The sequence below is a fragment of the Megascapheus bottae genome, chromosome 12, assembly GCF_031878675.1.
Source record: "Megascapheus bottae isolate mThoBot1 chromosome 12, mThoBot2.hap1, whole genome shotgun sequence".
In the NCBI taxonomy this organism is placed as follows: Eukaryota; Metazoa; Chordata; class Mammalia; order Rodentia; family Geomyidae; genus Megascapheus; species Megascapheus bottae.
Genome location: NC_143520.1, coordinates 2,666,422 through 2,810,600, shown reverse-complemented (window position 1 = coordinate 2,810,600; position 144,179 = coordinate 2,666,422). Strand labels below are relative to the sequence as shown.

Below are 144,179 nucleotides of genomic sequence, written 5' to 3'. Positions count from 1 at the left end.
GCAGGCTGCAGGTGTTAACAATTTACTTCTCTGACTTCGCAGGATCCTAACTGGACACCTCATTCTGAAAGCACCCACAGAGCAGGCTGTCTCCTGCACATCCCAGATCAGGGGCCACTGCTTTTTCCCTTGGCTTTCTCCCAGGTCTGCACTCCCTGATCTTTGGATCAGCCAAGATCTCCTGACTTATCTTTTATGCTAACTGGTCACTATTTTTAGCCTTTATCTGGCCTTATTTAGCTACTTTAAAGGCTTTATTTATATTGACCCCCACCCTTCAATTCTGTCTAGATCTCTGTCTGTCACCATCCTCATTTAGATAACTAGTGGATACTTCACACATAATGTTCTAAAAGTGAACTGCCAGCAGTTATTTCCTGTCCATTTCTGAATCTTCTTTTACCATCCTGTCATGCATTAATGGCAACACTAGCTTCAACATGTTCATCCACACATCTTCAAGTTCTTCTGGCTTTGTCTCGTGTAGATCAACTACTAATCCAACACTGTTAAGCTAGATACAATTTCATGCCTACATTACAATAATAACTACTTTTAGAAAATTTCCTCTCCTGTTGTTCTGTAGTCAGTACTGAATAGAGCTGCCAGAATGTCAGAGATTGCCATTTCAATACTAAATCACCCATGTTCTTCATTCTCCCTTGCAGAAAAAGCTGGCATATTTAATACCGACTTAGACACTGTCATGTTCTTGCCCCAGTTACTGGCCAACTTTGTCTCCTACCATGCCTTCCATGGCTAACCTTTGACATAGACAACCAGATTCCATCTGTATTCATTGAACACACAGCCATGCTTTTCAGTGCTTGTTCTCAAGCATGCTCTTCCTTTAGATACCCGAGTGGTTTGATGGTGTGCATCCACTTCAAACCCTTCCTCGTGTCTTTGTCAGTGTGCCCATGTTCCCTTAAATGGTTAAAGCTAATCACAGTGACAACTTAATTCCCTGTATTCTGATCTCTGACTCACTTTTATAGCATATTCCATTTCATAACACATCAAATTATTTACTTATTTATCCTTCTCTCCTGTGATGTAACCTTTGCGAAGAGAAGAAATTTTACCTACCTTTTTCAAGTTCAATAAGTCAAGAAACTAGAACAGTGTCTAGACACATAACAGACAAAATAAATATTTATCAGAGGAAAGAATGTACCACCATCATGTTTGTATATCTGATGACAACTAAGATCATCAAAATGGCTTGTGTATTTTTAAGACCATCATTATCTTTAGAATTTATCCCCCTAGAAGTGGCCAGGTGGGATCACTACTACTCTGTTGGTGGGAGTGCAAACTCATTCAACCACTATGGAAAGCAGTATGGCAGTTCCTCAAAAGACTATAAACATAGAGCTCCCCTATGACCCAGTAATTCCACTACTTGGCATTTACCCAGTCATCCAGAAACAAGGGCATACTAAATCCACTAGCACAATGATGTTTATTGCAGCACTATTTACCATAGCAAAGATATGGAACCAAACCAGATGCCCCTAAGTTGATGAGTGGATCAACAAATGTGGTATTTATACACAATGGAATTCTATGCTGCTGAGAGAAAGAATGACATCACCCCATTTGTAAGGAAATGGAAAGACTTAGAAAAAATCATATTAACTGAAGTAAGCCAGACTCAAAGGAACTTAGGTGCAATGGTTTCCCTCATTTGTCATAATCAGTAGAAACCTTGGGCTCTACTAGCAGAGATTTACAATAGAACAAAATCTAGATACATAAGGCCATATAGGATGATGCTAAATGAAAGGACATCCAGAATACAGAAACAAAAGCCATATAATGAGTGATTGTTGTCCTTAATGCACTATGTTATCTCCCATCTCTTTTGCTGTCCTTTGGTTATCTCATATTGTTACAGTATTTCACCTTGTTATCTGATATATTTTATAGATGCACATTTGGTTATTTGAAGTCGGATAGGGAAGGGAGGAAAACAAGATGAGGGGCGGGGGTGGGGGAGGGAAATGGGGATCAAGACATGAGAAAGGGTATCAATGTATGTGAAATAATGCACCTTCTATCTGGTGAATATAATGTAACCCTCCTATTAACTACAATAAAAAATATATGGAAAAAAGAATTTAACCCCCTAGTTAAAAATAATTTGTTAGATCCCCTATGAATCGACTGTATTTAAGTTAATACATTTGTATAGATTTGCAGATCTATACAACACATTTATGTGTTTGTAAGTGAAATCTAGCTTCCACATATAAGGGAAAACATGGACCTTTTGTCTCTCTTGGCCTGACTTACTTCATTAGTAAGAAGAGGAAACAACCATAACTGAGAGGAGAGGAACATCCAGGAAAGATAAATGAGGCCAATATTCTGTGATCTCTGACATTCAGGATACACACTGTCTATTTGAATTGTTTCAGACAAAGTGACAAAATGGCTATAAATTCCCTGCTAGAAGTTTTCTTTGCAATTTATTATAGTTCAGGAATTTCTCCTTAAGGTTCTATCCAAACTAACTTATAATCAGGATCCTCAGATCTCAGCTTCTTGAATAAATAGGATTATATGCTGTATGCAAAGCTACAAGTGCCTGGTCATAATAAATTTTGTTTAAACTTATTTCAAATTGTTCTGTACTTTTTCTTTAGTAAAGCAGGTTGAGTCACTTGATTTTGTCTATAGATAAAGAGAAGAAATCAAGTGGGAGAAAAAGCTACACAGAAGATCTTTGAATTTTTGTAAAAAGTAATATTTTAACACCAAAAGAAACTAATCTGTTCTGATAAATGTTATATTAATAGGCATCTCCACTACTGATCTAGGTAGAATAAAATGTCATTGCTATGGTGATTTCAGTCTCAGGAGAATTGAAATAAAAAAAAAACTGTGTACAGACCAGACGTCTCAACTGCTGTTTATTTAGTCAAGAAGCTCTTTTCTGTAGATACCACAAGGGTATTTTAGTATACTAAACATTACAAAATGGAGATCACCAAAGGAAAGGGAAACTTATGCGGGAGAACAATTCATTTTTTAAATATTGTAAGTAAACAATACATCTATTCTGCCTGTAAACGATACATCTTCCACTTCTGTTTGCCAGAATCACATAGTGACCTTAACTGAGCCAGCCCAGATTAGGACAGTAATGTGGCTTATTGAGTCCTCTGTAGTTTAACTACTCAGTAAGCTGAGTAGAAAACCTCTCAGGGACAGCATTTATGTTCAGCTTTCTGTCATGTTTTTTGTTTTTCTTGGGCCAAGATGAACCTGTTGGTATTTTGAGCAGTGTTTGTAACACTGAAGGGCACTCTGAAATTTCTGCAAATCATCAGTCTTCTGATTAAGAAGATTAGGATTTGTCAAAGACCATTCTTTCCTAACTCAATAGACATCTATACAGGGTACTGATAACATCAACACACACTTAAACGCACATATGCACAAAAGGATTTTTTAAAGACTTCAAACACTGGGTAGTGGCAGTATGGGATTATTATTATGCTATGATTACTAAGAAAAAGATTGGAGTTTAAAAATTAGTTATCTCCATCTCATTACTGTATTAATTGCCCAAAATACTGAGGGAATGCTCAAATTCATATTCACAGTTAGTTATAAAATGATTTTTAATTGCCATTTTGATACTTTTCCCCCTGAAAACAAAATATGGATAACAAAAATTCAACAGCTTTCACCTGCCTTCAGATTTTTATAATGATCATTCATTCATGCCACATATTGTACACCAACTACACAAACGACATGAGACAAAAACTGATTTAATCTTCTTTCACATCCTGGCAATCTAGGACTCTGTAATGAAATATGTTTACTAGCTGGGCTCTGGTGGCTCATACCTGTAATTCTAGCCGATTGAGTGTCTGAGATAAGAGGATCTCAGGATATTGAAACAAAAGCCATACAATGAATGATTGTTGTCCTTAATGTACTATGTTATCTCTCATCTCTTTTGCTGTCCCTTGGTTATCTCATATTGTTACAGTATCTCACTTGGTTATCTGATATATTGGATTTATTTGTATTTGGTTATTTGAAATTGGATAGGGAAAGGGGGAAAACCAAGACTGGGGGGGGGTGGAGGGGAGGATAATGGGGACCAAGACATGTGAAAGGGTATCAATGTATGTGAATTAATGCACCTTCTATCTGGCAAATATCATGTAACCCTTTTATTAATTACAATAAAAAAATAAAGTAAAAAAAAAGCCAGTTGAGGCAGAAAAAAATCTACAAGATTCTTACTTCCAATTAACTACCAAAAATCTGGAAATAGAGGTGTGGCTCAAGTGGTAAAGTATCAGCTTTGAAAGGGAAAGCCAAGAAAGAGTGTGAGGTATAAGATTTAAGCCTCAGTACTCCACACAAAAACATACAAAAGATAGTGTTGGGGCTAAGAACTATTATGGCTATATGAACAAAATGCCATGAAGGGAGATTCTTAACCCTGGTTAGGGATGAAAAACACAGAGAAGTAAAGGCAAAATAAACCAACACACACATGAAGTCATGGCATAAGCCTGAATTGTTTTCTAGCTTCCTGTGATACACTCTCTTGTTCTTACAGACCTCCTATTATAATGCCATCACCCTTATCTCAGTTTTAATCAATGAAAATTGAAAAATCCCACTCATAAATTTGTAATCTCCAAACTGTAAACTCGGTGAATCTCTTTTTATTTATAAAGTTAGCCAACTTCTAGTATTTTATCATAGAAATAGAACACGAACTGGTAAATCCAGCTACTTGGAAGTACGAGACAGGAAGATCACAGTTTGTAGCCATCCTGAGGCAAACATTAGTGAGTCCCTATTTCAAAACAAAGCAAAAAACAAGCGTGCTGGTATACAACCATGATGAGAGATACTCAGGTAGAAGGACGGTGGTTTGAGACCAGTGCTGGAAAAGTAAATGTCAGATCATACCTACAAAACAAGTAGGAAGAGTGTGTGGTTAAAGTGGCACTTACCTAACAAGCACGAATGAGGCCTGTGTTTCGATTACAAGAAAAAAAGAAGAAAAGGAAATGAACTGATGTAAATATTGGTTACTTTCTACTTTCAGATAGTAGGCTTTCTAATGGATGTTTCCACGAAAGTGGACTTGATCAGTTGTTTTGCTTTAGTTTCATGCTATTGTATTTTATTTCACAGTGGGCAGAAGTGGTCTCTCACACAAAAATGGCTACATATAGAAATAATACATAATTTTCAAGGCATAGTATAAAATAAAAATAGAATCATCCTTCCACCTTTTTTAAACAAGCAAAACAAAGTGTGATTAGTGGTGTAATATTTTTACTTTTCTTGTTATTTTTCTTTTTCTCTTAACTTGTTATTGTGATTATTGTTTGCCATATACTAAATTTTCATTTTTTGGTACTGGAACCTAGGACTTTGCATTTGCTAGGCAAGGACTTTGCCATTGAGCTACATCTCAGACCTTAAATTTTAAGTTAGATTTTTTTTCGGTTATCATTATGTATTTTATCATTTATGTCAGTGTTGCACAATATCAGTTACTAATGAAAATATAATAATTCTCTATCCCCATGTGGAATTGCCAAAATCACATACTTCTTATTTTAAATAGGGCCTTGAATTGGATAAGCCAACATAAAACAGATTCAGGAAAGTTAGAAGAAAGACAGGGGCTTCCATACACAGAATTGGCCAATGAAGTACTTCCTAGAGCCCTAAAATCTCACTTCAAACCTTCCCAGTCAACCATCCATCTAGTTCATGGTTTGGCCAAAACACACTTGACCACTGATAATCATTGAGTCCTCAATTCCACCAGTAGCTGGATAGATTCATTCAGGAAAGTAAACCAGGCATCTCTTCTTCATTTTACAAACCCATTGATCCAACTTACAACAATCAAGTAGTCTTCTGGGTCTTAAAAATGCTGGGTCTTAAAAAGTTTACTGGGAACTATTGACTCAAGTCTGTAATTCTAACTTCTTATAAGGCTGAGATCTGAGGATCATAGTTTTAAGCCAACTCAGGAGGGAAACCCAAGCCAGGAAATTCCATAGGAATCCCATGTCCAATTAACCAACAAAAAGCTGCAAGTAGAGCTAGAGCTCAAGTGGTAGCACACTCACCTTGAGCAAATAGCTTAAGGCCAATGCACAGGCTGTTAGTTCAAATCTCAGGACAAGCACACACATTTTTTTTTTGCCAGTCCTGGGCTTGGGCTCAGGGCTTGAGCACTGACTGTCCTTGGACTTTCTCAAGGCTAGCACTCTACCACTTGAGCCTCAGCACCACTTCCGGCTTTTTGTTATGTATGTGGGGTACCGAGGAATCGAACCCAGGTCTTTGTGCATGCTAGGCAAGCACTCTACCACTAGGCCAAACTCCCGGCCCCCCAAGCACACACAGTTTTAAATGAATTTTCTATTTAATGCCTTTTGTTATCTTTAAGTGGTTGTATGCAACTCGATATGCCAGTTTATAAGTACAATACATTTGGATCAATGTCACCAGTTCCATTTTCATCCCTTCCTCCCATCTATCCCAACTCCACACATCCTTTCAAGTTACCTGATTGCATTTTCACATGTATACTTTAAATGTTGTGTTTGCATCCACTTGCCATTTCTCTGTCCATTCATCTGCCCTCCTTCACTTCCTTCCCCCAGACAAAACATACATTCTTCAATTTGTTGAATTCTATTTGGGTTGAATATAGTAATATAATATTTGCCTTACATACTAGATGGGATAGCTTAAAAATTGAACCATAATGGTCTGATGTGCTGTGTTAATTTTCAAAGACATATACATACAGGATGCGATAGAGTTCTTGCTAAAACTGGAAGAGGAAACATGACTCTGAAGGAATTCAAAGGCAACACATTTTTAAAGAGAAATCTTGCTGTCCATTATGTCAGATCCCTCCTCATTACCTCTCTGTTATTGAAGCCCTCAGCTTTCCTGCCATACTGTCTCTCCTTTAGATTTAGTGGATTCTTTTCTCAGTAAATCTCAGTGGTCATTGGCAATGGCAGCATGAAAACATAGGAAGGTCAAAATGTCAACAGCATAGTTTAAAATAAAAATTGTGGCCATTTTAACATCCAGGCCTGTGTGATTACACAGATTTCATACCAATTAAGCCAGCCTTAGATACAAACAAAGGACCACTTACAGAATGGATATTCCTACAGAAAAATATTAGATTCGTTGGTACCATCACATCTCTTGATACCATTTATCTACATTTGTAATTATATTTGATATGCTATAATGCACAACATTATTATGTAGAGATGTGGATGATAGTAATAAGAATGAGAAGTACTACAATTTAACAAGAAAGGGGAGGACAGAATAGGAGCCTCATCAGAAAAGGAGCTGTAAAATAGTAAAAGTGAGCAAGGAAGAGATCAAATTCAGGAAAGCAATCTAAGATAAACAGGAACAGGAAATTTCCAGACCTCCTGGAAGCCAAGCATGCCTTTGGAGAGAAAATATGCTGCATGTGTTTGTGAACTAAAGTCTGTAAGTCAGAGATTGAGAAAGATAAATATTCAAAAGTAAGAATGGTGAGCTGTCACCCGAGAAAACAGGCCATTTGCAAGCTGACTTTGTATAACGCTTGATGACAACAGGTAGAGTTAGACTCACAGATAGAAATTTCCACCACAGAGCCCTAATCCATGTACATGACACCTAACCCTGCCTGAGGAAGACGTCCAAGAAATTATAATGCAGAAACTAACGGAGGTGATACAGATTATCCCATTAGGCCAGACTACCTTCATCAAAGAATGAATCGGGGGTGGGGGGTTAAGTAAGGTCTAAAAGCAGATGCTGTTCATTCAGGCATCAAATTCTGTGCTACTCAAACATAGTGAAGAAGAGAGGTGTGTGAAAACTTTAAGAGGGCACTTCCAGTTGTCATTGTGGATTTCTTACCAGTAGAGTGAGACATGACCAGAAGGGATCAAAGCAGGGATCAGAGTTGGGATACATGGCAAAAAAACAGTATGGACCTTAATTATCCACTACCCACCATCATCAACTGATAAGCCTCCTCTTTCTTTCTAATATTCAGATGCCTGGTTTTCTTTATCTCAATAAATTACAGCTTTGTAACTTGCATAGCTAAGAAAAACTCAAGGTTAGGTTGGATTGAAACAGAGCTGATTTGCTTGTTCTTGTTTTAGCAGAATTACCAGAAGGCAGAGAGAGCAACTGAACATGTTCTTAGGATAATCTGAAGAGAAAAAGCATTTGAGATAGGCAGACTCTCTCTCTTAGAAGCTCTAGAAAATACTTCATTAAACTCTGTTATTTTGTATTCATTGTTCACTGCTTACACAGTTGAACCTGTGTCCCCGCTAGTTCTCAAAATGATTGTGTTTTCAATAGCTGTAAGTGCAGAAACACACTTAAACTGTCCAAAGCATTGGCAATAGCGCTGGTAGGGTTTGTTGCTAAATGTTTGCTTTTATTCACCTTTTTTTAGCTGATGAAATTCAGTTTTTGTAAAGAATGTCTTGGAAAGCTGCAAGGTGACTTGCTATTTTGGTGGTTATTTTTAAGGCCTCATTAACAGTCTGGAAGTGTGTCAGGAGATCAGTACCAGTTTGAGTTTGAAAACTAAAGATGATACTAAATAGAAGATGAAAATATTCCGACAGGGTAATGTCAGAAAATAAGTCATGTCTCATTAAAGATTTGGAAATCTTCCCCAGGCATGTCACAAATGCATCCTTTCATTTAAGGTGTTTCAAGTGCCAGCTCTTGGTACCTCACCTTGACATTTTGTGATCAAGAACTCTGCTCAAGCTTCTGAATGTAAAATCACACCCAAGACTCTATTGCTTCCATTCTACCCTGGCTATACAGGGTAGAATCAAAGGTTATTTTTAAGACAATGAATCTGAAGAATAATTAGTTGGTGTTAACAAATCACTCATTATAAGAAATCATGTGTATTAATGTGAATAGTCTTAGAATATAGCTTAGAAATTCAAACAGGACTCGCTTAAAGTATGTAAGGGGTTGAAATCAATCTGTAGCATTTCCAAAAGAAAAATCTAAAACCAGAGAATAAATTACTGCATAATTTATCATATACATTTGTGATTAATCAAATAACAAAAAAAAACTAAGAAAGCTGCACCTGAAGTTTGGTCATTCGTATCAAAATATTCACCATTTCCACAAATGGAGCTGCTGTAAGATAAAACTTGCATGAGTTTCTGGAAAGTTCTGCTAGTTGTGTCAAGATTGCAGGATCATGACCACTTCTGATCAATGCCATTTCTCAGGTAACATTTGCCTTGAGCCACTTTGGGGAATGAGGTAATGTCCCAATATCTCTCTTTGGGAACACAGAACAAAGTTGTCCAGAATTTGCTAAGAAAAATAGATTCTTTAAGCTCAGGTTGCTCAGCTGTGATACAAAGTCAATGTGTGGGTAGTATCCACCTACACCAAATACTGCATGGCCCCTGGGGGACCAGGAGCAAGAGAGATCAGTGCATAGGTTCTTACCCATACTGTATGCAGTGCTGGGTAAAACACAAGTTCAATTTTTATGCCTGGTCCGGGGTCCAGGAAGGAGCACCAATCTAATATATGGGTCTATATACATAGGGTCAAATCTGTTCTAAAACAGAAAGGCTCCAATCTAAAACACGGATATAGAATAAGGTGAGATGTTTCAACTAGTTCAACTTTATAAAAGGAAGAAATGAATAAAAGGAAGAAAGGAATTAAAGGAAAAAATAAGCTATTTTATAGGGGTCAAAACAAAGACACTCAATTTCTTACAAACTAATACTCCAGTTTTGAAAAGAAAAAAGTTAATTTTTTCTTAATTGTGTGGGTGTGCTACACAATTGCCAGCTGGATTAACGAAGCTGCTGCAGAGGTTGACTTGATACATGAAGAAAGCATCCATTTCTGATAAGATTGTATAAACAAAGCATAACTGCTGAATTCAACTAGAACATTTTATCTCCAGTCAAGAAGATCATTAGCCAATTCTACTTGGTGTGTCTCAAATGCATGAAGTTTAGATATAAGTTCTTGCGTGAGTAGAACTTTCAATTAGATGACTATGACATATTGCTCCTGATGGTCACTTTTAAAACTACACAATAAGCTGGGCAACAGTGGCTCAGTCTCAGGAAGCTGAGATCTGAGGATCCTGTTTCAAAGCCAAGGTCCATGAGAATCTTATCTCCAATTACTCAGAAAAGCAAAAGAAAGAGAAAAGGAAAGTTAAAAGTAAACATGTGGTCCAAGCGGTAGAGAGATCAGTCTTGGGTGAAGAAGCCAAGATAGAGTATGAGACCTTGAGTTCAAGTCCAGTACTAGCACAAACAAATAGAAAAGTAGTAACAGTACTATAAGTGTACGTTAACATTTAAAACTACAAAGGCACACGCATTAATGTGTACAGTAGACCGGCACAAGTGAGTTAAATTGTGCTTCTGTTTAGATTCTTTTCCAAAGTTAATCATTTCATAAGTTATTTAGACTATCAGTTATGAGACTAGCAGCATGTGTTGGTGGGTGTAGAAAAAATGCATGCTCTAAGTCAATAATTCTTGGGTGAAATGTGCAGAAAGTCAAATACCCTTATGATATACAAATGTAGTCTCAATTACTGGTTGCTCTTCATCTGAGTACCCAGCTCTTAATGTGTGTTTTTTTTAACTACAAAGCACAGTTAACTAAGTTACATTTTTCTTTGCTTTTTATATTACTGTATTTTGATATTTCTGATATGCTGATATTTCTGATATACTTAACTGTAGAAGACAAATACTAAAATAATGTTATAATTTTGCCCGTTTGTTCTAAGACACATAATTTTTTATGAATCCACATGCATCTACACAGCATATACATCTACACATACCAGAAGGAAATAATAAAAATTCCTTTCAATTAATTAGAATGGGAATCAAACTGCAAGTAAATATTTATAACATATGAAACCATATGCTTCACTTCTGTGAGACAGAGAATGGATACTCACTGCATTCACGTGTCAGTTAACTAGAATTTGAGTACCTCAATTTTCTAGTTAAATAAGAATTTTAATTTGCTCTTAATTAATGTAATTATGTGGTGATTTCAAGAAGTAATATTTGACAACCTGCTTTCTAGAGCTGTTAAATGGTTATGACTATACAAGTCAATCAATACTATATTCGCATGCACTGAATAAGCTTTTAATATGGATAGAGGTAGATAGATGATAGATAGATAGACAGATAGATAGGTAGATTATTACTTCAAACTAAATGTCTTGAGCTCGTTTCTTTTATCTTTCCTACCTAGAACACTGAGATCCAGAAGATTGTGGTTCAATTCCAGCCTGGGAAGAAAGGTCCATGAAATTTCATCTCCAAAATTACTACCAAAAAGCAGAGCTGCAGGTGTGACTCAAGGTGTAGTAAGCCAATTGAGAAAGCAAACTGAGTTGCTACAAGGCCCTGAACCCAAACTCTGATAATCACAAAGAAAAACATATACACATGTGTGTACATATAAATGCATGAATACATATGTAAACATATATATATATCACTTTGCACCTGTAAGATTTCTACTATCAAATTATTAGATATATCTTAGGGTATCATGAAAACATAAAATTACCTTTTCTCTATCTGAATAAATCTACAGGAGGAAATAGTATATTTACCAACAATTTAGAAAGCATGGATATCATCTAGTTGTTAGTAGAGAAGATAGCTAATATTCCCATTTTCTCTTTCCTGCCACACAACCTCTTTTTCCCCTTTCTGGTCTTTTCCACCACGTAACTTGCTTTGGTCCATAAAATATGAATAAAAATGGCTTCTGTGTGGATGCATTTAGTGCCAGCAAGACTCTGCAAGTCTGCTCTGTTCTTGTTAGACCTGTGACTGTTCACACTGTGCCCTCAAGCTGCCTGAATTACTGAGTGAAGATGACCTTGAGCTGATCTCTGCTGATCTTTGATAGTTGACATACAATATAAGAAAAAATATTATCATTCAATCTCCTGAGATCAAGGTGTTGCCGCTGCAGTATACAGCATTCTAGCCTGAATACTGGAATTTTCCAGTGGAAATAAATGCCAGGCTCTTTGTAGGACACACATTACCAAATATAGAAACTATCCATTTCAAACCTATGAAAACAGAAACAACTTTATATCCTACTGAGGAAATCATTCTACCCGTGTATTAGAGGGGTAACAACCCTAGTGCTCAGGTTTTTTTCCCCCATGGAAAACCCACATTTTTCTACTTCCAAGCCAGAATTTAGATGAGAGGATCCAGATGATAAAAGTCAGTCATCAAAAGCTGATTCATGCTTTTTCAACACATTCACGATGACAACTACAATCTCCATTGTAAGAGAAAATGTTGAATTTAAAAATCTACGGTAACTATTGCTTTAGATAGTCAAGAAGAGATATTTTGGAGAATTATAATAGAAAAGGAAATTAATGTAACTTTGACCCAGAAAAAACTTAAATGAGAAAAGTTAAGAAAAAGAATGTATTTCAGGAGGCCAGGAGTTTGGCCTCGTGGTAGAGGGCTTGCCTCGCATGCATGAAGACCCAGGTTCAATTCCTCTGTACCACATACATAGAAAAAAGCTGGAAGTGGTGCTGTGGCTCAAGTAGCCTTGAGAAAATCGAAGGACAGTGCTCAGGTCCTGAGTTCAAGCCCCAGGACTGTCAAAAAAAAAAGAATATATTTCAGTTAATTTCCAATCATTACTTCTTAATTTTAATTGAGGACGATTTGAAATGAAAAGTAAAGTCTTAGAACATCGGACTGACTGCTATTTTGTGAATTAATTGCATTGAACTCATTGACATAAGTTGACAAGAACAATACAAATTAATAATTTATATGCGTAATTAGTAATACAGACTCTTGGACCTACCTCCACACACTGAAGGAGACTAAGGTAGATCCTATATGTCAGTAAGGTCCTCAGAGAATTTCCAACCATATTTAATGACAGCTAACAGCCATCAAATATTTGAAAAGTTAATGCATTTACCTTAATGGACTATTTATTTCATAATTTCCTGGTAAAATAAAAGGCTCAAATCAAATTTTGATAGCAGAGGATAATTTAGGAACTTGTATTTCCACTTAAACTAATATTCAATCCTAGCCCCTCTTCAAACACACAATAAATATAATTTAACACAAAATGAAATATACATATCTCAATATTATGTTTCTGATAGTATCAATTGCTAAATTATAGCAAAATAAATATGTGTATATTTAAGCCTTAAAAATATATCTTTATCAATGGCTAACACCAGATCAACTTCTGTATTTGCCTACAGTCCTATAAATGAAACAGTAAATATAAGTATATAAATATGGAAAACCATGGAAGAAAGAGAAGAACTAGTGAAAATGCTCAGTTTAACTTCAGTATGGGACTTGAACGCTGGGTCTGGGCTGGGCATTGTCCCTGAGCTCTTCAGCTCAAGGCTATCGCCGTACCACAGTGCCACCTCCTAACTTCAATATTTTTAACCCAAGTGACATTAGTTCATTGCTTTAAATTACACAGCAAATAGCTTAATGAACACTGGATATTAACAGAATTCACTGGCCTTTCTTTAGAATTGGAATTCAATCTAAAATAACAAAAAAAGAGTTAATATTCTACCAATTGTGTTTTTTGTTTGATTTTGTGTGTGTGTACTGGTCCTAGGACTTGAACTCAGGGCCTGGACACTGTGCCTGGGCTTCATTTGTTCAAGTCTAGCACTCTACCACTTGAGCCACAGCTTAACTTCTGGCTTTTGGTGGGCACCTAATTGGAGATAAAAGTTTCTCAGACTTTCCTGCATATACGGGCTTCGAACTGCAATCCTAAGATCTCAGACTCCTAAGTATCTAGGATTACAGGGCTAGAACCACCAGCACCTCGTTTACTAGCTTTTTGAGAGTTGCAAAATGGTTTATTTTGTTAGGTATTAGGACTTTTGTAATTTAAATGCAGTTATAATGACTTCAAATATATATCGACTTGCAGCAGGAATGATTAACATTAATAACGTCCTATTGAAATTGGAATTTTTGTATGGAACACCTGTAGTGTTTTCTGATGAGGCAATGATATTGCCTTCCCCTGTAAATCTTTTAATGTGTATCTAATAGACATATATAGATAGATATAGATACTTACATCTATATCTATATACATATAGAGTTCATGGGAAGCCACAAGTAGTCAGATTCAAATCTTCCTTTCAAGATTTGGCTTTCTCCATTGAGAAAAGATATTCTCTTTCCATGTAGGATTACCTAGCCAAACTGATTTTAGAAGCATATCATATGTTTTCATGTCCACAGCCTTTACTGATGCTTTCTAGTCTTCATGTTTTCTAAAATATTTATGTTTTGTTAACCTCCTCCTTGAATTTCTGTCTAACTTTCCTGATCAGAAATAATCAGATTCCAATGTTTGCTTTTTCTTTTTCTTTCTTGCTTGTTTTGTCCCTTAACATCTCCTTTTACTAATTACCATAATTATTTTTCTGATATTATTTGTGAGCCTCCTGTTGAACGTGGTTCAGATTTGAATTGTTATATTTACTATACTGTATTACCGTTGTACTTTTATTTTGGTATTTTCTTAATATACTATGAGTTTTATGGCCAAAACAATGTTCAGATGATAGCTAATGTTTACTGATGACTTACAAAGTGCAAGCATGATTCCAGGCATTTTACACCCATGAACCCATTTGAACCTGAACTAGCAGCCTGAATAAGTATCATCCCAAAGGAAAGAGATGTAACCTCATCAACGGTCTACTTCCTGTTATAAAAAAGATGACATATAAGTCTGATTACTTTTGGAAACTGAAAAACTCATCATACTATCTTTCAACCAAGTACTATAAATTGAGGTTTTGAAAAATAAAGAGCTTGAGAAATTTTTAACAAAAAAGACTGAAGGATGATATTCAAACTTAGCCCTTCTTACATACAATCCTTTTTAACCAATTTGCTATACTGCCTAGTTCTTTCCTTCTTTTTCTTTCCCTACTTTTCTCCTTTCTTCATTCTTCCCTTTTGCCATGCCTTTTTTCTCTTTCTCTCCTTTCCTCCCCCCTCTCTCTTTCTAAAAAAGCTTTAGTAACTATTACAATTTATATCACAACCTACTTTTATTCCTCAAGCAAATTATTTAACATTGAATATACATGAGTAAGACTTTGGGAAAGAGAAGCACCGTTTCTTCCCAAGCAAATTCGTAAAAATAAAAAGGTTAGTAAACCTAAATTAAACAGAACATAAACAGTTCTGCTTCCTTAGTTTGAAACTGATGATAACCAGAATATATTTGGAGTAACATTTGAGCACACTCTTCAGAGCATACTAATTCATGTAATTGACTTTGCAATTCCAAATGACCAAGTTGAAACTTGTAATAAATAATGGCAATAAGCCCCTTTGTCCCCTACTTATAGGACTTTGTTGAGTGACTTTATAATGTAAATGTATAATGTAATTTGTTATTTCAGAAATAACAAATTTATGAGCTTTCAACTGAAACATCAGTGATTAATGTAAATGATTTCTTCAGTTGAAAATAGGTTTCTGAACTATGACACCTATGTTTATGCCTATACTAATATATTTCTCTCAGTTGTTTGAAACATCCTATTTGTGGAGCAACAGAATTTTTATGTCTTAACAAAGTAGTTGGGCTTTTTTAACATCCATAACAGCATAGAACTGGGTATATAAAATATGCCTCACACACACCTAAGGCTTCTATGATAAAACTCCCAGCAGTAAAGAAATGGCTAGCAGGAAGAGAAATGTAACAAAGACTTGGTTACTGAGGATCTTTTTCCATAAGCTCTGTCTGTGTGTGTGTGAATGTGTGTGTGTGTGTGTGTGTGTGTGTGTGTGTGTTATTGTAAGACTGATGTATAGAGGAGTTACAGTTATATTCATCAGGTAATGGGTACATTACTTCTTGAACCTGAAGGTTGATACCCCTTCCCGTGGTTTTCAATTTACCTCCCTCAGCCCCTCCCAATCATCTAGTTTTTACCCATCCCTTACCTATTTCAAATAAACAATATACCAGGTACCAAAGTCAGATACAATAACATCATAAGATAAACCTTAAGGGGAAAAAGAGGGAAGAAATAACTTCCCATAGTATCTTAAGAACAATCATAATGATAAACCTCTTGTTTGCATATCCTGGAATTCATTTTGCTTGGCTTCATCCTATATGGCCATATGTTCATAGCTTTTGAGCTATTGTGGTCCTCTTCTACAAAGAATCCTAGACCCATGCTAATTATTACAAGTGAGGGAAACCATGGAGCCTGTGTTTCTTTGGGTCTGCCTTATTTCACTTAATATGATTTTTTCGAAGTCTTTAGATTTCCTTATGAATAAGGTGATGTCATCTTTTCTGATGGCAGCATAGAATTCCATTGTGCATAAGTACTGCATCTTCCTGAGCCATTCATCTACTGAGAGGCATCGCTGTTGGTTCTATACCTTAGGTATGGTAAATATTGCTGCAGTGAACATGGTTGTGCTGGTAGGTTTAGTATGGCCTTGTTTGTGGACATTTGGGTAAATGCCCAGAAGTGGGATTGCTGGGTCACTTCCTACCTGAGGAAACTCAGATGATCAATCACACCATGCCAATCATTCCTCTGCAAAGAAGGGCATGCGTCTCCTGAGTTTCTCAAGAAATGACATGTTTCTTAAAGATGGTGCAACAGTTTTACAGTATTATACAATCCAAACAGGTGATTTCTAAATTCTATGGCACAAAGCAGAACTCAGATTGCATGAAGGAAATGCTACTGAATTGTTGATACAACATGCCTCCTCCTCGCAAGGATGGTCATGGAAAGCTCAGTGCTGCGATGCATCACCTTAGGTTGCTTTCTTATGCATATACGCCAATGGAACAGATCGACATTGTCTGGGAACACTTAGCATTAGTTATCCTTTCTGGAGATATGATAAATTACTACATTTCCTTATACACATTTATTTATGATTAATCTTAAACATGACACATTACTATAACATTTTAGTACACATTTATTGGTACTTAATCACAGATTTTATTATGCAAAGCAGAAGTGTTGTTGTGTTTTATGTTTTAAAAATGCTAATTATTTTATTGTAGACTTTTAAGTTTGTAGAATCCCATTCATCACTCACACAGAGTGAGGCTATAGAGGATTTGGCAGGAATCCCAGTTTTTATCTATGATGGTTCAGAAATTAACTACAGTGTATTTTGTAAGGCACTGTGGGATGGCTGTAAGACTTCACCATAAAGCTCTCTGAATTACAAGACCAAACAGAGAGATGAGAAAATCTCTCATTTTTTTTATTAAGTCTGTGATGACCATAGGAAGCAGGTTTACTCCCGGCCTCGTTGATTTAATCACAGGCACACCGGACAGAGTGCCAAGGACCGTCATATATTTTCAAACATATGAACATTGAACTTCAATTTTCTTTTAAATATGAAAACCAACTTAATATCACAGTAATGCATATACCATGAAGAACTGGATCTGGATTTATTTTCATTTCCTTCCCCCCATATCAGACAGTTTATGAAGGCAAAAATATTCAAAATTCAGGAAGTTGTAATGCAGCCCAGAATTCAGTAAATCTCCTGGGTGGAGTCCAGACAAGTTTCATGATGGTACAGTGGTTCTCAGAGGAAGAGCTCAGGACTTGTAAACATGTCTAGGACTTTTGAGATGCGAGTTTTGTTCATTTTAGACTATCACTTAACTTCTCTGAATTTTAGTTCCTTTGTCTACAGACAGAAGTAATAATGACAATAGTTTATTTATCTGACACTCTCCTAGGTGTATAACAAATATTATCTCATTTAGCTCCACAAGAAAAGAAAGTTGTTGAATACACTGGAAAGGGGCTGCCATCAATACCTACCTACATTTAGGATGTGAATCCAATCTCATTTGAGCACTGCTCTTTCAACATTCATTATTTTGAAGATCACTAGACAAGGGAGGTGATTTCTACCCAGGAGGATTATTTAAATACAAAATATTTATATAAAATATTTAATTGAAAACAATGCCTTTTGATAACATTTTCCCTAGAGGCAGTTTTTGATTCATACATAAGCATATATATATATATATGTTCATTTCCTACTCTCATGAAAGGGAAGCAAAGGCCCAAATATTTGAGAAATAAGCTAAATATAAACTATTAGGTTTTCTTCAATTTTTACACTCACAAGCACAGTTCAACACCTCTCCTCTTTCTATATATATACATAAACATACATACAAACATACACATGCATGTATTTACTCATTCATAAATATATGTGTATGAATATATTCTGAGGAAATTATTACACTAATTATTTCAGTTTCTTCCAAAATGCCTTTTTAGTAGGGAATGATGGACATGCATATCAGGCTCTCCAACACAAGGGTATCTTAGCTGGTAAAGGACAAGTAAGGATCCTACACGGGAAAGATAAGAAACCAAAGTTCCTTGACCTGCAGTCGTTAGCCATGTACAAGGGTATCTGGGGAAAGTGTGTTCCCAGCAGAAGGCATCCTGCATATGAAACACAAATATGGGCTTGAACTCGGCCTGAGCGCTGTCCTTGAGCTCTTCAGCTCTAGGCTAGTGCTCTACCACGTAAGCCACAGCACCACTTCCCTACATGTGAATCTTAAAGCAAGCATCTTCACATATTTTAAGAACAGTGAATGGTTAGTAAAGATATTTTATCACAAATAACAGATATGGGTTTCAGAGGCCAGCCAGTCATAATAATGAACTTAAGTCGTAACTACCACACACACACACACACACACACACACACACACACACACACACACCCCTCACATTCTGTAGATTGAAGAGCCAGACTATCCATTATATCCAAAATTGAGTATAGATCCTGTACTTAGGAAAACAGTTCTTCATATACTATTATAGAAGACCTGTTTTATAGCAGTTTATTAGCTGCTGACTTTGTATCTTAGTAAGAGACAGCAATGATGATAATGAAACATACTGGCTAGATGTCACAAGTGTGTGTGAATCTTAATGCTCTTAAATTTTACACCAGCGTCTAAACTTGTAAGAGGTCCTTCTGACATTGCATGTGAAATGAATAAAATAATGTGCATTCCTTGCAGAACCAAGTATAAGCCAGTATATGTCATTTTACAGATTTATATCACATTAACCAGTATCTTCTATGTACCAGTGGCTGTGTGAAAAGCTAAAAATGCCAGGCAAGTGAGAAAATTTAGTCATCTTCTTACTGTACAGAATTTTTGACAACTATCATGACCTTCCTATTTGGACTGTTACCATGGTACTAATCAACCTAGAATTTTGCCCTTCTCTATTCTTGTCTTCTGAAGCTTTCTTTCCATTTGTAATTATTATCATGACACTTTCTTATTAAAGTACTCCAAGCACCTTTCTTCAGTTTCAAAATTAATAAAACCATATTCACAGTAACAATACTATTTAAAACTTTAAAACTTGAATGTATCTAGGTCTCACGACCTGATGATTCTCCAGGGACAATCTGCCTCTACTTTCTCTTTCTGCCCTCAATAATGCTATTTCTCCTATGGACAACTAATGATTTTCTACTAAATTCATCCTACTTATTCTCTCACTGACATTTGCTCTTACTCATTCATTCTTCATCTTCCCTGGGAAGCTATCCTACTCTGTACCTCCCCATCCTCCTCCTTTGCAGCTTTGTAGAAGATCATTGGAGGCCCACTGAGGGTTTACTCCTGTCTTCTTTAGCAGACCAAATTCTCCGAACATGAGCAATAAGAATTCCGTCTTTGTGCTCAGTACTGCAAATGACCTGTAGGTCTTATCTGTTAGCACAGGAGCACATGGGCTTAGCATGAAATATTACGAGCTTGGACAATAATTTACGTAACCCATCATTTCTCATCCACAAAGACATTTTTTTATTTTGTTTTCATTCACTTTAATCACGGAATTTGATATTCAGTGGATTTCTATCACCATTTTCATCATATGTGTGTGCCTATATAAAATGGATTGAAACAATGTTTGTCAAATATTTACATTTCTTGTAGCAATTTTCTTTCCTGATCCAACAAGGTGATACTTGAATTTCAAAATGTCAATCATATTTAAGATAATCTTAATCAATTCTAGATCTTGCATAATAGAATTATAGCTACATTCTGTTTTCAGATTATTTTGTTAACACTATTGGAAAAACTTTGTCAGAAAAGATTTCATAGAAAATACACTAAATAGGACTGGTCATGGTAGTTGTTCACACAAAAATACCAAGCTTGCCCTAGGTAAAGATACAATTTTTTTATCTGAAAAGTAAATGAACAAAACAAAATTACTGTGGGTATGACTTAAGGAGAAGAAGATCTGCCCACGAAGTTTGAGGCTGTGAGCTCAGACCAAACATCAGACATACAAAACACATATGAAGCAGTAAACGCAGTCATCACTGTTCATCAGATTGAAGCTGAAACAAGGATATTCGTCTTCCACCTGTAATACCCTCCTCAACCCTCTTCCTGTGGGAGTTATAATGTGTTTACTGCAGTCTAAAAGGATATTTCAGATTTATAGCACAGAAACTGAGAAAGAGGAATAGAAGGGAGAAAAATATGAAGAACTATTAAGTATAAATGATAGACAACAGAAATTGTCTCAACACCAGCAAAGTTCATATGCTAAATACAGACAGAATGTAAATTAGAAACTTCAAAAATATATTTGTAACATGCCCATATATATAGCCAGACCCAGTGGCTCACATCTGCAATCCTAGTTACTCGGGAGGCTGGGATCTGAGGATCATGATTCAAAGCCAGCCTGGGCACTAAAGTCCATGAGACTCTTTTTTTTTTTTTAATATTTTTTATTGTATTTAATAAAAGGGTTACATGATATTTGTCAGATAGAAGGTGCATTAATTCACATACATTGATACCCTTCCACATGTCTTGGTCCCCATTACCCCCCCCCACCCCCCTCTTGGTTTTCCCCCCTTCCCTGTCCAATTTCAAGTAACCAAATACAAATGTATCCAATATATCAGATAACAAAGTGAGATATTGTGACAATATGAGATAACAAAGGAACAGCAAAAGAGATGAGAGGCAACATAGCACCTTAAGGACTCTTAATCTGCAATTAACCAGTAGAAAATTGGAAGAGGCCCTGTGGCTCAAGGAGTAGGGCAGTAGCCTTGAACTGAAGAGCTCAGGGACAACGCCCAGGCCCGGATTTCAAGCCCCGTGGCCAATAACAACAACAACATATATATGTATGAAGTAACACATATACATCATACATGTATACATACACATGTGCCAAGAAACGCAGGCTTTTCATCAGGTGAAATGAAAGTACAGCAAGTAACCAGATTCTGCCCCTAAATATCTCCAGTAAAACAAAAATACATTGGCTCCAGGCAGACGCCTCCCCAAGCCGTCTTCTTCAACACTACTCTGGTCCTTATAAGCATTCTTTCAATGAGGAAGTTGATAGAGCTGAGAGAGACACAGAGAGAGGGCATATAAATGTTTCATATAGTTATAAGGAAATGCTGTCCTTCCTCTTCTAAACTGTCCTAGCAATGTTAACTTTTTCCCTCTTTTTCTCTCTACTTATTGTGTGTATTTTTGTTAAGTTCAATAAAACATGTGATTCAAGCACTTTATTTTGAGTCTGTGAGTCTTTCTGTCCTTCACTTCCCAAGAATTTCTACTGATTAATAGTCCTGGAGGCCACTATTTCCCTCATGTAATTTCCCATGTGACTAAGGGCCTGAGGCTGCTATCAGCTTGAGAAAACACTGTTAGGATGCAGTGTTGCAAATCAATAATGTAAGCCTTTCTGTAATCTTGAATGGTATCAGTCATGGCTTAATCTAACATGGCTTTTTGAGCATTGCCAGACTATATTAGAACATTGTTGTTGTTTTTCTAAAATGAAACAAAACAAAACCTGCTTCAAGTTCTTCTTTAGGACTCTTAGCCCTCACAGGAAAAGCTCATAAAAGCTCTGACATTTAAGGATTGCCAGACATGAAAATATACCCAAGTTTCTCTCAGTTTTCAGTGCCATTTTTCTGATGTATATGTTTTAATATTTTACTGAGATCATAACAAATAAATATTTAAAATCTCATTCTTTCTGGTAAGAAGCTTCTCAAATTTTAAAAACTTTAAAAGTAGAGTTTTTATATACAGAAGGCAGATTTATAAAGTTATATAAATATGGATCTCCCAGACTTTGGGAAGATAATTATATTATGTTTAAACATGTAAGTTTGACATTTTTAAGCCACAAACAGCTAACTAGTGACATTTTCATATAACTCAAATGAGTAGATGCACATTAAAACATTTTCTGGGCTTGGCTTCTTTAACAAAACACACAAAAAAACTTAATTACTACTTTACTAGCCTCTTGTGCAAATTTATAAGGTATTCATTGGCTTTTTCTCCCCTTGGGCATGAACTCTCACAGGTTACTTACTTACTGCTGGTGCTCTACCATTTAAACTGTGCCTCTAACCCTGGTGTTGGGTGGTTAATTGAAGATGGAATGCCACTAACTTTTCCACCTGCATTGGCTTGGAACTGTAACCTTTCCTGACTCAGCCTCTTGGTACCAGGACTTCATTTACTCTTAAAACATGGCCTTCCATTACTGAACTATTTTAACTTGAGAACAGTTCTTGCTAATTTTGAGTAAGAGTCAATATAACACTCAGTATATGATAAGGTATTTATGTTTTATCTGGTAAACCAGAACATTCTGAAAGTGACATAGCAAAATCTTGGAAATCACACAGGGACAGCAAGTCCAAACTGAGTTGATGCAAAAGAAACAAGTAGGAATAATCATCATCCATATGGGACACAGTGAATATGATTGTCTCATAAGAAACTAATCTTGACCAAAATGAATTACTTACACTCTACCTATTTTGTCTTGTCTTCATGAAATTAAACACGACTTTATTTTCTTTCAGTCATTGCTTGTCTGACATGACTGAAGTCCATACATTGAACTTATCTTAGTATTAATATAGTAAATATGTATTATAAAACATAATGTGCTTATAATTTGCTTTTGTTGCTCTTTAACAATGTGCTTTCCCACTATAGAATCCTTGTGATAGAGCATGTAATTCAAAGACATTTTTACTTTTAAATATCCCTATTAGAAATATATTCATTTCCATTGTCCTCAATGTAATCAAAACCAAACTATGGAAAAGATGCCCAGAACTTACTAAAGAATGTTGTACTTAATAGAGTTTCAAAGCAATCAGTGCTTCTGCTCTTGTTATTTAGCATGCCCTTCTAGGTATGTGCCAAATGTTTAAAAAAAGTGGGAGTTACTACATTGTGCAAGAATGTAGTAAGATATTTATCTGGCTATAAACAGTTATATTTAGTGAAACACTGCTGAAAGATGATGACGTGAATTGTGAGAAGTTGTGATTATTTTATAGGAATAGGCCCTGTGAGAAGTTCCTCTTTGCAAGCAATCTTGAAATTTTAATCATTCCTCAGTTGTTTAGTGCTATTTTGACTTTTTAAACTCTAAAAATCCAGGTGTTACAAAGTTTTCCTCAAATATAAAAAGACTGAGTTCCACTGATTGATGATTGGACCAAAAGATATTGTGAAAAGGTAAAATAAGGAATATAATTCCCATCGATTTTTGTGGGTAAAGTGACACTTTTATTACAGTCAAATCTCAAGTCACATTGAGCTATTAATTAAGCTTGCCTATGATTCTCATAAAATTGATTTCAGAACTTTAACACCCTACATTAACTACATAAAATTAGATTGTCCTTTTCCCTCAATGACTTAATATTCAATTTCTCTGAATTTTTAAATAATTTCAGCATTAACTGATTTTAAGCACTTTTATTGTATTTTATTGTCAGGATAATGTATAGAGGGGTTTTAGTCACATTCATCAGGTAGTTGGTACATTACTTTGAGAACCTTTATTGATACCCCTTCTCATGTTTTTGTCCCCCTTTCCTCCTCCCACCCCCTCCAAATCATCTTGCCTTCACCCTTCCAATTTTCTTGTTTGCCCTATTTCAAATAAACAAATAAATGTATGTACAATAAATCAGGTAACAAAGTCAGATACAGTAACCACATGAGATTAACCATAAGTGGAAAAAAAGAGAAAAAGAATGACTTCACATAGTATATTAAAAACAGCAGTCACAAAGATAAACTCCTCGTGTTCATTTTGTTTTAGTCTCATCCTGTATGACCATATGTCTATAGCTTTTGAGCTATTGTGATCCTCTGCTAAGAGAATCCTAGGTGTGTACTAATTATTACAAATGAGGAAAACCATGGCTGCCAATGCTCCTTTAGGTCTGGCTTACTTAACTTAAAATGGTTTTTTCTAAGTCATTCCATTTCCTTATGAATGAGGCAATGTCCTTCTTTCTGATAGCAACATAGAATTCCACTGTGTATAAATACCACATCATCTTGATGCTGATGGATATGTGGCCAGGAAGGATTGCTACTATACTGTTGGTAAAAGAGTAAACTTGTTCACCCACTCTGGAAAGCAGTATGGTGATTCCTCAAAAGATTAAACATAGTGCTCCCCTAGGACCCAGCAATCCCACTCTTGGGCTTTTACCCAAATGTCCAGAAACAAGGACATTAAAGCTACTAGCACAACAATGGTCATTGAAGCACTGTTTACCAGAGTTAAGATATGGAAGCAACTCAGATGCTCCTCAGCAGATGAATGTATTAAGCACCTTTACTATAGTGAGGAATAAGGAAAATTAGTAGTCGTTTACTTCACATTAATAAGCATTTTAAGTATGAGAAGCCCCCTATGTAAAGCTTCCTCTTGGAACATTATATTCCCCTTTAATAGAATGCCATTTCCTCAGGCTTCTTGGGTTACTATGGTATCTTGCTTATATTTGCTTCTGTTAATGCTCTTGAGTCCATTAATGTTCAATTGTGAAATGTTTTGACTAGCAAACTTGGCAGTTGTGGTTAATGTAGAACTAAGAAAGCAGATCTTTCAGCAATCAGAGTGGTTCAGAAATAAACAGAGCAAAGAATCAGTGTCTCAAGTTCATGCTAAGCCATCAGGCATTCCACGACTGTAGACAGATAACCACAAGCCTAACAAAGCCCTGCAGATCATAAAGGCAAATCTGAAGTACTTGTTAACCATCGTTCTTTGCGCTTCTTTGTTGTCACTGTGGAAAAGCTTAGTCTGCTTCTTTGGCCAAAAATATTTAATAGCTTGTAGAAATCGTTAGTTAGAAAAAAAGCAAGTTTTGTCCAATTTTGAAATTTCCCATGAAGAACAGTAAAACAATTACATATCATCTGAAGACAGATACTTAGGTGTTTTAAACGAAAATATTTTTTGTTGGTAAATTTAAACTTTTGTAAATGTATGTTTCTCTTATGACTCCAATCCAATGTAAAAAACTGCCTTTTTATTTACAAGAGTGCGACATGTTTGTTATGTAATATAATCAACAAAATTTCTCAAGGTTGTTTTACTTTTACTGTAATCTTTTTATGTTACCTTAAGTTCAAGTAAGTATTAAAAATTAAAACCTATATTAAAGCCACTTTGATAATTTTTTAAATTCTACTGATAAGAAACAAGAGGCATTGCACTTATTTATAAAATGATTTATCAAACAGTAAAAATTTTGTACAACTACTTAAAGATAATAAAATATAATTTAATAGACTAAAACTGTTCTTCTAACAAAAGTCAGTGAAGTGGAATTAAAGAACTTCTCTGCATCCTGAGTACTTAATTTCTTGATTAAAATTATCCTGACAAAGGAATACAGCAAAACCAATTCAGGTCTGAAGCCCATGTGGTGAAGAAGAAGGGCTTATGGGTGAGCCAGGGAAAGGTTTTAAAAATTCAATTATTCTTTAATACTTTGATATTGTAATTGAAAACTATAACTGTACTTTGCAAAGCACAAATTCTAAAACGTAAAACTTTCTTGAATAGGTGAATGTGAACCTGGTAATAACTGTCTCAGGTTTTAACTTCTTTTCTACCATCTTATTAAAACAAACAAACTACAAAAATTACACTTAAGCCAACTGTCATCGACTCATACCCATAATGAGAGACAACCAGGAGTCCAAGATCAGAAAAGTGAAATTTAAAGCCAGCTTGAAGCAGCAAATCCACAAAATTCTTATCTCCATTTAACTCACAAAAATCCAAAAAGTAGAGGTGGAATGTCAGTGTTCACCATAAATTCCCAGTAAGAACAAAAGTCCCAGAGTTCAAACCCCAGGACACACAGACAACTACTCTTTCCCTCCCCCCCTCTCTCCTCCCCATCCATGCACACATACACAATACACGTGCACACACACACACACACACACACACACACACACACACACACACACACCTATAGCAGGGCAGAACTTTCTTTTAAGGCAATCAACTAAACAATTATCTTTACAAATTTTCCTTAAACTTTTCACATAAAAAAATAACATAGTTTCAGAAACATATCATAACAGCTCATTTAAGAAACATAGAAGTAAACAAATGAAGAAAAGAGATTGGTTCTTGATGGTTAGAAAAGCTGAAAACTAGGTAGATATTTAAGTAGATTTGTTTTTCACATTTGAGTTTGTTTAAAGACAGTAAAGAAATACTTAAGGCAAAATAAGAACTGAAAAGAACACTCAAGAGGAAATATTGGAGTAGAAATATGATAAGGAAAATGTTATTAATAGAAAAGAAAAGGAAATTATTCACTTAAGGACTACATTGAATTGCTAAGTTTCTGTGCAAACTTTATAAAAAGTACTATAAAGCCATGCACAAATGGAAAACAAATAAACATTAGTGAGTGTTCAACAGAATCATTCGATAATCAAATAAATACTGGACTAGCAGTGGCTCAAGTGATCGAACACTTATCTAGTAAACACAAGGCCTGGATTCACTTGTTGGTACCACAAAAAGTAATTAAATAAAACAAAATGAACCAGTAAATAGTTGATATTCAATGAATGGAAGAAGATAAATAATAAGAGTGCTCATGTTCAAATTATTTTACATTTAATTAGCTAGCTAGATCTAAACGATCCCTAAAAAGATCAGTAAAAAGTTTGATGCATATATTTAAACTTTTTCTGTATTCTTACTTATGCACCAACTTCAAATATACAGCTCTCCAAGGTTGATTTGTAGGCTGTTTTTAATATTATTATATATAAATACATGGATGTTCATACAAAAGAGACATTTGTCCTTTCATCCCCCAACATATGTAAAATTTAATACATATAAATAAAAATCTATTCATAAATGATAAAACTAGAAATTTATAGAACATAGAAATGCCTTTGTGACATCAGCATAGGCTTGAATAGCTCAATAACACTAAACATTGATAATTTAACCCATGAAACAGTAAAGCTAACTTCCTGAAAATTAACATAATGTTCTTCCAAAGGGCATACTAAAAATTCCATTATAGAAATGAAAAAGAAAAAATCATGCTAGAGGAAAATATTCATAGATACATAGATACATAGACAAAGACATAGACATCAAGTATATAAAGAACTAAAAATCCAAAGCCAAGAATAACTGACTAAATGAAAATAGGCAAAACAGAATAAGTACTTCTCAGAAACCACACAAATAGAGAATAAACACTTAAAAACACATTCAACATCATTGTAGTTACCAGGGGAAAATTAATTAAATCTAAATTTAGTAGACAGTAACCATCCTGAATTCAACTAGAATGTAATAAAAACAATTAAACTGAGGTCAAATGCTGGACAAAAAGAATTGAAGAAAAATCAACTGTCTTCTTTTGGGGGCAGGAGTGACAAGAATTTATCATCACCTTGAAAATTAGTTTGGAAGTTTTTCATAAAGTTAAATATTCTTTATGACTATACAGTTTTACATTGTGGTATTTATCCAAGAGAATGATATATTTCCCACAGAAAACAAAAATGTTATACAAGAATATTCATATTCACTTCATCATTTTATTTAATGCCAAAATGGAAACAGCCAAAATGTACTCACTTCACTGAAAAATTAATGTAGCATATTCATACAATAAAATACCACTCAAATTACCAAAATATATCAAGTTCTGTTACATACGACTGCATAGATAAAATCTCAAAAGTGTGGGAAGCTAAAGAAACCAGATCAGGCTAGGAGTGTGGCCTAATGGTAGAGTGCTTGACCAGCCTGCACAAAAACCTGAGTTTGATTTCTCTGTTCTACATACACAGAAAAAGCTGGAAGTGGTGCTGTGGCTCAAGTGGTAGAGCCCTAGCCTTCCGAAAGCTCAAGGAGAGTGCCCAGATCCTGAGTTCAAGCCCCAGGACTGGTCCAAACAAAGATGAAAAAAGGAAAAGAGGAAAAACCAGATCAAAATTCTTCATATTAGAGGCTCATGACTGTAATCCTAGCTAATCAAGAGGCTGAGATCTGAGGATCAAGGTTCAAAGTCAGCCCAAGCACAAAAGGACCTGAGACTCTTATCTCCAATTAATCACCAGAAAACCAGAAGTGGCTCTGTGGCTCAAGGGTAGGGCAGTAGCCTTGAGCTGAAGAGCTCAGGGACAGTGCCCAGGCCCAGGTCAAGCCCAAAGACCCACCAAAAACCAAACCAAAACAAAAAAACCAACTGTTCATATTAAATGATTGCTCTATTTTTATCAGGTCAAGAACAGGGAAAACTATGATAAGGTAATAGAAATTACAACACAGGCTGAGAATGGTGACTCACACTGTATTCTGAGCTATTCAGGAAGCTGAGATCTGAAGATCAGGGTTCAATGCCAGATGAGGTGCTAGAGAACGTGAGACTCTTATCTCCAGTTAATCACTAGAAATCAGGAAGTGGGGCTGTCTCTCAAGGAGCAGGACAGTAGCCTTGAGCTGAGGAGCTCAGGGACAGCACTCAGTCCCAGAGTTCTACCCCATGACCAACAAAAAATAAAATAAAATAACAATAAATTTCAACACAGACACATGATGAAATTTTCAGTGTCACCTAGTCGAATATGAAATGTTGGAGACATGAAAATGTTCAATATTTTAATTGGACAAGTGTTAAAGCCTATTGAACTAAATCCCGTCTACGTTTTACCATATAAAATATATCTCTGCAGATAAAAGAACTAATAATGAGCACAAATCATTTTAGGCCCATTTTCATATACCAATCTTTTGTCAAGAATTAGAATTTTTGGTGGCCAGGAGTTTGGCCTAGTGGTAGAATGCTTGCCTAGCATGCACAAAGACCTGGGTTTGATTCCTCTGTACCACAAACATAGAAAAAGCCAGAAGCGGTGCTGTGGCTCCACTGGTAGAGTGCTAGCCTCAAAGCTGGAGATATTTTTTAGATATGAGAACTTTGTTGTATGGATAGTGAAGATTTTCTCCCACTCTGTGGGCTTTCTATTTAACTTGCTAGCTATGTCCTTTGCCCTACAGAAGCTCTGAAATTTAATGCAGTCCCATTTGTCCAAGTTGTCTTTAATTTGTTGTGTTTCTGTGCCAAGAAGGTTTGATTAATCTCATATTGTTACAGTATCCCACTTTGTTACCTGATATATTATATAGATGTTTACTTGTTTATTTGGAATAGAAAGGGAAAAATGAGGGGAGAGGACGGGGGGAGGAAAATGGGAACAAAAACATAAAAAGGAACGTCAATGTGTGAGAAGTAAGGCACCTTCTCTCTGGTGAATATAACTGGAACCCCTCTATACATTAAAATAAAAAATAAATAATTTGAAACCAGGTACCAGTGGCTCACATCTGTAAGCCTAGCTACTCAGGAGACTGAGAGCAAAGGATTGAGGTTCAAGGTCAACCGGGGCAGAAAAGTCTGTGATATTCTTACATACACTCAAAAAATGCTGGAAGTGGCATTGTAGATTGCTAGCCTTGAGCCAAGGTGGCACGAGGACAGCATCCAGGATCACAGTTCAAGCCACAGGATCAGGGAAAAAAAATTGAAGTAACATTGTAAATTACATATAAAGCTATTTGTATGTTCGTATTTTATAATTTAATATTTTGTAAGGTTTGTTAGGTTCAATTTGCTATTAATGAGATGCCCAAATAAACTACTATGATGTGTGATTCAGTTATCCTGCAATGCATCATTCCAAGATTCTCAATCTTCAAACCTTCTGACCTTACTTCCAATCAGAACTACATTACAGTGTTTTTGTTATTATAGCTCTTTACTAAAAGTATTTTTACTATGTAGTATTTTTGGATCTTTTAAAGGTCATTCTGATTTTAAAATAACTTAATCTGCATCAAAACTACTAGTTTTGATTCTGAATATGGGATTTGCTTAGACTCTCAGCATATTCTACAAAAACAACATGCAACAAGTTGTATTTTACATTGACAAAACGTTTAAAGTTTTCATGAAAAGTATATTAAGTCCTTGAAAACTGAGAAAACAGTTTTGTTTTAATCTACTTTTCAAATTTTAAATAACAACTTTCCCTTTTTTTCAGAAAATGAGTTTTAATCCTTATGATAAATCTCACATGCTATACCAGCACCACCTTCTCTTAATTATCTTCCACTTAGCAATCTGAGTTAAACATGGCGAATCTTAACACACGCTGAATGAAAATTCCATCCTAGAACTACTTAAGTCTATATTTCCTGCCAAACAACTTCATAAGATGAAATAATGACATAATTTTAATTCTCAAAAATGGATCTCTAAAGCAATCACAAGTGTCCTGAAACGCTAAGAACCAAATATTCCCTCTCTGTCCACACTCACACAGTCCAGGGGCTTTTCCAGATGAAACTGTGTGAATATGGAGCTACTGAGAGAGATCATGAGAGATCATGGCCCTTGCTGATATGAGCTTTGCAGATCCTTTGACTCAGACTCAGAAACCACAGAATCCCAGCTGTTCAAATGTCTGATAGAAATAAGGCCTTGGATGAGGTCCATCTGGCTGAACTTTAACAGTACAAACAGGAATAAAGCAGCATTCATTGGCAAAGATTGTACATGACTAAATAATCCTTCAAATGAAGGAAATGAAAATACATCATTCTGCAAAGTTGAAGTGAAAAAAATGTATAATGACAAAGGTAAACTAGGAGTTTAAATAGGAGTTTAAGCATGTGTAGCATTAGTTTAAGATTCCATCCTAAAATAAGGCCAGTATTAATTTATAAGATGTCTTTTGTCTGTTTTTAAAAATATTTTCCAAGGACCAGGAGTTTGGCCTAGTGGTAGAGTGCTTGCCTAGCATGCACGAAGACCTGGGTTTGATTCTTCAATACCATATACATAAAAAAAAAGCCAGAAGTTGGGCCATGGCTTAAGTGATAGAGCTCTGGCCTTGAGAAAGTCTAAGGACAGTGCTCAGGCCCTGAGTTCAAGACCCTGGCTTGACCTCTCTCTCTCTCTCTCTCTCTCTCTCTCTCTCTCTCTCTCTCTCTCTCTCTCTCTCTCTCTCTCTCTCTCTCTGTAATATATATACATATATATATACAGATAGATAGATAGATAGATAGATAGATAGATAGATAGATAGATAGATAGATATTCCAAGATCATCTCTCAGTGTAAAGTGGTAGGCACAGATTCTATATGGAAGATAGTTATTTTTTATTATTCTGCAAAGGTTCAAGAGACTAAAAGTACCATATAATTCACAAGCAGAGCTAGAGATTCTAGACTACCACTATCAAAACACCCTTCCTAGTATGATATATGTGAGCCACCAAAATCTTTCTTTTTTCCTTTCTTCTAATGTATGCCCTCATGTGCTCTCATGTGCCTCTATACAAACTCATAAGTAAATGTAATGGGAGTTATGCAAATGCATAGAAATGTATTAACTAAAATACAGTAGATTCATGGGAAATCTCAAACAGTGTAATTCCTTAGAGAGTCTGAATCAAATAGGACAAAAAATTCACCAGGAAAAAAGTATTTGGTGGGGCGGGTTGGGGTGGGGTTAAGGGGAAAGGATAGATTAATGATGAAAAGAAAATGGGGGAAATGCAGACAAGAATCAATGTATATCCTGTAAAATTGAGAAGAGTGAGGAGAGTGATTTGGAGGGATGGATGAGAATGTTGAAAGAAGTAACAGACTAAGGTGTACTGCCTTGTCAAATGACAAGTTCTTTGTCCACCACCTAAAGATAATAATCAAAGATTATTCGAAATTTTAAATAACAACAATCAAATAAACCACAGCAGGACCGAGACAAGACACTGTACTAAGAGCACTCACCGGTGCACCACTACCCTAGAAAGGAGAAGTGACAGGCAGAATTTGCTGCTGTGACTGGCGGAGTGCCTTCTGACTCCACAGTCAATGGCACTATGGAAGGCATTTCCTTGGTTACAACTGAGCCAAAAGAGTAATATTCACCGGAAAGTAACGATGAAGTTAATGCACAGAGAAAATAAAATTGGTCAGAACAATCATACAGGTGATTAAATTGTATAGTTACTTTATCTACTTATAATACTGATAGATTTTTCAACCCCCCCCCCATGCACACTTTTCTCTGAAGTATAACTGCTGGAGTTCTGACAGATTTTCAACATTAGCTAGTGTTTTTGTTTAAGATTTTGGAAGATAAGGAGCTTTTCCACCAAAACCTCCCTCTCCAACACCATACTAACTTCAGGTCTGACATGAAAGTATTTCGTTGCTACCAGGAAATCTGAGTAGACCAAAATTTTCTATAGAATGATTGCCAGAGAGAGCAATAGAGAGTCACTGTATGGGACTCTTGGGATGGAAACACTGTTCTTTTAAAGACCTTCATAGAATAGGTCAATACAAGGGCAAGTGTTATATGTAAGATAGTAGCAGCTTATAAAAGGTATACTACCTTCAATTTTGCTTGAAATAATCACTTACATTACTTTTTTGATTAAATGTTAAAAGTACAATGGATTTCATAACAGTATTCAACATGTGCATACATTATACTTAATCTGATTAATCTCTATGGCTCTTATTGTTTCCACCCTTCCTCTTGCTCAACAGCTCTCAGTGAGATTCTCTATGCCAGTACTCACTTTTTTAAAATATTGATCAACTTCCATCATTCTCTTTCCTTTCTTTCTCTTTCCTTCCCATCACTCTTGCCAAACAGTCCCATATGCCATGTATGTGTATATGCAGGGGGAGTTACTACACATGCATACGTCTATGAATATGTGTATCTTTGGGATCTAGATTCTACAGATGAGCAAAAACATGCAATGTTTATCCTTTTGAGTTTGACTTCAACATGATAATCTCCAGATCTATCCATTTTCCTGAAAATGGTGAATGCTAACTTTATCAATTCAACAAAATGAACACAGTACCTAAAATTTAGACACATGTCTTAGTTTATCCCAATGGGACAAAAAGAGCTAACACGCTTGCAATATGAGTATGAAGGAGGCTGATATTTGGAAGATTGGGATTCAAAGCAAGCCTGGATAAAGAAAGTCCCTGAGGTGCTTCAATTAACCAGAAAAACATTCCACAGCAGACATTGTTTCCTTAACCTTGTCCTAATATTGCTTTAAGTTTGCCACCTCTATGACATGATGTGAGAAATATATTTACATCTATATTTTAAGACAAATCCTTTGTGTTAATACACCAAGATGATGGGTCTTCACCTAAAACAAATAAAGGAGCCTTTGGAACACATGGTCCTTTCTTACCCCACATCTCTGTACATCTTTGTCTGAAGAATGCATTATCGCTCTCAATTTTGTAGCCCCGATCAGCCTTTCACATGACTCTTAAGAAGGGGGAATTTTCACAATGAAGCTACTAAAAGATGAAGTATAATAATGTTTTTATTCAAGGAGTAGCTCTCTTAAGGAAAGAATAGAAAGGGAAGCTTCTTTCGTGAGCATCAGTAGAGAATACTTTTGCAAAATGTCTGCATTCCTGACTCTCTTGGATCTGTGGCAAAACATAAACTTGCACAAGAGAGGGGATTTTATTATTCCATTGATGCTCAACTTTTTTTATAAATCCAAAGGCTTGCGTGTCCTTCAATATTTTTCTCCACCAAAGAAAATATAAGGCCAGTTCTAATTTGGGGTATCTCTTATGTTAATAAGAATAAAGAAATTTAGTGAAAGTTTACATCCATAAAGAAAACTATGTTGTAAGATTGTAGTGATACATATGAAACTAGCCAATGAGTTCCATGCTACTAAAAGGGTGGATATGTATTCAAAGCCCCAAACCTAGCAACTTAAGTAGTTGCACAAAGGAGTTTCCATTCAACAGATGCATTTACGAATTCAGGGTGTCTTGATCACTGGCACCCTTTTTTAACATCCTCACCCCACCCCTCTCATCCCACTGCTTCCCCAGATTTTTTCTGAATTTTCAGGTTATAGGTTGAATTGTTTAGAATTAAACAAAACATGTTATGTGAACAGCACATCTTGATCTGTATCATCCCTTCAACATCTTCACCCCCTTCCACCCAGTCGTTCATTTCTGTGGCATATACAATGCACTCTTACCTGCCTTCTACTCATTTCCCCAGTTCACTCTTCAGCCCCTCACTCCTTGCAAGTACCCATTTCCTGGTATTTATTTTTTAGGGTCTTAACTTAGTCTTTCTTTTTTCTTTATCCTTTTTTTTTGTCAGTCATGGGACTTGAACTTTTAGCCTGGGTGCTGTCACTGAGCTCTTCAGCTCAAGGTTATCACCCTACCCCTTGAGCCACCATGCCAAATCAGTTTTCTGGGTGATTAATTGGAGATAAGAGTCTCACGGACTTTTTAGTACCCAGTCTGGCTTCGAACCACAATCCTCAGATCTCAGCCTCTGGAATAGCTAGGATTACAGGCGTGAACCACCATGCCCGGCTTCTGACTTAGTCTTTCTAAAGACTTAGACAATTTGGGCTGCTGACTGCCCTTCAGAGACGGCATATTCATGCTGCCTGAGTCTGGTTCCCTCAGCAAGTGTTTTGATTCCATTTTACTAATTTGTTAAACTAATTAAAGAACTAAAATGGAACGAAAGTCTTTCTGAAGCCCATAAATCTATATCTGAGAATAGAGTTAAAGTGTTGATTATGAAATCTGAAATCATGTACAGTTCACAGCCAGACAACCTAACACATGAAGAGCAGACAGCAAGAGAAAATCAACTTAATTCATCAACTTGATTTTTTGTGCTTTGTGTGCCATTGATTTGTACCTAGAATGTAAAAATGGAATCCTGTGGTGTTCATGCCTTCTAGTATTAAAGATTCTCCATCTTAACCTAGCTCCTGCCGAGCCTGTAGCAAAGTTAAAATTATTATTTTATTATTTTTGGTGTTAATAAGCTTGGCATATCATTGCTTTGTGATCACAAATCAATGAATCTTGCTAAACTAATTGTAGTTGATGACAGTCAGCTGCTGGAATTGATTGCAAAGCTATGTATTCTTCCCATTCACCTTTCAAAGCCTGCTTTGAAAATCTGTTTTAAAGATCTTCCATACCAATATTATTTAGCACAGACATTATAGTTGAGAAAAATATAAGTTTGAGAAGTATTGAGCAAATGTTTATTATGTAAGATATCTAAAAGACCTAGAAGTTTGATTATGCACTACATTTTCAAATACTAAACTACTCATTCTTATTTTCATACCTATTATTATAAAATATTATTTGCATATTCCATTTCTACACAGGCACAAATTTGACAGCCAAGCTGACAGTCTAATTTATACAGGAAATTTAGATTCAGGAAATTAAAAAAACTAATATGTGTGTTCATTTCAAATCCAAAAACCATAATTACTGCAATTATTAATATGTTATGAAATTGAAAAGGAGTTCAGACATTCAGAGAAAAAGAAAATTGATGATTATTTCAAATTATCTTGGCTGATTCTCCAGTTACTCTCTTATACTTAATGTTTATTAGCTAGTGTCGAATTTCTGAACCAGAAACTTTTGAACCAGCATCTAGCTGAAACCATAAAAAAGTTATACTTTCTTTCCCATTGACTAAAAAAGGGAAATCAAAGTTTGAAAATTAGTATATTCTTATAGGCCACAGATACCTCTCCCATCTAATACACAACAATTTTTACTTGATTGCTAATAAAGTCCATCCAAAACTCTACTTTTGCAAAGTACTATCTGTAGATAAGAAGATCACTCCTTTGTAGCATGGAGGGGTGACTCCTGCCTGAAATACTAGCTACTCAGGAGGCTGAGATCTGGGGATAAAGGTTCAAAGTCAGCCTGTGCACAAAAGGACCTGAGCTTCTTATCTCCAATTAACCTCTAGCAAAGGGAAAGTGGGGCTTGGCTAAGGGCAGCCGGTAGACTTGAGCTGAAGGGTTCAGGGACAGTGCCCAGGCTGAGTTCAAGCCTTGTGACTCACCAAAAAAAAAAAAAAAAAAATGGAAGCGAACTCCTTTTCTGTTGGTTTATTTGGGCTCTTAGCTGTCAATATTCTTAGCTTCACCTCCTCTCCCAGACACTTCAGAGTGACATTTTACCTTCTACTCACCATCACCTCCCTTTGTCTAATGAACAGCCTCTTCTCCATAGTACGTCTCAACTCCTCATACAGTCTGCAGTAAATTATTGCCTCTGACACTCACAGCCAAGCAGGAAAATAAACGCAGTGAACTGTTGTTTCAACCTGTTTCTTTCTCTGTCACACATGGCATCAACGTGATGACACTGATCTTCTTTCCATCCACGTGCTGAGTTCCTGGTGCTTCCCTGTTCCCAGACCCAAGACCAGTGTGACTACATCAGCTTTAAATCAACCATAGCTTCAATAGTTACACCATGGGAAATTGGAAAAAGGAACAAAACAGAAGTTTTGACAATTCTTTATGTAAAGCTTGTTTACCAGAACACCACTGGGTGCTCTGAGTTCTATTTGTTTATTTGAAACAGGGAAGGGGGAAAACAAGATGATTGGGAGGGAGGGAGGAGAGGGAAAGGGGGACAAAAACATGAGAAGGGATATCAAGGTTCGAGAAGTAATGTACCCACTACTTGACTGTAACTGTAACCCCTCTATACATTACCCTGACAATAAAATACAATAAAAAATAATCAATTAAGTCCTGCCAGTGAGAATCTGTGAGGCTCTCTGGATTCCAGTTGACCACAAAATAAGGGAGAATCATTTGAAGTTTAGGTTAGTAAGACTGTAGCACACAGAATTCTGGAGAAAATGAATTGAAAAAAGGACTCATTTAAGAAATGGAAATTACAGAAGACTGGCTGTCCCTATCTAGATTACACATAAATATTACTAGACTTCTGCTTTTCTGGTGGGCAATTCTTCCCTCATTCTCCAAATTCCTGAAACAATCGTATTCAAAAATGGATACCACCAAGTTTTATTTTCACAATTGATTACCAATCAATTTTGCAATTACTATTACAATAATTATAAAACCTCTCTTAACTTGATTATGCATTCAGTATAAGTTTTATTTTTTTATTTTTTGGTAGTTCTGGGGCTTGAACTCAGGGCCTCAGCGCTGTTCTTGGGCTTTTGTCAAGGCTAGAGCTCTACCACTTGAGCCACAACACCACTTCCAGCTTTAGTCTATGTATATGGTACCAAAGAATTGAACCCGGGTCTTTGTGCATGCGAGGCAAGCACTAAACCACTAGGTCAAACTCCCAACCCCCAGTATAAGTTTTAAGAGAGCAGATACATTCATCTAGTCTCAGTTTCAAAATAAAATACAATAACAACAATGAAACACACTCTGCATTCCTAGTTAAATTTTATCGACTGTTTACAGCAATTTCTCAGTTTAGTGCTTTTACCCATGGACAACGTTTATTCCACACACAGTTCTCATAAAGTAGAAAGAGCTCTGGGCTAGGGGGTACAGAGGCCAGGCTGCCCTGTTTCCTCACCAGCGAATCTGTGACTCTGGATTCAGTCTCTATGCCAGTCAAACATGTGTGTGTGTGTGTGTGTGTGTGTGTGTGTGTGTGTGTGTGTGAGTGTGTGTAAAATTAAATGACCTCATTTCAGGATTCATGATAGGTTTAAATTTAAAGCGACAGAGAGGAATATTTATGAACTATAGAAATATATTCTGGATATTTTGATTTCTTATTTTTGAAGTGGCTATGGGGAAAATGGAGAAACAATTGTCTTTACCAAGACAAGTAGGCAATGATTTTTTTAATTTTTATTTTTATTGTCAGGGTGATGAATAGAGGGGTTACTGTTACATTTGTCAGGTAGTAGGTACATTACTTCTTGAACATTGTTAGCCTTCCCATGTTTTTTCTCCAACTTTTTCTCCCCCACCTGCTCCCAAGTTGTAAAGTTCATTTCCAACATATTGTCTTGTGAATAACGCTGTTTGTTACACCGTGGTCCTTTGTCCTTTGCCTTATCTTGTTTTTCCCCTTCTCTTCCCTAATACAAACAAACAAATAAATATATATACAATATACGAGGTACCAAAGTCAGATACAGCAACAAAAGGGGATAAACCATAAGAGGGGAAGAGCAAAGAAATAACTTCACATAGTACATTGAAAACAACAACCACAAAGAGAAGCCTCTTGCTTCCGCATCCTGGAGTTCGTTTCACTTAGTCTCATCCTGTATGGACATGCGCATACAGCTTTTGAGTTATTGCACTCCTCTGCTAGGAAAATCTTGGACTAGTTTATATTTCCACCTACATCGTAGTAGCATTCCCTTCCGGCCACATCCCCACAACATCTGTTGTTATTGGATTTCTTGATAACGGCCATTCTAACTGGGGTTAGGTACAGATGACAGAAGGTTGTATCAACAACTGATGTACAACTTAGCAATAGTTATATTACAACATCTTTTTTGGGTAATGGCATTAGCATAAGTCAAAAGAGAGAAGAGTTTCATTCACGTACATACATATACTCGTATAATGCATATATGATTTCATAAGAAAGTACTTTCCTATGATAACATGAGTAAAGTTAGTACATGAAAAGCTAAAGATTCAAATTAATCATTACTTATCTACTTTTTTCAGAATCATCTATGGAAGGAAAACATTTCAACATAAATGATATTAGAAAGTTTATTGCCCTGTTACATAGTATCCCACATTTGTAAAAATTCGTTTTTTATAAAAGTAAGTTCTATATAGAACTTTGTCATACTCTTGTTATTAGCTTAACTTACAGAGATCTGTGACTTTATCACAGAAGATTCAATTTTTTCTCCTACTGTAATTACTGTTTTCTGCTATTCATTGCCAGCTTTTATTAATTGTATCAGATTACAGTCCCTAAATCTTGGGATACAAAGAATTTAAAGGAATAAACTATTGGCAGTGAGAGGTGAAAATCTTGTTTGAAAGGAACATATTTGTGATTGGCGATTATAATTTGTGACCATAATAATAATATACTGAATATTTCAAAGTTTCTGAGAGTAAACTTCAAATGTTCTAACCAAATATATGCATCTGAAATGATGAATACATAACTAAGCTACCTTAATTGTTCCACATTACTTTTTAAAATATTTTATCTAGGGCCGGGAGTTTGGCCTAGTGGTAGAGTGCTTGGCTAGCATGCACGAAGAACTGGGAAAAATAAGCTGGAAATGGTGCTGAGGCTCCAGTGGTAGAGCTCTAGCCTTGAGAAAGTCCAAGGACAGTGCTCAGGTCCTGAGCTCAAGCCCAGGACTGACAAAAAATAAATAAATAAAATATTTTATCTTTATGTAGTTACACAAAAGAGCTGCCATTCAACAAAGCAATTTGTGAATACAGTACATCTTGACGAATATTACCTGTTTCATCATTCTCCTCACCCCTCAACCCTAGTCCTTCAATCAGTTTTCTAAAATTTGTTTAGGTATGCAGTGAATTTTAAGACTGCATTCTCTCCCATCACCCTCTTCATTTGTCCAGCTCCCCTGACCCTCCTGAGTTTTATGCTTTCTCCTCTACTCCCTCATCTTCTCCCCCTTTTGAGGATCTGTTTCCTGGTGTTTATTTTACAAACATAGTAACAACATCAAGTTGCAACCCATAAATATACATGATTGTAGTTTGTCATTTACAGTGAAAACTGTGTGTTAATAATTTTTAAAATATTGCTCTACAAATATTTCCTTCACAAACTATTTCAAGTAAAAGCAATATGACCAAAAGATTTAAATTACCACCATGCGGTAATGATAATATTTATCAAGTATGCAGAATATTGAATGCTGCTGAACACTTTTCCATATTCAAACATTTTGCTATCAATTCAATCCTTTACAATACTACCATTATTCTTTCATTTTACAGAGCAAGAAATTAACATTACAAGCCAGGCCTGAAATTTCAAGTTCTTTTACAGAATTTTTTAGGGAGTCATGCCTTAACTATTTGAATGTGATACATCTATTCAACAGTTTTTATCTGGAGCATAAACCAAGAAAAAGAAAAAAGAATAGTTCTGATTAGCAGTTGAAGTATTTTTAGTTGTTTTTTTCTTCAGACTCACGAAAAACGTACATTTCCAGTAATGCTTGCTAACCAGACATAGCATATTTTAAGCATTTGTTTATTATTACTTCATCATTTGTCCTTTCATTCAACAACTATGTATGACCAGCTACTTGGCTTAGAATTCTGATGAACACAAAGTTACAGGGTGCTCTTTCCCTCCCTCATCTGGAAAGACTTTTAATAATTTTTCTTTCAGCTCATAGCACCGTTAGCATAGTGGACAGTTGATGTTTTAATACTTCCCTTAATTATAAAAATTATTCTCTGAAATAATCCTGAAATGAGGAATAATAGAAAAGAAAGGCAGGCAGCAAATATTTCATTTAGTTGAACTAAATTTGAATTTGCTTAGTATGATTTTGGACTTATTCTTTTCAACATGTTTTAAATAGTAGGCTTGATACTCATGATACCACAAAAATCAAAAAACAATCTGGGCCAGGAGTTTGGCCTAATGAAAGACTCAGGTTCAATTCCTCGGTACCACATACATGGAAAAAAAGCCAAAAGTGGTGCTGTGGCTCAACTGATAGAGTTCTAGCCTTGAGAAAACTCAAGGACAGTGTTCAGGCCCTGAGCTCAAGCCCAAGACTAGCAAAAAAAACAAAAACAAAAACAAAAAAACAGAATCTGAGGCTAGCTACAATGGCTCATATCTGTAATCCTAGCTACTCAGGAGGCCGAGATCTGAGTATCAAAGTTCAAAGCCAGCTTGGGCAGCTCGGGCATTAAAAAGTCTGTGAGATTCTTGTCTCCAATTAATTACCAAAATACCAGAACTGACACTCTGGTTGAAGAGCTCAGGGACAGCACCCAGACCCAGAGTTCAAGTCCCACAACTGACAAAACAAAAAACAACAACAACAAAAAACCTGTACACTCTCTCTTAAAACAAATGTGTTTAGCTGAATCTCACATGTTAGGATTCTTAATTAATGAAAACTTTCCCCAAAGGTACAATGTTAATTGATGTATAAACAATACAGATACATGTGCAAATACACTATACAAAACCACATATATGATTCATAAGTAGCTAAAGGTAGACAAGTACAGATGATAGACAGACAGACAGATAGACAGACAGACAGACAGATAGATTGATGATACATACATTCAAAGATAGATATGGAGTAATAATGGTGGTGACGATGAACAAGAAGATGACAGATAGACAGATAGATAGATAGATAGATAGATAGATAGATAGATAGATAGATAGATAGATAGATATAGGGCGATAGATCGCAGATAGAATTGGACAGAACCACAGTTCTTTAGTAGTTGAATCTAGTAGTTGAGCAGCATTTTTTTTTGCTAACATTTAGAATTTCTGTCATGGGATGAATAAGAAAAATATTTCTTAGCTGGTTATTATCACTGTCAAATTCTCTATAGGAATGTAAGACCATGTTTCTTTGAGCTGAAGATCTTCCTCCACTCTCCCACACTCTCCCATCAATGCTTTGAGTCAGCAAAGTGTGATCCATGATTTTATGTAATAATAATAATTTTAATGTACTTGTTAATAAAAAAAAAACCAAAGACGTGATTGCCTAAATTCCCTTATCTTTCATTCATCCACATCCTTACTCTCAGCTATTTAGAGATAATAGACTTGCCATGGGTTTTATATGGGCTTTATATATTGACAGATGTGGGCTTGAATCTTGGTTCAAATTAGCCAGTGCCTTCAAGATTCACTTTAATAATTCAAATCTGAAAAAAATCCTTACAAGAATGACCTAGCTTACACAACAAGTACAAAGGCACGCGCTCATTATAGGTGACCATCATGATTGACCATTGGCCATTGCTCTTGCACGTGCCACCCCCGAGTGTTTCACAAAACAGGCAATATTTACCTAGGATCAATGGTAGATTTAAAAGAAAAAAGGAATTTCCCTGAAAGTTCATTGATAATTGATCCATCTGTCTTCTATCAATGCTTAAATAGTTTCAGTGATTGCTCTACATTACCACTGCCTCCTGATCAGTTCTGTGTCCATATGTTGCCCATTTCTTCCATTCTTATAAAGGGGGCACTTAAATGAAGAGCACCAATCTTTATTTCTTCGCATAAAGAGTGTTTTATCAAAATTCAAGGGCTGTGATATCCACTGGAAGAGAACTCGGAATCTGCTAGGAGCCAATGCAATCCAACTGCAGAGGGGAGACTGAAGCATCAGGATAGTGCTGGAGTTGTTCCATTTCATAGACGGCTGAGCAGAAGTCCTCTATCTTCAGAAGAACCCCTTTTGCTGCTGCTATGAAAATCTCTGTTCCTCCTTTCTTTTCAGTCTCCCTCTTAAATTCTGTTCTTGGAAATGGAATCTTTTCCCTCCCTCAAGAAGCAGCATTGAGGAGTTGACAGCTTTTTCCTAAGGCTTCTTAAAACTGACTCTAGTTCCATGCCTAGACTGTAGATAATGTACTAGCAATTTCTACCTCGATCAAGTAATGTACTCAATGATTATGTGAATATCAACAGATATCAATAAAGGTGCTCAAAGTAGTGAGCCTAAACTATTCCTATAAGTATCATTTCTCACACAACAACTTACTAGGAAATAAACTGACATACCTTTGATATTCTTAACAAGATGTAAGAAAGAAAATTCCTTTCTGTTTTTCACACTTTCCTTATTATATTGAAGAAGTTGTACAAAAAAGTCAGCATTTAACCAAGTAGTTCATAAACACAATGCATCTTGATCCATGTCACGCCTTCCACGTTCTCACTCATCCCTCCAAACCCACCCTTCCTTTCCTTTTCTTAATTTTGTAGAATATGCACTGAAAATTCATTTTCAAGTAAGGAAGTCCTAAATATTATATCTTTGTCTCAGATATTATTACATTTGACACCTATACAAGGTTCTAAAAAATTCTGTTGTCCTAGGATAACAATGAGTGTGTGTGTGTGTGTGTGTGTGTGTGTGTGTGTGTGTGTGTAAAACTACTAAATCTCATATAGGACAAAGATGTCCCTACTATTTCAAAGGATAAAATATGAAAGAATATTTGCTCCTGCATTTTGGAATTATTTAGAAATCTTTACTAAAAGATGTGGTATAGAATAGTGAAAAATACTTATTTAAATGCATTCCATTTCCAGAACAGACTCATTCATTAGTTCATACCCAAATTGTCACGAGTTCAAAAAATGGAAAACATGGGCTGGGAGTTTGGCCTAGTGGTAGAGTGCTTGCCTAGCATGCACAAAGACCCAGGTTCGATTCCTTGGTACCACATGCATAGGAAAAAATGCTGGAAGTGTTGCTGAGGCTCAAGTGGTAGAGCTCTAACCTTGAGAAAGTCCAAGGACAGTGCTCAGGCCCTGAGCTAAAGCCCAAAACTGGCAAAAAAAAAAAATGGAAAACACTTTCTGCTCTCATTCTGGGAACTAAATAGCTGTACCAAATTACCAATAAACTAAATTTTATGAAAAATCTTGCTGATTCTTTTGGACCAATTTAAGGAACACATAACAAAAAAGTGCAGCTTAAATTAGAATAGTGTTTTGGAGAAGTTAATAAAGAGAAATAAAAGCAGCAAAGTGAAGATTTGAATGACTAATGAATGAAAAAGAAATTGCATTGTACCTTGACAGAGCAAAAAAAAAAACTCAGAGGGACATTTGAAAATAACATTGTCTAAGCATTCTGCTCTAAGATGGTTCTCAAAGGTGGAATAACAGTACTTTTCCTAGCACTCCCATTCTTTAAGGACAAGTGCCAGCAATAACACATCTGGGACTCTAATGGCTACTATGCTCAGATTTAGACTCTATTCTTAAATGTCCCTGTGTTTGATACATACAGGAGGTAAAACTCCTTAAAACAGCCTACTAATTAGTATACGCCTGAATCATTCATTTTCTGAGTGTAGAGTAAACTGATCTTGAATAAAAAGCAATAGACATTTTGATATCTGGCAAAAGGAAAAATATAAAAGAGCGAAAGGAACATCAAGGCATTCAAATGAGAATGAAGAAATTTAATGGAAGCTAACAGCATCACCCTCTCAGGGTTGAGATAAGATTTACTGGCCATTTGGAACAGCTATTTAGCTCCCAGAATGTGGACAAAAGTTATCTTATATTTTTATTTTAATTAATACCAATTTGAGGTATATTATTATTAATATTATTATTACTACAATCCACTGAACTAATGAGTTCATCTTAGAAATAAAATGCATTTGATATAAATTACATGCTTTGCTACTCTGTACTACATCAAATAAAATGCTTTTAGTAATGATTTCCAAATATTTGATTCTTAGAGAAAATGGCCTTCCAGACACATTATTTTTTGTCTTAACAGAACGTGGGATTTTCTTTCTCTTTAGAAAATAAACACTTAGTATAAAATTTCAGAAAAAATAGAAATATTTAAAAACCAAACACACAAAAAATGTATAATACCCAAGTATGGCCTCAAGTACATTGCTCGCTTGCCCACCTGCCTTCTTCCCTTCTTCCCCTCTCTTCTCCTCCCCTCTCCCTTTCCCTTCCTCCTCTCCTATATAGCTATGTAGCAGAGGACTGCTACATAATCTTTTTGCCTTAGCTTCCTAAATGGTGGCATTAAATGGCAATGCCACTAGGTTTACCTGTTACTGATAGGGCAGATCGGGAGGGGGTGGGGGGAGGGATAGTGTACGTATGTGTGTGCCAGCGTCTTGTACATGCTAGTCAAGTACAGTAAATCCTAAGAAGGGAACTTTCAGCACTATATATTAGAAAATTCATGGAAAGCAATTTCTAACATGCCTTAATAATGTGGCCAACTGTCAGATTATATTTTAATGATTCCCATTGGTGAAATCACAATTAAATATTGTTATAGTCTTGCACAACACAGAAACCACATCTTTCAGTATCACAAGGGTCTTTCCACTATGTAGGAAAATGCTGTTTATATTACAACAACGAATCTCTTCTGTTTAGAAACACTTTCAGGGTGAATGCAAGACATTATCTTTCTTTTCCCTTCTGTACTTCAATGTCCTCGGATGCCCATGGCATGCACCACCGGTGGACTGGCAGGTCTATGTTTGTGAAGCTGCTGCAGTTAACCATGTGACTGAGACAACTGACTTGGATTCAGGGATTTTACTTTCTCCTCCTTACCTCTGGGCGGGAAAATTCTCCAGGAAACCTTAAGCCTTAAATAATTCTGCAGAACAAAAACAAACAAACAAACAAAAACATCTTGGGTAATTCAAACCATTGTCTTTGCTAGTAAAGATTTACCATCCCTCACAGACACAGCACATGGCTGGTGTAGCATATTCATTATTGCTCCATTACTGCACCGGTGGCCTGTTACATAGATGGAATCTTTTATGGAAAACCTGCTTAATCAATTTGTTCTTCATATCCTTGATTTGAAATGATAATAAGCTTCCTGGGATGCTTGGATGTCCAGCTTCTTCCCTTATGAAAAAAGGAGATCCATATTGTGTTCCTCACATATCACAAAGAATTAAATGCAAACAAATAGTGGGGCACATGTGCCAATATTTAAAAACTTAAATTTATTTTTATTGTAATTAATGGAAGTGTTACATTATAGTCGCCAGATAGAAGCTGCATTAGTTAACAATCATTGCTACTCCCTCTCATGTTCTTGTCCCCATTTCCCTCCCCTACCCCCACCCCTCATCTTGTTTTCCCCCCTTCGCTATCCTATGTCAAATAAACATATATACAATATATCAGATAACAAGGCAAGATACTGTAACAATATGAGATAACCAAGGGACACCAAAAGAGATGAGAGATAACATAGCACATTAAGAACAACAGTCACACCTTACATGACTCTTGAAAAAACTTAAAATTTTTTTCATATACTTTTATTGTAATTAATAGAAGGGTTATATTATGTTCACCAGATAGAAGGTGCATCAATTCACATACATTGATACCCTTTCACATGGCTTGGTCCCCATTTCCCCCACCCCCACCCCCACCCCTCTTCTTGTTTTCCCCTTCCCTATCCAATTTAAAATAATCAAATACAAATATATCCAATATATCAGATAACAAAGTGAGATACTGTAACACTATAAGATAACCAAGGGACAGCAAAAGAGATGAGTTAACATAGTACATTAAGGACAACAATCACTCATTATATGGCTTTTGTTTCTATATCCTGGAGGTCCTTTCATTTAGCATCATACTATATGGCCTTATGTATCTAGGTTTTGCTCTATTGTAGATCTCTGCTAGGAGAGCCCAAGGTTTCTACTGATTATGACGAATGAGGGAAACCATTGAGCCTAAGTTCCTTTGAGTCTGGCTTACTTCACTTAATATGATCTTTTCTAAGTCTTTCCATTTCCTAACAAATGGGTCCATGTCATTCTTTCTGACAGCAGCATAGAATTCCATTGTGTACAAATACCACATCTTGTTGATCCACTCATCAACTGAGGGACATCTAGGTTGGTTCCATATCTTTGCTATGGTAAATAGTGCTGCAATGAACATTGTTGTGCTAGTGGATTTAGTATGTCCTTGTTTCTGGACAATTGGGTAAATGCCTAGTAGTGGAATTGCTGGGTCATAGGGGAGCTCTATGTTTAGTCTTTTGAGGAACTGCCATACTGCTTTCCATAGTGGTTGAACGAGTTTGCACTCCCACCAACAGTGTAGTAGTGATCCCTCCTGGCCACATCCCCTCCAGCATCTGTTGTTATTTGTTTTCTTGATCATGGCCATTCTAACTGGAGTGAGGTGGAATCTTAGAGTTGTTTTGATTTGGGTGACAAGAGTTAAGGTGGAGGAACCACATGTTTTTGTAAATATGAGTTGCCACCCATGTGATCTGATATTACAAATGACAAATCCAGTTATCTTCTGAGTTCAGCATTTCTAAAATGTCATGTGGCCACAGGAGACAATTCACCTGACGTATTCTGAGCAAACGCATCAGGTAAGCATTGTCTATACTTGTCATATTTATGATCGTAGAGGATTTACAGAGTATGCTCAAAGTTTTGTAGTATGATGTTTGCTTGCTTTCTTTCCTCAAAACATGTCTCATTTACTCATGTTTATTAATATCCCTAGGAAGTATTTCAAAGCAACACGAAATATTTTCTCTTTAATTTCCCCCAAATGTGCCTCTTTTATTTCTCTGAAACTCACTTCTCTTCAACGAGTCCATTTTACTCCTTTGTTTCTTTTCTTATTTGTACTATCTGGAAGGTGGTCTGACCTTTTCCATAGCTAACATTTCTTGTCTTCTTTCTGAAAAGCCAGGCAAACAAAGCTGCCTAGTTGGAAGAATAGTTAATGTTTTATTACATAACTGTGATTAGTGTGAGTTTGAAAAAAAAGAGGAAATATTTTGAAAGGATTGAGAAACAATGAACTATGTGACATTATTGAAACAGCTGAGGGTAAATTAAGAAATAACAGATGGAAGTTTTTTGTGGATTCTCACACCCAAGTGGCACCACACACACATATTTGGCAGCATTTTCTGTGGACCTGGAGCCTTTTTTGCACCCTGTCTTCAAAAGATTTTGTAAAGCGTTACCCTTAGGTCCATACTTAGGGAAAGGAGACAGGTCCAAATGAAAGACACTTTGAACAATGCCAGCTTATTGTGTGTGGAGTCCATATCAAAGAATTTTAAGTACCGTCACTGTCCTGAAGGAAAATGTACACTAGAAAGCTAAGGATGTAAGTAAACAGTGATCTCTTAGTCCTTCCAGGAAACTTTGATTTAGTAGGTCTGAAATATCAGCTGGTTATTGAGATTTTAAAAAGTAATTCCTCCAAAATTTGGCCAGTTTTATGAGAAGCATGCTTTAGAGAACTCATAGTTGTTTGTTTCTATTCTTTGTAGACTTTTACCCTAAAATATTTTAGACTGCTTTTTGTCGGTCATGGTGCTTGAACTCAAAACCTGGGCCCTTTCTCTGAGCTCTTTTGCTCAAGGCTAACACTCCACCATAGGACCACTTCCAGTTTTCTGGTGGTTGATTGGAAATATGAGTCTCACAGACTTTCTTGCCCAAGCTTACTTCAAACCGTGATCCTGAGATTTCAACCTCCTGAGTAGCTAGCACTACAGGTATGAGCAACTGGCACACGACTTGTGTTAGACTTTTTTTTTTGCCAGTCCTGGGCTTGTTATCAGGGCCTGAGCACTGTCCTTGGACTTTCTCAAGGCTCGAGCTCTACCACTTGAGCCTCAGCACCACTTCTGGCTTTTCTTTATGTATGTGTTACCCTAGGAATCGAATACCGGTATTTCTGTATGCCAGGCAAGCACTCTACCACTCCCGGCCCAATTCTGTTAGAATTTTTAAGATGAAAAATCAAGCCCTCTTCATAGTCTTAGGTCCTGCACTCAGCAGATATATAATAATAATAAATAGGTTTTAATTTCCAATAATGACACTGATGTTATTAAAAGTTTTGATCTGTCTGTTCTTCTATTCCTATCATGTATTTATTATATCATTAAGGACAAGTCCCAAATTTAGCTCTAAATTAGCATAAACTTGGAAAAGTTGCAGAAATATATCATAGCTTTCTATTCTCAGACGTAGTAAATCAGTCTCTGAAGTGAGGGCTACTTGCTTTGTTTTACAGACTGTAATTCTAATGTTTATATAACAAATAGATTAATTTTGTGAATATGATTCAAAAGAGTGAGCATGTAATTTGTATCGCATTCACAAACACTTTTTACTCATTAGAGTGCTGTGAAATAAATCATGTCTCCATATCCTAGAGTTCATCTTGGTGATTGTTGTTCTTAATGGACTATGTAAGTTTATTTCTTTTCTTTTTTTCCCCCTATGGTTTATCTCATGTTGTTACTGTATCTGACTTTGTTATCTGGCATATTGTATCTATGTTTATTTGTGTATTTAAAATAGGGAAGGGAAGGAGAAAAACAATATGATTGAGAGAGTTGGGAGAGGGAAAGTGGGAGAAAAACATGAGAAGTGGTGTGTCAATGTTCAAGAAGTAATGTACCCATCACCTGATGAATGTAACTGTAACCCCTTTATATGTTATCCCAACAATAAAATACAATTAAAAATAAATAAATAAATCATGTTTAAAAGATAGTAAACCTCATTCCCAAGAGAAAGCACAGTGTGGACTTAACTCAAATATAACATAAATGCATATTACTACTTTCAAAACTTCCTTGGAATATCAGACATTGATTTAGAATCACTGTACACATAACTATTTTTGGATTGGTAACTCCTTTGTACAACTACTTAAGATAAGAAAAATATTTTTATATCATATTCCTTTTTTTTTGCCAGTTCGGAGGACTGTACTCAGAACCTGAGCACTGCCCTTGAGCTTTCTCAAGGCTGGTGCTCTGCCACTTGAGCAACAACATCACTTCCGGCTTTTTCTATGTATGTGGTACTGAAGAATTGAACCCAGGTCTTCATGCATGCTAGGCAAGCACTCTACCACTAGGCCAAACTCCCAAGACATGTGAAAGGGTATCAACGTATGTGAATTAATGCACCTTCTATCTGGCAAATATCATGTAACCCTTCTATTAATTATAATAAAAAATATATGGCGAAAAAATAAAAATATTTTTAAAAGAATATTAGTAGAATTGGGACTGATTGACCCAAATTATATAAACTAATTAGCATCTCTTAAAATCACCAGTTTCCTCAAGAGAACTGGCATTATGGTTAATAAACATCAACTATGCAGAAAAAACCTAGGTAAATATGAGTAGTCATTATTATTGTAATAGAGCATGCTTTGGGCAATTACTTGTGACTTTTTAACTTTTAACTTATTAAAATACAAGAATCTCAGGCATGCTGTGACCCAAGAGTCAGGTGGAGTCCTGTGACCCATTCACTATATGAGTCATATATAACTCTCTGCTCTGGTCAATCAGACCACTTTATAACACGAAAGATTCAAAATATATATTATCTCTTCAATGATTGAGTGAACTATAAACACAGAAATAAAAATCATATATAAAACATAAAACTTTCCAGGCCGGGAGTTTGACCGAGTAGTATAATGCTTGCCTAGTAAGCATGAAGACCCCAGTTGGATTCCTCGATACCACATACATGGGGAAAAAAAAGCCTGAAGTGGTGCTGTGGCTCGAGTGGTAGAGCTTAGCTTTGAGAAAAGTCCAAGGACCGTGTTCAGGCCCTGAGTTCAAACTCCACGACTGGCAAAAAAAAAAAAACAAAAAACAAAAAAAACCATAAAACTTTCCGAGTCCAATACTGGCAGTGCTTGATCTAGTTTTTATACTTCCTGCACCTGTAGAATTCAGTGTTTACACTCTGGACTCAGACAACTTTGGTGACTTTCAGATTTTCCCCAATAGGACCGTAGCACCTTAACTAAATCAATCAAAGCCTTGAAGAAATTATTTCCACATGTCCTTTCTGTAATTAACATGGGAACCAGTTCAGTCTATCCTGCTGTGAAGTATGAGAAACACAATAGAGTAAAACCAAGGCATTAAAAAAAGTCTCTCTATACTGTCCAGCTCTTAGAATGCACCGTTGGCCAGAAGGGCATGATAAAGACCCATTGGAACAACCACGCTTTGCACAGATCAGCAGAAACAGCCCACCGATAAATTCATGTAATGTCAAGCCATTATGTTTCAGGAACATTAGTAAACAACAGTTGTCTTCAGTGTATGAAGAGGGATTCTGTGATTATATGAGAGAAAATAGTTTTATTGGTAGGAAGACAGATACTAAGGAAACATTTTTTTCTAATAAGTTATATTTGTTCAAAGGTGAGATGGCCTATAGATGAATTCCTTCATATTGCAATAGTTTAAGTCAAGGGTGACGCAAATACATTTATTTACTCAGCACTTACATATTTTCTGTTCCTTCAACTGCTTCAAAATTGTATCCTGGTACTCAGTGCAGGCATTTTGGTTTTTTTGGTGGTGGTGGTGGTGGTGGTAGTCGTGGGGCTCGAACACTGGGCCTGGTGGCTGTCTCTTAGCTCTTCAGCTCATGGCTAACGTTCTACCACTTGAGCCACAGTGCCACTTGCACTGCAGGTATTTTTTTAAGACAATATTGCTTTTCTCACTCTAATAAGTATTAGGAACAGGAGCCAAATACTTTTCTCTCTTATAATGCTCTTGGGAGAAGCTGCCAGAATTCTCAGCAAATTGTTATATCATTCACTCATGTCAAAAGTCACTCTATAGTAGTCTCTTGGTAAGATTTGTTTAATCTTGAAGTCTTTTCAAAGATAAGAAAGTAAATGTCTTTTATTTTATCACTACAATTCCTACTCCATATGTTTACAGTATTGAGCTGAACCTTTAAGAATTTAAATTTGAAGACTTGAGTACATTCCTGCTTTTGAAACACATTCTCCTAACAGTTATGAGAAATACATGATGAATTCAATAGTGATTGTAACCTCATGTACCTTGGTTATTTCTAAGGAGAACTGATTCTCTTAGTCAAGTAAGTATAATATAGGAATGCATACAGCAAAATAGGTGCAGTTGAACTGATCATGGTAGCTTACACCTATAATCCCAGCTATTCTGGAACCAAAGGACAGAAGGGTAGCAATTGTGAGACCCTGTCTCATTACAAAAAAAAAAAAAGGAAGGGAGGGCTAAAGCAGTGTGTCTTATGCCTGTCTATTAACTACTTGGGAAGGATATGTAAGAAAATCCAACTCCAAGTTCGCCTCAGCATTAATGTAAGACCTTATTCAAGAAATAACTAAAAGCAATAGGGCAAGGGGCATGGCTCAATAGTAGAGCGCCTTCCTGGGAAGCTCAAATCTCTGAGCTAAAATACCAACCAGTACAGAAAAAGAGAGAGAGATCCCAGAGAGTAGCAGAGAGAGGCAGGCAGAGAGAGACAAAGAGAATGCCAAGAGGTCTCATAGTTTTAAACATTTGGATGTAGCTAAATGCAATAGTTTATGTTTCAAGCTGGCAATTCCAGTCATGAGGCAGAGATTGCAAGATCATGTTCAAAGCCAGTTCAGACAAAAAGATAGTGAGACCCCCCATCTCAATGAAAGAAAAAATAAGCTAATAGTGGTCGCATATACCGTAATATGATGGGAGACATAGGTGTGAAGAATTTGGGGCTGAAACTGGCACCTGCAAACACGTGATAGCCTACTTGAAAAATAACTAAAGCAACAAAGCACCAGAGACATGGCTCAAGTGGCAGAGGACTTGGCTAGTAAGAGCAGGGCCCTAAATTGAAACCTTAATACTGCCAAAAAAAAAAGAGAAAAAAAGAAAAAAAAATCTTTAAATTAACTGTAGATAGACTGAATGACAAATTAATGGAGCAAGAAGTTGATAAGAGTCTCCTCTGCTCTATTTCACTGTTGCTTATGAGACATCGCCAATGGATAGAAGTCTTAGAGACTCCTAACAAACAAAACATTACAAGTTGTTATTAATCTTATTTAATATAATCTAAAGGAGACTTGATCTTGAAGGAATTTCTTTTCCTTCTTCCATTAAGAATCACATAATTGTCACTTCCACTTTGTGGTCTAATTTGACAGCCCTATTCTTTTTTCATTTACATGGTTGAAGATTCCCAAATTTTTGGTCCTTAAAATAGTTCAAATAAGTACTAGTATTTCATAGTAGAAGTCCACAACTTACAAAGTCAATGAACAGTTATTTAATAAATATATAAACAATACTTAGCTATCGTAAGATACCAAAACACTAAAAATGGGCCCCACCTTGACTCCACACTTATTCACCACAAGAAGTATTCTGATAGAGTTGGGGGCTGCTACAAAGATCAAAACTGTGCAGATGTTTTCATCTGCCCTTTCCAATGCCCTGTGACTTGCTTCACCATTTTCCAGCAGCTCAGTTCAGGAAACATTGGATTTTCCCCAATTAGAACTTATGGCCAAGTGGCTGTAATCAAATACATAAATAAACTAAAGCTTTCCCATGGGAACAAACTATCAAAGCTTTGCTGTGTCCAGGCACAGAACTGAAGAGACTGGCTTCATAAATGCTGCAGAATTTGACTTTAAAGTAATTCTATCTCTACAAACCCACAGGTCATCTTTTAAGCAAGTTTCCCTCAGCATGACATTTTTATTCCCTTGCTTTGTTTTAACACAGTGTGTAACCAGCTATCACAAATGTAAAAATTGTCAGATGTTATAAAAACCATTCAACAGAACACCTCGCCTGAATGATCTAGATTTTCCTCATTACAAACATTCCAACTCTTTGAAAAGTCATTTGTAAGTTGTACCAATGCTCAAGGTGAACACAAGGATCATCAACATAACTGGCTGAGAAATGAAAATGTGTGTGGCTCTGCATAAGATACAGCTTCCCTCGCTTTAATGTGCTCCTCAGTCAGAATTATTAAATGTGGCTTTCACATTCCCCATGAAGTTATTCTGAGATTTCCTGCCTATAACTCACCTACAAATATACTAACTTTTCAATGACAAGTAGTTCTCAGCAAATTTAGTAATCCCTAAAGCTGATGGTGAGAAGGATGGCCAGAAGTTCACTAGGGATAATTCAGATTTGTATTGATTGGATCATATCATATCAAAGGGAATAATTACCTCCCACATGACATTAAAATACATAATAGTGGTAGTTGATCAGTTGGCATGGTCACTTAAAAATTAGAGCTACTTCCATTCTGATCAGAACAGGCATAATAATATTTATCTAATCTTGCTTTTGTGGTAAACATTACAATGTGTCTGTAGGTTTACTTTGACCTTTTAAATTTATTTTAGGCTCAGCTAATCATATTTAATTAACTGAAATAAATTAATGTGTTCATTGATTCATAAAATTATATTTATTATATTTATTTCTATAGCTATATAAACTTATATTATTTCAGTAAAATCATTTATATATTAAAATAAACTATTTTATTTCTGAAAAGTATTCTTCACCTTAGCAGCAAGGGGAAATAGCAAATAGAATTGTGTTAGTTTGTCAATTATCACTTCATAAACATTAATCATTCACATTTTTAAAAACTTAAAAATTCTTCTTGCAACCAGGAGCGTGGCCTAGTCATAGAGTTCCTGGCTAGCATGCAAGAAGCCCTGGGTTTGATTCCTTGGTGACACATACACAGAAAAAGCCAGAAGTGGTGCTGTGGCTCAAGTGGTAGAGCTCTAGCCTTGAGAAAAATCCAAGAACAGTGCCCAGGCCCTGAGTTCAAGCCCCAGGACTGGAAAAAAAATTATCCTTGAAGATAAATGCATATTCTTTCTTTTCTTCCTTCCTTTTTCTTTCTTTAAATAAGTTTTCAACTACTTTTATAGCCAAAATGTGTAAAAATATGTAGAATTACATTATATTTCAGATCTGAGTCACATTGGACCTTTTTCCCTTGACAAAACTTAAACTGTATAAAAAGAGGGGAAAGCTCATACATACATGATTTCATAAGCTCATAATGTTTTGTGTACTTTCTTTCTCTATAATGACCTTTTACTAGGTTGTATTTCTATCTAAAATATCTGGTGGTAGATACATATGATAAAGAAAGTTAAATTTAACCCCTCCCTCATACTTAAATGTTTGTGAAGTCAACATTTTGATGTGACTTGATTGGTACATTTTTGATGATTGTTTAATTCTTTCAAAGCACTATAAGAAAGATTCCTGAAACCTTTAAATAAGTTATTTTTTTTGTTTTGTTTTGTTTTTGCCAGTCCTGGGCTTGAGCTCAGGGCCTGAGCACTGTTCTTGGACTTTCTCAAGGCTAGAGCTCTACCACTTGAGCCTCAGCACCACTTCCAGCTTTTTTCTATGTATGTGGTACCGAGGAATCGAACCCGGGTCTTTGTGCATGCTAGGCAAACACTTTAACCACTAGGCCAAACTCTCGGCCCTAAATAAGTTATCTTTTAATCATTTGTATATTGCTTATTTTTTTCACATTGGCATTCTTTTTAAATTTTTATTTATTATTATCATAGAAGATATATAGAGGAGCTACAGTTACATGAATCAGGTAATGAGAAATGAGTATAAATCCTTTTGAATCATGTCTCTCCCCTACCCTTCCCTTGCTTTCTCCCAGTTTTTCTCTCCTGTCCCCACCCACACTTATACAGTTCATTTTCCACATAGAGCCTGGTGAATGCAACTGTTGTATTGGGCCCCTTGTCTAGGAAACAGCTGTACATTGGTAATGCCAAGCAGGGGTTCTACTTTACTAATCTGAACAAATCTGAAGCACAGTGTTAGCAAACTCTTGTCTTTGTTTTGACACTGGTGTTTATACACTGAACAGAAACATGGGGACAAACAGTGATGATTATGCTCCAAAGTGTTTATGATTCTAAATATGCAACATCTATAATAAATATAGAACATGCCATTCTCTGTAAAGCAAAAATCCCAAATCATGAAATCAACATTCCCACATAGCAAATAGGCTACCAACCATACCAGTTAGGCCCATAAGCACAACTTGTATCCTTTTCTAAGTTTTCTTATTCCACTCTCCTGCTTTCTACATTTCCATGTGAAGAGAGGATGTCTGCCAAAAACACACTCAGAATTCCAGGGCTAACAGACACTTGTAAAAATAAAACTTTTAAAAACACATAAAGAGCAGAAACAGCATGTTCTCAATGTGATGAAGATCTCAAGACATTTTCCTTGGTTGTGGGCCTAACAGCCCTGTGTGCTGTGACACACATCTCAGATGAACAGACCAGTCCTCAAGTGTGACATTGGTGAAGAGTTAGAGTCTGATTTTATGTATAAGTTTCTTTAGTGATGATTTTAATGGAAAATCACCACCAAAATTACCACTTTTGGACCCTGAAAGAAGCTCAAAGATTGTTGTGTTTAGAGCAAACTAAAAAAGAATTTAACCCATAAAAAGAATCATTACATCTTATTTCTAAACGTATTCCTTTCACTACCTACTTCTAGAAGGAATGTAAACAGCACATGGAGAAAATACACATTTAATAGAACTTGAAATCTTGAGGAATGAAGGTACAGCTCCAGTGGCCTACAGATCAAGTACAAGGTTGTGGTTTTTAAATTCCAATTGCATAAAACAGAAAAATTCAAATATAAAATTGATCGGAAGAGATAACCAAAACTCAGACTTAAACTTCATGGTAATGAAATTTCAGGCAAGGAATATTTTATAGTTGCAACTGATTTAATAGAAACTGGCTTTTCTTGCTATTACAATCTATAATTTATTTATTATATAGAAATACAGAAAATATGCTAAATGTTAAGAGTATGCAATAATGTGGAAATAACTTCTACAATTATTTTTCTGATGCTGTACAAAATCTGTCACATCATTTAATTTTAAAACATAAATTCTAATTCTACCTATATGACAAATGATTATCAGAGATAAAAATTCTCATTAATATAGAATAAGAATTTTTTAATACTCAAGTCATTCATTTATACTGTTAATACTAAGTGTTGGTTTATATCTTTTATTTCAAGAATCAGTGCAAATGTGTTTTCTTTTTTCTTTTTCTGGTGCTGGGGCTTAAACTCAGGGCCTGGACATGGTCCCTTTGCTTTTTCACTCAAAGCTGACACTCCAGGGCCAGGAGCATAGCCTGGTGGTAGAGTGCTTGCTTAGCATGCACTAAGCCCTGGATTTGATTCCTCAGTACAACATTGTCAGAAAAAGCTGGTAGTGGCACTCTAGCTCAAGTAGCAGAGCACTTGCCTTGAGCAAAAGTGTCCAAGGACAGTGCCCAGACCCTGACTTCAAGCCCCTGGTCTGGCGGGGAAAAAAAAAGCTGATGCTCTACCACATGAGCCACATCATTTTCTTCCTAGATAACTCAAGCTAAGAGTCTTTCATATTTCCCTGCCTAGGCTGGCTTTGAACCACACTCTTCAGATCTTAATGTCTAGAATAGATAAGATTACAGGGGTGAGCAACCAGTGCCTGGCTTGTGTTAATGTTACTCTAGTTTGTCAATGGTGAAAACAACGATCAATGTGGTTTACGTGAATGTATTTTTTTGCAATCGAATTTCTTTCTTAAGTAAATGGAGAATCATCATTTCTTTAGGCTGTAGGAGCCTTTGCAGACAGAACTACAAAATGTTCCCAAGAGTTATCATTTGCCAGTACTGAACAATCACATTGATGCACTTAAGTTTTCCAGAATATTCGTGAGATAGATTACTCAAAAATCTTGTCTTGACAAGATGATTGGGAGGGGGAGGGGGTTGGGGATGGGAAAGAGGGACAAAAACATGAGAAGGGGTATCAAGGCTCGCAAAGTAATATACCTATTACCTGACGAATGTAACTGTAACCCCTCTCTACATTATCCTGACAACAAAATACAATTTTTAAAAAATCTTGTCTTGGCTATGAAAAGAACTTTGACTTTCTTCCTTGTCTCACAGACATAGTATGAATATATATATCATAAATGTCTAAAGAAATCTTTTTAAAAATAGATTTGATGACCTAACTATGTGGGTTGATTTGGGAACCTTCATTGAAAGAGGCCAGACATTCTCATAACAGAATTTAAATAATGTCAGATTCCTCAAAGTCATGGTATTTTATCTAGCCATGGAATTTCAAGCTTCAATAAGCATCATCTACTTCAAAACTCTCCATTTAAATTTTATAATTGATAGATATCATTTATTTTCTTAAATTTTTTCCATCATAGTGATGGAAACTTTTTTCCATCATACTGATGGAAAATTGATCACAGTTTGATCTGAAAAACTAAGTTTATACATTAAAAAAATCCTTGATCTCTTTAGGTCTAAATTATGTGTCTAAATTAGCAGTTGCTGATAAATCTGCCTCCAAGCATATCATTACTTTCCTTTTTTATATATTTTGTTGAATTTACAACATGTCTCATTAACCCAAGTGAACAAGATAGGCTTATAGGGTGGGTTCATAATCAGTGGCAAGACCCTTAAGAACTCATGTGCACTTCAAGAACTAAGCAAAAAAGGTCTAAGTGGGTCTCTGACCAAAAATGTCAGCCTAAAAATGATATTTCCATGAAAACCCAGGAATAGCCGAAGCGAAGGAGGAGATTGACAAAAATAAACAAAGTGGGGCATGTGTTATGGGCACATATGTCAAAGAGAAGCTTAACTTTGGCCAGGTTGCCCCCAAATACCAGGAACTACCAGGAATGCCACATTTGAATCAAAATCAACCCAAAATAGTCTCTGTCGAATTCTAATTATATGAATTCCTTAAGGTACTCTTGATCTCCTTTTCTCTCATTACAATTATATCCTGGCCCAAAATAATGCCAATAACATACATGCCAGTTGACTAATAAATGTGACTCCTGCATGTAACGTAAACATGTTGTCAGTTAGGAATCCATTCCAGCACTTGCTAGAAACAATTCCCCAGGTGAAGTATGATGTCTCTGGTAGCTATGTTTTCTCTTCAGATTACCAACATTAGAAGATGGCCATGAGGATTTATCCATGCTGAGTATCTGTCAGTGAAGTGTACCTATTGCAGAGCATTTGTTTGTATTTGTTAATCAAAAATTGGGAAGGTTGCTGAGCACAGTGGCTCACGCCTGTCATCCTAGCTACTCAGGAGGCTGAGATCTAAGGATCAAGGTTCAAAGCCATCTTGGGCACAAAAGGACCTGAGACTCTTATCTCTGATTAACCTCTAGAAAAGGGAAGTGGGCTTGGCTCAAGAGTAGAGCTGAAGAGCTCAGGGACAGCCCCCAGGCCTAGTTCAAGCCCCATGACCCATAAAAAAAAAAGTGGCAAGGTTGCAATTCACCCACAAACAGTACTTGAGTATGTGATATATCAGAAGTAGGAAGATGTGGCATGAAAATTACTTGCTTCAATCCCAAAAAACTTCTCAGTGAGGTGATACACCAAAGTGATGGCCTTATGCAATGTAATCTAACCTGCCCAATCTGCTTTAGTGCCTCATGGGCATAATCTATGTGTGATAGCACTGTCATACCTTTATAGAGATACAAGTGTACTTGGGAGAAAGCAAAGATTAATTTAATAGGATTGAGAGAATTAACAGGATTGGTGACTCACATCAATGATCCTAACTACTAATGATGCTAAGATCTGACTCAGGATCACTGTTCAAATCTACCCTGGACAGGAAAGACCATCAGATTCTTATCTCTGATTAACCACCAAAAAACCAGACGAGAGCAGTCACGCAAGTATTTGAGGGCTAGTCTTGATGACGACAATGGATTTTAGGCTCCTGGACTGGGAAAAAAAAAGGAGAACCTTTGAGGAAACACAAGGGATAACTATATATTTGGGGGATTAATATGAGTATTTGAATACAGGTATTGCTACATAATATTTACAGCAATTTGATGATACTAAATTCATTCATCATAGATTTAAACAATTTATTTCCAAAAACATGAAATTGATTTGTACTCGCATTATTTTGAGCATTGCAAATATGTACCATTTCTCTTAATATTATAGTCATGCCAAGTCAGTACATAATGTGGTCACATTTCATACATGTTCTTTAAGGCCCACATTTAGTCTCTATGTAACTACGACAGGATTTCCAAACATTTCTATTATACTCTGTTTTATTCTAGATTAAATAGTAATAGCACTCTGACTAACACTTAGTGATGGTGACACTCAGAAACATTTAGTACTGAAAAAAGTATCCTAAATCCTATACATTTAGAATACCATTTTGGAGTGAGTATAAAAGTGATGTATTAATTAACTTCTTTTTTGTTCAAACAAATCTGCTTTAAGAGGCAGAAATTGTTTACGATCACATTCCTCACTAGTTTAAAATTATTACTGGGTCCTAAGGTATAGAATAAATAGTGAAAGAATTCAGAGTTAAAGAATCAATGAAACATTGCTACTGTCTTGGACAAAAAAAAAAAGAGTGACCTTTCCCCAAAAGATTCTTAGCTCAATCCATTTTACAATCTACATTTTGATGGTCATCAATCCCACCAGAGCCTACAATTGTTCCTTTCCTATTTCTTCCCTAACTGCTACTCTAATATTCTTGAGCAGGCTGCACAATATACATGTGAGCATAACAGTAATCATGGTCATGTTATCAGGACCCATTACTTGGGTAAGATGTACCATTTATAAGAACTAAGACACTGCCCTTGGGGATCATCAGTTGAAAGAACCAAGCATAGCATTTCCTATTCACAGGGTTCTGCCACAGCCCTCAGAAACAACGAGACATTGCATAACGCTTTCCAACTTTTTTCAGTACCATTTCATTCAAGTATTTGAATAGTTAAGATGTTTCAAGAATATATTTTGAGGAGTTGATAAAGACTGGCTTTACAGAATTCCAGAAAGAAAAAACAAAATGACTTCTTCGGTATGAACCAAGTTACACTTCCAGCACACTCTCATTGTTCTGCTGCAGTTCAGTGCCAGAATCCCTAAATCCAGAATGAAGGAGAGATACTATTGTTGCTGACAGCCCCTGGAGCCACCTGGGGTGTTGCATTACTTACCTAAAGATGGGTCTCTGGAGATGCTTCTTCTTGATTGTGACATGCTCATCCATTTAAAGGTAAAAGTTTCACTTTTTCCTGGAAACCTCTCCAGAAACTCCAGGGAGGGAATACAGAAGCTTATCCTGATCAATTGTGCTGCAAAGAGCCCAGAGGGGAAAAAGTAGTTTCCTCTTTCTCTTTTTGGGTGCTGGGCGAAAACTTCCCTGTTCTCTGCCAGCTGAGTAGTGTGCCCATAGAGGCCACATAAGACAGGCACGTCGGGGCACTCCCCCACACAGAGCAGGGTGTGCAGAAAACACTAAGAGTCACACTGAAACAGGCAAAAGAAATGCACAGGACCCTCACAAGCAGAGCAAAAGGAACAGAAACTTTCCTACCCCAAATGTCACCCAGGTAGGAGCTCCCTAAGTTATTGCAGCCATGAGGGCACTGTGTCCACATGCTGGACAAACTCCGAAAGGATAAGTCCCTCCCTGTCTTTAAAACAGCCTGTTCTGGGGCTCAACTTTTTTTTTTCTTCTTCAAAATAAAAGTTGTACAGCTGGTTCGGCAGTCCCATGTGCGTACCCTCTGGAAGCTTGTCCTGTGAAAATAAGAACTGTATACAAATTATCGAAGAAAGATGGGCTCGGCTTGCACAGCTGGCTTGGCTTCAAGAGATGATAATTACTTTATAATCTTGCTTTTATTCGTGCTGGATGAAGTGTGGAGACAACTCATTGTTTTTGGCACTCATAACCTAATAACCTACACTTGGCTAGGGTTGAAGATGCCATTTCAACTGACAGAAGTCCATGTGAAGCTAGCCAGGGCCACAGAGGTTAAACAAACAAAACTTGCTCAATTCTATTGGTGACATTGTACCCAGATGTCTGTACCCAAATGTACCTTTCCAACTAAGGCAGAACAACTGCCAAAAGAAAAGACATACACACACTTGAAAAATAATCCTTCCAGACTGCCTGTGAGATGAAAATTTCCTTATATGACAGAATCTGAAATTTTCCAAATAAATAAAAAGACAAGTAAGCATCCAAAAGAATTTTTGAACAGCTGAAAATAAATGTCATTAAAATTGTTTTATTTAAGAAGACTCAAACTTGCACCGCAGAAACTCCTGGTCTAATTAACCAGATACTATAAATCTGCATTTTTTCTATTTCATATTTTCTTTTGGAAACTTTCCTGACCTATCAACAATGTTCTTGCTTGATCAATAATGTCATAAAATTTCTATGCAAGAGATTTAGCATGTAATAAAATAAGCCATCTCAAAGCATGATTAAAATATTTTTAAATATACAAATAACAAAGTGGGAAATGAGTAACATACATGCATTTAGTACAATGATCCATAAAAACAAGGATCAGCTATCACAGTGTGGGAAGTTACCTGTAGTCTTTTGCAAATACTTCTAGAGTAACAAGAGCACCTTTTATTTTAATTACAGACAAAAAGGTGATGGAGAGATTACAAATAAATAATTGACTTTATCAAGAAGTTCTAATCCACACTAGGAAACGTAATTAGTCAGTGCATGAGAGCACTGAATTAAAAGTGAAATTCGTCTCCCACTTCTATGCTGAATATACTAGGCCACTGTGGAGTGAGGCCTTACCTCTCTGAGTCTCATGATGGTGAAATAAAATTACAATATTCACTGCATTCTATGGTTCCATCCAAGCTTTAATGGTACCACCATGTTGTTTCAAATATACCTAGTTTACCCTGATAGAGCTGGGAATGTGGCTTAGTGGCAGAGTGCTTGCCTAGAATGCATGAAGCCCTGGGTTCTATTCCTCAGTACCACATAAACAGAAAAAGCCAGAAGTGGCACTGTGGCTCAAGTGGTAGAGCTCTAGCCTTGAGAAAGCCCAAGGACAGTGCTCAGGCCCTGATTTCAAGCCCCAGGACTGGCAAAAAAAAATAATTACTGTATTTAAATCCAATATTTGTACCTAATGAGAAGATTTACATTAAATATTAACTTAGTACAAAGAAAAATACATAATTTAGTGCTTTTATGTACTTTGTTTTTTGTTTTATGAGTTGCAGGGCTTGAGTTGCTAGGTACTATCTGTGAGCTGTTATGTTCAAGACAGTGCTCTACTTTGAGTCTTTGTGCAATTTCTAGCTTTCTAGTAGTTGCTTGGCGATAAGAGTCTCACAGACTTTCCTGTCTGGACTGGCTTTGAACCCCAGTCCTCAGATTTCAGCATCTTGAGTAGCTGGAATTACAAGCATGAGCCACCAATGCCTGGCTTTATGTTTTCTCAAACAACATTTAATGTGATATTGGAAAGAAAAAAATATTTTCATAATTTATTCAATTTTAATATAATATTCAATAAGATGAAAACAGCTGGCCAGGCAAGGTGGCTCACACCTGTAATCCTAGCTACTCAGGAAGTTGAAATCTGAGGATCAAGGTTCAAAGCCAGCCCAGGCACAAAAGGACATGAGACTCTTATCTCCAATTAACCTCTAGAAAATGGGAAGTGGTCAAGGGTAGGGTGGTTTGTTGCCTTGTGCTGAAGAGCTCAGGGATAGCATCCAGGCTGAGTTCAGGCTCAAGGACCCCTCCTCCCACACACACAAAGATGAAAACAGCTCTCTATCATGCTTAAATTACAAACATATAGTTTATATTACACAATAGTCCCACACAAGACAAAAAAATCATAGAATAAATAACCATTACCAAAAATAGCTAAATGTAGTTTATTATGAATAGTTTATTTTCCTAGAGGCAAGGACCAGAATTGGTGTTTGTATCTTTCCTGATATGGTAAAACAAATAAAGTTTGACTTTGTCTAAAATGTTCATATATACACGCACACATTCTCACACACACACACACACACCTTATCACCTCAGCATTACTAAAGTCAGTCATAACAGATGCTCAATAAATATATGTTAACTGGTTGAAATAAGTGGATACATCAATATATCCATCCTAAGTAATTCATCTTCTGAGATGCATAACTTTTTCCAGTACTAACATCACCACCATGTTTTCTCTTAGTCACCATGGAAACTGGTTAGCATTCTTTTCTTGTTTTCTTATTAAGCTTGCTCTCTAGCTCTAATGTGTAAAAATACCAAAGCAGCAATGGTAGAAAGATAATTTGATATTATGCCATCTAAGCCATAGGAAGTGATTATATCAGCAAGTTACTACTTCAAACTCCTGCCTCGAGCTATCGGTCTGGGATCAAATGTATGCACTTTTTTGTTTAGGTACAATTTTTTGATCAGTTGTGGGACTTGAACTCTGGGCCTGGGTGTTGTCCTTGACCTCTTCAGCTCAAGGCTCCTGCCCAACCCCTTGAGCCACAGTGCCACTTCGTTTTCTGGTGATTAATTGGAGATAAGAGTTTCATGGACTTTTGTGCCCAGGCTGGCTTTGAGCCACAATCCTCAAATCTCAGCCTCCTGAGTAGCTAGGACTACAGTTATGAGCCTGGCTTTAGATATAATTTAACTAAACACAGTTTAGTCACAGTTATATATTAAAGTGTCCTAAATTTAAGAAAGAGTTAAATGTAGCTTATATCAATGTACCTATTCAGCATTCATTTTTAACTGTTTTTTAGCACTTCCTTCCATAAATTCCATTATGATTAAAGTTAGCCATCTGCGTGATTAGCTTCTCATAGATACCTGAATTTCCATGCAGCTATTTCATGTTGTCACTTATGAAAGATAAAATGTTCAGGTGACATATAGAAAAGTGTCTAAAACTTTAAAAAGTAAAATGTGTGTTAAATGCACATTGCTATAACTTGCACTTGTCAAGGCTATAAATATCACTCAGTAAAGGTCAATAGCATTCTGCTATTATCAAGAGATAAGTGGAAAGTATGAATTGTTCCTGTTACGCTGGCCATAGCACAGCACAGCACAGCACAGCATAGCTTTCGTCAGTGGAAAAGCAATGAAACTGATATCCTTTTGATAGAACTGAAGTCTGATTTACCCTTTCTGGATCATTCCCAGCTTTAAACCACTTGGTTGTCTTATTATAATTATTATTTTCCCTACAGCTTTTACATATATGTTATACATGGCAGAGCATGGCTTTGAGCTCATATACCAATTTCTTCAGCCTTATTTTCTGTCTCCCACTTCACAGCTTGTCATATAGGAGGCACTCTGCCTCTGAGTTTGCCTGAGCTTTGGTGAGTTAATTTCACATTCTGTAAGAACGATCTAAAGCAACTAAATAGGAAATGTATATTCTCCCAACACCCTTTGTACTTAAATATTGAAGCATTGGCCATATCTGTCCAATATTCATAAGTCATCCCAAGAAACCCATCAAGTTGAACTCAACTGAATACTCATTGGTGTACAGTGAATATTTCCTACAAACATCTGAGACAGACTAATATCCACACATACACATACACACATACACAAGACAGTACTAGATAGGGATACGGTACTGATGTTTGAACTGAAGGCCTCATGCATGCTGAGGCAAATGTTCACATGACCTCAACATATTTTATTCTTGAGTTATTTTCTTTACTTGCTGTGCAAAGGAGCTACTACTCAACAAAACAGTCTGTGACTAAAGTGAACCTGATCAATGTCACTCCTTTAATCATTCTTTCCCATCACTCCAAACTACACCCCCTTCTTCAATTTTCTTAATTTTGTAGAATTTGCACTGAACCTTATGCCTGCATATCGCACTCCCCACCCCCGCACACGCGCACTTCCTCTGTTCATTCAAGTCTTTCATTTTTGCTTAGGACCAGTCACAGACCACGATCCTTCTACCTAACTTGACTGGGAAGCACAATACTCCCAAGCAGCCAAGATCAATTATATGAGTCACTGTACCGAGCAGAGAAAAATACATTTTGTGTGAGTACCTGTCAGGGGGCTTGAACGCAGGTCCTTGTACTTTATCACTCAAATCTAGTGCTCTATCACTTGAGCCATAGTTCCACTTTCTGATTCTCTGCTTAATTGGAAATTTGAGAGTCACCAACATTCCTGCCCAGAATGGCTTTGAACTCAATCCTCAATCTCCAATTCTTGATTGGTGAGGATTACAGGCACGGGCCACAGGCGTCTGGCAGAAAACATTGTTCACCTCAGCTCTGCAGTAATTTTCCTCTAGTTACCTGTATATTTTCAGTTTCTTCACTGGTAGAAGATGAGCCACATAATCTCTAAAATCCTTTCCTGCCCTGAAATTCTGTGATGTACTGCCAATATGATAAAATATCAAGATATTTACATTTAGTGTACAGGGAGCAAACTGTGGTAATTGTAGCTACCTGAAAGGTAAAAGTGAAATACTGTGATTCAATACCAGCCTAGGACAAAACCATTGGCAAGACCTCCATCTCAACTCTAACCCAGGTACAATGATTCATACCTGTAATACCAGCTACATGCATAGCAGAGGTCAGAGGACTGCAACCCGAAGCTGTCCTGGGACTAAAGTCTATTTCTAACTAAATAATGAACTAAAACACAAAGGGCTGATGATATGGGTGGCTCAGGTGGTGGAGCATTCATCTACCAAGTGTCAGACCCTGACTTCAACCTCCTGAATACTGCCAAAAATGTGAATTCAGAATAAATTCTCTAGACTTTTTAAGTTTCACTTAGTTGCAGCAAGCAATATTTGAGTCATCTCTTTCATACATCAGCAAGAAAAGAAGCTTGTATCATCATCCATGTGTGTGTGTATATATATATATTTACATGTATATAATGTGTATGTATATAATTTATATATATATACAATCTAATGTTGAAGTTTAGAAGCTTTGGTCATGGATCATATATAGCACTTCAGAAGGTTGGAAAACACCTTGTAGGGGTGGGCGGGTGAAATAAGCCTGTATTGAAGATTTTTGTCTTATAAGGGATTGAAAAAGTCTTATTTAGGCATTCAAAGTTGGGTTCTTATTCATCTTTACTTTCTGTTGGAGACATTGCTTTCAGCCTCCTGAGGAAGTAAGATTATGAGATGGCGCCTGGCAGCTCACCAATGCGTCAGTACTTGCTGACCAGGAAGTTTCTTTGCATTCGTTGATTTGTTTCTTCCGTGCTCTTGGATAGAGCATGACTGCTAGATTTTTCCAGAATGCTTGCTGTCTGCGCAGATGACCTTTATTGGGATTGGCTGCTGTATGATATAAATGGTGGAGGATTTCCGGGGGAGGGAAAAGAAAGGCAGAGAAGAGAGCAGAGAGAGAAATAAAAAGACCTCTGCTTACAACTATTTGAGTCTGTGATCATTCCCTGTCCGCTTCCGAAGTGACACGTCATTGCGGCAGGCAGCGACAACTTTCAGTCTGTATTGTCAGTCGTAGCATGCCTCTGGCTACCATACTCATCAACACAGAGAAAATAAATGTACCTTGTCCCCATTTCAGTATTAACATCTTACATTTACTCATGCCAGAGGGTGCCCCATAATTGTACCATATGTACCATGATAGAATCACTACCCGGTCAGGCCCAGCCCATCTGTACCACCTCTCCCCCACCCTCCAAGTGGGCGCTTGGGGACTGTGCCACACCATAATCTTAACCCTACCTAATAAGACCCACCCCATCCTGCACCCAGTGGGCAAAAAGTAACTTATCATATCCTGACAATATCCTGACTCCCCCCAGGGCACCCCCATCTCAAAACACTCACCTCCATCTCATTCTCTTGCGACCACAATGTCATTCCTTTCCCTTGGGCACTCTGCATCCTTTCTGCCTCAGTCTGAAATGTTCGTCATCCTGCTCATCGCTTTGATTTCACATGTAACATCCCCCTACCATTGTGAGAGGTCACCATATCTACCCCTCCCCATTTAAATTTCATGTACCTGTTAACCCAGCAATCCATTTGATGCATAAATAAACTCACTGTACAAAATGAACTAAGGGTAAGATCAGAATGACTAAATCTTCCTGTCTACCATTTTATTTAAAAAAAAAAACTTGACCAAGATGTATAGGAAGAACAATTTTCTACATATGCATGACTAAGAACCTAAAAACACTCTTGCTGATCCATCACAGTGCATCCATTTTCTAGTATGTGCTACTTCCTTCCTGAAATATTTGTCATTACATTTGAAATCAGGAATTTCTATGCCTGAGAGCAAGTACAAGATATCTACTTCATTTTGAGCTTCTATAACAGAAGGCCCAAGACTGGGTAATTTGTAAAGATCAGAGAATTGTATTATCAGAGTTATAGAAACTAGAAAGTCCAAGATCAATATGGCAGCACCTGGTCAGGGAAGAGCCTTCTTGCTGAGTCCTTATATTGGCTAACAAATACTGCTAGAGGCCTTAAAACCATTGATAAAGGGCTCTTGTGCTCTATCACCTCTTAAGGGCTCTTTTTTTCAACCAAAAAGTTTCCAAGTAGGCAAATTCAGACCAACGCCAATGGGAATTATTCAAATATAAATTATACTTAAATATTAAATTCATATTAGCATTGAAATTAAGAAATGGCTCATAATTTTACCAAATATATTGGTCTACTTTAATAAAAAACTTGAGCCTAGATTCTCTTGTCAGGCTTAAAGTTTGTTGGCCACTTACTCAATAACAAAATAACAGAATTATTTTCTTCTTAAATGACTCATAAGAAAATCCAATTTGTTGCTTCTACTGGCCAGAAAAAGTTGTGCCATTCTCCAACTGGCTCACTCTCCAGTCAGCTGTAACTATCAGTCCTTGGAGTCTGTTTCACAAAGTAAGAGAAATTGTCTGTGAAATTTAGAAGCAGGTCACTTAAAGTTTGATGGGCTCCAATTAGCACTCCAGCTCAGCCAGCCTCTAGTGCTCTCATGAAAACAGCTTCCTTGGCATGGTGTGAGATTCTGTGACAATATCAACAACAGCAACAACAACAAAGAAAATCATGCAAAACAGAGAGACGTACCCAAACACCCAATGCTCAGTGTGGAATCACGCAATGTATAAATCTACTGTAAAAGGAAATGACTTACATGGTGGGCAGTTAAAGCAGCATTACACAAAGAAGTCTCTTAAGTGTAAAATGCAATTGAGCCAGAAGATTAACAGGAGTTGCTGGAAGAAGGAGTGGAAGGATAAATAGCCACCAAGCAGGCTAAGAAGAAAGGCAAGCAGAGTTCCACAAATCCTAAGCATCTGCATCAACCCATAATTGCTTCTCACTATGTCTTTGCACAGCATGCTGAAGAGTTAAAGGGGCTCCCACCACCCCCAGAAAAACACTTGTTTCGTTATACTTCAACATGCCAAAGAAAGATGCCCGCATGTACAAAATTGTTCAAAGGCAATTGTGCACTAAGCCTTGTTCAGTTCATGGCCAGTAGGAATCTGGGCCACTCCTCACTCACCAACTTAGCCTCAGTACTCAAAATTGTCAGTTTTCCCCCAGATATCAAGTTTGGCTTTAAACTCCTTCTAAATTAAATTCATCCTTTTGTGTGTATCTAAAGTTTCCTGTAATGGCTGTGAATATAAGTTCAGAATTACCATCAAGAAAAATTAAATGAATGTTTATAAATGGAAAATTTCTAAGTGGTAACTTTTGACTTCTCCACACTTTAAGAACCAGACAGCAAAATGAGTAGACATCATGACTCATGATGGCTTTGAATAGAAGCATCTAATGAATTTGTCAAAATTTCAGTAGTGGGCCAGGGGCCAGTGGCTCACACCTGTAATTAATTCTAGCACCTCTGGAGGCTGAGATCTGAGGATCAAAGTTCAAAGCCAGGCCAGGCAGGAAAGCCCATGGGACTCTCGTCTCCAATTAACCAAATAAAACCAGAAGTAGAGCTGTGGCTCAAGGATGAGAGCACTATCTCTCCTGAGCACAAAAGCTCAAGGACAGCACCCAGATCCAGAGCTCAAGCCATAGAACCAGCAACACACAAATAAATAATCAAAACTGTGTGTGAGAAGCATTGTGTAAATACTCAAATGTATATAAATAGGTCACTGCCATATTTTAGATCATTATTAATATTATTATTTGCTGGTACTGTCCTTGAACTTAGGGCTTTGTACTCTCTTGGCTTTTTCACTCAAAGCTGGTGCTCTACCACTTTAGCCACAGTTCTACTTGTGGATTTTTGCTGGTTAATTCAAGGTAAGGGTCTCATAGACTTTTCTATCCTGGCTTCAAACCAAAATCCTTAGATGTCAGCTTTCTGAGTAGCTAGGACTTCAGGCATTAAGCCACAAGCACTGAACATTATTGCCATTCTAAAACAAACAAATATTTACAAAGAGAAAAAAATACAAACCACGTATGTTTCTATCCTCATACCCAGTGATGCCTTAAACAGATTCATTTAGCTTTGGCTTTGCCTTTTACTTCTACCAGTTGTCTTCTCAGTACAAGTCTACTGTAATAACTTATACTTGCTAAACTTAACTTCTGAATTATTATCTTATATCATTTTTTCATGTCAATGCATTACCACTTCTATTCTCTGACGTGTTATAGTGTTAAGTGTTTCTAATGAATTTATTTGTACATTTATTTTATTGAATTTTGAATTCAAATTCTCTATGTGATTTAAAGGGGTCAATGACATTTCAAAGCACAAGACTAGGCACATTGGTACCATGCTATCTGAAACATGGCCTGATACCAGGATGGAATACTGGAGATCAGGTCTCCATTCAAAATTCTGTATCATTTTTAACATTATAAATGGTATCTTGCCATATAATCCAAGAGAATATGTCTTCCTTCAGGTATCAGTAATGGGAAGCATGGAAACTGGAAAGCTATCATGTGCTCTTAGTCACCTTGTTAAGCAGTATACTTAATATACCCTTTCAATTATCTGTGTAATATACCTGAAGAGTAGATTCTTAAACCTTTATATCATGTTTATGTACATAAATGTTTGAAATTTTTCATAATTTGTCAGAGGCTGTTGTCCTTGTATAGTATAGCAAGAGAATTCGATTTCTGTATGAATTGGTAACAAATTTAATAACTTTGTTCTTATTTATCTAGGGCATTGCCTCCCTATAATTATGTTCTTAAAAAGAATATAACTGAAATAATCATATCTTTAAAGGTATAATTGTTTACTAAGCTTAATTAGGTTGACTCTTAGCAGCAATTCTAACTCCATTTCAAAGATAGGTTACTCTGGTTTTGCTCCTTTTATACTGCATAAGTCAGCAAACCAAGACAGAAGACTAAATATTTAGTCTTTAAAGTTTAGATTTTTACCATTTGTTTTCTTCATAACCTTCACTGATCATAAATGGATAAACAAAATGTTTGGTGAGAACATTACAGAGAGAAACTAGAAAAAAACTTCAAGTCAGAATAAATGTGAAAGGAAGAGTGGAGATCTGATCCCAGCCATGAGATTGGCTTTCCAGCAGTGGATACAGTCTTTAACATCAGGTCAGCAGGAATCCAAGCCATAAAAAGCATATGTTTAAAGTGGTATGCTGTACAAATAACTTAAGTAGACAAGCTTGCATTCAGGGGTCCTATTTTGATGACTGAAAGATGAAATCCACAGCTGGAGCAGTGACAGAGGCAATTATCAACAGCTTCTTGCCATTCGGACATCTACCAAAACTTAGCTGTTCCATGTGTCACCGGACCAAATTGGTACTATGAGTCAGCTGGCCTGACTAAGAAATCTGATCAGTTTCATATATTAACAGATGATAAATACCTATTGCATTCCAAGACATGATTCAAGGGAATTAAGCTTGGCAGAGTGAAAGGATGCTATTCGGGTAAACATACCACTTATATTACACTTCCTATTCATACACCTCTTATATTATTCATACACTTTAGACTCCTGTATCCCTTCATGTCTATATAGACACTATATATTCTCATTTATTGGAGTTCATTTATAAGAAAGAAATCTTTGACACATTTTCTGCATCATCCTTATAAAAAGACACATTCCAAATAAAAAAATATTCCTCTTTTAGAAAATGAACTAGCCATACATAAAATGTAAGGCATTCTTTTGATAGTTTAATATAATTTGACTTTTCCAAATCATCCACATTGCTTGTTATCCAAATACTACTGAGTTATATTATCCTAAATTTTCTACTCCACGTCAAAATGTGGCCTTTATTATATATGTATTGTTCATGTTATCAGGCCCCATCTTCTGTAGAATTCCATAGAGCTTTGTTAGCATACCTCTTATGCCTAATCATGGGTAATACAAGCCTTCTTAACTTAGTATTTTTCTCTCCACAGGAAATTTTTCTTGGACAGGAAAGTACATGTTTGTTCCTATATATAAATATACAAATATATAATAATTTTGTATAGAAAAATCAAACACAGGAGTTTTGAGAGTAAAAGAGACCAGCATTTTCATGATTGGATGAGGCAATTCTAGATGACAAAGATGACTGACAAGTTTTCCCACGTCCTACAGTATTGGTAGACATTGAAGGTGCAGATGTGTGTGTGTGTGTGTGTGTGTGTGTGTGCGTGCACCAGCACACGAGCATCACTGTTCACAGAATATAGGGATAATCACAAAAGAACACAAAAGATTTTATTGACAAAATGGGACGATTTGAACATCACAATAACTAATGATATACTAGTTGCTGTTGAATAAAAGGTAAGAATTCATGAGTCACTACTGAAAATGGCAAATGAATACGCTGGGAAGAAAGCTCTTCATTACCAGAAGACACCAACTCATACATTTGGAAGGAATAAAGGAGCAAGCTAAGCAGTGAACGTTAAACCCGTGGGGAAAACTTGAAGAGGATGAAGCTTATATAATCTTAAAGTAACTTTTTAGAAACCTTTAACTCAAAGATTTTTGGATGTGTGCTACCAGGGTTTGAACTCAGGCCTTGGGTGATCTCAGTGTTTTCGCACAAGACTGGTGCTCAACTGCTTGAGACACAGGTATACTTCTGAAGTTTTGGTGGCCAGTGGAAAGGAAAGAGTCTTATGGTCTTTCCTGCATGTGCTTGAAACTCCCATTTTCAGATCTCAGCCTTATAAGTGACTAGGATTACAAGCATGAGCCAGACTAACTCAGTGATTTTTTTTACCAATATCTTTATTGTAATTAATAGAAGGGTTACAGTATATTCACCAGATAGAAGGTGCATTACTTCACAAACATTGATACCCTTTCTCATGACACGGTCCCCATTTCCCTCCCCCCCTCCCCTGCTCATCTTGATTTCCCCCCTTCCCTATTCAACTTCAAATAACCAATTAAGCACATATAAAATATATCAGATAACAGGTGAAATATTGTAACAATATGAGATAACCAAGGGATGGCAAAAGAGATGAGAGATAACATAGTACATTAAGGACAACAATCACTCATTATATGGCTTTTGTTTCCTTCTCTTAGAGGTCCTTATACTTAGTGCCATACTATTTGGCCTAATGCCTCTAGATTTGGTTCTATTGTAAATCTCTGCTAGGAGAGCCCAAGGTTTCTACTGATTAAGACAAATGAGGGAAACCATTGAGCCTATGTTCCTTTGAGTCTGGCTCAGTTCACTTAATATGAATTTTTCTAAGTCTTTCCATTTCCTAACAAATGGGGCGATGTCATTCTTTCTGACAGCAGCATAGAATTCCATTGTGTACAAATACCACATCTTGTTGATCCACTCATCAACTGAGGGGCATCTGGGTTGGTTCCATATCTTTGCTATGGTAAATAATGCTGCAATGAACATTGCTGTGCTAGTGGATTTAGTCTGTCCTTGTTTCTGGACGACTAGGTAAATGCCAAGTAGTGGAATTGCTGGGTAATAGGGGAGCTCTATGTTTAGTCTTTTGAGTAACTACCAAAATACTTTCCATAGTGGTTGAATGAGTTTGCACTCCCACCAACAGTGTAGTAGTGATCCCGCCTGGCCACAGCCCCTCCAGCATCTGTTGTTATTAGATTTCTTGATCATGGCCATTCTAACTGGAATGAGGTGGAATCTTAGTAACTCGGTGATTTTTAAAATTGGGAACATCATAGTTACTGCATCATTATCAGGACAAACCAACATTTTTGCTTGTATATCACCAAAATAAATCTCATTTTAGTAGACATAAACATTTCTAATTTGATAAGTATGGAAATACCAGACATAACCAACATGAAGAGATATCTATAAGTAATTGTCTTGTACTCAAAATGTTATGGTCAAAATCATAAAAGGAAAACCGAAGAATAATTCCACATTTAAAGACCAGACACATAACAACAAAATGTAGTATATCACTCTTAGATTTGATCCTCAACCAGGGATGGCATAGCAGCAAGGATGTTAAAATTTTTAATATTTTAAGTAGCTTTCAACACTTACTAAAACTTTGAAAAACAAAAGTACATACACAATGCACATTTTCTTGAAATTTTGCATCTTATATTAACTTTCCTTTTAACAGAACGTCATGAAGGTTAGTATTTGTGGCTCACACTTTTAATCCCAGCTACTGGAAAGAACACAGGGAGGACAGTCTAAAGCAGAATAAAAACACAAGGTCCTGTCCATAAAAATAACTAAAGCAGGAGCCGGGAGTTTGACCTAGTGGTAGAGTGCTTGCGTAGCATGCACGAAGACCCAGGTTCGATTCCTTGGTACCACATATATATAGAAAAAAAACCAGAAGTAGTGCTGAGATTCAAGTGGTAGAGCTCTAGCCTTGAGAAAGTCCAAGGACAGTGCTCAGGCCCTGAGCTCAAGCCCAGGACAGGCAATAAATAAATAAATAATAACTAAAGCAAAGAAAGGCTGAGAATAAGAATCAAGTGGTAGAGCTCTGCCCACCAAGAACAATGTTTTTTTTTAACCTGTTCGTTTCTTTAACATTGCCTTGCATAAAACGGTTCATGAAAACAATGTATATTTACATCAAACTTCAGCAGAATGTTACCTAATGAAGTCATAGTTTGGGGCAATATTATACCTGCTTGTATCTGCATTTATATTTATGTTTCCTATTATGCCTACTAAGACCTAAAACATGGTAGCCACTAATGGATTAAATCTGTTATCATACTCCAGAAGCTGAGATCTGAGGGTCATGGTTCCATCCCAGGCAGGAAAGTATGTGAAAGTCTTAACTGCAATTAATCACTGAATAAGCCAAACATGGAGCTGCGGCTCCAATGGTAGAGAACTAGCCTTGAGCACAAAAGGCCAGGGACAGTGTCCAAGCCCTGAGTTCATGCCCCAGTAAAGATGAAGGAAAGATGGGAGTAAGAGGAAGGAAGGAAGGAAGGACGGAAAGAAGGAAGGAAGGAAGGAAGGAAGGAAGGAAGGAAGGAAGGAAGGAAGGAAGGAAGGAAGGAAGGAAGGGTGAGAGGGAGGGAGGGAGGGCGGGTAAGGAAGGAAAGAAAGGATGGAGGGAGGGAGGGAGGGAGGAAGGGTGAGAGAGAGGGAGGGAGGGTGAGAGGGAGGAAAGAAAGAAAGGAGGGAGGGAGGGAAAGGAAGGAAGAAAGAAGGAAGGAAGGAGGGGAGGGAGGGAGGGAGGAACAGTGAGAGGAAGGGAGGGAGGGAAGGTGGTTGGGAGGAAGGGAGGAAGGAAAGAAAGGAGGGAGGAAGGAAGGGAGGGAGGGAAAGGAAGAAAGGAAGAAACAAGGAAGGAATGAAGGAAGGAGAAGGAAGGAAGGAAAGAAAGAAGGAAAGAGGTAGCAAGAAGCATGCCTAGTATCAAAAATGTAGTTCCCCTATAGCTACTATTAAAGGCAATCTGTACTTATCCATTTCTCTACACATATAAACATGATTATATAACTAATATTTCCAAGAGAATATCTTCAGTACTAAAATCAGAACTCTGATCCTCTCTTTTAGATATCTTTTGTTTCCTCTCTCTCGCTCTCTCGCTCTCTCACTCTCTCGCTCTCTCACTCTCTCGCTCTCTCTTGCTCTCTAAATAGAATCAGGAAAAAGAGTGGAAAAGACAACTAACCTTTTGGGGGTTAATATGCTAAAAGAGTCCTGAAATACACAAGTTAAACTTGGTATAATTTGTATACAGGCCAAAACAACGATATTTTTGGCTGTGGAAAATGGAATTTTAGACCATGTTAGGCCACACTCTAATTGGAAATACATAATGTGTAATATGATTAACTTGTGTTTATGTCTGCTGGAAAGTGATTGATTGTGTTTTTCTCACCACAAAATAGACAAGAAGCAAATGAATTTAACATCTTCATACAATTTCCTGGGGAAATAAAAAGTTTTCCAAAAGACAATGAAGAAATGACTACTTTCTTCTTAATATAAATATTAAGATGCAACGAGGTAGATTGAATAGCCTGAAGTCTTCTTTTTATTGATATGCAAACAACAGGAAAACAAATTGTTCAGACTATGCTTTGAGCTAATCCCTGAAATAAACATTCCATTCTCCCATCTGACATAGAATCAAATGACATTGTTTTGCTTCTAAGCAGGATTATTTTTCTAGATCCCATAAACACTGGTGATTCCTTTCAAAAGGATCAAAACTGATAAATATTGTTGTAGAGAGGTGATCTGTGAGTTTAAAGGAAAATAAATATTTTAGGGTAGTGAAAAATCAAATTAAATTCAGTGTGAAGGCTATACAATAGATGGAAATTATTAGCAGAAGAATAAAATTCAATATGCAATATTAAATAAAATAATTGAACGCAGTATTTGAATAAAATTCAAAATGCAGTATTGAAAGGTAAAGTATTATATTGCTCTTAATATTATTGCTTGACTTAGTTTCTACTTAGAACAATAAAAATGTAAACATGTTTCATTCATGTCCAATATTATTTTTTTCATTTTTAAAACTTAAAAGTACTGGGGATGTTTTAAAGATTAATATGTTGACATAAAACAGTGTGTTTCCTAAGTATATTTTCTTTAGGCCTCAATCACGAATTGACATTTTGAATGACTCCAATATGACCAAGTATCTTTACCATCAAAAGAGAATTTCCTAGAAACTCAGAATCTCATTAGGCAGTTGTGATACAAATAAGATAGCATGCTAAGTCATGAATATTCAGTATTTGGAAGGTTCTAAAATGCTAATATATAAGACAAAAGTGCAGTACAATGTTTTACTTCATTTCCATTTAGATTATGGTCCTGACTTTATGTTTACATCTTCTCAGATTTTGTATGTTATTATTTTGTATCAAATAGAATAATTTAAAAGTACATACTTGGGACCAGGAGTTTGGCCTAGTGGTAAGAGTGTATGCCTAGCATGCATGAAGACCCAAGTTCGATTCCTCGGTACCACACACATAGAAAAAAGCTGGAAGTGGTGCTGAGGCTCAAGTGGTAGAGCTCTAGACTTGAGAAAGTCCAAGGACAATGCTCAGGCCCTGAGCTCAAGCCCAGGACTGGCAAAAAAAAAAAAAAAAAAAAAAAAGTACATGGTTAGCAATGAATCGTTTCCCAGAAATATTTTATAGTTTTAGGATGGTGGTTTTGTTGTCAGTGATGGTGACTAAATCCAGAAATTTGGATTTAGTGTTACTCAAGTGCTTTGCCACTGAACTACATCCCAAGTTCTTTATGATTTCTTTAGATGCTTGCTTAGGTGATGATGGGTCTGAGGCTCAGTTATCAAGTATAGCCCTGGAAAAAATAGTGGAAAATGAACCTCTGTTAACACACCCTATTGGTAAAGTTGAAACTCACAAGGCTTAGTTAACATGAGGCAAAGACAAATTTAACTTAGCCACTGATCACAGGAGGACATATAGTTTATCACAAAGTCATGTCCGGTGTAATGAGAAATCTTACTGTCAATAAATATTATTTTTAAATTGGTTAGTTTCTCCCCCCACCCCCAGGGGCTACAACAGAATATCAAACTGAATAAAAACTGAATGTCAGGTTTAAGAAGGAAGCTCACTAAAAGCTGTTGATAAGAGGGGAGGGGTCAGGGGAACATGAGAGTAAGTCCTGGAGTCAAGCTGATATTAAAGTTCTGTATATGTATGTGCAAAATACTCTGGTAAAACTCTGTTGGACAATTATCATACTGTTAAAAGAAATGAAGGATAGGAATGTAAAAACAGTTCCTATCCAGGCTTGGGTATTTGTGGGAAGGAGAACAGTAAGGAGAGAGTGTGTAAATGGGTCACAATACTTTATATACACATGTGAAATGAAACAATAAAGCTTGGCCAGGAGTTTGGACTCGTGGTAAGAGGGCTCACTTAGCATACACAATGTCCTGGTTTCAATTCCTCAGCACCACATACACAGAAATAGCCAGAAGTGACAATGTGGCTCAAGTGGCAGGGTGCTAGCCTTGAGCAAAACGTGTCCAAGGATGATGCTCAGGCCTTAAATTCAATCTCCAGGACTGGCAAAAATAAACACACACACACACACACACACACACACAAATGGGCATGGTGGCTCACATCTATAATCCTTGCTACTCAGGAGGCTGAGATCTGAGGGTCAAAGTTCAAAGCCAGCCCGGACACAAAAGAACCTGAGACTCTTATCTCCAATTAGCCTCTAGAAAACGGGAGTGGGGCTTGGCTCAAGGGTAGGGTGGTAGCCTTCAGCTGAAGCGCTCAGGGACAGTGCCCAGTCTGACTTCAAGCCCCATGACCCACCGAATAAAATAAAATAATAATAATAAGAGTGACAGAAGGGTGAATTTAGCCAGGATCTGCATATCATATGTACAAATGTCAAAATGAAACTTTATACAACTAATCAATGCTAACAAAAATATGGGGAGTGGAGGAGAAGAACCAATAACATATGTAACCATTTATTCAAAACAAAGAGTAATTGTTAAGATAAGCAATTTCTTTGTAAATGGAAATAGAAAATAAATAGCAGCCAGCCTGTTCATTTTGTTGCTTGGTTAATTTAATGGACCTTTTGTCACGCATGTGGAATGTTGAGTTTGAATAATGAACTATTAATTTCCTTACTTTAAATGATTAAGCAGCATACTCTGGTATGAAATATGGAACACTATCTCTGGAGTGGTCTAATTTATAATCCTAATGATAGGTGTGACACCTTGGAAGTTATTTATCATAATTAATCCTTACTGTTTTTATCCATAAGGAAAAGACAATAGTCATGACCATCTAGGGAATATCTGAGTTTCTTACATGTCGATCACATTGACAAATGCTGACAACACACAGTAAGCATGTACAAAATGCTTTGCTGTGGTTGTTTGTCATTGTAATCCACATATAAAACTGCAGGGTTATTTTAAAATTTCTTTAGGTTCACAAGAATAACCATTAGGAAGCGTTCACTTTAAGCAGTTTTTGCTGTTGTTGTTGTTTGTTTTGGGGGTTTTTTTTGTCAGTGGTTGGGCATTGGGCTTGAACTCTGGGCCTGTACCCTGTCCATGAGCTCTTCAGCTCGAGGCCAGCAGTACCACTTCCCATTTTCTGGTGGCTAATTTAGTGCCTGAGCTGGCTTTGAATCACCATCCTCAGATCTCAGCCTCCTTAGTAGCTAGGATTACATGTGTGGGCCACCAGCGCTTGACATTTTAAGTATTTTTTCCATTTATGAAACACTTCTTGTTCATATTTTGATACGAAGTATTTATTTGAAAAATGTTTAATGTTTCTCACTACCCCTATATAATGTTATATGGGAATTCAATCAAGAGATGGAGAGAAGTCATATTTTGAGAGGTTGAATCTGGAGTCTTTATTAGAAAGCCAGCAACTACAGTGGACACATGTCCCCATAAAACTTGCAGCTTCAAAGGTACTTAATACAGCTAGGAAATGAAACACACAGGTAGTTGAGGAAAGAAAGCACAGACACAGGGCGCACTGGCTCATACCTGTAATCCTAGCTACTCAGGAGGCTGAGATCCGAGGATAAGGTTCAAAGCCAGCCCAGGCACAAAGGACCTGAGACTCACCAATTAACCTCTAGAAAATGGGAAATGGGGCTTGGCTCAAGTTTAGGGTGGTAGCCTTGAGCTGAAGAGCTCAGGGACAACATCCAGGCCCAGGGGTAGGGTGATAGCCTTGGGCTAAAGAGCTCAGGGACAGTGCCCAGGCCCAGAGTTCAAGCCCCATGATCCCCCCCCAAAAAAAAAAGCACAGAAAAAAATCTCAGCAAACCAGATCAACTCTAATGGAGATTCAAAGATGGGTTTCATGGTCACCTGAGGAGGGTCAGTAGACACAAGACATGACTCAATGTCATGTGAGGTGGAAGAGCCTAGACATGTTCATGTTCAGGGGACAGGGCACTGGGAGCTAAAGTCTTCAAAGAATCTCACCAGTTCAGGTCTGGCAGGTCCAGGAACCTATCATCCAAGTCTCTACCTCTCTTTCTAGAAATTCAGGCCTATCACCTGGGGGTGAGGGTGACAAAGTGGAATGTCACCATCCATCAGGATGCCAAGATGCTGCCAAACAGGCCCAGAATCAATATTTCAGTAACATGATATTTAATTTGGATGTTCTGATTTCTCATCACTATGTGTAATAATTTACAGGTAGGTATATGATATGACCGTTTGGTACCACACTAGAATCAATGGGAAAATGCAAATGTGCACTTCTTCTTTCCACTGGATTTTGATACCTCCCACCCGTGGACCACACCTTGAAAAAACATGCTGACGACTACCACCACGTAGATGTCTCATCTATATCTTCACATTCCTGTAAAGAGGATGCTTGTACAGATCTTGACACCAAGGGTATCCATATATCCTTTGCAAGGCTCAATTCAAAGTCGATCTTGTCAGATCTGTTTTCTCTAATGACCCCTAATCTCTCCCCCATGAACAACCTGAAAAACCTGAAAACATTCCGACATTTTCTTATTTTTCTTACTATACATTGTAGTTACATTTATAATTCAAATGGTTTCCCCCCAGACTTGTGCACATAACAGATAAGTGGCTGAGTAAAAAAATGAATGAAATTTTGGATTGCCTCTTCTATTTCTTTAAAGAATGACATTGGGATATTGATGGGTACTGCGTTGAATTTGTAGATAGCTCTTGGCAAGATTGCCATTTTCATGATGTCAATTCTTCGAATCCAGGAGCATGGCAGGTTTTTCCATTTCCTCAGTTTTGCTTTAATTTCTTTTTTAAGTGCTTTTTTTTTGCCAGTCCTGGGCTTGAGCTCAGGGCCTGTGCACTGTCCTTGAACTTTCTCAAGGCTAGAGCTCTACCACTTGAGCCTCAGCACCACTTCCAGCATTTTTTTATGTATGTGGTACCAAGAAATTGAACCTGGATCTTCATGCATGCTAGGCAAGCACTCTACCACTAGGCCAAACTCCAGGCCCTTTTTCAGGGTTTTAAAGTTTCCATCAAAAAGGTCCTTTACATTCTTAGTTAAGATAATTCCTAGGTACTTTATTTTTTTTGAGGCTATTGCAAAAGGAATTGCTTCCCTGATTGTTGCCTTGTTCCTCTCATTGTTGGCATAGAAGAAGGCAGTTGATTTTTGAGGGTTAATTTTTTTTCCATATATTTTTATTATAATTAATAGAAGGGTTACATTATATTTCCCAGGTAGAAGGTGCATTAATTCCCATACATTGATACCCTTTCTCATGTCTTGGTTCCCATTTCCCTCCCCTCACCCCCACCCCTCATCTTGTCTCCCCCCCTTCACTATTCGATTCCAAATAACCAAATACAAACATATCCGATATATCAGGTAACAAAGTGAGATACTGTAACAATATGAGATGATCAAGGGACAGCAAAAGAGCATAGTGCATTAAGGACCCTGCTACCTTTCCAAAGTTTTGAATCAGCTCAAGGAGCTTGGGAGTGGAGTCTATAGGGTTCTTTAAATACAGAATCATGTCATCTGCAAAGAGGGAAAGTTTCACTTCCTCTTTCCCTATTTGGATCCCCTTCATGCTTGCTTCTTGCCTTCTTGCTCTGGCTAGGAATTCTAATACCATGTTAAAGAGGAGTGGAGAGAGTGGGCATCCTTGTCTTGTTCCTGATTTTAGAGGAAATGGCCATAGCTTTTCACCATAAAGTATAATACTAGCTGTAGGTTTGTCATACACAGCCTTTATGATACTGAGGAATTTTCCATGGATTCCTAGTTTCTCCAGAGCTTTTAGCATGAAGGGGTGTTGGATCTTGTCAAATGCCTCTCCTGCATCTATTGAGACAATCCTGTGTGATTCTTGTCCTTGTTCCTGTTAATGTGTTGAATCATACTAATTGACTTGCATATGTTAAAAAAGCTTTGCATGCCTGTGATGAATCCTGTTTGATCATAGTATATAATTTCTTGATGAGTTGATGAAGACAGTTAGCCAGTGTTCTGTTGAGAAGTTTTGCATCAATATTCACCAAAAAATGGGTCTATAGTCCTCTTTCTTTGATGAATCTCTATCTGGTTTTGGGATGAGAGTTATAGTGGCTTCGTAGAATGAGTTTGGCAAAGAGCCTTCGTTTTCAATTTCGTTGAAGAGCTTGAGGAGCATTGGTGTGAGCTCTGCTTTGAAGACCTTATAGAATTTAGCTGTGAATCCATCTGGCCCTGTGCTTTTCTTGGGTGGAAGGTCTCTTATTTCCATTTCTATTTCAGTGCTTGAAATAGGTCTCTTTAGTTGGATTAGTTCTTCTTGGTTCAATGTGGGTATGTTAATATTGGTAAAAATTCATCCATTTCTTCTTGATTCTCAAATTTGTTGGCATAAAGATTTGAAAAGAACAGAACAAGATGAGGAATAAGCTATCAGATATTGCCTGAGTGAAATTCACGGCTGGCCAACTTATAACCCCACTTCAGTTCCTGTGCCACTGTTAGCCAAGGGCTAAAACGTAATCATTTACTCATGCAAGTAAATTTATTCACTCATGGAAGGAAATAGTACACCGATGACATCAAACTAGTTCTCAAAAAATGTTTGTCTACTTTTTTTAAATAAAATAAATAGCTTCACTCGGGAAATGAAAATTCCTTGATGTTTGATTAAATCAAGAACTGGTTAGCATCAGATCAGGCCTATTCTTTTAAATACTATTGCTTTATTTTTCTAACTTCTATGGACTCATGTTTTATAAATTATAATCTTTCACTAAAAGTGATATTACATTAGTATCACAGTGTGAGAATGCTAGTTTTTCATTATGGATGAAAACATATAAGAAATTAAAACAATGATTCACATTTGCAACAATTCATGTATTGTTACTATAAAGGAGAAAAGTAGATATCTAAGGCTAGACATCTAGCTGTTTATATACCAGTTTCTGAAAACAACAATGTCAAAAGTATGTAAACCACTACATTCAAATCCTTCTTTTCAAACAATGTATTTTACAAAAAGCTTCAGCCTATGTACTCTAATTCTCACTGAATTTAAGATCAGAGTCTGGTTCATATTCAATGGTCAATACTATAGAAACATGTACTCAAAAGATGTCTTTCATTATAAAAATCCTTTAAGTATATAAATATGTAGTGACATATTAGCATATGTAGAAATAAGTTAGTATATATGGAATTGTGAAAGAAGCATAAATACATACTCTTCCTCCAAATGTATTTTTTCTTAACTGACATCATTAGAGATCACTGGTTTAGCTTTTAAGACATTTTAGCAGGACTGTTCATTTTTTATTAAAAAAGAAAATGTTATGACATACCCCAAACTTTATATAAGTAAGCATCACTCAGTGACATTTTCTACTTTTCTTTCAAGTCACAATCTGAGGACACATGTCAAAGTGAACTTTCACAGTAACCAGCTCACACTCTGATGTTTCAAATTCTTGAAGGCATGAGTAACAATAAAAGATAACAAAGACAACCTAGGAATGGTCTGCAAATGATCTGTCTCCTCTGAGTGCCCAGGGCTCTCAGCTTAGAGCTGGCAGGGCGATGGTCCTGCCTGTCCCCTTTATTGCTTTGTATTTTCACAATTTCTGCTCTCCTATGCATTTCTTTTCCATTTCTCCTTCTTGCATTCAACATTCAGTATCAACTGAGCCAGAAGCTCTGCTGTAAACTGGTTATATAATAACAACAACAGCAACAAGTCAGACTCATTCTCCTGCTGTGACAGAAAGGTAAATCTTTTGACTACACCCTTGAAGCATATTATCAGTTCTCAAGCTCAGAGAAATAGCAAATCTGGGATTATTCTCTAAATTCTTAACTCAGCCTTGTAATCACTTTTTTAAAAGAGCAATTTTAAAAGAGCTTTTACTAAAGCAAAAGGTTGAGGAAGCATGAACAAATTAATATGTAGATAACTATTCCTTTAAAATACTAAATAACCAATAACAACTATAGACAATGAAAATTCTCATTAAAAAATGCTAAGTGCACTTATAATTAATTGCACAGATAACTGTGCCAATTCTCTCTCCTATTCATTAGAAGTCCAACATTGCATCTAGCACATTCTGAAAATTGCTTTTGAAGCTCAGTAATATGCTCTCATTTCCTCCTACCTATTTTATACAATAAAATACAAACAGCTCTCATTAACATAATCAACACATTTGTAATATGTTCACTGAACTCAAGAAAGCTTTTATCATTTTAATATATCTTGTTTTTCACAATTTGCATTCATTCTTCTAGTGTATCTATTATTTGCTATAAATTTTATTTCAACAAATTGGTTTCCATAATAAAAAGACAGGTGAAGTTAATAAAAATTTGAAGTCCATTCCAGTTATATTTGCCAGGTAGTAGGTGCATTACTTCTCACATATTGATACCCCTTCTCATGTTTTGGGGACCTGAGAAGCTCATCTTCAATTAACTTCTAGAAAATGGGAAGTGAGGCTTGGCTCAAGGATAGGGCGTTATCCTGGAGCTGAAGACCTTAGGGACAGCACCCAAGACCAAGGTTACGGTGGTAGCCTTGAGTTTAAGAGCTCAGGGACAGGGCGCAGGCCCAGGGTTAGGGTAATAGCTTAAGGATAGCGCCAAGGCCTAGTACAAGCCCCATGACCCACCCCCAACCCCCTCCCAAGAAAATGGGTAAATGGTTAGCATAATTAAAGAAATGAGAGATAAATGTAGTTAAAGGTAGGATGATACTACACATTTGGTAAGGTAAAATTCAGATAAAAATAATCCTTTGTGTTTCTCTAGGTGTCTCCTTGTATGTATATCTCTGGGTCCATGTCTCTCAATGCCTTCTGAAATGTAGGCTCTTTCAGCAGCACTCTGTTCTATCAGTAAATCGCAACTGAATTAGAAAAAAAAATTGAAGTCCAGAAGCCTTAAGGGCAGAGGTCACAGGATCAGTTACAGACTAACTCTTGGAGAAGGAAATCCTGTAATGTGCTGCCTTGAGAAAATGCTCTCTATTGTACATTGAGAAGTTGGTCTGTGAGAATTTACTCAGGATAGCTTGCAGGTCTCAACTTTTCTGATACATGCCTGGTGTTCTGTCATATTCACACTAGTGCCTGTATTTATACATGCAAGTTCAAAGCTGGCCAAAAAAGAAATCCAACAAAAGAAACCTGAGTGGCTACACTTTCATCTAACTGATCTCTATCTGCCAATACTCATGCATAACTTCAAATCTGATTCAAAGCATTTAATTAGCAGAGAATGCATTCCTAAATGATCCCAAGAAGAGGGAGTCTTTCATCACCTGCAAGAGGTGTAACTCTAGCTGCAAACTTTCAGTGCATCCTTCTACAAAAATAAAATTGAAGGCAAACAAAGGAAATATTAAAATCCCTAGCAAATATTTAAGTGCTTTTGTCAAAACTTGGGTTTCTAGAATACAGTAATCTTCACTATTCTCATCAAAATAGTTGGCCCAAATAGCAGCTTAATAAATAATTGGTTTTTATTACACTACTATTTCTACTATCACTATTCTTTTTTCAATTTTTATTGTAATTAATAAAAGGTTACATAATATTAGCCAGATATAAGATGAATTACTTCACAAACATTACTAACCTTTTTCATGTTTTTGTCCCCATTTCTCTCCCCTACCCCCCTCCACACTTGTTTTTCCCCTTCCCTATCCTATTTCAAATAAACAAACAAAATATCATATTCTTATTCTCATTAATTTATCTGCTGGGTGTTGGCATCAGGTTTGCTAGTTTGCTAGTTTGCTTCACCCTTTGAGCCATACCCCAGATCTTTTGTTTTAGTTTATTTTTTCAGGTAGGACCTTATACTTTTCCCAAGGGCCAATCTCTGACTGTAACTCTCCTGCTTCCATCTCTTGAGTAGTTCAGTTTATGAATACTCACCCTCATATCAATGTTAAACTCTCTTTCGTCTAAATGGTTTAAAGAGCCTAGCTCACATACCTCCCTTTCTGTTCATTGGCAAATACCAAGTCATCATTTGATTCCTCCTTCTTCCTCACTGCTATTGCTTAGTTGATACTATCTTCTTTAACAGCTCATTTACTTGTTCCAATCTATCTTCCCAACAACCATAAAAGTAGTTTCCATAGAATATATATCTGCTTAAAATCTGCCAATAATCACCTCTAAACTTCTACATAAGAAGGTATCCCTCACTGGCAATAGAATATCTCATATCCTGTTGCCTTGACTCAGCCTTCTTGACTACACTCCTGGATTCATCTCTAAAGCAGATGCACACACTCACTTCCTGACGTAGAATGAGCCTCACTTGCACATGCAGAAAGAGGAGTAGCTACATAAGATAGAGCCTCCAACACCCACTTACGTTTGAACAGAAATAATAAGGCACTCTACAGAGTAATTACACTACAAACCAGAAAATAGCCTACTTTGCATAAAAAAACAGTGCTGTCATTACAGTGTCATTCTTACCTTACCCACTCTGAGCCACTTGGTATTACAAAGAAAAGAAGAAGTGGTACCCAGGGAGAAGAGAGTTGACAGTAACATCAACCAGGCCATAATAAGCAAGCTTCTTTACTTTATGTCAAAATTTTAATACACTAAAGTATCCTGTGAGTTGTCAAACAGTGACCTCCTATGTCACATTTCATGTATCAATTGGACAGTAAAAAGTTTTTCTCCTCAAAAAATAATTTTGTAAACTTGGATTCCTAAGGTCTATTTTTATCAGCAAAGTAATTCTATATTGCATAGAATTATAGGAAATAGAAAGAAATCACCACCACCACCCCCCAAAAAGGAGGGGGGATGCAACAAACTTCTACTTTGGCAGTTTGTCCCAAAAGTCCTGCAAGTTTTGTCCCTCTCTGTCTTATCACTGATTGTGTCGCATGCCTGTCTGTGAGCCAATCCCAAGACAATGAAGATAGACTCTGCTTGGGACTCCTCTCGGTGAAATCTAACCGTGGAATAGCTTTCTTAAAGAAAGTATACACTCGTTTCTGATTAGCAGCTTCAAATTTAAAATCTTGAGACCTAGCATCCTGTTAGGATTAAGCTTGATTTTTGGAGAGGGATAATGTCGGGGACACCCCACTCTAGGCTTTTCTACTCAATGTGTGTGGAGACGGGATAAGGAAAAAGGCTCTTGCTTTTCAGCATGCCATGATTCTGACCAGTTTTCCCAGTCACTAACTAACCAGATTACATGTACCTTATCATTTGAAGGAAAAGGGAGAATAGATAGGCAGAGTGGTGCCTGCAGGAGCAGCATGGCACTGGGAAGGAAGCCCACATTTCCTTTTTAGCAAGAAACACTTGAATCTTTTTTTCTATTTTTTTTTTTTGGTCTTGGGACTTGAACTCTGGGCCTGGGACTGTCCCTAAGCTCTTCAGCTCATGGCTACCACCCCTTGAGCCAGGGTGCCACTTCCTCACTACTTATTTTTTAATCAACATTTTAAAATAGTTTTCATTCAGTTATTGAAAATTTTAAGTAAAATTACTGTGAGATTAATGTTAAACAATGTGTATATTTTTGAACTTAAAGATCAAGCAATAAATACATTTGCCTATAAGTAATTTTCTACATCACAATCTTGAAAATATGTAATTGTTGAAAACAAATACAGGTAACAGTCAACCCATCTCTCAGCACTAGGAATTCTATACCACTCACAGCACAAAGAACGTGGGTTTTTTCACATCTTATAAAATATTCTTCTGCCTTTGGATCTAGGGGGCAAAGCTACTCTAATTAATTGCCCTCTGTGAAAGAAGAGAATATTTATGCTCCATTGTACTTTTATCACGAAAAGAAGTCACCTGCTGGCATTTTGATCGCCTCAAATAACACTGGTTACCATAAGAAAAGAGTTAGAGAAGACACGTTTATATTTTCTCTTGGCAAGGAGAACAGACAATTCAAGATCTACCCACTCACACACTATTTTGTAAAAGCCAGGAGAGCTTTTCACATGAAAAAAATAATAATGATTAACAAACATATAAAAGATATTTAATGTCAAGTCCCTGTAGAATGAAAGCAATATGAAAAACAGATAGCATGTACTAGAAATGCAGTTAATTTTTGGAATCACCATCAGCCATGAGCTACAGAGAAGCACAAACGTGGAATCACATTCTAGATTCACTCAGGACTGCCAAGGACATTTCTAGGAGCCCATGGTAACCAAACTCTCTCCTGGCAAGGAATCTCCCCACAAGAATAGGCCGGTAATGTCAGGGAAAGGACTGCTTCCTTCCAGCCCACTGCTCACTCAATCTGTCTTATAAGGGAAGAGGAATTCATAACTACAGAGAGGACAATGTCGCTGCTTCTAACGCTCTCTTCCCTAGTCTAATGCCCACCTACATCACACAGTGAGGCTCTGTAACCCCCTCACAGAAGTGTTCACGCTCTGAAATAGTGTTCTTACTATTGTTAGTTAAAAACTTGTTCAGTGGCACTGCTTGGAACACAATAGAAAGACTTTATTCAGGGCCATTGTTGCAAGCAGAGACTGCTTGAAACAGGGCCTTGCAGTGGTGAAGAGAGGGTCATACTTCCCTACCTGGAAGGCATGACACCAAAGAGAACTTGCAGCCCTAGAGCTCTGGGGGATGAGTGAGCATCAGGGAGATTCTGATTTAAATGACTGAACAGGACACCTACAATGCACAGGCCCGGTACCAGGACAAGCCTCGGGCTGCCTGGTGGAGAATAAAGAGCCTGAGCACATACTGAGAGGAAAGAGCTGTTGCCAAACTGACCTGGCAGGATTCTTTGGAAAAACTAAATGCTGTAAGTGAACAGATGATTCTAGAAGGTTCAAAAGAAGGAAGTCTGACCGATGCTTGACCAAGCCAACTATCCTTGTGAATAATCAATTCCACACTTACCAGTTATTGTATTTATTTTTTAGATTTTATTTTAATGGTGATGTGCAGAAGGCTGAGAGTGATATAAAGGAATGAGTACAATTCTTGCCCCCTCTCTCCTGATTTCCCTCCCCCCTGATTCCCTTCCCCACAAATTGTAAAGTTCATTTCCAGCACAGTGTTTCCTGAGCATCACTGATGCACTGCTTTACCCTTTGTTCTCTGTCTCAGCATTTCTGTGATTCACCTAATCAGATAAAACTTATGTACAAGACAAAGGGCACTGAAATAAAAAATAGTGACAATAGGGGGAAAACCAAAGGAGGAAAAATGAAAGAAAAGAGAAATAACTACACTCAGTACATTAAAAAGAAAACCAAACCAAAACAAAAAATCCCTCTTGTTTCCATATCTTGGAATTTATTTCAATTAACATCATTTTATAAAGGCATACATACATAGCTTTGAGCTATTGTGATTCTCTGCTATCCTAGACATTATTATTCCACAGTAGATGAATGGATCAAGAAAATGTGGGATATATACACAATGAAATTCCATGCTTCCATCAGAAAGAATGATTTCACCCATTCATAATAAAATGGAAAGGCTTGGGGAACAAAGCACATTAAGTAAGCCAGACCCAAAGAAACATAGGTTCCATGGTTTCCCTCAGTAAAGCTACAGAGAAAGGTTCTGTTTCCAGATATAAGAACTTAATGTCTTCATTTTGAGGGTTTTTTCCCTCGAATAAAATAGGATAAGTAAGCATCTGTGTAGGAACTGGTTTTTATTTACACCGTAAGTTTAAATATATTGGAAGATTTAAGCTTCCTTGAATAGGTAAAGTCTTTGTCTAGAATTCTAGAGGGACAAAGGGAAAGGCAGAGGAAGTACTTCAGGGATAAAAGGGTTGTAAATGTTGTTTAGTTAATCTGAAACCACTTTAGTTTATAAATCCACTAAATACTCTAGGGTATTTTCTGTTAGCATTCATTTTTCTATTTGATCAGGTGAGTATGTATCCCAGTGAGTGCTCTTACTGATATTTATCCCCAGTTATGATCAGTTATTACAGAAACAACAGCTTTATACTCCTTACAAAAAAGATGTAAAGGAGAGATTTTTTCTTACCCTATCACTAGGTTGTACTAACGCTTGTAATGAAAGATAGACCAAAATGAGGAAAAACATACATACCATATTTTTTAGTGTTTATTCTACTTGATAGGGGAAACTATCTCAAGTAATGAAGACTCTAAGAAACAGGATAACTTGTATACTTCTTCTGAGGTTAGAATAAAGAATGGAGTACAATGAAGGGAGGGGCAGGGGAGAAGGAAATGGGGACAAAAAACATGGGAAAGGGTATCCATGTTTGTGAAGTAATGCACCTTCTATCTGGTGAATATAATGTAACCCTTCTATTAATCACAATAAAAATATATTAAAAGAGAATGGAGTACGATTATGAGATTCAGCTAGGCTTCTACTCAGTGTCTCTGTGTCTTCAAACAGAAAGACATTCCTTCTCCATGGGAATAGGGTCTGTACTTTTCGTAGGAAAGATTTTCTGCTTCTCTATAAAAATTGTTTTCTGGATTTTTTTTTATCGGTTTCGGGAACTGTTGTGAAAAATCAAACAGTCCATCCTACCTCTGTGATTTTTCAAATGTCAGCATATTGCATTTGGGGATAGTTTGTCTTAAGCCACGCAAATTCCATCATGTTCAGGAAAACTAGGTAAGCAAAAAAGCCAATGTAATCAATTGTTTCTAAGGATATGAGAAAAGTTGAATTTTATAAATGATTCAGACTCACTTTTTAAATCAAAGATAAAACAAGTTTTTAACTTGCAAAAAAATTTAGTGGAGAGGAAAAGAATGTCAAAAGAACATGCATTGTTGCCTATAGAAATAGAGAGCTCTTCTCTACTTTTCAAGTTTGTTAATGTCTTCTGCAAGTGTGTCAAGCATGGAGAGGAGGTGTCAGAACTGAAATGGCATCCTAACTATGGAGGAACAGCTATTTTACTTCATATCGCAGTCTTTCATAAGGGTTCATTTCCTTGATTTTAAAAAGCTATATCTTTGGACCCAGTGTAGTGAATCAATCAAATCCTAATTCTTCCATTGCAACTAAAACTTCTCAGTTCAGTTGGGCCTTTTCAACCACCCTATCTGGAATATTATACCTATCTTCTTCCTATATTTTATTCCATGGCTCATTTCCTTGGTGAAACAAATGCCAAAGCTGGATGGTAGCAAAAATCCTTACACAGACAGACTTTATTTAGAACTGGTGAGATGTAGAACTGAGCCCAGGTGTGAATCTGGAACAGGCAACTAGGAATCTATAGCCAAGGAGAAGATGGGAAGGAACAGATAGAAAATACAAAAAAAAAAGTGGCACTGTGGCTCAACATGGTAGAGAGTGCTTGAACTGAAAAGCTCAGGGACAGGGCCCAGGGCCCGGAGTTCAAGCCCCACAGCCTACAAAAAAAAAAAAGGAAATTAGAAAAATATCATCATAAGACAGTAATAATAATAGTAAGCCAGAACAAGGTTATTAAAGTACCTAGAAGGAAAGGACTGCTAGTTATGGACCCTTTCTGTTCAGCACTGTGTACTCACACTGAGCACGAGGCCTGACTGAGCATGTGCAATCTGCTGTGGGAATCATACTAAGCTTTTCCACTGCTTGTTTGGGGTAAATTGAAACAACTTCTGTTTAATTGACTTAATGCTAATACAGCAACAAAGATTAAACAATGAGGGTTAGAAAGCCGGGGAAAGAGAGCCTCTGATACTTGGGAACTCAAATAACAATTTAACAAATGACATTTATTTTTTGAGGTACTGGAGTCTGCACACCAGAAACTCATACTAGCAACTGCTTTATCACTTGAACTATACTCTTTACCCTGCTGTTTCTGAGTTTGTTTCTCCTACACAATTTTATGCTAACCTTCTTCAAACTGCCCTAGAACTACCACACTCCTATTTTTCCCTTCCCAGTGGCTGACATGCCATGGACTACCACATCAGGTTTGCAACTGACACACGGAGCTGGCCTGGAACCAAATCCTCTGTTTCCACTTTCTAATTATTGGGATTAATAATAATAAGTACTATTATATGTAACTCCCCATGGCAATTTTGTTTTTTTATTTAAATTTTATATTATCTTTAAGCAGCTGTACAAAAGAGAAGCCATTTAGCAAAGTGGTTTATGAATATAATGCATCTCAATCAACGTCAGGCCGTTGAGATTCTCACACCCCTGAAACCCACCCCTTTTTTCACTTTTCTTAATTTTGTAGTATATACAATAAATTACGACTGCATTTTGCCTCACTTCCTCACTTTGTTCATCACCTCTCTCCCCTTAGGCTCACCACCCCCTACCTTTTACATATACCCATTTCCTGGTGCTGATTTTATTCAGCTTTGACCTAGACTTTCTAAGAATTTATGCTACTTGACCTCTCAATAGAATCTATTATACTTGAATTAATTCATTTGTAATTATGTTCAGTTATAGATTGGTAGATACACTCTATCTACTGAGAGAAAGGAGAACCAACATGACAATTTTGATCCATCAAATAAATAATATTTCAAATCTAACCTTAGGTTGATAGTTTAGTACAATCTCATAATTTTCCTTTGCAAACAAAACTACAAGTAAATTGGAATTTGACAAACTAAATGTATTTGAGTTAAAACGTTAAAGCAGTTTATCAAAGTAAAAAAATTTGCCAGTCCTGGGGCTTGAACTCAGGGCCTAGGCACTGTCCTTGGACACTTTTTGCTCAAGATTAGCACTCTGCCACTTGAGCCACATTGCCACTTCCAGTTTTGTATGTGTGTGTGTGTGTGTGTGTGTGTGTGTGTGTGTGTGTGTGTGTGGTTCCGGGGAATTGAACCCAGGGCTTTGTGCATGCTCAATATACTTCTTTCGAAGTTATATAATTCCTAACAATACAATATAACTACAAATATTTCAGAAGTAGGAAATTAGATCTCTTCAGTTAATAAAGCATTTTCTCAAGAACATAAGAGTAATCTTTTTAAAGAGTAAACCAAAGCGCAGTGCCAGTGGCTCATGTATGTAGTCCTAGCTACTCATGAAGGTGAAATCTGAGAATTATAGTTTGAAGCCAATCTAACCAGACAAATCTAAGAGCCTCTATCTCCAATTAGCCACCAAAAAGCTAGAAGTGGATAAAGTAACAACTCTGAGAGTATGAAACCTTGAGTTCAAGCCCCTCCAAAACAAAAGTTACACATATATGCACATATATATATATATATTCACACACATACATATGCAAATCCAATTGAGCTTTTGTTAACAAAGAAATATTTATGCAAGATACAGTATGTTTCTATGACATACAAACCCTTAGCCTAATTTGGATTAAGTTCTAAAAACTAAGTCCCAGTGATTGTATATAGAGATTCCCTTCTTGAACACTTGTTTGTTAAACTTGTTATTTGAAATACGATTTAAAAATCAATGTTAATAAATTCTTTAATAAAAAAATTTAACATATGAAATTCAATTAAATTCACCTTATTACCTAAATTTAAAAAATCATTTCAATTGAATTTGTGGAAAAATTTAACAAAATTTTCCACTTGGTTACAATAAAAATTTACCTCTACAAAAGCTAGAGGTAAGGGGCCGGGAATTTGGCCTAGTGGTAGAGTGCTTGCCTAGCATGCACGAAGACCTGGGTTCAATTCCTCGCTACTACATAAAAAGCAAAAGCCAGAAGTGGTGCTGTGGCTCAAGTGGTAAAGCCCTAGCCTTGAGAAAATCTAGGGACAGTGCTCAGGCCCAGGACTGGCAAAAACAAACAAACAAACAAACAAAAAGCTAGAGGTGAAAGAGAACACCCTTGAACACATTCCTATGGAAAACAACAACAACAAAAATCACTTTATATCAAGCTCAGGATGTTTACCTCAATGCTTTCTAATATCCGAAATGTTCACGTTTGTTCACTTCTCCAGTTAAGCAGCTGCTCTCTGCTGATGGCTATTCTAAGAACTGATATTATACAGCAAGTAAGAAGGAAGTCTCTCCTTTGTAGGAACTTAAAATAAAATGAATGTTAAGAGGTTGGCAAATGCAGGATACTATGGAGTTATGTGTCACTCAAGAAAGCTTTCAGTGGATCAACAAGAGGTGGTATTTGTACACAATGGAATTCTATGCTGCTGTCAGAAAAAACGACATCGCCCCATTTGTTAGGAAATGGAAAGTCTTAGAAAAAATCATATTAAGTGAAGTAAGCCAGACTCAAAGGAACTTAGGCTCAATGGTTTCCCTCATTCGTCATAACCAGTAGAAACCTTGGGCTCTACTAGCAGAGATTTGCAATAGAGCAAAACCTTGATACATAAGGCCATATAGTATGAAGCTAATTGAAAGGACCTCCAGGATAGTGAAACAAAAGCCATATAATGAATGATTGTTGTCCTTAATGTACTATGTTGTCTCTCATCTCTTTTGCTGTCCCTTGGTTATCTCATATTGTTACAGTATCTCACTTTGTTGTCTGATATATTGGATATATTTGTATTTGGTTATTTGAAATTGGATAGGGAAGGGGGGAAACCAAGACGGGGGTGTGGGGGGGAGGGAAATGGGGACCAAGACATGTGAAAGGGTATCAATGTATGTGAATTAATGCACCTTCTATCTGGCAAATATCATGTAACCCTTTTATTAATTACAATAAAAAATATAAAAAAAGAAAGCTTTCCTAGTGGATTTGTGTAACTAGACCTTAATGACTGGGAGGAGTTGACCTGGTGAAGCAAGAAGAGACAGGAGACAGTAACCCTGTTCACAGAACTACAAGAAGGCAACATTAAATGGATGGACCTATAGATGAATACCATTCCAATTGTGTTACTTAGAATAAAAGGTTTTGCACATGGCACATTAGTCTCATTCCAGTGGGAGATGACATTTGACTTCACATTTCTAAAGAGATACTATGACTATTTTGATACAGTAATTTGTTTTTCATGAATTACCTTGTCTATGTTCTAAGTGATTTTTGTACTTGAGTGCTGCACGTAGGTGGAATAACATTTCAAATAGTTAAAATTATATACACTTTTCTAAAACAGAGAAGTTAGGTAAGTGACAATCTTCACAACCTCAGTGAATAAAATCTCCTAGGTGGAAACCATTTTGACATTCAGACTAATACATATATGTCCAGAGCCAAAAGCATTCTCTGAAACCACCTGCCCTAATGCATGTTCATGTATTCGTGACTTTAGAATACTTAAAATAATTATGGATCAAAGATTTCCATAACTATTTATTTAATTTAAAAGATAAGCAATCAGAAACTATTCCCTGGAAATTTTCCTGTCAACCATGCTTGTTCTCATGAATGCCCAAAATCATTATCCACCCTAGGGACTCTTTTATGTCTAGTCTGGACACAGACCATTATCACAGTCATTTGGGAGAAAGTAAAACAAAGATCTGCCTCTAATTTGAATCAGGACTTTGCAAATGAGTCCAGCCTTTTAATATAGGATAGAAGATAAGGTAAATGTGTTTCAAATGTTCTTTTCTCTAAACTATATCAGCCCAATACTTTCCACACAGTAGACGCTGTGCACCATTCTCAGCTTTATTGTACTGCACTCTGGGAAGAGATTTTTTTTGCTTGTCATTTGCTTCTTTTTAAAGAATTCTCTTTTGAAATTTTTTCCAACAGGAAAGAAATTATCACACTATTCAGTGTTCCAACTGTTCAGTGAATGTCAACAAGTTAGTCAATGGCTCAGCGATGTGACAGCAAAAAAAATTTTTTTTCACAAGAAACTTCCTCTAAAATCCACCTTAGGAACAGAGAGGACTTCTTTAAATTCATAAACCTACCTTTAGGCTGGATGCCAATGGATCACACCTATAAATCCTAGCTACTCAGAAGCTTTCAATCTGGAGCGTAGAGATTTAAAGCCAGCTCAGGCAAAGAAGACTGTAAGAATCAATGTACCCTTAACCCACACAGTGCTGGACTGGAGGCATGGCTCCAGTGATCAAGAAAAGCAACAAAGAGCAAGACACCCTGAGTTCAAGCCCCAATTTTGGCACACATTCACATGCACACATGTACACACACACATACACACCTATTTTCAATATCCAGACTTCTAAGCTGGGATACTCAACAATCCTATTCCTCTTTGAAAAAAAATAGGGAGAAAAAGAGAAAGTCTCATTTGCCTAAGAATTTCACAAGCAAAAAGATAATGCTGGACTCAGACCTACAGAAATAAAGACTGCCAAGACTCAGGGGCCCACAGTCTCTCTCTGAAGGGAAATGGAGTCTCTGAGAGAAGAATCTGTGCTTCTGGGTACCATTGTTAGGAATCTCTTGGCCCAGCATTCTCAGGTGTAGTTCTTTTTGGTTCTTTCTTCTCCAGCCTTAAGGACTTGCCCATACCTTCATGAAAAGGAAAAGCAAGAACTCAGACCTTTTGAGAAGCCAAATAAGAAAGCATGGTTTTCCTCACTTCAAGAAGTGCGACCAGAATGGGTTTCAAGGTCAGGATGATCTCCACAATGGCAATCTCAAGGTATGTTACAATGGGATGGGACTACCTGGAACAGCAGTAACAGATGCCATTATCACATTCATTATAACTTTGATATTTTATTTTACTGGTATATTCAGAGAAAGCTAGAATTTCCTCTTGGGACAGAAATAATTTACATTTCTTAGAAAATAATATACTATTCTTTCTCCTATGATTCATGACCACAAAAAGTACTTTTCAAAGACATATATCTTTTTCCTAATTCTTTTGTTTGTTTGATTTTTTAGACTTGTTGTTGAACATAAAATGTTTTTTTAATAATTTTTATTGTGATTAATAGAAGGGTTACATTATATTCACCAGATAGAAGGTGCATAACTTCACAAACATTGATACCCTTTCTCATGTCATGGTCCCCATTTCCGTCCCACCCTCTATTTTTTTGGCTCCCTTGTCAAAGATTAGGTGGCCATAGGTTTGTGGTGTAATATCTGGGTCCTCAGTTCTATTCCATTCGTCTTCAGGCCTGTTTTTGTACCAGTACCAAGCTGTTTTGAGAATTATAGCTCTGTCATAGAGTCTAAAGTTTGGAATTGAAATTCCTCCAGCGCTGTTCTTTCTGCTAAGAAGTGTTTTTGCTATATGGGGTCTTTTATTATTCCATATGAAATTTTGGATTGCCTCTTCTATTTCTTTAAAGAATGACATTGGGATATTGATGGGTATTGTGTTGAATATGTAGATAGCCCTTGGCAAGATTGTAATTTTCACGATGTTGATTCTTCCAATCCAGGAGCATGGGAGGTTTCTCCATTTCCTCAGTTCTGCTCTAATTTCCTTTTTCAGGGTTTTAAAGTTTTCATCAAAAAGGTCCTTTACATTCTTAGTTAAGGTAATTCCTAGGTACTTTATTTTCTTTGAGGCTATTGCGAAAGAAGTTGCTTTCCTGATTATTGCCTCATTCCTCTCATTGTTGGCGTAGAGGAAGGCAGTTGACTTTTGAGGGTTCATTTTATACTCTGCTACCTTTCCAAAGTTTTGAATCAGCTCAAGCAGCTTGGGAGTGGAGTCTATAGGGTTCTTTAAATACAGAATCATGTCATCTGCAAAGAGGGAAAGTTTCAGTTCCTCTTTCCCTATTTGGATCCCCTTTATGCTTGCTTCTTGCCTTTTTGCTCTGGCTAAGAATTTCTAATTCTATGTTAAAGAGGGGAGTAGAGAGGGCATCCTTGTCTGGTTCCTGATTTTAGAGGAAATGGCTTTAGCTTTTCACCATTAAGTATAATACTAGCTCTGGGTTTGTCATACACAGCCTTTATTATACTGATTTCCTAATTTTTCTACCTTGAACAAAGTCAAAACAATTTCATTTTATTTTGTTTTTAACTGTTTCATCAATTTCCATGTTACATATACACAGTAAAATGTAATATAATTTTGAGTACAGCCTTTCTTTGAATTCTGAATTGACTACTTACTTTAATGTTTTAGTAGTATAACCATATTATAATACCTAGGTTTCAGAAAGCCAAATAACTAGAAGAGTAGTGCTATGGCTGAAATGATAGAGTGCTATCCTTGAGAAAGCTCAAGGACAGTGTTTGGGATCTGAATCCAAGCCCCAGGACTGGCAAAAAATCTTCAAGACTCTATCTCCAAGTTGTCATCAAAAGTTGGACTGGAAGCATGGCTCAAGAAAAAATTGAGGAAGAAAGCATAGCGCACAGTTCTATGTTCAAACTCCAGTTCTAGGAAAATAAAAGTTAAATTTCATCCTCGAGCTCAAAAAAAAATTACCCTAACAGTCACATTACTCCAATATTTTGAACAATTTTCTTTCAAAAATTAAATCTTGGAATAATAAATATGAATGTTTTTAAATAGACAGGTTGGTTAACTATCAATTAAGTTCAAATGTTGCAAGATAGCAAAGGTAAAAATCAAAGTTCATCAAAATCAAATCATTTATTTGTTTTCATTTTATAATTGTCAGTTATCCATCTTTTAACAAAAGGGATTTGGAAAGTCTTGCAAAAACATGTGAAGGTACAGGACTGGAATGCATTAACATAAAAATGAAAAGGTACGCCAATACTAAAAGTGATCCAGAAGCAATAAATATTTAAGGGAGTTTTGGTTCTTAAAATAGCTACAGCTTTTATGGAGAGAAAAACCATAGCTCTCTACTTCCTGTAAGCCAAAACAATGAGGGAGAACTATGCATTATACACAACTTGTTTTATCACACGTAAGCAAAGGACATGTGTTGCTAAATCAGATGAAAGGAAAGGTTCCTCCCCATAGTTAAATTCTGTTAGTAGTTTTCCACATGGGTTAAATTTCATTTCAAATGGAATGAAAAAACAAAATGAACAAAAAGCCACACCTGCTCAAAGGTGTCTATGTATTTCCATCTTTCAAAAAAATCAGTCAAAAATCCACAGGATAACGCGAAAGTAATTTGTATGTGTTGCTTTTGATGTGAGTGGAATATTAAAGAATGATGCTGTGCTAACATGTCTTGGGTTGTAGCTTTCAATAAGTCAACTCGTATTTATTGGTTAATTGTAACATTCCCTGGTTGCCTACTGGGCACCAACGACCAGTGCTAACTGATTTAAACACTTGACAGATGAAGGGGCTCAGAAAAGTCAAGGAATATTTTATGAATTACATAGTGACTGATGACATAAAGGAGGGAATCTAAGATACTGATATGTTTCCTTCCAAAACAATGCAATCCCACTACAGCTTTATCTGCCCTCTGCATTTAGGCAGCCGGTGCTCTGGAGAGTGCAACACAGATATGAAAGTTTGGCTGAAAGTTAGTTGATGTGCCTCTGAAGCTGCATGAGCATTTCCATATTTTTAATTTCATGTCACATCATGAACCTTAGAAGTAGAGACTGTTAACAGCATAACTAGTTTCACAAGTCAAGAAATGGAAGCTGAAGGAGGTGAAGATTGCATAGGACAAATGGGGCAAAGACTCATTCAACGCACTTCCATGCTTGTGACAGAAGATACAAGACATACTTCAAATACATTGTTGAGATGACATAGTCTCCTTGGTGGAGGAAGGAGAGTCATTATTCTCTAGATACCAGATGCAGAGGAAGAAAAGGAGAAGAATATGTTACACAAGCTGACTCATTCTCATCATGAGAAAGATGGCCTCTGTTCAACATGGAAGGAGTTGAAACTGATCTCAGAAGTGGGCTGCTCCAGCCAATACAAACCACACCATGAAAAGGACCCATCCTTACATGTCTGTTGTCACTATCAGTGTTTACCAAATTGTAGAAAACGGCAAGTCTCCATTTTTTTAAAATTCACAGCCAAAGTAGTCTAAATATGAACGTAAGAACCATAAATTTTGATTCTGGATCACCTTGATCTATTCATTTACTTTAAGACATCATTACCTATTTTTGAGTCAAGCACTGACTGAGCTTGTTATTCCTGTTCCAAAATAACCAGTTGTTTTCTACTTCTGGCAGGTTGGCAATGGATCCTGGAGTCGGTAAGGTCAGAGTCATGGCCAGCCTTGACAGGAGAGGCTTTGGGGATAGACCCACAGAGAGAGGGAAACTGTACCTGCGCTTTACCTTGTACCTTTTTAAAGGAACAGTTTATCTGCTTATATCATTTTACCTCTATCAAATGGCCTTCAAATTGTTTTGAGTTCAAATTAACACTGCACAATTGCAACACAAAAGGCAAACTGGTAACTGGCTGAATATATCTGGACTTTATTCCCAGTGTATTCATCATGGGGCATGGATTTTGGGTAATTCCATGACCAGAAGAAACTTTATCTTATTTTGTTTTATTTATTTTGTTTGGGGGCACTAAAGGGTTTGAAGACAGGACGTTAACAGAATGTGATGCTTAACTAGGCAGATACTCTACCACACAAGTCACATCCTCAGTCATTTTCACTTTATTTTTCAGATTCAAGAGTCTCACCTTTATGCTGCCCTCAGGCCCTGATCCTCTTACCTATGTCTTCTAGGTAGGCGGAGTTACAGTTTCATATCAACACATCTGTTCTGTTGATGTACATAAAGTCTTGCTAACTTTTTTACCTGGGTTGACCTTGAATGTTAGTAGGATACTTCTGACCTCCACCTCTTCAGTAGCTGGGATTGTAAGAATGAATCAACAGTTTTGGCCCACCTTTACCAATACAACTTCTTCTGGCCCAAAATCAATTCAGAAGCTAATACAATAAGCATATACTTCCTACCGATCTCACTTACTTGGAAATAAAGAAAAAGAATGAAAGCCTTAAGTACCCCAAACCCACAAAGAGTCAATGTTTGTTCAAATAATGAGCCGTTCTTTCAGATCACATTTGTGGGACAGTTGGTATTTTTCTTACAAACACAAAAGGTGAAAAGCAAACTTTATTTCTGCTTAGGAGATCATCACTTATGGGCCAGGTAAGGACACAGAGAGTAACAGCATCCCTGTCTTCACACTTTTTGCCCCTTGAAAAAAAGTATCTTAGCTAAAGTGAGACATTTCAGGTAAAAACAAAATGCTTACCCTAATTCACAGGATCACTAATGTCAAACTCAAAGATGTAAACTTATCCTCTTCTTCATTGGTGAAAAATAAGAGAAGGAAGGAGGGGAAGGAAAGAGGGAGAAAGGGAGACAGGAAAAGAAGAAGGCAGGGATAGAAAGAGAGAGGTAGACACTAGACTGACTGATTAGGCTCTAGTCTCAAAAGTATGAAATAGCATTCATGCAGATTGGCATAACACTAAGGAATGTAAAAAGAATTTAAGAATGAATGCATATATCATGTCTCTTCATTCTCTCTCCATTTAGAAAATTTTGAATATGTAATAATAAACCATATAGCAGAAATAGTAATTATTAAATGTAACTACTTAATATGTATCTTGCATCATAGTATCTTGTTCATACTGATTTCATTTTCAGAGTTAAGAGCTCTTTTTAAATGACTTCTATTCTACTATAGAAGTCATCTGATTCTTTTATGTGCATAGGGAAGAAAGGTGATGTAAACTTCAATTAAAAATTAACAGCACAGACTAAGTATGAGTTTTGTCCTATTATCTTGGTAAGTTGTTGAAAATTATTTTGTTGTTCTTAAAGATTCCAATTAACATTTGCTACTACACATTCAACACATTTATGCCTGAGAAGAGTAAACACGCACACACACACACACACACACACACACACACACACACACATACCTTTATCACCTTGGTCATCAGTGATTACATATATGACCTAAAATAAGGCAACAAAGAGTTTGCTTTTGCAAACACTAATACTTTTCTACCATGGAGAAATCAATATTATATTCCTTCCCAAATGACAAGAATTTACCACCATTGCGTCCATTCATTTTGCGCAGCAGCTCAGACAGAGCAGAATCAGTTGCTGGAAGCTGCCAGAAGTAATTAAATCCACAGCTGAGAGCAAAAGCCCTAGGTAGAAAAACCACATTGAAAGTACGTGGAGCTTAGGCAGTACACCAGCCCCTCCACACAGGCTTTCTAGAAAAGAACCAGTTAGTACAGCCAGAAAGTGCTGTGTGGGCACAGGTGTGACTGCCTCCAGACACACCTCCTCAAGGATGTCAGATGAGTGAAGAAGGTAACCTTGGAGGAAGAAGGTTTTCCTTCCCTGCTTCCTTGATAGAGCCATTTTCTATACTTTCCTCATATTATCCTTTCCCCAGGTTCAACATCAGAGAACTTTGGCAGGTAGGTTCTGTAAGGAATTCCCTTAATGGAGAAGGCTGCCCCTCCATTCTTGCAAGGAGTCTGTGTGACAAGCTTGAAGTTGGATATAGTTAATGTTTTAATAAACAGAAACAAGTCTTAAAGAAACAAGAAGAAATCATGTTCTAATTAAAAGTGAAAAGAATTGAAAGAAAACTTCTTTTTGTTACTTTGTGTAGAAGGAAAAATTTTTATAACTAGAGAGAACTGAAAAATAAACAGGGAGTTTTGGGTTTAAGTCTCAAGAAACCAGTGGCATGTGCCTTATCATTAAAAGTACAATAGGATTTGTAATGTTGTGTGTGTGTGTGTGTGTGTGTGTGTGTATATGTGATTTGTTTGGACACATACTCATCTTTCTCCATGAAAATGAAAATGCATCTATATAGACTGCTATGTTTCTTAGATTTAGTGTAGTAATCATATACTAAGTATTCAAGCTATGTGTTGAACTAAGCAATTACTCCATAATCTACCAATATTTACTATGTGTTAAGTACTGCTTGATAGCAAATGCTGTCTTATGTTTTATGCTTATTTCATTTATAATTAACCCCATTTCTTTTTTAATGAACTTTTCAATTGTATTGTATTGTTGTGGTGATCTACAGAGGGTTACAATTACATTCAACAGGTAGTGGGTACATTACTTCTTGATATCCCTTCCCATGTTTTTCTCCAAGTTTTGCTCCCACCACCCCTTCCCACTCATCTTGTTTTTCCCCTTCCGTTCCCTATTTCAAATAAACAAATAAACATATATATAATATACCAAGTACCAAAGTCAGATACAGTAACAGCATGAGAAAAGCCATAAGGAAGAAGAAAAAAAGAGAGAGGAAAGCAATAACTTCACACAGTAGGTTAAGAACAACAATCACAAAGATAAACCTCTTGTTTCCATATCCTGGATTTCAGTTGCTTATCCTCATCCTATATAACTAGGCCTACTTCTACATGATGAAAATGAAAAAGGGATGAGCCATTGTCTCTGGATCTCTCTGGTGAGAGAGAGGATCCAAAGCAATATCCATTTGACAAAGTCAACACTCTTACCCACCTAATGGATGCCCCTGGTCTGTTTTTGCTGTAGGAATGTCCCCACGCTGATCCTCTTTCTTTATACAGCTTCCTGGGGGGTATGTGTTATTTGCTCTGCAAGGGAAAAATATCTCAAAGAATCAAGGCCAGGTCAGTATTTTGTGTGGTTTCTCTACATACTCCGAGCCCTTGTAGTTCAGAATCCTCAGTCAGTTGTTGTTCTCACATCATGCCTGACTGATGTTTTATGTCAGTGCTTTGTCCAAAGAATAGAAATACTCGTGCCATAAATTCCCTAGTATTCTTTCATGATAATCAAATTGGTCCTTAATAGTGTGTATTATTGGGAATTATTTCCTTTTTCTCATGCTAGGATATATTCCTTTCATCAACTGAGAGGGTTTTTTTTTCTTTTTTTCTTTCTATTTTATTTCAGATTTGGTCTGCAAATGCTAGAATCAAAAGATGGACTGGACTTGCAGGGTAAGTCATTTCTCATGGGAAGCATTCAGGCAGTGGCTGAATGATAAAGCTGATCCTCTGGATAGTCCTGTCTCGGCTACAGAACTGAAGATAGCAAACGCCTTTCATCCTGAGGATCCCAGTTCCAGGAAGCAATCATTTCCTCACCTTTACAACCTCCCCAGCCACGACATTGCCTTAGTCAGCATTTCCGTAGTCACTATACTTCCAACTCCACAGTAAATATTTGTCTGGTAAAGCCAACAAAATAAATACAATGACAAAATAAAACCTTACTACACGAATACATTCAAGAAGCTAAAACATACAGACTATCACAACAAACCTTAAATTCATTTTTTTGATGGCGGTAGTAGAGTTTGGATTTAGGACACTGAACTCAATGGGCAGGTAACTCTTATCAGTTAGTCCTTGCCCTAGGCCTCTTGTGCTTTAGTTATTCTTTGAGGAGTGTCTTGTTTCTTGTCCTCATAGTTAGGCTGGGACCACAGCCCTCCTCCTTATACTTCCTACATATTTAAGATTGCAGATGTGAGCCATACACCAGCTTTTTCTTAGAGATGGGGGTCTCACTAACTCCTTCCAGGACGGCCTTGGACTATGAACTACCTGATGTTTTTATCCTAAGTAGCTAACATTATAGGCTAATCTAGTCTTTCGAGACTACAATTTAACAAGTTATGCTATAGCCTGTCATAAGCTTGGAAATGCATATTAGTATTAGGGGACATTTTGGTATGAAAGACCTTTATCACAATTTTGACAATGTAGCCAAAGTATAAGAAAAAAGAGTATAAATATAAATTTTAAATAATCATTTTCATGTGTTATGTAAAGAGTCTACATATTTCATCATTTCATTGACTCCAAAATTGTAGATACTTCTAGCTGTATAGTTATGAAAATCAGTATTATAAATACTCTTCACACTGGGGACAAAACAAGTTACACAACTGAAGAAAAAAACTTAAAGCAATCCTTCAGAGATATGGAAATCAACTAAAGGCAAAGAACAAAGTAAGAAGCATATATTCACCAGAGGACTGCTGAACATAGCAGCAGGTGATCATGACAACCCCGGGCCTGCAGCTACCCTTAACCATCCCCCTAGATGGTTTTACGCATAGGTTTTACCACAGTTGAATTGTCCTTGAGAAACAGCATCTTTTTTCTGGATGGAGATGAATGTATTTGGGGAAAAAAGTATGAGGCAAAGAATTCATGAAAACAGGTAGCACAGTAACACATGTCAAGCCAACTGTATCAATAATTATTTAAATACAGGTAAGCTAAATGTCACAGTGAAATGGCAGAGATTATCAGATTTGTAAAAAGAAAAATCCATTAATTTGCTGTTGATTAGAGATATATTTTAGACAAAAAGACAAACATAGGTTGAAAATAAATGCCATATAAACAGAGAATGTAATTTATGAAAAGAAGATCATTTATAATTAGTATGACAGTATAATAGGAAGAGACAAAAAATATTATACAGGGATGGAAATGATGAGAATAGCCTGGCTAATGTACTAGATCTAGTATTTAGACAACAATGCCCCCAATAGTAGCTGAATACACACGCTTTTCAAGTATAGAAAAAAAATCTCCAGAAGATACTGCATGCTAGGCTAAACAATGACAATCAATGATTAAAAATTTTTAAATCATTGTAGTTTTAAATTGTAACAACAACAGAAATTTGGGGAAACAAAAGCACAGTATATCAATGTATGAGAAACGTTTAAACTGATGTTTTAAATGATTGGGATTATGGCTCAAGTGATAGACCGTCTTCATAGCAATCACAAGGCCCTAGGTTTAAACTCTAATACCAACACCAAAATAAATAAATAAATGGAAGTGTCTAGAAGAAAATGAATACTTAAAGTATTTCAAGAACATAAAAAATAACACAAATTAAGGGACCAAAACATGAGAAAGGATATCAATGTTTGTGAGGCAATGCACCTTCTATCTGATGAATATAATGAAACCCTTCTATTAATTACAATAAAAAATATGAAAAAAGACAAATTAAATCCCAAGTAAGCAGAATGAGGAAATATTAAAAATCTAGAAATCTGTTATATTCATAGCAGAAAATAACAGAGAAAAGTTAGTAGCTTGAAAAGGTCAACCAATTTGTTGTACCTTAAGAAGACTAGCAAGGGAAAAAAAGATAAAAATTGCCACAATCAGAAATGAAATATGGCAAAAATCACTATCAACTCTTCAGAAATTAAAAATACTACAGATCATTTTGGTTAACTCTACTTATTGCTTTCTTAAATGGCATCTTACTAGTACAACTGGTATAAAGAAAGATAACTTTCTTTGCCAGTCATGGGCTTGTAGTTCAGGACCTGAGCACTGTCCTTGGGCTTTCTCAAGGCTAGAGCTCTACTACTTGAGCCTCAGCACCACTTCTGGCTTTTTTCAATGTATGTGGTACCGAGGAATTGAACCTAGGTCTTCATGAAGCTGGGAAAGCACTCTAGTATTAGGCCAAACTCCAGACCCAATTTTAAAAAAAATTAATTATTCAAGGAGATGTGATATTGTTAACACAGTCAATTCCCCAGAGCAGACCTACAGAAACAGTAATACTCTCCCCTGACACACTTTCAAAATCTCACCATGTTTTGTATAGAAGTTGGAATTCTGATTCTAAATTTGGTAAGAATTAGAAAGAATCTCAAATAGGGGAAACAAAGTTGAGAGCTGTCACTATGTGATTTCAAAGTTACTTCTTTAAACATTTCTTTAAACACTTCTCAAAACTAGTTATCAAGCCCAATGGTATTTTTACAAACTGCGGTATGCACAAATGGAGCAGAACTGCAAAACTAGAAATAAATGCTTACATTTATTTTATTTTTACTTTTGGTAGTACTGCAGTTTGAACTTAGAACCTTATAGGCACCCTATTTTAATCAACCAGTTAAGATTGTGATATTATGGGTCTGTAATTCTAACACTCTGGTGGTAATAAATATAAGGATCATAGTCTAAGCCATCCTGGGTAACAAGTGAGAATCTATTGAAAAAAAAAAAAACTAAATTGTAGCACAGGTGGTAGACATTGTGTCTTAGCTTGACTTGAACCAAAATACTCCCTATGTCTGCCTCTTGAGTATCTGTGATTATATACATGAGATATCCCACCCACTGAGCAACTGATTTTTAACAAAAATGTCGGTGTAGATAGGTCTTTCAACAAGTTACATGCACAGTTAAATATCCATGTGCAAAATTACAAACTCAGATCTTTACTTCAACCTACCTCAAACAAAAAACAAAAAAAAAACAGCTATGACATCATATTAGGCAAACAATGGGTCACTAAGAAGTACATGAAAAGTCCACAAGTGAAAAGTCAAGAAGGACCTCATCAAAATGCAATGCATTTGCTCTTCCAAAAGGTCATTAACAAAGCAAAAGATCAGCAGTTAAACTAGGATAAAAGTATTTTAAATAGTATACAAAGGACCTATAAGCAGAATGGATAGAATTATTAATACTCAAAGGAAGATGATTCCTTTTCTAAATGAGCAAGGACTCTCAATCGGTATTTCAGCAAGTGGTACAAAAGTCTAATAGGTATATCAAAAGATGATCCTCTGCATCAAAATTAAGGAAATGTAAATTGCACCCAAAATGCCCTACAATCACAAACCCTACAGTGATTCTGGCTTTAATAGCTGGCACTGTAACTATAATATACACTAGGGAAAAGAGTGAAGAAACTGAAATCGGCAGCCTACAACTACTTCAGAAATCTAATTTTAGTAAAGGATTAATCACAGACTTATCACTGTATATACACTTCTTTTCCTAGGAATCTACTCAAAAGAATCAAATGCATAGACCCTCATAGTATCTTGCACATGCCTGTTCATGAGGCATGATTGACAGACAATGGTGTCTCACACCTGTAATCCTAGCTACTTGGGATGAGATCCAAAGCCAGCCTGGACAAGGAAAGTCCAGGAGATTCCAATTAACCTCCAAAAGAGCTGAAAGTGGAGCAGTTGTTCAAGTGGTAGAGCGCCAGCCTTAAGTGTAAAAGCTAAGGCAATATCTACACTCTGAGTTTAAGCCTCTGAATTGGCACATGCATAAGACACTCACACACCACACACACACACATACAAACGTACATGCACATGCATACACACGCACACAATCCTATCTTACATTCTTTGTCATAGCCCAAACCTCTTCAGCAAATGGTAACTGGATACACAAAACACAGAATATCCAAACATTCATTGTAAGAATGAACTTCTGCTATATAGTCAAAGCCACTGAAGAGCCCATATTATTCCATCTATGTATTTAAAACAGCAGGCAGAACACTAGAGAGTAAGAAAGCAGACCAACTTTGGGCCAGGGTCTGAGGGCTGTAGGCATGACCACAAATAAACACGGAGAACTTTTTGAAGCCATAGGAGAGTGCAAAAAGTTGATCATAATGAGGACTGTGTAACCTATAAACTTACTGGAAAGCATTGAAATATATGTTTTAAATGAATGGATTTTAAAATATGTAAATTATACCTTAATAAAGCTGTTTGAAACTGTCATTACTAAACCAAAAGCTTTTATTTGAAGCTTGCTTCCTGAGAAAGTATATAATGAAAGACATTCTGTAGCAGAAAGGCTCATGCATAATCTATTCAAAAGGAGTTCATTAAATTAATGTCAGAAAAAGGCAAATAATTATTCAACTCATGTGTCAAGATCTGAGTACACCAGCAATTGTAATTTTCTTTTATAATTTCATAATTTTCAATTGTAATTTTCTTTTAACGTAAGTAAATTTTAATCAGTGGCTTAAAATATCAAATAAAAACGTATTCATTGTGTAGAACACATATAATTTTGGATTTACATAAATAAATTTTTTCACAACTATTAACCCTGTATTTTTCTGAAAGCTGTTCAAAATCAGTTCATCACAGAATCCATTTAGTAAGTCAGAAAGTTAGAATGAGGGCACAATTCATGATTTGTATCCTGCCAATGTTAAGTAGAATGAACTGGTTTTGTTCAGCCATGTTGACGACAGCACTGCAATATGTACCCTCTGTTGCTATCAAATTACCAAAGCTCATGGGGGATTCCTTACAGCTGTGACTTCTGAATATCCTGACTCAAAGGAAGAACAAAGTACTGGTCACAGTAAACCAGATAATGACATCTAAAAGTCAGTGCCTGAAAAAGAAGTTGAGATAACCATCTCAATTGGCAAAGATGATCTGTTATTTCTTATACTAAAGGGTCTTTTGTGCTATTTTCCAGCTAAATATTCCACTGTGCCAGCCCATTTAATATATGCATTAATGTCATACCCAGAACTAAAAGTATGTTTACTAAATAATTTTGCAAAATTAGTATTTCAGAACTATAAATGTATGAGATATGAAGCAAAATGCAATTTTAAAAACGGAGAATATATAAGTAATTTAAGCCACTCAATTCTATTTTCCTGTTAAATTCACAAAAATTAAAAATAATATTCAGTTGGGAATGGTAGAACATGTTTATACTAAAGCAGGACAATTGCAAAGTCAAAGCTACCCTAGGTTACATCTTAAGACATGTCTCCAAAACTAAAAATGAAAAATAAATCAAGATTAATAATACATTAAAAACAAATAAAATAACATCCAATGTTTATAACTGGGCAATGAACTAGCTCACACAGAAAACTTATTTAACCCTTCAATAAGATATATAAATAGACATATAGATGCCAGAATATCATCAGTGCCACCTTTGTTACTCACATACTCTCCTATATGGAGAATTCCACATTGCCAGGCTTTGAAGATACACAACATTTTGACACCGAGGCCCCTTGGGCTCTGTTCCAGTAGTGACTGTGGGCAGTCACTTTCCTTATTGTATAAGACATTTTCTCTATGCTAACCTATTTGTAGTAACAGCTGTAAGAGCACAAAACAACATAGCACTACCAGACTCAAAGAAAACAAAACCATTTCCAACAAGGGTAAATATTCTTTTTAGTTTTGGGTTTGGTTTTTGTCAGTCCTGGGACTTGAACTCAGAGCCTGAGCACTGTGTTTGGGCTTTCTCAAGGGTAACACTCTATCACTTGAGCCACAGCACCACTTCCGGCTTTTTCTGTGTATGTGGAATTGAACCCCTGTATTTGTGCATGCTAGGCAAGCATTCTACCACTAGGTCAAACCTTCAGCCCCAGTTAAATATTCTTTATCATATGTAACAAATATTCTCCTGTCCCCTTAGCTATCACAAAATTTTAAACTTTCTGGGTGAACTTTCTCAATGTGGTTCATACTACTTTTTCAACAAATCCCAGATGATGTTACTAGAGGCATTCACAGAATAATAATGTTCCTTAGTTTGGTGACTTGAAATGTCTTCGGGAATGTATGTTGTAAAAACATCTATTGCATTGGACTTTAAGGAAATGTGCAAAGTTATTCTGCATCCTCACTTGAAGGAAGCTGAATGATCTTTACTTGGACATCTCATAAGCTAAGGTAATTCTGTGTCATCTAAATGTTTTAGAACTATAAATTGTATTCACTCATCAAAATTTCCCATAAGAGCCATTAGATTTTGCAAAGAAAAGTAAAAATATATAAACTGTTTATGAAAAAAGCTTTATGTTTGTTATCTCCAACTGATACTCACCTCTTCAGTCTACCCTAGGCTGTAATTGAAGAGCCCACAATTTTTCTCAGAGAGGAATCAGTTCATAAACATGTGAATAAACCTGTAAATACGTGAATATATGCAAGCGCTTAGGAAGCATGCTAGGTGATAAGGAATCTTTTTTTTCTTTGCCATTATCCATGGCCATTCAACCCTGGTATTTCTTTGGTAGCACCACTAAAATGAAATCCAGCACTCACCGATATTCAAGTTTCTCTCCATCATTGGGCAAGCCTCGTATCAAAAGTCATAACATACAACATCCAGTATGATAAATCAGAACTCCATTCTTCCAGCCTCACCAATCGTAAACCCAAGTTCAGATGTGCTTCCATTTAGAATTTTCTTCTTCACTATCACTTACTAAACTACAAAAGGGAGGAATTGTGGGGGTTTGTGCATTGGTTTCTTCTAGATGCTGACTTATCTGGTAGATTTTCCTTCACACAGGATTCTTGGAGCCCTTCCTGCTACAGTACCTTCATTACAGTTGCCTCCAGCAGGTAACACTTGCCCTCAAATGTCTCCCTCCCTCATCCTTAGCTCTACAGATACAGTCTGGGGGCAGAGTTGGTCTATACTTCCAGGCAATCATGTAAGGCAGGATCTCTTTTGAATTGGACCAGGTTGGCTTATTTCTAAGGGTTCACTTGGCTGCGACAGAACATGTGCCACTGGCTGCCTTTGTCCTTGCTGACAAACAAAGGCAACCCTAGTGGCATCTTTTGTCATTTCATGTATATATATCATGGTATTTATACATGGACTGTTCTCTTTTCAAATAAAGCAGAAAAATCTCCCTTTCAATGGAAAATCCATTTTGAATAGATCTCTGGCTGTGATTGGACCCTTTTGCATTGTACTTGGTCTTTTCTTTCTTGTTTTTTTCCAATCCTGGGGCTTGAACTCGGGGACTGGGCACTGTCCTTGGACACTTTTTGCTCAAAGCTAGTGCTCTGCCTCTTGAGCCAGAGCACACTTCTGGCTCTTTCTGTGTATGTGGCACAGAAGAATTGAACCCAGGGCTTTGTGCTTACAAGGTGGGCACTCTACCACTAGGCTATGTTCCTGGCCCTGTTCTTGGTCTTTCGATGAGTGCCTCACTAGAGCCAAAACAGAATCTCATTTTAGCATATTTGTTTTCCTTGGTCTTCACTGTGTTGATACAATCAGTAATGTTTAAAGTTATGTTTTGTTTGCTAGCATTTTGTAATCAGAGTGTATGGATTTTGACATTTCCTAGAAATCGAAATGGACCACTATGTGCTCAAAGCCTGGACCAAGACAAATGATACCTTAAGATGCAGCAGCCACACTCAGTGCACTCCCTCTGTCTTGACCTTCGGAGAATTTGAGTTTGGGACATTTGTTCTTTCCTTCTACCAATCCCAATTGTGCCTTTGATCACAGTGCATCTCCCATTTCCTTAAGAGCCAGCCTGATACAAAGAAAAAAGTACACTACATAAGTCCCATTCCACACTCCACTGTCAGCATGTTTCCCAGCCATCAGTGCCAATTTGCTGCTCTTCAAAACGACGATATCACTGCCACCTTACAAGGTTTCTATGGAGACTTGATGGGAAATGAATACAAAGTTCCCAACATAAAACATTTAAATGTTTTCTGTACCATAAAGAAAATTACATATCATTTATATTTTTAGCCCATCACTCATTAATACAAGTTAGTTTTATCTATACAGTTAGCCTTTTATTTTAGTTTCCTTCATGTAGCCCACTGTAACGCTCAGTGTAGAACACAGGTTCACATATTCGGCAGTGACAATCAGAATAATCTTGCATTTAGATTTTACCAATGATTACTGCAAACAGAAGACTGAAAATGTCAAGAATGCTACTCCTGTGAGATAGATAATTTTCCCATTTGGACAACAAATTTTAAGGTAATTTTTATATGTTTTACTTTGAAGGGAGGAACCACAGAGGAAAAATACTGGAATTCGGTTGCTAGCTCCATCATGGGCCAGCTGAGCTGCTACAGTTGATACATAAGACTGATGTATTCTATTTGCAGAGACTTGAGAGCTCAAGTCTACATGTTCCAGCATCTTTAGCCAAGATTCTAGGTGTGAATTAGGTAATGTCAGTTGAAAGCAGTCACAAAGTACTTGGAAGGCAAACAGAAGGATCCATCTTCGTGCTACTGGTTGGCTGACAAGCAAGGCTGCTAGACAGCTGTATTAGCTGTCTGATGAACAACTACTGGCAGCAGAGACAGTATGAGTGATATCAGTCACCTAGGCCAGATACCTGACTCCACATCACAGCTCTGGTGCTGAGATTCCAACTTGGTGGTAGTCCTTGACTTCCAGCTCCCACAAGCATTCCAGAAATCGTATGAACATTTAATTCCTATACATATTCTTTTCTGATTCACATATCTGTGAACCCTGTATAATACAATTCCCTTAATATGATCACCTATGATAATAGATCTTAGTACATGATCTTATCTGACAGAGGTTTTGAGACAAAGTGAAAACATAAATTTAAATTATTGAAAATCCTTAGGTTCATCCTTTTTAACCACGGACATATGTGTATTAATTGCTATCTCCTAATTTCCATTACCATAACAGTAAACCTATTAAAATATTGTAAATTCTTCAAAGGACAATAGTGGACGAGCAAGAAGATATAACAGAACCATTCATTTTGGGGAGTTGATAACATAGAAAAGGGGAAATTCTGGCAAATGATAAGAGCTAGAAGTAAATGTTATGCTTGAAGTCCTTGAAAAGATTTAAAAAATGGTAAGTACCAAGTATTATACTTGTAGAATCTGAACATAGATAAAATCTGAGTCTGATTGAAAGTCTACATAAAGAGAAAGTGGGCCTTCATTTTGAATCCAGGCAATCAACTTCACATTGAGAGACTGGATGTTTCTTCCCTTCATGAAATTAAATCACAGGGGTGAGAGAGACAAACTACTACATTACAAATAATAAACACAATATAATCAATGATACAACTCAATTTCTTTCCTAAAGAAAGGATGAGACTCAATAATATTTAAATACACTGGACAGGAAGTTAGATTAATCTCTTCCAAATAGTTCTGGAGAAAGACTCTGGATAGTGACAAAGACTTATAAACCAGTATTTCCACAATGACCACAAAACATAGAAAGCACATAATATGCATCAAAGTGTGGGAATAAAAAATATGGGTACATTATCATTCTTTTAGTGAACTGGAAAAGACTTGGTAATAGGTATATACTAAGGTTAATCATTCAAAGGAGAAATAAGAAATTGATTCCACAATTATACATCATCATTTTCATGATTTGGCTCTGGAGTAAAATCCATTCAGATATAATGCTATAAACACCAAACACTGATGAATTATGATGGAATAGACCTGGACTTTAGTTGGGGGGGGGAAGGTACATCAAGAGCTGGGTGCTCAGAGCTTGGTCTAAAATCCATGCTGTAAATAATTAGTAAGTAATGCTTAAAAATGAAGTAAGAGGCCAGGCACCTGTGGCTCACACCTGTAATTCTAGCTTCTCAGGAGGCTGAGATCTGAGGATTGCAGTCAAAGGCAGCAAGGGCAGACAAATCCAGGAGAGGATCTCCAATTAACCAGCAAAAAGCCAAAAGTGGAACTGTGGTTCAAGTGGTAGAGCACCACTGTTGAGCAGAGAAAACTAAAGTAGGCCCTAATACACCCTCTGACTGACACCAAAAACTAAAATTAAATTAAAGGAAAGGAAAACTGCATATGACTATTATTATCAAAACAGATATAAATTTAGATAGAAAATTAAATGATAAAACATTGATGTCTCATGAAGCAGGACTAGGTAATCTCAAAAGTTGGAGACCTTCTGCCTTTATTGTCTTCTGGGTATTACTGTCTTGCTTTACTAAGTTTTTGTTTTAGAGAAAATGAGTGGAGTGATAAAAATAATTAGTACCAAGGGAGTCACATTTCTTTTTCTTCAAGTCCTAGCTAAAATATGAGTGGCACTTTTGGACATACAAGTACAGTTCTGACAACAAAATAAAGAAGAGTCATACGGCACTAGATAATATCCAGTCCAATTGTCAAGGGAAAGAACAGCAGGGGAGAGGAACATTGGTTCAGAGAAAGAAAACCAATTTTCCCATAATAAAATAAACAGTATTAACTATGGAGACTTCCCACAAAGGATCTTAGGATTGCAAAAATTACTCTGCATGCCTTGAGTTTTTAGGCCTCCTGTGGGCTAGAAAACAGCTAGTCAGCCCCAAGTACTTCCCTCCCCCGCCCCCTCAGGTGGCAGCTTCTGCATGAGAGATACCAGTGCTCCTGATTGTGCAGTCACGATAGTCAAGATGTGCCATCCACCTAGGTGCCTGTTGACAAATGGAGAAAGTACAGCATTACACAACGGAATGGCGTTCTATCAGAGAGAAGAATGCATCTGCCATTTGCTGCAACCTAGATGACATTCTCAAACCAGGCTTAGAGACATGAGCCATGTGTTCTCGCTCATGGGGAAAAGCTAAAATAGACGATAACATAGAGGTAAAAAAGCGATCACCAGATGCCTGGAAGAGGAGCAAGAAGTAAGGATGAAAGGAGGGTGGAGCCACCGGCTGATGGCCACGACTGTCGTCCTAAGCTACAAAGAGGTCAAGATCTGAGACTCGTAATTCAAAATCAGCTTCAAGCAGAAAAGTCCATGAGACTAAACTAGACAGAAAAGGCCAAAAGTGGAGCTGTGACTCAAGTGACAGAGCACTAGATGAGCAAAAACCTCAGTGAAAGTTCCCAGGACCTGAGTTGAAGCCCAAAAAAAAAAGATGCTAGAGATAACAGATACTAAAAACACAGTTACATATAACAGCAGTGAGCATTAATGTCCTAGAGCTAATTATAGTTTACAAAGAACTAGGAGGTATAGGTTTCAAGAATCTCTACGGAAATAATTGTTTAATGCTAATTACGCTAATTTCACATTATGTACATGTTATCAAATGATCACATTCTACTCCATAAGTCCATATATATTAATAACAAATGAATTTGAAACAAGCCTATTTCCTACTTTTTTGCTTCATATGTCAACCTTCTAAACTGTTACACAGAAAAATAAAGGAATATTTCCTTGCAATAAAAAATTGGCAGGTACAACTAGCACAATGATATTCATTGCAGCACTATTTACCATAGCAAAGATATGGAATCAACCCCGATGACCCTCAGTTGATGAGTGGATCAACAAGATATGGTATTTATACACAAGAGAATTCTATACTGCTGTCAGAAAGAACGACATTCCCCCATTTGTAAGGAAATGGAAATATTTAGAAAAAGTCATATCAAGTGAAGTAAAGCCAGACTCAAAGGAAATAGACTCAGTAGTTTCCCTCATTTGTCATAATCAGTAGAAACCTTGGGCTCTCCTAGAAGAGATTTACAATAGAGCAAAACCTAGATACATAAGGCAATACAGTATGACACTAAATGAAGGACCTGCAGGATATAGAAACAAAAGCCATCTAATGAGTGATTGTTGTCTTTAATGTACTGTTATCTCTCATCTCTTTTGCTGTCTCTTGGTTATTTCATATTGTTACAGTATTTTACCTTGTTATCTGATATACTGTATATATGCTTACTTGGTTATTTGAAATTGGATAGGGAAGGGGGGAAACAAGATGAGGGGCAGGGATGGGTGGAGGAAATGGGGACCAAGACATGAGAAAGGGTATCAATGTATGTGAATTAATGTGCCTTCTATCTGGTGAATATAATGTAACCCTTCTATTAATTACAATAAAAAATACATGGGGAAAAAATGGCAGGTACACAGTCTGGTACTTATCTCCAAATAAGAGAAACCCTGTAATGACAAATTGTTACTCTAATATATGTCACTACATGCTTCTCAGTGGTAGGGCTCAGTTTATATGTGGATGTGAGGATCTGGCTCTGTCAACAACAATAGAAAATGAGCAAAATTTTCAAAAGGCAAAATTAAATTATTGATAATTTATGTATTGAACAACAAGTTTATTTCATAAAAATAGAGAATTCAATTTCTTAAGCACCAAAAGTATAAATTTATCTTCAAGTGATCTTTCTTATGATCTCTAAATATCATGATTGCCCAAATTCTTCTTATGAGGACATTGAGACAAATTAAAAGAAAATGAGAATGTTTACTTCTTTTCATATCTATAATAATGCTGTTTAATAACAGTTGAACTTACACCAAATTACATAATTATATATATGTGTGTGTGTATATATAAACATTCATAGAGACATACACATGTATAAGTATTTTGTATGTGTGACCCCTTTTTTATAAAACCCTCAACCCATGTAAACTTTATTCCCTGTAACAATATCATGAAAAAGGACAACTAATGCTTGCTTAGCATATTGGATTTAGAAGAGGGAACTTGAAAGTCCTTTTTTAGGTCAGGGAGGTTGCCAGGACTGGTAAGAGAACACCAGCGCTCATGTAGGGAAGCAATCTCCACATCCTGTGGTTCAAGCCACGCATTACAGTGGCCCTTCACTGAGCAAGTGCCCTGCAATTACTGATCCTTTCATTGAAATGTCTCCATCCTTTTCCACCGGAGGCACAAAAATCAAAATTTCAATCACTGAAGAAAGTTGATAGGAAACCCCCCTTCTCTGTTTGCCTAACACAGGGAAATTCAAGTGTAAAAGGGAATGTAATTTCTTTGACCAAGCATGGTCCCATCACTTTCTGGAGTCAATTTTCATAGTCATATAGGTAATGTTCAAAAGGCTGTTGTCAAGGGAAAAACATCCTAAAATTAGATCTACCAGCTTTGTTTACTTTGCAGGAACAGCCATGGTTTTAACAACCTCTTCTCTTTTGGAAAGGAAAAAACAGCCTAGTAACAAAATGCAAAGGAGCTCACAGAGGTGTTCTGCAAAGTTAAAAACTAAAATTGCCTGTATGAATATATATTCATCTTGCAAACTGTATCTCTGTGTAAGCTGGCCTACACACATGGATTACGCAATTCTCTTTCCGAAGAACAAAAGTCTGCCCCTAGGGTCCCTGTACAGTAGATCATCACTTCCTTGTTCACTAACCATTTTCATGCCCACATTTTTACATCTTTCTTTACTCAACTTGGATCTCACATTCTGATAAGGTTTAAGACTTTTAGAGGCCCCAAAGCCCAGTTCCCCTCCCTTCACCCACTGCACTTAGGCTTTCCAACAAAACATGAGGTGCCTAAAGCTGGTGATGCATCTTCTCTGAGCCCACGTGGAGGCAGCAGGGCACCTAAGGGTCTGCGCTCATCCACACATGGCAGGCAGCCCTGGAGGTTCCTCCACAACTGGTCAGCCCTAAGGTCCTCGGTGACCATTTCCACCTTCTCTCTCTGCACGGGCCACTCTTCATGTCCCACACCACCCTCCGCACACAGCCTCTCATTTCACTCCACTAGGCATATAAAACTCCTCAGGTGAGCCTTCCTCTTCTCTCTTAGTTAAATTTCTGTCTCTCTTTTGCCATTAATTTTTCATTTTTTAGACTCTTTATTGATTTCTTTTGGAATTACTGATTAAGAAAGATGTTACAGTTTCTAAAGGCCTCACTAAGTCTTGATTGTCTCTTCAACTGCTCCAAGTTTCACTCCTGGAGATTTTCTCTGGGACTATGATACATCTATACATTTACTATCTCAAAATTTAAATGCATGTAGGGCTAAGATATCTATCTGTTCAAGGCCACTTGAATGTCAAATGGGTATTCTGTCATGCTTATCATTGTATCTCTGGTTCCTAGAATAATGCAGGAACTCTATGTGGCCAGGGAATGAACAAGAAATATAAACTTGCATTAAGTCAAGTTAGTTTGACTAATGAAATCATATTAATCTTACTTCCCAAAATACCCCCAATATTTTGTGGCAGTATATTCTAGATGATCTTAAACTAACCTTTTTTTCTTAAGTTAGTTCTAATCAGTGATTAAGATTATCAAAGTGTGACTCACACTGTGTAAATTAGTATTTACTTCTATGCCATGACCTGTACTTAACAAAATACCCTGAATTCATCAAGGAGAATGTTTTTACTCCTAACATTTTATTGTGAACTTTAGTTTCTCTTTCCAAAAAGTTTAAGATAACCTGCTAGGCCCCTGGTAGATCAGAAGGCTGAGATCTGAGGGTCATGGTTTGAAGCCTGCCGGAATAGGAAATTCCATGAGACTCATCACCAACTAATAACCAAAAAGCCAAAAACACAAAGCTGTGGCTCTTGAGCAAAGAAGCTCAGGAATAATGCCCAGGCCCTAAATTCCAATCCTGGGGCTAGCACAAAGAAAGAAAGCAAATAGAAGACTTGCCAATGTATTGCTAATTCCAAAGCACTCAAAGTGATTTTAAGCTATTCTTACTCTCACAGGTACAATCAGTAAGTACACCAACTTACCGTAAAAATAGTACATATTACACAAATTTAGGATACAAATATATAAAAATATAGTTATAAAAGTTAATAAGTAATTTTGGCATAATAATTCTTTTTTCATATATTTTTATTGTAATTAATAGAAGGGTTACATTATATTCGTAAGATAGAAGGTGCATTACTTACATACATTGATACCCTTTCTCATGTCTTGGTCCCAATTCTTAGCAACCAATTTATGCTAAAATATTAAAATAAAAATATTATCTCATCTAAAAGAGAGAGCATATATTAAAAATCATTGAGGAATACAGTCCTGAGAATATTTTAGTCTCTTAAAACTGGATATTTTAATTTTGGTTGTGAATTTTCCTTCAGAACATTCTCAGTCATATGATCTCCTTAATCCATAATTCCATATAGATTGGTTATCTTTTAGGGAGAAATGCCTTTTCATATATATTTTTGAAACATTTGTCCCTAACTGAAATATAATTCACATGACTGTATTAAGTTTAGTGAACAAAATTTTAACTGTCAATTTGAAAATGGTGGCTTTAGTTCAAATCTTGTTACACCCCTTGATTTTGACTGTCTGATAAAAATGAACGTCAAGAACTGTTAAAAAAAAAATCACTGCTCAATTACTTTGAAATTTTTTTAGATTAACTAGCTTTATAGTTTCAGGTTTCTCTTTGAAGCAGAGAATTCAAGAAACTATAGCCTAAATATGAATACTGAAGTATTTAGCCTGATGGTTTCCAAGCTCAATCTAGTTACTTCTTTCTGCCTGACTCATTACAGTAGAAAGTTTAACAGAGTTAACTCTTATGGGGTACATACACCACAGTTTAAACTCTCCAAGAACTGCCCAGGTTCAAGGCCATAGGACACCTTCAGAATATCAACTAAATATGCAAGGACATTTCCAACAAAATCTTGATTATTTACCTGCGTCATGAAAAAGGAGTTTGAGTTCTCCTGGTTTTGAGTTGTAGTGAACATTGAAAATTAGGATCTTGGAGCAAGAGTTTTAGTAAGTCAATATTTAAATCTACTCTGTATTGTATCCACTATATAGGTATTAAAGTTTAATTTTTCTTAAGTCTTACTTTCCACAAAGGTATAAATAAAAAGCAAGCATACTGCTTCACAGATAATTGTACTTCTAAAATAATTTACAGTAGCAGCTACAATTTGTAGATGAATTTGGTTCCCTGCAATTTTTATCTCTTCCAGCAAACCTTCTACAAATCTAAGTTCCATTAGACAAAGCTTAACTTTTGTTGCTGTCTTTTATATTTTTATGTGATATCTAAATTAGTATTCTCAATCATCTCTACTGGTCAGGTCTGAGTGCATTTTCTTTGTAACATATAGCTTGATTAAGGTCAATGAGAAAATGAAGGAAAAAATCATTCAGATTGCTTTCTTATCAATTCTCTGTAATAAGCAACAGGAAAGAAAATGAATTCTGAATAGGGATTATAAAACAGAAAACTCTGTACTGAACTCAGGACTAAGTTGATGCATTTTTATAACATAAAATCATTTCATGACATTTAATAATGCATTGTCTGCTCACAAAATGGAGGTAGCCAAGGAGGAACAATTTCACAGATTCGACTCTGTGGTCAATGAACTCTCAAATTTTGTTAAGCCTAGCTAATGTGGCTAAGCAACATACATTCAGTTATGCTATGCTGCTAAATTGTTCTTAGTCTTCTTCACTAGCCTTCACAATTTATCCTATCTACAAATCTTATTCTCTCCTCAGTTTTTCCTGCCATCCATTCCCCTGAACCACTCAAAAATTAGAAAATGCTTCTGAGCTCATGAATGAACAAACAGGTCACACGTTTCTTAACAGTCCTATATCTGGAAAGATAATCTTATATTGTATGGTCTGGATAGCAGGAGAAATATATAGGTAGGGAAAAATAAGATCTTTTGTCCTTTCTTTTTGTGGTTTGCAAAGAAGAATCCTAGAAGACTGGGAACTGGGCCTTCCCATGCCCTGTTTGACCTGTTGTCAGGGCAACAGGATGTGTGTGGAGCCCCGGCCTTTACAGTGCCTGTTGCTAGGGTAACAGAACAGGAATCATCTTCTTTCAAGCAACTATGCGGCTTCCCTGCCCTAATCTATGCTGACCGTCTCTTGATAAGAGATTATATTATATCATATTAATAAATGCAGTAACGGATTGAAATCTAAGAAAAATACATCTTTAATACACAAAACTCTAGCAGAGCAGGTTATGGAAGAAATATTGCACATCGATACATGTGACGTTGGTGAAAATAATGTAGAAGAGAGTTTTATTGCACTGATTGTCTACAAATAAATAAGTAAACCTCTCCAGTATTTGCTAATGGTTGCTTTTGGTGAAAGGAAATAAATGATAGATGATGATGAGAGAGAAAGAAATAGAATAATGAGTAGAAAAATTGTGGAAGCCAGAAGATTACAAGAAAAACATTTAGAGTTTAAGAGCAGATAGTAGGTGTCATAGGTGTGTACCAACATTCATTGTGTAATAAATTTATTGGCCCATTACATAAACATTTTCTCAGTTCTGGAGTTTGGCCTATAGTAGAGTATTTGCCTAGCATGCAAAAAGACCTGGGCCTGATTCCTTGGTACCACATAGAAAAACTCGAAAGTGGTGCTGTGGCTCAAGTGGTAGAGCTCTGGCCTTGAGAAAGACCAAGGACAGTGCTCAGGCCCTGAGTTACAGCCCCATGACTGGGAAAAAAAATTTTCCAACATAGCAGAGGCTGATCACACTCAATGTTAGGTTGATTTAGGGAGGCCTCCACTGGAGGGGATGGGTTAGATCTGCTTTGAATATGTGTGTGAATAGGCTTGACCAGGCTTCTGGGCGTGTGAGTTCCAGAAAGCAGCAAAATGGTGGCAACTGCAGTACACAGCCCTTTCCAAGCTGCTTGTGTCACCTTTGCTAAGGACCCTTGGGCCTAAATCAGTGGTATAGCCAAGGTCAGCATGGAAAAGAGTTATCCAAAAGTATGAATACCAGTAATCATTACAGTAAATCACTCTATTTTCTAGGGTTTCTAGAAAATTTGGGTTTCATAGAAAACTTGTAGTATTAATGCAGATGTTCGCTGGTGAATAATTACCAAGAAGGTCACTCAGGTAAAGAAGTTCGAATTGGATATAGTGGAAAGTGCCTGAAACTGTGGTGGTGCTGGAAGTGACAAAAAAGCCCCAACATCCATGTAGTAACCATTTCCAAGCACACACTAAGAAAAGATATAGTTTATATTCTCTTTGGGAAAGAAAACAGAATAAACTTTACTACAGTGATTTTTCTGAAATAAACAAAAGAAGGAACTGCTGATGATTTTACTTTAGGAAGAAACATTTCTCCATAGACAAAACCTCTCACAACAAAGAATAGTGGTGTGGAAGTAGTGTAGCAAGTACAAAATATCTAGTTTTTAATCATTAAAATTCCTTGGTTTATGTTTATTGGTAAATGCAAAGCTTTCATGGACATTACTAGTATGCAAGGTTTTCTTTATCTGTTTGGAAGAGCAGAGGCCAAATAAATTAGAATAATTTTTCACAGGTCCAAGCACTGAAGGTTTTAGGAAAAAGTTAAATTTCACTTCTACTACTCAATAGAATTGCTGGTTGGACAAATAAGTTAAAGAGGTAATGGCAATATGTGTCCTAGAAATGGAGGGAAGCAGATCTGGGGAATTTTTGACATCTAAAGCATATGCCAAGCGCTAACTCTCTTTAGTAATCAGCTCCCAGTATGTAAAAGTAGCCAAGCAGATGGCAGGGCTACGGGGAAGTCAAAATACGGGAATAGTGTTTAACTTCTGAATTGTCAGTTTTGATAGACTCTTAAGCGTTAAGTGGAATTATCTAAGTCCATGTTAAACAAGGCAAGAACGAACCTAGGACGCTAGCTCTTACCAGACTACCTAGGGCGCATTGTGTCCCTGTCACACTCTCATGGAGGTTCAGGTCCCTCATCAGAAAAAAATGGAGGTGATTGAGAAATACATGTTAAAAGTCTTTCGGGAAACCTAACACACAAAAAGCTAAAAAGTATGATTACTAGTGTGATCCAGTTATGAGGTAGTTCTAAACTTACCAAAAATGGGGCTGATAGACAAATTATAAGGTTTTTTTTCTTATCTTGCTCCAAATACAATTTTGAACCAACTCTTAAGAAGTTTGATTTTAGGTAGATTATACTTAGCACACAGTAGCTTCTCTGATAAGTTACTTTTTAGATTATTTTAAGTTATAGAGTTCTCTATTCACCACAAGAGTTTTGAATGTCATGCTTATGCAAAGTGTATAGTTTGGGGTTTGTTTGTCCGTCCTGGGACTTGAACTCAGGGCCTGGGCACTGTCTCTGAGCCTCTTTGTACTCAAAGTTAGTATTCCATCAATTGAATCATAGTTCCACTTCTGGTTTTGGAGTGATTAATTGGAAATAAGAGTTTCACAAGGACTTTTCTTCCCAGGCTGGCTTCAACCCATGATCCTCAGATCTCAGCCTCTGAGTAACTAGGATTCCAGGCATGAGTCACCAGCACCTGGCAAAGCACAGGTGGTTTTCTAGTGGTGGTAATAGGGATGGTATGACATGGAGAGAACCCATGACTTCAGCACAACAAACAAGAGCTCTACCACTGAGCCATTCCCTTACATAGGTCTAGTTAAGGGCAAATTGTTTTCTTCTCCTGAAGCATCCAGTGCTTAGATATTTTAATTATTTTGTGAGTTATTATTAAATTGAGAAGATACAAATGACAAAATTGGTCCTATCAAAAATTATCTGTATGCTTGAGTGTATCTATGAGAGCTTTTAGTAAAAAAAAATCCATTTTTAATATTTTGTAAAATATAAAATAAATATTTACATTCCTTTAAGTAAGTATAAATTAAAGGAGAAAACAAGGCTCTTAAATTTAATTTTTGTTCCTCTAACCACCTCTTATCATTTTCATGCCTTAGCTATAATTACTTATGCCTAACAGACCAGCTAAGTAAAATGTGGTTTTCTCATACAGCAATTACTTAGAAATCATTTCATTGTGATTTAGTAAGGAAAGATACAAAGAACAATTTTTCAAACCAAAAGGACTCAGGAGATCAATCTAACCTTATGATTCAGACCAACCCAACCTAAGTCACGCATGACTATGAAGACCTAAATAAACTCGATTCTGACACTATCATCTTGACAACTATATTCACTGATTCCAATAAGAAAAACATCTAAAAAATATAAAATTCTATTTCTACGTGAATATGATTAGTAATAATAACTAGAATTTATTGGATTCCAGATACCACTTTACACAGTGTGCAAGTATAAATTTATTTAATTCTTCAACATCTGTGAGATTACCTGTCTATCATTACAAGTAAAATCTGAAGCGCTAAAAAAGCAAAGAGCATGGACAAGCTCGTAGAGCTGGTGAAAAGTAGGACTAAAATATACTCAAAATCGAAAAGGTTACGAGAATTTAATGATCGGTGTATCTCCAGCTTATGTTACTGTATAGGAGGCTCTGTACTATATTTCAGATACACATTATTTATGTATCCTTTGTTATCCTGATTTGGGGAATATATAGGGTCCCAGATCCTAATTCTTTCTTCTAAGAGAAAGATAATTCCCCTGCAGAATCCTTCCAGACTTCTTTTTGCTACTTTCCACATTCTTTCACAGACAGGGACTACTGACTCATTCGTGTGGTCTGTGTAGAAAGAATTGGGTCTGGAGATGTCATTTTCCTTCATTGGGAGTAATGGTTGAATTTTTGTGCTTGTGGAAAATAGAATCTCATCAGCTCCAGGCTATGAGATAAATTTAGGAAGGGGCACTTGTTCTGTATGAAGAGAACATTATGTTTAGGGGTGGGGCAATAACTTAAATTCCGAGGGCCTCTGGCTTGCTGTACACCAGAGTCATGTCTTCCAACACAGTGACGTTAATGTTTTGGTCTCCACCTAACTAGACAGAGGTTTAGGAGCCTAAGCATAGTCATCACTTAGTTCAGACTTGGACAGAGATTAGAGTTATCATTTATTGGCACCCCTGGTCACCTGGTTATCACTTGTGTGTCGGTCTCAGTTGAAAAGCCTGAAATACATCTCAAAGCAACGTCCTCCCATTACCTGAGTCTGTTATCTAGATTATGTCTTCCCTTATAGCAACCTGCTTTTTATGCTCAATTTGTCATTGCTTCTTTCTTTTCTTTTTTATTTTATTTTCTTTTTTATTTTGGGGGGTAACGTATGGAAAGATTACAGTTACATTTGCCAGATAGTAGGTGCATTACTTCTCACACATGGATAGCCCTTCTCATTTTTGTCCCCATTTCCCTCCCTCCCAATCATCCTGTTTCCCCCTTCATTATTTTATTAGAAAAAAAAGCTCCTGTGAGCAAGACATATCATGCATCTTTCCATATTTATTGGATGAATATATGAATGATGAATGAAATAATTTGATTTTATAGATAAGAAAACTATGGCTTAGAGAAGTTAATGATATTTTCAGTTACTTGGTGAAAATGGGCTGGTAGAAAATAATTGACTTCAGAGGTTAATTTTTTAATCAAAAACATATTCTACTTCAACAATGTACATTCTTTCTGGTTGAATTTTTACTTTGATCTTTATTTTTATTATTGTTAGGTAGTTGTACAAGGAGTTACCATTCAACAAATCAGTTTATGAATATAATATCTTGATTGATGTATTCTATAAACCTTAATGTGATATTGTCTAAATTTTGATACTTATATAAAATGCACATATATATATAATCCAAAATGTGGTTTTTTGGTTGTTTTTATTTTCGTGCCAGTCCTAGGGCTTGAACTCAAGACCCGGACACTGTCCTCGAGCTTTTATACTTAAGGCTAGCACTTTGCCACTTGAACCACAGCTCCACTTCTGGCTTTTTGGGGGGAAGGGAAATGGGTTAGTTTACTAGAGATAAGTCATCATGGACTATCTTCAAATTTTGATCCTCAGACCTCAGATCTCAGCCTCCTGAGTTGTTAGGATTACAGGCATAAGCCACAAGTAGCTAGCCCAAAATAAGTTCTGGTGAAGTAATTTCATTCTAACCAAATTACCTTTATAATTAACAGAAAAAAATTAACTCATTTTCCTGATTAATTCATTACAGCAGATATATAATAATGTCAAAAATGACACTGAGATTTATCAAGAATTTGAAAGAAAGGGCAGGCCTTCTTCTATAGCATTTGAAATAAATTCATTATCCCTCAGTCTCAGTCTGGCAATGACACTGATTGTTTGGGCAGGTAAGCCAGGATGAGTTGGAAGTAGAGTGAGTCCTTCAGAGGCTGACGATGAAGACTACTTCACTCCACCACGTCATAGATTGATCTACACTGTTCACCACCACTAGTGACTCTGTGTGTGTGTGTGTGTGTGTGTGTGTGTGGTGTGTGTGGTGTGTGTGTAATGAGAAAGGATAGAAATGTACTTCATTGTATATCAATACATATATATATATCCATTAAATTATATATAGCACCATTTTATTATTGTACAGAGCCTGTTTTAACTTCCCATTGCCTTTGTCACAAACATGAACAAGCTTGAAACAAATTGTCTGCAATTCTGTAGGTCAACAATCAGATGTAAGTTTCATTGACCTAAAATTCTCATTCTCCTGGAAACTCTAGAGAGAGAATATTCTTACTTGTTCTAGCTTTTCTAAGTTTCCCATGTTTCTTGACCCATGTCCTTCATCTTCACTCTTTGCAAATGAGAGCCACATCCTTATATTGCTGCTACTCTGGCCTCCTATTCTTTCTCTTCCACTTTCAAGAACCACTGTGACTATATTGGACTACATACCTTGGTAATCCAGGTTACCATCCCTATTTGAAAGTCAGTCGCTTAGCAAATTTAACTTCCTCTGCTCCCTTAATTCTTCTCTTCTTGAGGTAGAAAATAGACATCTCTGGGGCAATAACTAAAATTCTTACCAAAAGTCCCAGGAACTAAGTTCGAAGGATGCACCACTGTAGATCCTTTTCTGGTAATCTAGTTGGGCAACCATTTTTGTTCTGGAAATGCTAAGCAAACCTATGCTCAAACCCATACTCCATCAGATACTGTATGTATTAACTAAGTAGACAAACTACTTGATATCATCGTTGGTTATAAATAAGAATATGAAAATTTATCTTATGGTTATAATCAATAAATGATAAACACATACTACTGTCTTCCATTTTCACTATCCTTATGCCAGCTGTGAGCAAATTTCAAATTCTTCACTCAGCTTTCAGCACTATGTTGGCAACCTGACCACTAAATCCAATTCCATAGTTAGTATAAGATCAAGAGTTTTATTCCTGTTATGATATTGATCAATTGGTCAATTTAAAACTACTTATAGGCCACGAGTTTGGCCTAATGGTAGAGTGCTTGCCTAGCATGCACTAAGACCTGGGTTCAATTCCTCAGTACCACATACACAGAGAAAACCAGAGTTGCCTTGAGAAAGCCCAAGGACAGGACCTGAGCCCTGAATCCAAGCCCCAAGACTGGCAAGCAAAAATCAACTACTTATAACAATGTATGCCATAAGTATGCCAACTATTGTGCGAGGTGTTAGGGATTAATAAAAATCAGAACAAAGGGGACTTGGCCGGTGCACTCAAAAGCTGTGGACCAGCGGTTGGAGGCGTGGATCATGTTATTGGGCACCTGCCAATGAATATCAAAGGTCAGATAATGAATTCAGTTTCCAGATATGGATGGAAAGAAAAGTATTATGTACCATTAGGAGAGATGTATTTTTGTTATAAAAATGAGTCCTTTATTAACAAATACAGAAACTAACCTAGAAAGACAGGCTAGTGAGGACTTTCTTAGTGAGTAAAATTCAAGTCAGTATCTTTGAGCATTTCTTCATCATAGGATATTCATCCTCATGTAAGTGGAACAACTCTTCCTAATAAGGAACACCTTCCACTCTGTAAAAAAACAACAACAGAAAAACAACAGGGTCCGGGAGTTTGGCCTAGTGGTAGAGTGCTTCCCTCGGATGCGCAAAGAACCAGCTTTGATTCCTTGGTACCACATACATAGAAAAAAGCTGGAAGTGGTGCTGAGGCTCAAGTGGTAGAGTCTAGCCTTGAAAAAGTCCAAGGACAGCGCTCACACCCTAAGCTCAAGCCCAGGATTGGAAAAAAGAGTTAGCTGGTTTGAACTCCATTGATGTAAATCTATAATGTTGCTTTACTTCATCCAATAGTTTGATTCTAGTCTGGAATACAATGCTAATCCTCCTTGTCATTTACAGTGTTTCCCATTTTTATTCTAAACATGTATTTCTGCTACAACTTCTTAGGAATGAGCTCCTGGGAAACTTCATGTGAGGACTGTGCAGGAAATACATCTAACTGGAATTCAAGAAACCATTCACTCACCTCTGTCTCTCTATAATTTACCCTCCATTGCTGTCAGCTTACCACTAATCAGCCAAGAAAAGAAAAGCAGTTCAATTGGATAACTTTAAGTTGCTACATTTACGCATCCAGATCTGAATGAATGGACAGTTTTCTAAATAGGAGAAAGTAAGAGTATGTATCTAAATACGTGAAATTGACTGTCAGAATTGAATTAATTTCCAACTGAAGCTAAGACAGATTCTAGTCCATTTATAAATCCTGAAAGAATTGGCCCCAAGTGCTCTAAATTGTGAATATTACCTTTTTGTACTTTATTGTTTCAAGAAATTCAAATTTCTTTCTCTCTTGTTGAACAACAAAGAAAATAGTTGTTTAGTTTTTCTACATCTTCAAATGGTTTTCACTGAAATTTCTGGGAGTGCAAGTCACATTTTAGATTTTATCCTTAGAACAGTCCCACTGACTGTAAAAGGCAGCATTAAGGTTTTTAAATACTTTTCATTTTTTAATCCATAGTTACATAGTATTTGTACATTTAGAGAGAGAAACACAACAGTATCATGTCACAAAAACCACTATTTCCAAAACTGAAAAAGAAATAGTGCACCTGATTGATCACCTTTCCATGTATGAAGCACTAAGTTTGCAATCCTACAAAACCAATAAGCAGATAAACTTCCTTTAGATATCAAAAGCAGTCTAAGTTCAGAGTCAAAAGAAACTTCGGAACAAGAAATTTCAATTGGTATTGAGATGATATGAGAAAGTAGAAATATTTTTCAAGTTAAACACTTGATAACTTTTGGCTAAGCATATGATTCCTTTAAAATATAGTTTGTAAAGTTTGATGTTAAAATTATTGCTAATATTTCCATCAGCATGAATGTAGAGTCATAGTGGAGAATCTAAATTGCCATATTGAGTGACAAATTAGTAGTAATAAATGGGTTGAAGCTAGCTAAAGAAAAAAGTTCCAATGATAGGAAGAAAATTAATGAAGTACCGAAGTCTATAACAGAATGAGAGTAGGATATAATTTTACCTTACACTCAAAGGGAATGAGATTTTTAGCCTATCATTTTATATGGTATTTCAAATATATAAAAGAGCTTTAGAAATTTTAATGAAAAAAATCAACTGATATTCAACTGTAACTTAAAATTTTACTTAACTTAAAAATTATTTCTATGAGTTCAAAGACTGTCAAAAAAAACTGTCCAAAATATCGTGTTATATGACAACCTCAAAACAGATTTTTCTCAAATATTTGTCTTTACTGATTCATGTTTTCCATTTTTCAGACATAATTGAACATATTTTATTTTCTCTCTATTTTATTAACCTGAAAATATATACGCTATAAGCCCATGAAAAGCATGTTCTGCTGCTGAAATAGGGAGGTATTTATAACACATTATATATGTAAAAGATTACTTACCATCCAACTATCTTACCCTTAAGTCTATCTTACCAGTAGGAGGAAACCTGGGAAGGTGTTTCAGTGTTCAAGAAGTAATGTGCTCCCTACCTTACAAATGTAACTGTAACCCCTCTCTACATCATCCTGGTAATAAAATGAAAAGGAAAGTCATTGCCCAATTGTCAGAGAGCTTACTAAGTACCATGATTTTTTAATTGCCAATATTTAAAAGGAAGCTTCCAAGACTAGCAAGTTTCCTGAGCTGGCATCTGTTTGAGTCAATATTGCATTTTAAATAGACAAGGCATTTTTCAGCAGTGGAACAGGGAGTCCCTCCCATCTCTCCTGTGAATGCAGACTACACAAAAGAGCATAATTAAAAATTTGGTTGTCATTAGTCATGCAGATTTTAGATTTAGAGGCTCTAGCTTTGACAAGCCAAAGCCAACAGCACTGTGCATGTCTTCAGTCAAATTACAAGTTAAAGTGATAGTACCAAAATGCAAATTCTTCCTTTTTAATACAAAAGCAATCATTTCCATTAGTTCAATAATGACTTTTAAAAAACATTTATTAATAGTCGTTTAGTGGCTTCGTGCAGATATATCTTAATAATAATATAGCATGTGAAGATATTAAAATATTCTACTATCTACCTTCTGGCTCAAAATACCCATTGATCTTTGAGATCAACTGAGAGAAAAATCAGATCACTTTGCTGTTGTGTTACATGAAGACAAAAGTCACTTTTCAAATTCCTTGAAGACATATACATAAATCTGCATCAAGCATTATAGTAAGTACAGGGAAAAAACAAATACAAGCAAAACATCCTGTCTTGTGAAAGGAAAAAACATTGAAAATAGGTTGTAATCTCTGTTATAGCTTTTCCAGTGCAGATGTTCATCCACTCATTAGATTAGCACACAAAGCATCTGATGACTCCTAATGTTTAATTTGCATTTATGCTAATTAATTTTGTGAGCTGCTATTTACTATGACAGGATGACTTCTCTAGAAAATAACCACACCAAAAACACAGCTTTTAAATCTTCAGTGAATCTTTGAAACAGATTTCTCTAGTTTATTAAATATTGTAAAGATGGCTTCCTTTTTAAAGTTGTTTCTCTGCTAAATGTTGCTTGCATTATTCGTGTGTTCTTACACTGGTGTACTATAATCCTATTCACTATTTCCAATAGTAAGAAACTATGCATTAAATACATACACCACATAAATAATTTTAAATGGAGGAAAGTAGAAAGGATATTTACCTCAAGAACAGAGTTTTACACATTTTTCTTTTTGGAAAAGTAGATATCTCAAAACACTGACATCAGATGTGCCTATCAACTGTATTTTTCTAAAACAATATGCACATATAGCCTGGAAAACATGAATCTTGACAACTCCCATTTTATAGATTTTTACAATGAAGCAAATACTCTACTTTCCCTGCAATTGCAATGATCTATAAGTAGACATATTTATGTTTTTACTCAAATGCTAGATGTGACTGATAAATTATGACATAATTAAAATAAAACATATAAATATAGTACTATGTTGACACAACACAGGAATTAGCACACATGGCTGGGGAACATATGCTTAAAGATGTAACTAACAAGAGGGTAGCCCTGCAAATAAAATTTAACTTGGTGAATTAAATTTCATGCTTGACATCAACTCACAACTCTTGACCTATCTTACCTTATGAAGAACTACTGCCTGTGGGCTGTTCTATATTCTCAGTGGCAAACAGGAATGAAAAGCCAAAATTTTAAGTTTGTATCGTACTAATATTTTTATCACATAAATATTAGAAGTATCATTTAAGACATAAAACATAAGCACAGTGATGTCAAATATTAATCCTACCTTGTTCTCAAAACTTAGTTACGGAAAGGAAATATAGGTCTTATTTCTTTCCCATTTAACTAGGTGAAATTTTATTACAGACAGTGCCTCGCAAACAACTTGTCTCATTGCTTACACATATCTAAACCCTGTATCTACACAGCCAGCAGGGAATGCATGCAAGGCATGGGTAGTGTAAGGAAGAGGCGACTTCTTCCACAGGTACCTTGCTTAACACAACATGTGCAGGCACAAAAACCTACCCCATCTTCCACAAGCTGTTAGCTGAAACAGACACATTTCAGTTTTCAAGACGGAGGAACTTATTAAAGGGCACGCTAGTTCAGAAATGCATGCACAATGGGTCCTATCCACGGTCAGACATTTGGGGACCACGCAAAAGCCTACTCACATCCCCTTCAGGCGCTGCCACATTCTCTCCGTCTGCGCTCCTGTGAGGTACCTGTAAGTGGTGTCTGCCAGCTCTTCGACTTCTGCAGCGGTGGAGCCCATGATGATGCTCCTGTAACAACACAGGAACAAGCAGCTAGAACAAGCACTCCTGAGTCCGCTCCCAGTCTCCAGCACGGACACACTAGCATTTCTTATCTCTGCAAACAGTGCGGAGGTGCAAAGATGAGGAAAGCCTCTGCCTCCGACAGGCAGAGCCACTGGCTCCCATCACCCCCACAAGACGACAGCAGTTTGCACAGATGCTCTAACCTCTCAGGAACAACCCAAGCATAGGAGCTGCTCCTGTACTGCTGACCGAGTGAGGGCTCAGCCTCTCCCCCAGAGCAGCTCATGTCGCACAGCTCTCATGTGCACTGAAGCACATCCGAATCCCTACAGTTTACCAGCTCTATTATGCACGGGAGAAACGTGAGTGACTTTGGCTCTCTAGAAGCAGCTAATTCCTCTCCACCAGCAGAAGGAGGGCAGGATGTAACAAGAAAACAGATGGTGGAACCAGGACATGCAGCACCATCCTGAGAGAGGATTTAAAAAAGAACAGGTGCCTGTCTGAATGCCAAGGTATTTGTCCTCTAATTCATCTGCAAGCAACACTTAAAGATATATCATATTCCAATAGTAAATACAACACACACGCCTGATAACAAAGAGAAAAACAACACGGAGACCCATACAAAGACACACCACGGAGCTCCACAGGTTGTCAGGAGAGAATGCTTGCAGCGCCCGAAGCTGCGAGCCTGCTGTTCACCTCTCCTAGCAACTCCACACGTAGGTAACTGCTGATTCAGCCAGGGATGCGCACAGCTGAGCACAGCCCTCGCTGAGAATCCTTTTCAGATTTACAAAGTAAATAAAATGAAACAAGTGGGATGCATATGTGTCTTGGTGGAAAGGGGAGTGTATGTGTGTGTGTGTGTGTGTGTGTGTGTGTGTGTGTGTGTTGGTGTGCGTAGAGCAGAAAGGGAAGAGGAAGGAAACTGATGCTGTGCTGCTTATGCTTTGTAGAAGGAACAGGAAAGTGGACACGAAAGGCATCAGAATTGAGGAGTCTGCCAAGCCCAGACACATGGTTGGCGAGTTGTCTTTGAAACAAGCTCAGATCTTGAGAATCGGAGTCATAACAGCTCTCTATTTGCAGTTGCTAAGAAAGATCTACTCAAAAGTTGGCTCTCTTCTTGTTTGTTTAAAGACCCAGATGTGATTGTTTTTCTTGGGGTGGAATGGGGGACGTTTTTCTGTTACCTTGTTCTTTAAGGTGGGAAATAGCATTCAATTTTTATTGAGTATTTGCTATGTACCAGGCTGTTTTCAAGGATTAGCCACATATTACATTTTTTAATTCTCACCAAAAAAAATGTAGTAAGGTAAATGATATTCCCACTTAATGATTGATGGAAATTAGAAACATTCTCTAGAGTTAAAACCAATCTCTTAAAGTAAGCACAGTTATCAACAGGACTACCATTTTATTGACAGGACTCTTCCAATATAGAATTATCACATCTATCCAAACGACATAGCTAGCATCTAGTACTCATTCATAATAGATTTATACAAAAATCCTTTTGCAAATTTCATTTTAAAAAATCCCTTCTGATTTTGCTTTTCTCAGACAAGATGTTTCTAGAATTTAATGTCATTATCTACCAGACAGCTTTATATAGTCAAAACCTCACTTCTAGAAGCATTTACCAAAATTGTCAGAAATAAGTTCATCTTTGCTCTGAAGTAATCATTTTACTTCTACTGTGACTCCATTTATAATCTTAGCTACATTCATTTAATAAGCTCTTTAATAAGATTGTGACAAACCATTTGACTTCCGCTGAGATGAATCACATCAAAAGCTGCATGAAGCACAAGCGCTCACTCCATCATTATTATTTTATAAGTGAAGGCACCAAATTTTTTGAAGCTTTTTCATTGTTTTCAAGCCACAAATAATATTGCAATGAAATTTCAGTCTTTCACATTGGTTAGCTTACCAATAACATTTCACAGATTGTATACTTAAGGATGTGTTGTTAAATTTTAGCCCATCATTACAACTTATCCCTCCGTTTTTCCTGACACTTCTATTTTCTAACATTCTAGTTTACACTAATGATGCATTTATGACTTAAAAATAAATTATTATTTTTGATGGAATAAAAATTCTATTGTGTATATATATATATATATATAGAGAGAGAGAGAGAGAGAGAGAGAGAGTACAGTTTCTTGATGCATTCATCTACTGAGGGGCATTTGGGTTGATTCCATAGCTCAGCTATGGTAGATAATGTTGGAAAGGACATAGTTGTCCTGGTAGCTTTAATGTGGCCCTTGTTTGGGTAAATGCCTAGGCATGGGATTCATAGGTCATAGGGGAGCTCTATGTTTAATCATATTAAGTGGAGTAAGCCAAACCCATAGAAACAGGTTTGATAGTTTCCCTCATTAATAATAATTAGTGTATGCCTAGAATTGTCCTAGCAGAGGTTCACAATAGCTCAATGGCTATATACATATGACCACAAAAAATGATATTAAAACAAATGATTTCCATGATATGAAAACAAAAAGGGTTTGTGGTTATTTTCTTTCTTTTTTAGTGTACTGTTTGCAGGGTTTTTTTGTCTTTCTTTTTTTTCCTCCTTAGTTTTATTTCCTGATTTTGGGACCATTTGTCTTGTGTAAGTTTATCTGATTTGGGGAAGGAAAAGGTAGAACAAAGTGTGAACCAATGCATTTGGTGATACTCACTAGACACTGTTGGACATGAACTTAACAACTTGTCAGGGAAGGGAGTCTGGGAGAAGGGAAAGTGGGAGAAATGAAGCGTGACACTGCTTAAATCCATGTTTGTGAAGTAATGCACCTTCTATCTGGTGAATATAATATAACCCTTCTATTAATTACAATAAAAATATATGAAAAAAGGAAATGTACTCATTACCTTGCTTAACTGTAATATTCTCAAAATATTACATCATCAAAAATAAATCACATTAAAAGAACATGACAGAACTCAAAATTGTGTGCAATATTTTTCTAATTAATATGTAGACAAAATGTAACATTTAAGAAGTTAAACTTAATTCACAAATTTTGACATAAAAATACAATGACAAGAATAGATCCTTAGAAATTAAAATATAAACATAAACATACATAAAAATTTAAAAATTAGAATACAGTTACTGAAATAAAATATCCTCTATCAGTTCTGGAACAAGGAGAGCAGACTTGAGAAAATACTCTTCAAATATAGGGTAAAAATTAATCTAACTCTTACTGCTTGTATTTTCCCTCTCTTCCACTTAAACTCCATATCCCTGTAAATAATTTCTATCATAATTAATTCCCTCTTCCCATATACATAGTGACTAGAAATAGTACTAGAAATTTGTAGAATGATCTTAGTATTTATTGATGCCAAAACATTGTAGAGCCGAGATTCTGAATCCAGTGAACCTGTGCTATCACTGAAAGAAATATATGATCTCTCGCAAGTTACTTGTCCAAATACATTTCTTCATGTATAAAATGAGTATAATAAAGTCTTCCTTAGGGTTGATATTGAAAGTATAAAGCCTGGAGGCAGGAGTGTGGCCTAGTAGTAGAATGCTTGCCTAACATGCATGAAGCCCTGGGTTTAATTTCCCAAAAACCACATACACAGAAAAAGTAAGAAGTGGCACTGTGGCTAAGAATACCATACATGAAATATAGTAATCTACAGAATAGTAATTTAATGACAATGGTGGGGAAAAGCAGACCTGTGCTTGAGCTTAAATGCAATAGAGACTTAAAACCAACATCCTTCTAAAATAGGGTAAAGCTGAGTCGAGTTGGTTTCTTTTCCCCAGCCGAGAGCAGATGTGTGTCTGTGCTGTGCCCATTTTTTTTCCACACAAACTTTGTTTTCTGTTTCTGTGCACAGGAAGGATGGCCAGGAGCTACTCAGATAAGTACTTCAGCAAGCACTATGTGTACTGACATGTCAGGTTATCAGGAGAACTTCTTAATCAAGTACCCAAAACTCATCTCATGTCTGAAGAGGAGTGGAGAAGACTTGGTGTTCAACAGTCTTGGCTGGGTTCATTTCATGTTTCATGAGCCAGAACCTCACATTCTTTTCTTTAGATAACCTCTTCTAAAAGTCAGAAATGAAGCCTATCTGGAATTGTCAGTTACATCTTATTCAAATGTACATGTATATGAAAGGGGAGTGTTCAGTGACTACTTGAAAACAAAATGTACAGTTCATCAATACCTATGCATGAGCTGTATTCTTCCCAGCAACAGAGCTCAGTTAGATACAACTGCAAGAGGTTATTGTAAGATATTTAAATTTTCTTCTAGTAGTTTTTTTTCTATTAATACAAGTGCCTGTTTGACTTTACATATTATTTTTATTAAAGTTTGGATGTTGCTTTTAAGAAAAGAACAAAGCTACATGTACTTATTTTGTAGATAAGATCATCTGAGCATAGCCAACAATTTCACTAAATTTGGTGTCTAGGAGAAAAAAGAAAAATATTTTTTGAGTATCAGTAAATTTTATTTTTATTCTTATATAAAAATAATTTTTCTTGGGCCGGGAGTTTGGCCTAGTGGTTAAAGTGCTTGCCTAGCATGCATGAAGACCCGGGTTCGATTCCTCGGTACCACATACATAGAAAAAAGCTGGAAGTGGTGCTGAGGCTCAAGTGGTAGAGCTCTAGCCTTGAGAAAGTCCAAGGACAGTGCTCAGGCCCTGGGCTCAAGCCCAGGACTGGCAAAAAATAAAATAAAATAAAATAATTTTTCTTTTTCTGTCTCCTTAGTCAGCTATTGTTCTTATACTTAAAAGCCATTATATTCCTAGAAACATAGAGGAAATTGAAAAAAAAGTGCATGCAGTCGCCAAAATCAAAAGAATATTTTCATTAGGAACCACTTTTAATTATATTTCTACCATCACTGAGTTTGATCTAAATTTATACAAATAAATGACAAAGAAAAAAGCAAAACATAAGATAGGGAGGGTGTGGGGGAAGGAAATGGGAAAACATGAGAAGGGGTATCAATGTATGAGAAGTAATGTACCTACCACCTGTTGAATGTAACTGTAACTCCTCCATACATTACCCCAACAGTAAAATAAATAAATAAGTAAATATCCTTTTTGAGGAATGAATCCTCAAATATTTCTTTTTTCCCCCAATATTCATGGTTTTATTAATCTTCCACTTTCCTGTGAAATATTCCTTTGAGAATCTTCTGCAGCACTGGGTCAGTGGTCATAAATGATTTTAGTTTTCCTTATCATAAAAGGATTTTATTTTTCCCTCCATTAGTAATGATAGTTTGGGGGGGTAGAGAAATAAAAGTTAGTATTTATTATCTTTTATTGCTCTAACTACATTGTTCTATGAGTGTTTTATTCTTACAGTTTCTATTAAGAAATCTACTAGTATTCTGATGGATTTGCCTATATAGATGCCTCGATGCTTTTCTCTTACAATTTTCAGAACCCTTTCTTTGCTCTGGACACTTTTAACTATAATGTGCCTTTTAGTAGCTCCTTTCTGATCTTGTCTATAAAGCCTCCTGTAGCTGAATTGCTGTTTATTTTTTCTCAAGAGTTAAGGAATATCCTATTATTTTCTTGAATATATTTTCTATCTCTTTAGCTTGTACTCTTCTCCTCTTTCTCTTAATTAGGGTCCAAAAGTCTTCTGTGTTTTACTTATACTTCATTTTTTTCTGATTACTTCATTAAACTATTTACTATGTCTACCTTGTCCTTGAGTCCTGATATTCTGATTTCAGTTTGAAGGCACTTTCCACCATGATTCTTAGTTGATTTACGAAGCTTTTCATAGTCAGAATTTCAGTCTGATACATCTTAGGATTTTCTGTCTTTATTGAATTTCTATTTCATATCATTCATGATTTCCCTTATTTTGGCTGTTACTTACTTCTAAGTCTTTTTGAGTTTCCTAGCTTAATATTTGCATCCTATCTGAATTCATTCAATGCTTTATGCATGTCTTTTAGACTCCCAGTGATTATTTTTGTAAGAACACTTCTGAGTTTTTGTCTGTTACGGTGGGAGTGTTCACCTATGGAGGTTCATGTTACTGTGTTTTCTCATATTCCTTGCATTCCTACATTGAGATGCATGCATGTATTTGAGGCAAATTCATTCAGTGCAAGTTTTGATTCCTGGCAGTCTTTAACCTGGTCTTCGCAGCTCTCAGGAGAATGGCATCATGGAAGAACTGCAGTGCAGTTTCACCACATTAGACTAGGAGATAACTCCAGAGTCAAAATGCTTATTTAGTTAGTTGTTTTGTTTGTTTGTTTGTTTGTTTATTGCTGGTCCTGGGGCTTGAACTCCGAGCCTGCGCATTATCCCTGAGCCTTTTTGTGCTGAACACTGGTGCTCTACCACTTGAACCACAATGCCACTTGTGGCTTTTCCTGAGTTTATTGGAGATGAGTCACACCAGCTTTTCTGCATGTGCTGGCTATGAACTTTGAACCTCAATCCTCATATCTCAAACCTCCTTAGTAAATGAGGATTACAGGAAAGAGCCTCCAGAGTCACTTTAGTCTGTTTGCTCATCTTTAAGCCTCATCCTCTCCTCAGCTCCTGCACTAAATTGTTTCTCCTTGTTTACCAGATTTCTAAAGTGTGACTTGTTCTCTAGATCTACCTGGCTGCAAGCCAATTGCTAGCAGCTAATACAAATTGACTGCTTACTCTGAGTATTCTATCAAGTCAGAAAATACTCTCACTAGTTAGGGTAAGGTTTTGATTCTCATCATGAAATCTTTCACTCCTTCTCAGGCCCAGAAGGTCCTCACTCAACACTCGAGGATAAAGTTGTCTTGTCTGATGCTGATCTCCTCACGTTAGGGAAGTCATTGTCCTTCTAAGTCTTTGTTTTGTGTCTTACTGTACAAATGGATTAGTCCCATAATCTAGGTCTACCAGACTGTTCTGAAGGCCACCAGACTTATGTTTAGTTTATATTTCCTGTCCTAAATACCAGAACTATTTCCTAATTTATTTTTTCTATCACCTTTTTTTTTGTCACACTTTTCAGTTGTCATTTATTCTCTTGTGGTTCTTGGTGTTCTTCCTTTCAAATCAAATCTTTCCTTTGTTACCCAGATATTTTTCATTCACCGAGTCCTACAGGAAAAGGATCTGTGCACCAAGTTGCCACCTTCTTTGCTAGGCAAGTTTCCTCTGGGCTGGTGATGACACCATACTCTAGATGCTTATAACCCCTTGAAAGGGGGGAGTTCGGTGTGGTTGACTGCTGAAGTATACTATGAATATACTGCTCTACAAGTTTATACTTTTTAAAGTTATGAGTAATGTGACTTAAATGGCTTTAGAAAAATCCAAACAAAAATTCATGATTAAGTTATTACCAAATAAACTATGAAGACTTTAATCTTCCAGATACTTTTCAAGGCTGGGATATTTTCCTTTCAGTAGTTCTGAACATCAAATGAAATTCGCTAGTATTTTCCTTGACAGAAATAAAAATTCATCTCTGCATAAAGATCAGTACACAAACATTCAGAGTAGAATTATTCACAATAATAAAAAGGTAGTTTGTATGGTGAAAGCCTTCATCTGATTTCTTCCCCCACAAACACACACATTGGTTTCTTTTCCTCACTGATTAACATTTTTCTCCCCTCCCACTACCTATTGCTTTTCTCTGCCTGCACTTGTTTCCTCTGTTTTCACATATATAATGCTCCTGAATTTTCATTTTGTCCTTTTAACCCAAAGTACCAGATCATTTCAGGTGACACTTCCAGCCATATTGCTCTGTATTCAGGTACTTGATGTGGTAGTGTACTGCTCCTTTTCAAATGTAAGCTCCAAGAAAATAAAAATTTATGTTTTCTTTTTATTTTTTGCCAGTATAAAGCCTTGAACTCAGGGCCTAGACACTGTCCTTGGACATTTTTTGCTCAAGGATAGCACTCTACCACTTGAGCTACAGCACTACTTCTGGCTTTTTCTGTATATGTGATTCAAGGGAACTGAACCCAGGGCTAGGCATGCATGCTACCACCAGGCCACACTCACAGCCCCAAAATTTATGTTTTCTAGTATGTCCATAATGCCCAGAACATACTTGGATAAAAGTAAAAGAGTCCCCAAAATTGACTAATCCATAGATATTGTAAAGAGTGAGAAATAGAATATATGAAAAGATATTGGCATGCTTTTTGGAAATTATTTAGATTTTTATTTCTTCCTTCACTTTTTTTAAACTGTCCTTTTTTTTTGTCAGTCATGGGGACTGAATTCTGGGCCTGGGTGCTATCCTTGAACTCCTCAGCTTAAGGCTAGCACTCTACCACTTGAGCCACAGCACAACTTTTGGTTTTCTGGTGGTTAGGTAGAGATAAGAACTTCACAGGCTTTCATTCCAGGGCTGGCTTTGAGCTGTGATCCTCAGATCTCAGCTTCCTAAGTAGCTAGGATTGCAGGTGTGAGTCAACAGCCCCTGGCAAAACTTCTTTTTTGTTTCTTTGTCTTAAGCTGTTGTCTGCTTCATGAAATATAAGCTAAGCTATAAGTAACCAAATATTTGTCCTTCAACTAGATATTTAACAAGAAATAATTTTAAAAGTAAGAACAGATATCTTAAAATTGAAATATTGTTTGGAAGCATTTTATGTCAAGTACAACTGTGCTATATTTAATACAATATACCAAATATATTTATATGCACACACACACACACACACACACACACACACACAAAACCATCATCCCAGCCAAAAGCTCCGAAAATCACTAAATACTCAATAAATACCTATTTGCATATGTCTTTTGGTTCCAAGAGATTAGATAATGTCAAAACCAATCAACAGTGTTAGGAATACCAGAGTACCATTAAAGCATCTCAGTTGGCAAATAAAGGTAGGTTCTACAAAAGCCTTCTGCTTTACCATGGGTGAATTCTCAAGTTACCCCAAGCAAACTTAAATTCTGTAACACACACGCAACACAGTAGAAAGGAGGTTCTAGAGACACAAAAATATCTGGGAGGTTTTCAGATACTCTCTGTCCTCTGCCAAGTTTTGAAACCAGAGTGGGCTTGCATGAATTTTATTTTAAATCCACAGAACAAAAACAAACTTTCAGAGGCAGTATAGAAGTTACATCCCAAAGTTCTGAAAGTTTCAACCCCCTAAAGATTACTTTTTAGCCTAACTCTATTCGCTTTCAAGGCAACAATAAACAGGTGTCTGTGAAAATATATCAACATTGTTTGCTATCTAGGTGCAAAGCCAGCTCAGGTACTGTTATCTCCAATTAACCCCTAGGAAATGGGAAGTGGGGCTTGTCTCAAGGGTAGGGCAGTGGCCTTGAGCTGAAAAGCTCAGGAACAGCGCCCAGGCCAAATTCAAGCACCATAACCCACAAAGAAAAGAAAAAATTGGGGATATATTTTAGTATAATTTGATCAGGTTTGACTTCATTATAATGGACAACTAAAGACAGTGAATGCATATATATATATGTACATATAGATATAGATATAGATATAGATTTTTTTTTTGCCGGGCATGGGTATTGGATGCAGGACCTGAGCACTGTCCCTAAGCCTCTTTGTGTTCAATGCTAGCTCTCTACCACTTGAGTCACAACACCCTCAGAGCTCAGCTTCCTGAGTATTTAGCACTACAGGTATAGGCCACTGGTGCCTGGTAGTGAAATGCATTTTAATGAACATTTGTAAAAAAAAAAAATCAAGCATGTGTGAGATTTATGTCCTTTCTTGAAGATGTTCAGAAAAAGGTCAACCAATCATACTTGAGAAATCACTTCATTCTTTTCAAATATATTTCCCCACTTGCTTCATAATGCCTAAAATTATGTTGAGGGGAAAAGTATTTTATTGTAGCATTACTGAAAGCATTAAAATGCAAATAACTCTTGAAGAAGCAGAACATTGACCTATGGTTCCACAAAGATATAAATTACTAACATCAAATTAATTTTGAAAGAAGTTGGGGAGTCAGCAAAGAGCACAAGGGCTTTGGTACATGAAGAGAGAAACAAAGGATAAGCTCTTCCACTTGAAAATTTTGTCAAAATATTTAATTGCCTAACATGATGCATAACTAATACTACTAAATATAAACACGGTCTGAGATTATCCACTTCTCTATACTTTCAATAGCATAAATTGAACATAAATTCACAATTAAATATATATTTATAAATATAGTAATAAACATAAAGTATACATAGAACATTAATATATTTTCTTCCATATATTTTTATTGTAATTAATAGAAGGGTTACATTATATTTGCCAGATAGAAGGTGCATTACTTCACATACGTTGATACCCTTTCTCATGTCTTGGTCCCCATTTCCCTCCCTAATCCCTGCTCCTCATCTTGTTTTCCCCCCTTCCCTATCCTATTTCAAATAACCTAATAAGCATATATACAATATACCAGATAAAAAGGTATCTTATTTCTTATTTCTTCTTCAGAGAAGACTCTCTTTAAGTCTTTGGCCCATCTTTTAATGGGATGGTTGTTTCTTTGGAGATTAGTTTTGGAGTGATTCAATTTTTTGAGCTGTTGATATATTTTAGATATGAGGGCTCTGTCCATTGTATGGTTAGTGAAGATCCCCACTCTGTAGGCTTTCTAGTTAATTTGCTGGCTATATCCTTTGACATACATATAAAGTGCAGAAGCTCTACACTTTAATGCAGTCCCACTTATCCAGACTTTCTCTGATTTGTTGTGTTTCTGCGTCCTTATTAAGAAAGTTTCAACCTGGGCCAAGGAGACTTAGTGTATCTCCTATTCCTTCTTGTAAAATTTTTCAGTGTATCTGCTTTTACCTCGAAGTCTTTGATCCATTTGGAGTTAATCCCGGTGCAGGGTGATAAAGAAGAATCCAACTTTAGTTTTGTGCAGGTACTTAACCAGTTCTGCCAGCACTACTTGTTGTAGAGGCTGTCTTTATTCCATTCTATTTTTTTTGTTCCCTTATCATAGATTAGGTGGCCATATGTCTGTGGGTTAATATGTGGGTCCTCAGTTCTATTTCATTGGTCTTCAGGCTTGTTCTTGTGCCAGTACCAAATTGTTTTGGTCACTATAGCTCTGTAATAGTCTAAAATTTGGTATTGAAGTTCCTCCTGCACTATAGAACAATAATATTTACTACCTAATTGTGTATTTCTTCTTGGTCCATGCAAGAAATTCCAAATGTCTTGCATCTTAACATCAGCTAATATTCCAGATGTAATAAGCAACAATTATGTCATTTAATTTTAAAAAATAGGAAGGACTAGATGAAGGAAGAGAGGGAAGGAGGGAGGAAGGGGAAGACTCTTGATATAAAATCAGTAGCTTCAAAACTACCTAAAAGGATACCTAAAAGGATAGAGTTCAATATATATATATATATATATATATATATATATCAACTTCTAATTTAACCCCTCCCCCGAAGGTCATTAACAATCTCACATGGCTTAATAGACAAAAAAGATTCAAAAACACTTTATAAAAAATTGGAGTTAAAACCCCACAACTGACAAAAAGAAAAAAA

The 144,179-nt window shown here is 36.5% G+C and overlaps 1 long non-coding RNA gene across 2 annotated transcripts; it reads right to left on the bottom strand.

Annotated features, from left to right (window-relative positions):
- Nucleotides 1-38,207: 38,207 nt before the first annotated feature.
- On the bottom strand, nt 38,208-121,368 carry LOC150056106 (uncharacterized). Of its 2 annotated transcripts, none has more exons than XR_016537287.1 (3): nt 121,055-121,368; nt 112,234-112,376; nt 38,208-38,565 (listed from the first exon to the last, which is right to left on the bottom strand). It is a non-coding gene; the product is annotated as an uncharacterized LOC150056106 (long non-coding RNA). The 2 variants fall into 2 exon arrangements; XR_016537286.1 differs by lacking the exon at nt 121,055-121,368 and adding an exon at nt 120,319-120,394.
- Nucleotides 121,369-144,179: the final 22,811 nt, after the last annotated feature.